The 144,179-nt window shown below is 40.2% G+C and overlaps 2 protein-coding genes across 3 annotated transcripts; one reads left to right on the plus strand and one right to left on the minus strand.

Moving 5' to 3' along the window:
* Positions 1 to 12,589: 12,589 nt before the first annotated feature.
* On the plus strand, positions 12,590 to 40,016 carry Hpgds (hematopoietic prostaglandin D synthase). Of its 2 annotated transcripts, none has more exons than XM_051203047.1 (6): positions 12,590 to 12,666; positions 21,232 to 21,373; positions 25,532 to 25,624; positions 29,514 to 29,623; positions 36,465 to 36,563; positions 39,631 to 40,016. In XM_051203047.1, the coding sequence occupies exons 2-6, from the start codon at positions 21,241 to 21,243 to the stop codon at positions 39,796 to 39,798; spliced, it is 603 nt and encodes a 200-aa protein (XP_051059004.1). In that variant the 5' UTR covers positions 12,590 to 12,666; positions 21,232 to 21,240; the 3' UTR covers positions 39,799 to 40,016. The 2 variants fall into 2 exon arrangements, with proteins under 2 accessions (XP_051059004.1, XP_051059005.1); XM_051203048.1 differs by having other exon boundaries at positions 39,634 to 40,016.
* Positions 40,017 to 43,129: 3,113 nt separating this feature from the next.
* Smarcad1 (SWI/SNF-related, matrix-associated actin-dependent regulator of chromatin, subfamily a, containing DEAD/H box 1) lies at positions 43,130 to 101,384 on the minus strand. The gene is made up of 24 exons (XM_051203181.1): positions 101,220 to 101,384; positions 100,685 to 100,924; positions 88,761 to 88,935; positions 85,694 to 85,859; positions 84,356 to 84,422; positions 80,954 to 81,054; positions 77,857 to 77,958; positions 76,291 to 76,372; positions 74,470 to 74,858; positions 67,135 to 67,334; positions 61,232 to 61,322; positions 58,986 to 59,085; positions 57,590 to 57,649; positions 57,419 to 57,494; positions 55,679 to 55,814; positions 54,579 to 54,716; positions 52,097 to 52,192; positions 51,873 to 51,990; positions 51,391 to 51,512; positions 50,016 to 50,204; positions 49,233 to 49,351; positions 47,997 to 48,179; positions 46,698 to 46,807; positions 43,130 to 44,427 (listed from the first exon to the last, which is right to left on the minus strand). The coding sequence occupies exons 2-24, from the start codon at positions 100,872 to 100,874 to the stop codon at positions 44,366 to 44,368; spliced, it is 3,072 nt and encodes a 1,023-aa protein (XP_051059138.1). The 5' UTR covers positions 100,875 to 100,924; positions 101,220 to 101,384; the 3' UTR covers positions 43,130 to 44,365.
* Positions 101,385 to 144,179: the final 42,795 nt, after the last annotated feature.

A 144,179-nucleotide genomic window follows, 5' to 3' on the forward strand; every position in this document is an offset into this window, starting at 1 on the left:
AGATCTCTAAGAGTTCAAAACCAGTTCCAAGTCAGCCGGAGCTACAGAGTGAGTGAGATTTTGTCTGAAAACAAACAAAAAATACCTCCAACCCCTGATGAAACCTTCTTTTAAAAAAAAAGTGTCAAAACCAGAGCTAGCCAATAAGAAGCTCTGGCCACTGGCCAACAACTTATAACTAATAGAGTCTCTGGGTGTTATTTTGGAGCGGATAAAGCTGTGGGACCAGGCTGGAGGGAAAGTGCTAGTAACAAAATAGCACCTGCAAGGTGGGTACTAAGAATTCCACTTAAAACCTGACAAAAGCTTACAAAGGGACTTTAGAAGCAAAGGAACAGAGACAAGGCAGGCTTCCTAGTAGCAGCATTTTTCTCAGGCGGGCTCTGTTTTGCTAGAGACAAGCAGAGACTCGCACAGCTCCTTTAAGGTAGGTTTGCTGACTCGGCATCAGCAAAACCAAACACACAAACAAAAACAAAAAACCCTCAGAGCACTTTTAAGAGGCCCTACTATGAATCGAATGGTGTTTATGACAGTTGGTAGTGACCACATCTCCAAATTGACGGCATGCTGCTTGATGGCAGCATAGACCAAGGCGGTGAGCACAGCTTTCAGTGCTAGCGGTAAATGTACCCCCGCCATATTGGAAAAAAAGTGGCTAAAACAGTGGCCACTTTAATTTTAGCATACCAGACTTGTGACTAGAAAAAAGGTAGAGATATACAGCAAAGACAGATTCAGATAAAGTAAAACCTAAAAGGTTTTTACAGTCTTTTAAAAATATACATAGGCTTATGAGAGAAAATAAAAGGATATTTGGTGAAGAAATAAATAAAGTAGCTGGGCAGAGGTGGATGCCTTTAATCCCAGCACTCAGGAAGCAGAAACAAGCAAATCTCTGTGCAAAGCAAACCTGGTTTACAGAGTGAATTTCAGGACGGAAAAAAGTTCATAGAGGAATCCTATGAAAATAAAAAAAGGAAAAGAAGTAGAGTAATAAAAAATCCACGTAAAAATAGAAAATACACAGAGCGTCTGGATACTGTATCCTATAATGCCGAGGAAAGAGGTACAACTGCTAAAATACATTTGATTATCAATGCTGCTAATTAATCCAACTCATATATTTTAAAAATGCTTTGACTTCAAAATTTAAGTCAAAGGACACGTTACTGGGGAAAAGAATGTCTATGTTATTTCCACAGAAAATGAAAAGCTGTGGAATCCTTCCATACTAACATGGTTTGATCAAGCAAGATCACCTGAAACATGTCCCAGGTGATCCAACATTCAAAGCATATGGGACAAGGCAGTCTTGCAGACTACAGCCAAGATTTCTGCATCTTAGGATTCTCATGATATTACAGCATCCCCAACAAGCAGGAAGCAGTTTGGAAAGAACAACACCTAAATTCCCAAATATTGTCTATAAATGTTTGTTTTCATTTAAATGAGGTTGGTTATAAATGGTTAATGACCACAACCAATCTCTTTAAAGGTAAAAAGGGGATTATAAGATAGAAATGAATACTTTGTTTTGGAATGGATTTTCATCTATTGATGCAAATTTAAGGTCATTTTTTTATTTATAATTGTTTCTTATTGTAAAATAAGAATTTGATCCCAGTTCCCTCTCCTTCCCTCCCCTGACACTCCCCCCCAGGCCCATACCCCACCCACTCCACAGGGAGGGTGATGCCTTCCAGGAGGGATCATCAAAATCTATCCAGTTATTTGGAGTAGGGTCTAGGCCCACCCTCCTGGCTCTAGGCAAAGGGAGTATCCCTCCATGCGGAATGTGCTCCTAAAGTCCTTTCATGCACCAGGGATACATCCTGGTTCCACTGTCAGAGGTCCCTTTGACTGCCCAGGCCTTCGAACTGAGACCCATATTCAGGGGTTCTGAGTCGGTATAATGCTGGTTTCCCAGCTAGCAGTCTGAGGGTCCATGAGCTCCCCCTTGTTAAGGTCAGCTGTCTCTATGGGTTTCTGTAGCCTGGTCTTGATCCTTTTTCTTATCACTCCTCCCTCTCTGCAACTGGATTCCAGGAGTTTGGCTCAGTGCTTACCTGAGGGTGTCTGCTTCTGTTTGCATCAGCTACTGGATTAAGGCTCTAGGATGACACATAAGGTTATCATCAATCTCATTATCAGGGAAGGACATTTAAGGTAGCCTCTCCACTATTGCATAGATTGTTATTTAGGGTCATCTTTGTAGGACTCAGGACATTTCCCTAGGTGGCAGGTTTCTCGTTAAACCTATAATGACTATTAAAATATCTCTTTTCTTACTCTCCTCTATTCTTCCCCTGACTTAATCTTCCTGATCCCTCATGTCCTCCCCCCCCCATCTTTTTCTCCCCTTCTCTTTCTCCTGACTATCTATCTCCTCTCCCCATGCTTCCAATTTCCTCAGGAGGTCGGGTCCCTTTCCCCTTCTCAGGGGGACCATGTATGTCTCTCTTAGGGTCTTCCTTGTTTCCTAGCTTCTCTGGCAGTGTGGATTGTAGGCTGGTGACCTTTTGTTCTATGTCTAATATCCATATATAAGTGAGTACATACATGTTTGTCTTTTTGTGACTGGGTTACCTCACTCAGGATGGTTTCTTCTAGTTCCATTTGCCAAGATTTTGTTGGGTTTTTTTTTTTTTTTTCTGCTTAGTAGTACTCAATTGTGTAAATATACCACATTTTTTTCAATCCATTCTTCAGTTGAGGTGTATCTAGGTTGCTTCCAGGTACTATCTATTACAAATAATGCTGCTACAAACATAGTTGAACAGACGTCCTTGTTGCATGAATGTGGATCATTTGGGTATATCCTAAGAGCAGAATTGTTGGGTCCTGTGGTAGACAGATTCCCATCTTCCTGAGGAACTGCCATACTGATCTCCAAAATGGCTGTACAAGTTTGCTCTCCCACCAGCAGTAGAGGAGTATTCCTCTTTTTCCACATCCTCTCCAGCATAAGTGGTCATTGGTGTTTCTTATTTTAAGATGATATGTCAGAATTGTTTTGATTTGCATTTCCCTGATGGCTAAGGATGTTGAGCACTTTCTTGAGTGTCTTTCAGCCATTTTGGATTCCTCTATTGAGAATTCTCTATTCAGTTCTGTACCCCACTTTTTAATAGGGTTATTTGGTGCTTTGGTGACTAGTTTCTTGAGTTCTTTGTATATTTTGGAAATCAGCCCTCTGTCAGATGAAGATCTTTTTCCCATTCTGTGGGCTATCATTTCGTCTTGTTGATTGTGTCCTATGCCTTACAGAAGTTTCTCAGTTTCAGGAGGTTTCATTTATTAAATGTCGATCTCAGTGTCTGTGCTACTGGTATTATTTTCAGGATGTCATCTCCTAAACCAATCTATTCAAGGGTACCTCCCACTTTCTCTTCTAAGAGATTCAGTGTGGCTGGATTTATGTTGGGATCTTTGATCCATTTGGACTTGAGTTTTGTGCATGGTGATAGACATGGATCTATCTGCAGTCTTCTACATACCAGCATCCAGTTATGCTAGCACCATTTGTTGAAGATGCTTTCCTCCTTCCATTGCATAATTTTAGATGCTCTGTCAAAAAAGAGATGTTTATAGGTCTGTGGGTTAACATCAGGGTTTTCAGTTTGATTCCATTTGTCTACCTGTCTATTTTCATATCAATACCAAGCAAATTTCAGGATTATGGGGGGGGGGCAGGGAGTGTTAGGAGACTTTTGTTGACAGCTTCTATTTCATTAGTGTGTCTTAAAGTTCTGTTCATGTGGAGAGCTCTTACCAAAAGTTCTTCAGACCATCCCTGAATGAGGTTGCTGTTTATACTCCCTTCCATATGTGTCAGGAAATCACATGGCCGTCCTTAAAGGAAGCCTCAGGCTTATTTACTTTGTTATAACTTCATTGGAAATTTTACACTGTGGTCTGATAAGGTACAAAGACATTTTTTTATTGCTAAGGTTTCATTTGCAGCCTATAATATGACCAAGTTGATGCAATCCCCATCAATATTCCAATAATATTCTTCACAAAATTTAAACATTAAAATTCGCGTGTCAACACACACACACACACACAAAACACTGATAGTCAAAGCAGTTCTAAACAAAATAACACTACTGGAGATTTACAATTACTGACCCTTAATTGCAATACACAGCCATATTGACAAAAACAATACAGTATTGGCATAAAGCAAACACATAGAACAATTTCTCAAGGACCTATAAATAGACTAAGTTGTCTTGGCCTAACTTTCAGCCAGGGCAAAATTTTCGTCAAGAAAACAGGAGTTAGAGAGATGCCCAGAGGCTAAGAGGCTTTCATTCCCAGGACCCAGAAGACAGTTCACAACTGTCTTTAATTCCTATTGCAGGGACTCTGACACCTTCCTCTGGCCTCCATGGGTACCAGATGCTCATGTGGTACACAGATATGCATCCAGACAAGCACTGTACACATAAAATAATGAAATAAACTTAAAAAAAAATGAAGTCAACAAATCCAGAACCCTTTAGGTACTGAGAAAGACAGTGACAGAAGGAATGATTAATAGGTAAGAAAGATAGATATTTGGTAAAATTGCCCATCATTGTTCACTTTCATGAGTTCTTCCAAAGGATTTGATTATAGCTTTTGGGAGGGGATGTTTGTTTTGTTTTTCGTTTTTTGAGACAAGATTTCTCTATGTAGCCCTGGGTGTCCTGGAATTCACTCTGTCGATAAAGGTAGCCTCAAACTCACAGAGATCCACCTGTCTCTACCTCCCAAGTGCTGTAATTAAAGGTGTAACCCATAATAATGCATACATTATTTTTTTAAGTTAAGGAATAAAAATATTTACATGGTACAATTTACAGAGTCCATGACACGTTGCTTGTGTAAATATTAATAGGATCGCCACTTTCTTTATTGAACAGCATCTCTATACTGAGGCAGATGCCACAGGGCTGTGGGAGGAAGGAAGCAGGCACATTGGGCCGAGGGAAAGGGGTGCAGAAACTCACCCTGGCAAGCAGTTAACCAAGAGCTGCTGCAGTCCCAGCTCTGCGAAGTGGAGCTTGCCACTGGGATTGTGTTAGATCATAATAGCCCCGTGCTCTGTTAGGAAACTCTCCTTGTCTAGCAGATGCTGTCTGCCCAGGACAAACGTCAGCCATTTATATTTATGTAAGTCCTCCACCGCCTGGCCTCCTGACAGCTCTGAGTGTGATCTCTAAAGGTTAATGGGAACTGGAACCGACACCAGCAGCTTCCTGTGAGCTATTTAAAATGTGTCCACTGGCTAAATGGAAGCCTGCCAGAAAGCAGGCCTTTTGTAGACTCTGTGGACTGAGTCCCCACGTTTTAGAAACAGCTCAACTTTTCTGTGTGGCTCAGGACTGTGAAGAATCGAAGAACTCAAAGCAATTTGTTCATTGCTTTCTGCATCTTTTGTTTCTTCAAAACATAAAAATTCTTTCATTTTAACACGTTCCTTGTTCCCTCCCTCCCTCTCTCTCTCCATCCCTTTCTTCTTTTCTTTCTCTCTTCTTTAAATCTGTTTAGAGCCAAGTCCAGGGCCTTCAACTGGAGCTCTCCCTCCTCTTTTCTTACATAAGCTCTTCATTTTCATACTCTTGTCTAAGGTTGTTTACTAGGGGTTGAAATTTCATCTTCTGCCTTAGACTTCTTCCCCTGGAACATTCTGATCTCATTAGACCCAGTGAAGCAGATGCTGCGGTGTGGACATAAACCAGGATATCCTTGTTTCTCTTTTGCAGCAAGCTTCCTCCATGTGCACCTGGCCATTCTGTAATGGAAAAAAAAAAAATCTATTTCCAAGGATCAGCTATTTGCCCAATATACTGGGTACTCCAAAGAAACACTTCAGCAAATGAAAGTAGCCTGATGCTATCCCCTTGCTTGTCCGATGCACATTTCCCAGGCACATGGATGCAGTAATAATAGCAAGGACCCTGGAGGCTGCTTAGCTGGGTCCAGAGCTTCATCTACTGATTGCTGCACATCCGACTTTTGCAAATGGAAATAGAGAGTGGGCACCAGGCATCAAAAGACACAGCACCAGTACTTGCTGTCACTTGTTTGCTGTGGAGGCCCGGACACCTCACACTAACTCTTATGCTCCAAAATTGCCCCTACTTTCTGTATTTCAAGAGGAAAATACAACACTTCCAATGACTTTGTTTTCAGATTTCTGGAAATACATAAACATCCAAGTCCCTTTTAACACATTTTCCTTTTTATTTCTCTTTCATTTCTTCCTTTTTTTCTTTGTGGTACCAGGGAGACAGTCAAATCCAGGGCCTCAGCCTCATGTATTCTATGCAAGTCCTCTCCTGCCAGAACATGATGAAAAGAATGACACATGGTGAAATCAAAATAAAAATCCAGATCACATACTTCTAATGTATAGAGGCACAGAATGCACATTACCATTCCAAAACCTAGAAAAGGGAACACAGGAAAAATTGGACCAAGACAAGACCATAAACCAGCTGAGCAAACTTCAAACTCTACATCAACTTTGTTGCCTGCAACTTTGAACTTTGGAATTTTGAATAAGTTTTCAAACAACTTTTAAGTAAGTTTTTCAGTAAGACTGTTATAGACTATGGGGCTTTTGAAGTTGAACTGTATGTATTTTTTTGCATTATGATATGACTACAAATCTTTGGGGCCAGGGTGTGGAATGGGCAGTTTGCAAAGGGAGTGCCACTATTGGGTGTGGCTTTGTTGGAGTAGGTATGGCCTTGAGATAGGAAGTGTGTCACTGTGGAGGTGGGCTTTGAGGTCTCATATGTGCTCAAGCCACACCCAGTATCAGACCCCTTCCTGTTGGTGCATATCAAGATGTAGGACTCTCAGCTCCAATACCAGGTCTGACTGCATGTCACCATGTCACACCACAGTGACAATGGACTAAATCTCTGAAAATGTAAGCCAGCCCCAATTAAATGTTTTCATTTATAAAAGTTGCTGTGACCATCTCTCTCTCTCTCTCTCTCTCTCTCTCTCTCTCTCTCTCTGTGTGTGTGTGTGTGTGTGTGTGTGTGTGTGTGTGTGTGTGTGTGTTTGGTTTCTTTGTTTGTTTTGTTTTTGAGACAGGGTTTCTCTGTACTGCTTTGGAACTATCCTGGAACTAGCTCTGTAGACCAGGCTGGCCTGTGTCTCTTCATAGCAATGGAAACCTCCGCTAAGACACATGAGGAGTCATCTGTTCTCTTTTTTATGGAGGCCGTGGAAACCCTATCTGGCGAATTTTCATAGGCATCCAGTCTACAAAGAAGAGGTCAACACAGAGGTGTTGGTGGTGCACGCCTTTAGTTCCAGCACTTGGGAGGCAGAGGCAGGCGGATCTCTGTGAGTTCAAGGCCAGCCTGGTATACAGAGTGAGTTCCAGGACAGGCTCCAAAGAAATACAGAGAAACACTGTCTTGAAAACCCAAAACATAAAAAAAAAAATTAAAAAAAATGTTTTTATTCTGCCTTTTAAACTTTTTACATAAGTTCTTCCAAGATCAAATCACTACCATCACTTAGTCTACCACAAAGAATGAAGCCACTCCAAACACAAAAACTCCCAAACACCTGCCCCTCTGCAAGCAGGAAGTAACACAGAGAAAACACTGTGTGTGCGTGCGTGTGTGCGTGTGTGTGTGTGTGTGTGCGTGCGTGTGTGTGTGCGTGCGTGTGTGTGTGCGTGCGTGTGTGTGTGCGTGTGCGTGCGTGTGTGTGTGTGTGCGTGTGTGTGTGTGTGTGCGTGTGTGTGTGTACATATATACAGCTACATTTCTCAGATTTTGAGCTATTGGGTTCGGGGGAGCCAACATCTCAGACAAAAATCACCTCTCATTTTGATATCAAACTAAGTCTATTCTTTCATTGTCATCTGATTTACATCTTACAAATGGGATCTTGTTAAATTAAAAGTCTTCTGTACAGCTAAGAATACTCCATCATTCAAGTGAAGAAGCAACCTACAGAATGGAGAAAATCTTAACCAGCTACACATTTGAAAGAGAATTAAAATCTAGGATACACAATAAACTAAAAAATATCTAAACATCAAGAAAAAAAATCTTGATTAAAACTGGACCATGCTGTCATCTGCTGCTGCTGCTATATGTTGGCGTAGGCAGGGGAGAGATGCCTCCTGCCCCAACCCCTTTCTGCCTGGTCACAAGAGTGGGAGAGCGAGTCCTGTCCCTCACTAGCCACAGCACTCAGGACAGCAGACCCTGCACCTTGTCTGGGCAGCACAGTAGAGCCCATCCTGTTAACGGGAGTGTGGGTAAGCCAGCCCTGAGGTGTGGGTGTGGGAGAGCTGTCCCTACTACTCATCTGTCCTGTGGCAGTGTGGACTGGGCAGGGGAATACCCCCATAACACCGCAACAGAGGATGGAGCTTACCCTCCCCCTTACAAGCCACAGGTGGGAGAGCTGTCTGAGTTCATAAAAGCTGCCCCTCATCAGCTGTGTTACTGTGAGAGCGCCCCCTGCTCCTCACCTGGACAACACGGTAGAGCGGGCCCAGATGGTGTGGGAGAGCTGACCTAGGCCCTGACATGGAGAGAACCAGCCCTGTCCCTTGCTCAAGGCGTGAACTAGCCAAGGCAATGCTCACCCTGGTGGAGACAAGGGAGGGCTTCCCGAGGGAGGGAGATACAACACTATGATTTAAAGGAGAAGAGGGAAATGGTGGAGCGGAACAGAGTAGGTGGGGCCGGGAGCTGGGAGGGGAAGGTGTAGGTGGAAGTTTGGGGAAGGATAGCGGGCAGTGAAGCCCTTCTGATAAAAGCCACATGAACTACTGCTGCTGCAGGTCTCCTAGAACACAAAACATACAAAAATGCGTTTCAACTGTTACTCCGTACCTGGACAGCAATGCCCCCACTAGACACCATCATCCAACAAATAGAAAGGCCAGGAACGGGGCTGTCTCTATTTTAACTAATAGTCCACGAGGTTGCAAAGAGCCGCAAAGATTACAGACTATTATTGCCTTTTCTCCTGGTTACCTCCAGAACTTGATGGTAAGACTAGAGCTGAATATATCACATACTTGAGTCAAAGGAAGGACATGGAGAAATCAAGATGGAACTGACCTAAGTGCTTCATCTTTACTGGCTAGCCTCATGGTACTGGAAGGTGCTACGCATAGTCTCAGACGAGACAGCAATCATAAATTTTTCCAGCTATGGACCTTGTGAGATGTGACTGGCAACATCTACCCACTGGTACAACAGCAGTGTGAGCGTCATCAGAGTGATCAACCATTTTCTGACTGGATTTAAAGCCTTCTACACAATATGGAGTCCGTGACTGGCACCATTATCAAGGAATCTGTAGCTCGATGGGTCATTGGCCCTAGTGGGGAACCTATTTCTATTACTCTGCTAAAAGGACATAGAAGTAAGCTGGGCATTGGTGGTGTGCGCCTTTAGTTCCAGCATTCGGGAGGCAGAGGCAGGCAGATGTTTTTGAGTTCAAGGCCAGCTTGGTCTACAGAGAGAGTTCCAGGGCAGGCTCCAAAGCTACACAGAGAAACCCTGTCTCAAAAAACAAAACAAACAAACAAAAGGACATAGAAGTAAACCTACTCCCAATGGCTTGTTATAGCCACAGATTAGCCCCTCCCTCTAACCCCAAAGAGAAGCTTCTTTTTGCAGCACGTAATGATTAACAGACCCACAACTAGGCAAGGTGCACAGAATAAAAAGCGGTGGAGTGCTCAACCCCAAACAGGGTATGTGTATCACTCTGCCTCTCCCAAGGTTCAAGGAAGAAGCAGTAGAAAGATTAGAGAGCCAGAGGTGGTGGGTGACTTCAACAGTATTTTCCAGACACAGAAGGGGAATTGCACATATGCATTCAGTGATTATGCCGGCAAACACAAGAGCTGCAAACGCTCAGACCAGACAAATAGCCTAGCGTTGAAGGGAGAGGAAGTCATGAGGTTCTACTCCTGGCTGAAGAGCTATTTGTAACTGATAGCTGCTAGGAAAAGTCAGTTTTCTGTAAGGGTGAGGCTCCTGGTAGATAAAGCATGCTCCAGTGAGTGGTCACACAGCCAAGGATACATGGGTGGTGCTAGTTGGACTGGGTGAGTTTAAAAATAAACAAGGGCACAAAGCTCAGTGGGCATGGAATGCAGGGTGGATCTGGGAGGAGCTGAGGGATAGGTGAATAGGTTCAAAATACAGTGGATGAAATTGTCAAAGAACTAATGAATATATGCTTTAAATTCTGGCAAGATACTTGAGGCTTTCCAAAGTCCTCTTCAAATTTCTATCTGAATAACCACAGTGCCTGTGAATGATGAATGGACACTGTGCTGGGGATTATCAAGGTGAATATTCACCCTTTGACCTGAATATTTTTTCAAAACAAATGAAATATCTTTAGCCTTAACTTTAGACTTAACACAGCTTGAGGGCCTGTCCTCTTAGTCCCCAGAACCTGTGCCTCTTTGCCTTGGTTTTCATTCACTATCTTGTAGAAGAGAGGTATTTTCTGGGAACTGTCTGAGTAATACAACAGCCAATGGCATCCGATGTTGGTTGGTCAAGGCTTTGATTTTTAGAATCATGCCTCTGAGGGTCTCAGGACAAGGTTAAGTCAGAGATGATACTTATTGCCTCGTCTTTCCTCACACAAAGCATGATGAAGTGATAGGCAAGTGACATGAACTGATCCTGGTATAACCTTAAAAACTAAGTTAACTTATTCTATTGTCCTATCCTTAAAAACAAATCAACATGGAATCTTGTAAGTTAGAATGAGGTGCCTGGGTAATTCTGCATCTATAAATGATGCTTCAACAGGCTCTGGTCATCTGTGTACCACACTGAAGGATGTGCATTACACTCTATGGATATGATAGGCTAACACAGGCCAGGACTATGTCCCATCCCTAGCTCACAGGGAACACTCAATAAATACTTCAGCAGATTTATCGGACTTTTATTTGCAGACATTTGAGAACCCTCTTTAGCCAAGAGGTTGGGAAGCAAAAATTACCTTGTTCTTTGCAGTATCTGAAGAGGCAGGAAAGAAAATAGTATTATCACTTTTTGAAATCTGGAAAAACCTTTTTCCATGCACTTGGCTACTCGGATACTTTAGAAATATGAACAAACACAGTTGACTTTGCTGCCCGCCCCATCCCAAGTTGAAATACTCCATTTGGCAGGTTTTTAGTGTCCTAAGAAACTGATAGTGATAAGGGTCTAAAGAAAAGAAAGCCCAGCTGATGGGAGAAGCGTTGTGAACTTCCTCGGAAGGTCCCCTTCCTTTCCCAGCAACTCAGTGGTCACAAATGGAGGAACAGGTGGGTTTAAACACTTCCTCTTTACCAAAATAAAGGGGGAACTGATGTGCTGGCTGATTTTAAATAAGACTCGAGGAAAGACAAGCCCCCACAAAACCTTGGTGACAGATAATCCAGTCCCCATGTTTATCTTGTCCAGTCATAACCCAACTGCCGTTCACTTTGTGGCTGGTTTTACAGGGGAGCCTTTGTCACAGGGTCCGTTAGCCTCACATCAGTGTCAAGTTAGCTTCCTTTAATGAGTGGGAAAGAGACTGTACTTGTGTCTTCTGAACATTTTCACAATTTGACATCTATATTATTCTCGTTTATCATTAGAAGTTTTCATTTGTTCGTTTGTTTTCTTTTTTCCCCTCCTTGAAGTAAAAGCCATCCTTCCGAAATGGATCTTACTGCCTGGTTGATAATTTGCCTCTGGGTATGATTTTTCTAGGTTGTCACTACAATGTTTCATGGATAATTTGTAGACTCCATGGTGCACAGGCAGACCTTTTATTGCACATTTCCCCTGAGCTGTGCTAACATTATCACGGAGGCTAAATTTGTGTTAAATTTTAAAACCAATAGGTATGTGTTACTAGCAGACGTGGGTACTCTCCCAGAGGGTTTGAATCTTGCACACTAGAATTCTTTCAATGAACTGCTTCCCAGCAATGAGTGTGAACAGAACTCAAGCAGCCATGTAAATGTAGTCCGTGTGAAAGGGTGACATGTGCAGAGACACAAATGAAGAGCATTCGGTCCTTGGACAGATTAGTCTCTATGACATGCCCAATACTCCTGTAGAAACAGGAGACAGCAGAAGAGGGGCCACAAAGCATTGAAAATCGCCGTCACTGCTTTCACAGGCGCAGTGGGCAAACAAAACGCACCACAGTCTGACACCACGAAGAAGAGCATATGGTGAGTGAAGGGTGAGTGAGGTGGAGGTGGGCTCTTGTGAGAAGAACAAAGGGCTCTCCGGGGAGCCTGAAATGAAGAGGGAAGGCAAGAGAATGTGACTGAACTTGTTCTCTCCTTCCCCAGAAGCCCGTGGTGTAAGAACAAGAAGAAAGAGCGTGTAGAAATCTGTACACATGAACACCTGCGTCTGTGACTTTATGCAAATGTGTTGGATTTATTCACAGAGAGCTTATGAAATGGTGGCAAAAGCCACACAGAAGCCTTGACAGGCTGAGCGCTGGTGATGTGTGTTTCATGTGAGAAACGAAGGAAGGGTTTAGAAAGTGGAGGAAGTAGCCTCTTATCATGTGACTATCACTTCACTGAAACCACAGTGCAGACACGAACCGGGACAGAGACAGGGCACAAGAAAGTGACGCTAGCTACTGTCTGCACAGGTAAGTGGTGAGAATTCTCAATTCTTTCGGTTCTACTCCTTCCCTGTTTTTCCCAGCTTGGGACCGTTGTGTGATGTGTGTGGCCTCAGCTCGTGTGGAAATCAAATGACAATCTGTAAGAGAAGCATATATCAGGAGGTTTAAAAAATTCCCAAAATATTGTCACTATTGGAGAGGAAAATATCCCGTCTGGAGCAGATTTTATAACGTCTTCAGAACTCTCCTGGGTGGCTTTCCTTAGTGTGTGAAGCGATATAAAATTTCATTTATGGTCCCTTTTTTCTAAGTTCAGGGATTTGATTTGCATCACATTCTATCACTTTGAGGCATATTTTGTTGAAATGTGTCCATGCTTGGCCAAGAATTATCTTCTATCACCATTTGGGTCTAAAGATAGTGAGATTTACCTCAGTTCAGAAACTTGAGCTAAAAGCTCCTAAATAGCAGTTTAGTTATTCTTTGTGTATAAATGTTAATGGGAGACAAGCCTCTAAAGTAGTATTTTGTTGTTCTTTATTAAAAAAGAAAAAAATAGAGATCCCAACATACTTTCTCATCCAGTGTTTGAAATCAGCAACATAGTTAATAAGGCTCCTTCTATTTCTCTCTTGATCTAAACTTCTCACTCCAATCTGGTAAATTGTCCAGATCTGAACTAAAAATGTTACCTGGGCACTATGAAATAATGGAAGTCAGTGTACTGTCCATCCCCCCAGTTGTTAGGGAGCAATGGCTGCTATTACTAGATGCCAACATGTACAAGAAGTTTGTCTCCTGTATAGAATAGCCCCTCAGTGGCCCTCTGTATCCAGCTTCTGCACTTTATAGGAGAGTCTACACAAACAAGGTACAAACGTTGTGCCACATTCACTGCACTGAATAGATTGTTGGTGGGGTTAAGACACACTACAAAGGAATTATTGACATGTCCACAGATGCTCTAGGCTATGTACTTGAGACTCAAGTTATTGCAGAATTGCTGGACGTGTGGAAAGAACTTGGCAGGAAGCTCCAAGTATCTTTGAGTTCCAAATGTCTTCTTGTATTGAAATGTGAGGGCTCAGTTAGGCCATTGTTGTTAAATAAATTATAAAATTCCCTTTGCAACTGGCCATCTGTGGTGAAATCATGGCTAAGATGCAGACTGTTGTAAAGACCCTTATGGAGAAGACTATCATGCTCAAGCCTGAACCACAGGCACTATAGAAGGTGTAAAGGCCAAGATCCAGAATAAGGAAGGCATTCCTCCCAATCAGCAAAGGCTCTGGTAACCAGAGGGAAGATGGTGGGACTTTGTCTGACTCCAACAATCAAAATCAGTCCACCCTTCTGGCGGTGTTAAGACGTGGAAAAAGTCTTACACCACTTCCCAGAAGAGCAAGCATAAGAGAAAGAAGGTTAAGTTGATTGTCATGAAATAGTAAAGTGTGAATAAAAAAGGCAAACTCAGTCATCTATGTCAAGAGATAAATGCATGGTTTGAGTTTCCATGGCCAGCCTCTTTGACTGATGGTACTGAGGTAAGTGCTGCAAGCCAGAAAACTGATAAGAAAAAAATAGAAAATAGAAGAAATTATAAAAGTATTGTATCTTATTTGTAAGTTTTTTACCCTTAGAAACTATTCCAAAAGCATTGTCCCGTTTTTATCTGAAGAAACTTTTAGTAGTATTTTAATGTAGCAGTTTAATATTAACCTCTTTCTTCCCTATAGTGGGCTTTGGATTTCTATAGTCTTTCTGGCATATAGACTAAATATATTAGACTACAGTTTAACTATATTCTCTTAGTCAGAATAAGACACCCACCTATTCAAGTTTAAATGATTTTACCATAATTCACATTCAATCAAAAATCACACTAAAACTGCCACTGTGTTAACTGCTTCCATGTTTTTCTTACAATCAGTTAAAAATATCAGTATTATGTAAAGTAAAAATAGCTACAAACCTAATAGAATGGAAATACACAAGACAGAGTGCTTCTACAAAGCTCTGTTAACCATGGGAAATATTGTTTCCTTACAAGTTTAGCAAATACTAAGAATTTAATCTTATATTGGATAGAAATCAATATGTTTGTGACTGGATGCTTTACCCAGGGGCTTTATTTCTCAGTCCTGTGCTGAGGAAATATTTTCCAGATATCTATCCACTCAATCAGGAACTTTGCATGGCCTTCCTTGGAGTGTTAAGAAAGTAGATAAACTTGTTTTACTTTCTATTCCCTTCAGGGAGTAAATGCAATTTTTCCTATGTGAAATACAATTGCATGGGAGCAGAAAGTTCAGAAATGAAAGCACCAGGAAAAATGAGCCTGGTATGATGCCAGAGGTCTCAGGCTCTATCCAAATCAGGGTCAGCCAAATCATAGCCAAATAACCCGAGTGGCCTTTTTGGTTGGTTGGTTGGTTGGTTGATTGGTTGGGTCAAAGTCTCTCTACTTAGTCCTGGCTATTCTAGAATGTCTGTAGATCATGCTAACCTAAAACTCATAGAGATCTGCCTGCCTCTGCCTACTAAGTGTTGACATTAAAAATCTGTCTGCCATTGCCCACTGACTGTTGGGATTAAAGGTATGTGGCATTTCTTGAATGAGGAAAAATAGAGTCTAAATATATATATATATATATGTGTGTGTATATATATATATATATATATATATATATTTAGTATTTCCCCTTTGTGTCCCCTCCCACTGCAATGTGATATTCATAAATGAGCAGTTTTGTTTCACGATTTTATAGCTCTAGACTTGAACAAATACCATATCACCTTATTTACAAGGCATTTCCACAACCTCCGCTCCCTTGGCTCTTTTACTTTTAGCTATTTTGGTCCTTAATCCATCATTAGAAATTACAACCAAGTTTACTAGTGGATCGGTCTGGACTTTTGAATGTAGATGACAGTCATCTTTTCCTTGATGTTCCTTACATTATTTATTGCCATCTTATTTTGCTAAATTAACTGGTCTGCTCAGGATTGGAGATGTAGTAAGTATGGTGATTTTTGACATTAAAGAAACTGAATTTGTTTGGGTTTTGTTGATTTTTGTTTTTGTTTCTTCTTTTTTGTGTGTGAGAAGTCACACAGGTAGAGGCAGGGAAGTGAGTATGATCAGGATGCAGTATGTGAAATTTCCCAATAATCAACAAAAATATTGTGTTGGAAAAAATTCTAGAATAAAACAGCAAAAGAAAAGAAGAAAAGATGGAGGGAGGAAGAGAGGTAGAGAAGGAGGGAGAGAGAGAGGGAGGAAGGAAGGAAGGAAGGAAGGAAATTGCTTCAAATGTTCAGTCGAGACTATTCATGGGGTCTAAGAATTTTTTCACAATTCCTGGTTGGTTAAGGGGTTTTTAATTTTTTTTTTCAGAGTTTTGATCATAACTGAATGTGTACTGTCTTTCAGAGGATTTAAGTTTATTATTGTGTGTCTCTGTGTGGGTATGTGCACATGAGCGCAGATGCCCTCAGAGATCAAAGGCATCAGATGCCCTGAAGATGGAGTTGTGAGTCACACAGTGTAGTGAGGTCCTCTACTGGGTCCTCTGCAAGAGCAATGTGTTCAGCCCTGAGCCATCTGTCCAGCCCATAAATGACTTTGAAAACCATTACTTAACCTTTGTTAAGCTCTCAGTGTGGCTTGTTTTTACCTGTTAGAGAAGTCACATAGAAGGAACATCTACCAGAATAAGGTGACACCGTTCCTTTGTTGCTGCACTAGTCTATTCTCAAACTACTAATGTTGAGTAATTGATATTTATGATGTTTCAATGCATGCTAACGAAATTATCTAAAATTTTCTTTTAAATTTCTGGGTTTTTTTTTTTCTCTCCTTGAAGCTACTGGAAAATAAGGATCTCCTTTACCTTTGTGAGGTAGGAAACTTTGCCTTTACAGCCATGGCAGTAGCTAATTGCCCTGTTAGTCTTCATTTCTACTCTCTTTTTTTTAATTGGTTTGTTACCTTACACAGTTCTTAATTCTGCCCTTCGAGTAGTTTAGCTTATGGCCTTTGAACTATTTTTGCTGCTAGTATGAGCGAGCCTTTTGTTATTTTGTTTTTGAGTGTAACCATATATTTTGTTTAACTTTTCTTTTTAAATTTCAACTTTCCATTTCTTTGTGCTAGCAGCAGGGTGATTTCTCAAATAACATGAAGATGTGGTGAGTCCAGTGAGATCATCTAAATTTGGATCATGCCCTTCACTATGAGAAAGAACCCTGTGTTTCCCCTCCCCTCTTTCGTGTCTTCTGAGCTCACCCTGTACGTCACATGCTGTATGGGGACTTCTGTTTAAATTAATGTATTCTATGACAATTGCATACATGTATATACTAATTTCACGTCACACTCACCCCGCCTCTTTCATCTCCCCCCACCAAGCCCCTTCCTGGGAACAAGCCTTCGCCACCACCACCCCCCCCCATGCCTTCATTTCACTTTGTCCTTGTGAACTTAATCTGTGAACTCAGTGAACTTAATCTGGACACTAATGTGAAGCTATCCACTCAAACATGATGACCACACCCCCGAAGACAATGACTGCCCCTACAGCAACCACGCATGAACTTGAGGACGGGCTGGGCTCCTTGAGTTCCAATAGATGGCGGCTTTTTGGGTAATGTTTTCAATAGCGGGAGAAGCTAAAGATAGAAAGAGAGGTGTCCACGGTCACTGAGACAGTATGTGGCAGGGGTGAGTCCCCCACACTATCTCCTGATCTCTCCCTCCTGGCCTTGCAGCTCAGTGCATCTGGTCAGATATTTGAAGCAGGCATGTTTTAAGAGTGGGATTATGATCACAGACATGAACTGCTTAGTGAAGAGTTGTGGGGGGGAGCGGCGGCTATACAGAGAGATAGGGTACTAAAACTTCTCTTGGCGTTTACTGTAAAATTTCTTTCAATATTTTGTTGGTTGTAGACACATTTATTTGGAATTCCTTAGTTTTGTGCAAAGCCTTATTAAATATATTAAATATTTTAGAGTCAGTAATTATTTCCCGCCGCATTTATCTTGACCTGTTTTTCAGCGTTGCCAAAATACACATATCTAACCTGACAAGCACAAGTTGGAGTTTTACACCCGTAGAACAGGAGTTTTCCCTTGGAATGGAAGGAGCTCATGCAGGGACAGAAAAGGGTGATGTGCAAGCATGGCTTCTGTCATGCCACAGCCATTAAAAGAACGTTCCAGAGGGAAAGATAAGCTTTCGTCAGTTGTGCTTGTATCTCTAAATCTCATACTGAAGATGTTTCCAGAGAAATACAGATAGCTAAGAAATTTAAAAGTCTGCTCTGAGTGAACTACAATGTAAAGTAGCATAGCCCCTTAATAATAATAAAACAACCCCTTTGTGCAGAAGTCACGAGGCAGTCACTGAAATGTGCAGAGGACATTTGACTGGAATAAGTTGCAGATTTAATTTTGAAATGCATATGCAGTGGACATATGTATCTGTTCATATATACAATGTATTAAGAAGAAATAAATTACTTTCTGTGCTGCAGAAACTGGTATATGATAACCAAGTCTTACAAAAGCTCTTCACTGCAAACTACAACCAGGAATGACAGTTTCACACTCTGTGGGCTATTTTGTTCTTCTGATACTTAAAACAAATGTATCAAAGAACTGTAACAAATATTTTTATTTTCTAGCAAAAATTGTAATTTCATAATGTATATTTCTAAATGATCTTTATTACCTTACACTTTAATTAACTAATTATTGTCTTCATGTTTGTGTGTGCACACTTGTGTGTGTGTGTGTGTGTGTGTGTGTGTGTGTACATAATGCATGTGTACCATGGTGCATATGTGGAAGTTATTTCTGATCATTATAGAGTCGGTTCTCTCCTTTTTTGCACTTATGGCTTTTCTAAATATAGAACACAGGTGGCCAGCCTTAGCTAGCAAGCAAGCTTACCGGTTTTGATGGGGAGGGAGTTATCGCTCTCTCCATCTTGTTTTGTGAGGCAGGGTCTATCTTGTTTTTTCTGCCACTGTGTTGAATTCACTGAGCTTTAGCCCATTCTCCTGTCTCTGCCCCAACCTGACCACAGCAGTGCTGGAGCTAGGATTACAGACATGAGCCAGCACATAGGACTTTTTGACATGGGTTCCACATATGGAACGCGGGTGGGTCATTAGATCTACGCAGCACGTGCATTTAGGGTCATCAGATCTACGCAGCCATTTTACTACCCAGAAAATAAACCATTTTAATTAGCCACTTTTTTTAATAACATAATTCAAGCACCCCAATTCCACTCACCCCCCAGGACCTTCATGTCTGCCCCTCAGCTCTGCAACCTCCCCCCAAGAAGAGTTCCTTAAAAACATGAATTCAAAGCAAACACATAAACAAACCGCCTCACTCCTCCATCTTTGCAAAACCTCTCCATTCATCCTGGTGGCATTGGGAGCCGCAGTGTGTTGCCCAGTGTACCTCTTTATCCAATCAGCGCCACCCACAAAATTCTCACTGGTCTGGTTCTAGGCCACTGGCACACCTTCATGGACCCTCGTGTAATTCATAACTTTAAATGAAAATTGTCATGTACCTGCTACAATTATTGTATCAGTAAGTGGTAGCCAACGATTATTCTTGTCTACAATATAAGTGATTAATGTAATTATTAATCGTAATAACAGCTTACTATTATACTATGAATTTTACCTATATAACTCTTATTGTCTAAAATCTATATTAAAATCTGTATTATTAAGTAGGCTTTGTAATTCAGGAAACCTCTATAAACTAGCCTGAAGATACAGAGTAAGTAAGCAGAATTCAACTCCAAGTGAAAATGTCTGTTTGTTTCCCAGTCACTATAACACTGCATACACTCCACAGTTACATTTGGTGAATGTAGTCATTAAAACTTTATGAGGTTCCTGTAGTCTCACTTTGAGAGTTTACAAGCTGGCACAGAAACCTCCTAGGGGAACAGAGAAAATCATGAAGCCAGCATAGCTGTGTGACAAAGTTCCAGCAAAGCTGAGCCATGTGCAATGACCTGATGCCCTTTACTGTGAGTTTCAATCTCTGTGTGTTACACTCTTGGGGAGGCTATTAGCATAATGATTTATTCATGTCTTTTCTGAGAAAATTGTTTCTGTATAGCCCTGAAGAAGTCCTGAACATACTATCTTCTGATTCAGGGAAATAACCTTGGTTGACCCTACTTGGGGTTCTGCTCTGTGCCTTGGAGATTGTTATCTGCCCCTACACAAACTCAAGAACAAAATAGTTAGAACCCTATGAATCCAGAAGAGGCTGACAAGGTTCAGCAGTATAGAAACATCAGCAGATCAGAGCACAGAACTCCTTCCACATTGTACTTAGAATTCCTTAGAAACATAATCTACACGATAGAGGATCATGTATGTATTAGGTCTCTAAAAAGAATTCAGCAATAAGAGCTAAAATGACTAAGATAGCATAGCAGCATTATATAGGTAGTGTAAGAATGACATAGAAGAATATAAGAAAAGTAAGGTATTAAGATTTTTCGTTTGGGGCTGGAGAGATGGCTCAGAGGTTAAGAGCACTGACTACTCTTCCAGAGGTCCTGAGTTTAATTCCCAGCAACCACATGGTGGTTCACAACCATCTGTAATGAGATCTAGTGCTGTCTTCTGGCCTGCAAGCAAACATGCAGACAGAACACTGTATATAAAATAAATAAATACAATTTTTAAAAAGAAGATTTATTATTCCTAGAAAGATTGATTTACATCAGGTTGCTGTGATGTTACCTAATTTAGAATCGAAAGAATTCTTTTATTTAACAAATTCTGACAAGATTATAAATAAACATATTATTGAGAATTGAATAATAGATACAATGGTTCCTAAGCCTGAGAAGAAAATTCTGAGGCTTAGTCTTATTTGCAAGTAATTTGACTGACTGTCAAAAGTTAATAATATACTGCTCAAAATGTGGTGATTGGTCTGGACTGAATCACATATTATCTAAAACATCATGAAGCCGAAAACTGTTGCCAGCCCAAGAACAGGCTACTATAATATTCTTGGTTAAGCTGAAATGATCTACAGATCATTATAGGAATAGGAATATGCGGTTGATAATAAAATCTGTTCTAGCTAGACTTAACCTGTAACCTCAGGCATACTAGAGAAGTATGCCCAGGACAAAATAGTGTAATCTGTGTCTCTTGAGAAATCGTGAATGTCTTCAAAATCTGCACAGATAAAGAAATTTTCTGATTAGTGATATTTGCAAAGTCCTCCCATCTGGGTGTCTACTCAAGCTTCTGCTCACCTGATCTTTACATCCTCTCTGGAACCCTTTCACGCGTGCACGTGCGCGCGCGCGCACACACACACACACACACACACACACACAGACCCACAATCAGTAAGTTCAAGCTTTGTTGGGAAGAACAGTTTCAGCAGGAGAGGAAGAAGAGAGGATGAAAGAGAGTAACTGGAAGGAACGGCCAATATTCTTGATACGCACATACAGGTATGAAACTGTCAAAGGGTTAAAAAATGAAGAAAAAAATGCTACCTCGCTTTTTTTTTTCTTTTCAGAATTGTACCATGCCAAACTACAAACTGATTTATTTTAATATGAGGGGGAGAGCAGAAATTATTCGTTATATATTCGCTTACTTAGACATAAAGTATGAAGATCACAGAATAGAACAAGCGGACTGGCCCCAAATCAAACCAAGTAAGTAGCACAAATCGTTCAGATTTTTGCCAGGAAAATGTGCTTAAAGGTTTTCATCCTTCTTCCTGGAAACACAAGCCCCATCCTACAGAGCTTCACATTGAGGAACAGCAGTTTATGTAAAGTCTACAGGTCCCTACTGCTCTCTGTACAGAAACAGCTGGGCAACTGACCTCAGTTTAAATAGCACTTCTACCAAGATGCAATTTACAGGCTAATATGCTAGTTTACATAAACTTCCCCCAACATCGTTTCCTTGTTTGTAAAATGAGACGGTAGTTAACGCCCATCACTCAGGGTTGAGTGCTTGAAGGCAGGTGAGCATGTGTCATTTTCGTCTGGTGTTCACTTTCCAGCTCCATATGTCACCTCGCGATTGTTTGAATCCCATCAGTTCATGTCCATTTTATTGGGGACTTCCTCATGCTCACAGAACCTTAACGCTTTGAGCAGCACTTGCTTTACTCACTGGGTCAGTAATCAAAGCTGTGCTTTTTCCCAAAGTGAAAATAGCTGGCAAAAAAAAAAAAAAAAAAAAAAAAAAAAGAAGACATTGACTTGGTACTTACAGGGTGTATGTATAGAGGCTTGGTCCCAGTCCTGGTGTGAGGTAGATGACTTACAATCTATGCTTCATTCTTTTACATCTTATCAAAATAATTATGTGCCCAAACCTAAGGTATTGTTTGGGAAGTTGTGGTCAATACACATGATGAATCACCTCACGATCATTGAAATGATGGTGGTCCATTGATCCAGAAAGATAGCATCAAGTGAAAAAAAAAAAAAAAAAAAGGAATTTGTATAAAAATATCACATGCATTGATGTTTTTTAAAAAAATAAATATATGTTAGTTTTTCATGGGTGTGACGGAAATGGAGAAAGAATGTAGAGAAGGAGGGATGTATTCAGAGGTTTCTGTGCAGTCTGCTCACTGCCTGAGGCCTGGGGAGAGACATGCGGTGGGAAGGGTATGGTAGGACAGAACTGCTCATCCTGTGAGAGCAGCAAGCAGAGCAGGGGAAACAATGGGGAGATGAAGACAGGGGTGGAAGGCAGGTCCCCAGCTGCCCAGTTCCTCCATCAAGGCCCTGCCTCCCTCCCGCACATCCGCCTCACACAGTGCATCTGCAACTAGAATTAGTCAATAGAATAAACTGTTCACTGGATCATAGACTCACCATGTGATGTCTGCTGAAAGACCCTCACAGACAGGTGGTGAGTGCAAATGCAGGCAGCCCTCACTCTAATCAAAGTGTGAGTGCAAATGCAGGCAGCCCTCACTCTAATCAAAGTGTGAGTGCAAATGCAGGCAGCCCTCACTCTAATCAAAGTGTGAGTGCAAATGCAGGCAGCCATCACTGTAATCAAAGTGTGAGTGCAAATGCAGGCAGCCATCACTGTAATCAAAGTGTGAGTGCAAATGCAGGCAGCCATCACTGTAATCAAAGTGTGAGTGCAAATGCAGGCAGCCCTCACTGTAATCAAAGTGTGAGTGCAAATGCAGGCAGCCCTCACTCTAATCAAAGTGTGAGTGAAAATGCAGGCAGCCCTCACTCTAATCAAGGTGTGAGTGCAAATGCAGGCAGCCCTCACTCTAATCAAAGTGTGAGTGCAAATGCAGGCAGCCCTCACTCTAATCAAAGTGTGAGTGCAAATGCAGGCAGCCCTCACTGTAATCAAAGTGTGAGTGCAAATGCAGGCAGCCCTCACTCTAATCAAAGTGTGAGTGCAAATGCAGGCATCCCCAAATGTAATCAAGTTGACCAGATGAACTAACACAACATGGAAAGTTAATTAGACTACTATAATCACTATGCCTGGTAGAAATATTTCTGTTTAAGTTTTATACATTTTCTGTAATAAAAGTATATTGCTTTCTCACAAAAGAATTTCAAGTAAGAAAAAGATGGAAGTAACTGATAAAGCATTAACATTATGTGCTATGACTGTCTTATATTTGTACAAAATGCTTCTGTCTTTTGTTATATACTCCACAATGCTCTTCATCAAAGTAAGACTAGGAAAAAACTTCTTTAGCCCATGTGTAAGCCAAATTCTGTAATTGTTGGAATATGTTTTGTAGTAACGCGTGTGATCTATTTTGAGACTATGAGATTAATGAAGCTTTAAAACTCCGGCTTTTTTAAAAATTAAGTCTGTGGATAAATAGGTGGATCACTGGTCAGGAGCAGTTGCTGCTCTTGAAAAAGACCCACGCAGTGGCTCACAACCATTTGTAGCTTCTGTTCTGGGAGTTCTGATTCCCACTTGTGGCCCCCAAAGGCACTGCACACACGGTATACTCCCATACATGCAGGCAAAACACTCATAAATAAGTAAGAGTTTTTAAAAGTAGTAAATCTATAAATCAATAAATGAGAGGATGCTGGAGTCTAACTTGTGGTATCCCTGTAAACATTTTTTTTTGTTATTGTTTGTTTTTAAATTGAGACATTGTCCAAACTCAGCACCTAAAATGATCTAGACCTCATGGTCCACCTACATTCGCCTCACAAATTTGAGAGTTACAGGCATAAGCCAGCACATCCACTGTAGCAATGCTGGGGCTCAAACCCAGAGGCTGGGGGGCCTCATGCATATTAGCAGGCACTTTACCAACTGAGCTCCATGTCCCATGCACAGGCACATGCATGGTTTTTACAACCAGTCCTTTAACTGGCTTTATATCCAATTTTCAAATCCACAAAAATGTAAAGACAGCATTAGAGAATGTGAAATTTTCCCTTTTAAGAAGAAATGTTTTAAGGGGTTTGGATGGAGCTTTTTTTATTTTTAAACACAATTCTTTTTTGATTCTTGGAAAATTTCATATCATGTACACCCAATCCCACTCACCTCCCAGTCCCTCTATGTCCACCCCTCATCCCTGTAGCATGCCCCCCAAAAGAACTGCCTCCAAAAAAACAATTCAAAACAAACAAAATCCTCACCTTGCTCCTCCTTTCCAAACTCTCCAACACCTCTTCATTCACTGTAGTGGCATCAGGAACTACGGTGTATCACACAGTATACTCTTTTGTCCAATGAGTCCCACAAAAAAAAAAAAAAAAAAAAAAAAAAAAAATTCATTGCAAGGAGTCTTTGCTCTGGTTCAAGACCTCTAGCACACTGTCATCACTAGACCCTCACTAAAATTCCCCTCAGATATCCTGCTATTGTCCCAGCCATGGAAATCTTGTGGTTGAAATCCGAGGACCTTGCTAAGCTGGCCCTGACCTTCACTGGTTCTGGGATAGCTGGTCCTGCTCCTCGGTGGATGCACACTGCAGCAGGAGTGTCCCCAAACACACACACACACACACACACACACACACACACACACCACAGCTGGCCTGAGGAGAGATGGCCCCACCCCTCACCATTGGCTTGGGAGAGCTGGCCCAGATGTCATAGGCCTAGGCAAGTTGCCTCTGCCCCCTCACCTTAGCGGGCAGTCCCAATGGCCTGGAGTGACCAGCTTAACTACAGTCCAGACCCACATCTTGGGCCTTGGGTTGGCTCACCGTCTTAGTTAGGGTTTCTATTACTGTGACAAAATCACCATGACCAAAAATTACGTTGCAGAGGGAAGCATTTACTAGGTTTACACTTCAGCATTGTGCTCATCATTGAAGGAAATCAGGGCAGGATCCAGTAGATGGGAGCTGATGCAGAGGCCATGGAGAGGAGTTGTTTCCTAGCTTGCTCCCCCTGGCTTGTTCAGCCTGCTTTCTTATACAACCCAGGACCCTCCCCCACTGACCACTAAATGAGAAAATGCCTTGCAACCAGATCTCAAAGGGGCACTTCCTCGGCTGAGGCTCCTCCCTCTGATGATGCTAGAGCTGGTGTCAAGTTGACACACAGAACCACCCAGTACACCCACCCTAGCATCTACCCATCTATGACCCGCTGGAATTCATGAAAGAATTCGTCCTGTGGAATGGTAACCACATGATGTCCATGACCTTGCAACAATATAGTGCTTCTTAAAGCAAGTGCATTTTTAAGTTTATAAATGTATATGCATGTATATGTATATTCTGTATTTAAGACTTTCATGACTTTATATGGTACCTTGTTTCTATTGTGCTGGCTTCTCTCAGCATTTCTGGGTCTGCTCTGAAGCTGACTCTTGTCCTGTTCTGTCTCAGCGCTTCCGTTTGGCAAAATCCCTGTTTTGGAGGTGGGAGGACTTATGCTTCACCAGAGTCTTGCTATAGCAAGATACTTAACTAAAAACACAGGTAATGTACTCACTATGGTTAAGGTTTTGGATAACTGAAAAAAAGTCGTGATGTTTCTTTGATATTTGTTTAATAAGCACATTGTTTAGCTATGGTACAATTAGAAAAGGCTCCGAAGATCACAACATTGTAAATCCACATCAGTAACACTTTCTATGAATACTTTAGACAGCTATTTTATTTTTTGTTACTTTATATTTTTATAGACAGGGTCTTCCTATGTAGTTTTGGTTTGGCAGCGGGTATTTGCTATATAACCCACAGTGGCCTTAAATCTCTGATCTTTCTGTAACAGCCTACCCCATGCTTAGATGACAGGCGTGTGCTGCCATATCATATCAGACCACATCGTCTCTCGTTATAAGGTACCCATCCCCTCCTGTATCACACCAGATCGCCATTCTAGCATTTCTAGACTCTAGCTGGAAAATTGGATTGGTTGGTCATGCTAGTATTGAGCGTTAGAATTTAGACAGAAATGCATACAGCACAAGAAGGCTGGAACTTGTTGGACTGTCGGAATTATAATTCATTGCCGCTCATTCTGAGCATGCTGAGAAGCACAGGAAGGGGGCATCCTTTCCTCTGCTGACTCTCCACGGAGGCCTCCTTAGTCCGTGAAAGGTGGAATGAGTCGAGGTCGCAGAGGTGGGCCCTGCCTTCCCCTCATCATGCTCCACTTCCAAATCCCCCTCTCCTGTTCTTCCCACTTGAGAATATTTTTAGTAAAAAAGGCAATTTTGCATTTCTTTTAAAGCCTTTTTCGTTTTGATTAGCATGCTAGAATCACCGTTTCCACTCTCAGCCCACTGCTACCACCGTATGACCCGAGCACGCTGAGCACCCGAGTGACCTGTAATGATTAGGCTCCCGTTTTAGGAACAAAGATGCTTATTTTAACCACATAAAAGGGGCGGGAGACTTGGCTCCGCATTCAGAGTATGTGTTGCTCTTGCAGAGGACCTGGTTTCCGTTCCCAGCATCCACAAGGTGGCTCACAACTATCTGAAACTCCAGTTCCAAGGGATCTGATAATGACTTTTGATCCCTGTGGGCACCAGGCTCACACATGGTAAACATACTTACAAACATGAAGGTAAACTAATACACATAAGATAAAATAAATTTTAAAAGTTTAAGCATACAAAAACCAACAGATATTTCAACAATGAAGGTTTGAGAAGAGTCAATGGAGTATGTCTCCAAAGCTGGACTTAGAAGAGAAAAGGGTATTTGAATCAAGTCTCGGGGGAAACCTGGGGTCCCAAGACCTCCGCCCTTAATGAGCATCAAGGTCTCCTCGGAACTTCATGGAACACATCCACTCTTCCTTGCTTCCAGATTTGATTCCAGAGGTGGAGGAGGGCCCTGAAAAGTTTGCATTTTTAAGGACTTCCCAGATAGTGTTGAGATGGCAAATGGACCTCACTTAGACTCACCAGACTACAGCATTACAAGTACAGAGGAAAGCGCACAAGAAAAACAAACAAGCCAAACCTTCATGTGTGCAGGGTAGAGAAAGAGGGTGACTTAGCAAAATACACTGGACCTAGTTAGAAAATCTAGGGTATGAACATCCCTAACAATTGTAGGTCGTCACCCAGAGAGGCAGCACACTGGGTCTGACTGCAGGACAATGATTCTGGTGATAGTTCTTTTTTTTTTTTTTTTTTTTTTTTTGGTCTTTGTTTTTTTGTTTTTTAGGATTTATTTATTTATTCATTATGTATAGTGTTCTGCCTGTGTGTTTGCTTGCACACCAGAAGAGGGCACCAGATCTCATTACAGGTGACTGTTAGCCACGATGTAGTTGCTGGGAATGGAACTCAGGACCTCTGGAAGAGCAGCCAGTTCTCTTAAGCTCTGAGCCATCTCTCCAGCCCTGATGATAGTTCTTGGTAGTCGTGACTGTGGGACACACATTAGAGGGCTTTGAAATGGTCCAGATGGCATCAGGAGGAGGAGTGTGGCGACTCAGAAAGTGAAAGTATACACAAGCTCTGTAGGGCTGGACCCCAGAGAAGGCAGGAGAGCACAGTGGGCAGGTTTTTCTCAGAGCACTGGGGATACCCACTACCCCTCCAGTCTTCTCTCTCTGTTCTTTGGAAAGACTCCCCTCAGGTTGCAATATCCCATTCCCTGTCAGCTTTGCCTGGCATGCAGGAGCCTCTCCCTTTCAATACATACCGGGGCTCTTGTGGGACCAATTCACAGCAGGCGGCATGCCCTCCTGGAATGCAAAAGAGATGTGGTGTCTGCATAATTTGATGCTGGAAATTCAGGAGGGAAAACAGCTTTACATATTGTGAAGGAGCCTGAGAGCTGCTTGCAGCTTAGGGGAATGAATGTCTACAGAAGCATCAACTGCACAAAAGTAACAGCTAAAGCCTAGATCAAAGAAGTCAAACCCGGGCTGAGGGACAGTGAGGGGCTTGTGCTTTCTCTTTTCAGGTTAATGAGGAGAATCAATCCTTGGAAACCACACAGGAAGTTACAAGTACACGTGAAGCAAGCACGATCCTTCACCCTGAACAGCATCACTAAGGCTTTGTTTATATGAGCCATGCATTGTCAGCACAGTTTCTTGTGCTTAGTAATTTAATACAGTTATACAAAAGCAGTCAGTTTTACAAGACTCATACTGAGTCATTTCAAATTGACACCAATGAGGAAAAGTTTAGAAAAATGAATGACTTAGACAAAATTATCTAGAAAGTATTAGAAAAAGTTATTAACAAATGAGTGAAATAAATTAAAAGAAAAAAAAAATCTCCAGCCACAGTTTACTCTTTTCCATTGAAGGCTTTGAAGATCTTGTACACTGGGCCTGGCTTAGCAATTAGAGTACAGACTGTTCTTCCAGAAAAGCCAGGCTGGGTTCCCAGTACCCATCAAGCAGCTCACAACTGTGCCTAACTCTAGTTCCAGGGAATGTAATACCCTCTTCTGAACTGTGGTGCAATTGCATGCAAATGGGCAAAATACTAATACACATAACATTTAAAATAAAAGTTGTCTTAAGGATCTTGCAAGTTTTTGTGATTTTCTTTTCCTCTTTTCCAGATTTTTTGTTTGTTTTTGTTTTTTGGGTTTGTTTTTTGTTTTGGGGGATTTTTTTGTTTTTGTTTTTTGCTTTGTTGTTGTTGTTGTTATTGTTGTTAAACTTCGGAGTGTCTCTCGAGCCTGGCTTTCCTCTTTAAGGAAATGTTTCAATTTGAATGGAATGTGCCTACAAGGAAGAATATGCCCTGTAACAGAAACAATGTATCGCAAACAAACAGAAACAATGTATCACAAACAGAAACAATGTGTTGGAACAAACAGAAACAATGTATCATGAACAAGCAGAAACAATGTATCACGAACAAACAGAAACAATGTATCACGAACAAACAGAAACAATGTATCACGAACAAACAGAAACAATGTATCGCAACCTCAGACCGTTTAACCTCAGAGGGTCAGAGGGTATCTCACCATCCCCAGCCCCAGTTCCCAGGATTCAGCTTCAATTGCCTTTGTTATCTCCTTTCTAGCTTGGCTGAGAGACGAACAGTCTGAGACTGAGTCCTGTCTGGCTCCCAGTCAAGGCATTTTGTTGTCCCAGGGTTAAGACATTGTATCATTTTTAAAGTTGAAACTTTATGGCTAAAGCTGGAACCAGATTCTTCCCAGATGTTTTTCAAGCTGCAAAAAAGAGAATGGGGAATAAACTTCTAGAATTTTCTCCCAGCCCCACCACCAACCTTTGTCTTCTGCCTCACAACAGTTTTACAGTCTGCGTTTTTTTTTTTTTTTTAAGTATGAATATGTTGTCTAGTTGACACATTAATAGTAAGTTAAATTGAGCATGTCGGTAGATACCAAATGACCTCTTTCTGTCCCATAGATTTGGCTGGGAAGACAGAGTTGGAGCAATGTCAAGTTGATGCTGTTGTGGACACGCTGGATGATTTCATGTCACTTTTTCCATGGGCAGAGAAAAATCAAGATGTAAAAGTAATGTGATAAGCTTACTATCATAACTATGGGTAACCTTGTATTGCCTCCAGAAAATGCATTACAGTGCTTTAATTTTTTTTAATCTATGTAAAATGTACTTTTAAAAATGAGGTTATACTAAACTATAAGGCAAGGTCAATGATTTCCTGCCATACTGTGTGCTAGCCCTGCCTCACATATGTTTTTAAAATGGGAACCTTTGAGAATGTAGGTGTGCCATGCACATGCAGGATCCTGCAAAGGCCAGAAGATGGTCTGAATTCCCTGCAAACAGAGTTCCAGATGGTTGAGAGCTGCCATGTGGGTGCAGGAAACAAGCCCAGGACCTCTGCAGAAGCAGTGAATGCTGTTAGCCACAAGCCACCCCAGCCCAACAGTACAGTTTTTAATGCTTTCTGCTATTTTCTAGGAACAAACACACCTTCCTTTCTTCCATTCTTTTCTTCTCTTTTTAAAAGTTTATTTTGTGTGCACATGTGTAATGTTGTACATACCCATGCAAGCCATCCCATGGATGCGAGGTCAGAGGACAACCTTCGGGAGTCAGCTCTTCTTCTACCACGTAGGCCCCTGGGATTGAACTCAGATCATTGCAAACCATCTCACCAGAGTATTCTCTCTCTCTCTCTCTCTCTATCTATCTATCTATCTATCTATCTATCTTTCTCTCTCTCCTTTCTCTCCTCTCTCTCCTCTCTCCCCCCTCTCTCAATCTTTCTCTTTCTCTCTCTCTGAAATAGTGTCTCATTATGGAGATTGTAGAATGTGTGTCATCATATTTTGGTAGCATATAAAAATATATTGTTTGATTTAGCAATTTTAGACAGTTCTTACAGACTTCTTATGGAATCTGTAAGAATGTGTCTCTCTTTCTTTTATTACAGCTAATTTTTTTTTGGTAGCCAAGGCTAGCCTCTAATTATGTAGCTGAGAATGACCTTAAACTCCCAGTCCTCCCAACTTTTGGGATTACAGAAGTGTACCACCACATGTAGCTGGGAATTTATCTTCCTTTGTCATCTTCTCTGCTTCCTTCTCCCTACGATCTCATCATGGTGACATTAAAATCTTCTATGACTTCTATGACTATGTAGCTTGGTATATGCAAACAGACTGTACATGGTGTATTTCAGTATTGTTTTTCTGTTTGTTTGTTTGTTTGTTTGTTTTGTCCTGAAAGTCAGGAACTGGGTTTTCACTTTTGCCTAATTCATTTTATTTTATTTATTTATTTTTTCTAGAAACTTTCCACAGTGTCTGGTAGAATTTCCCTGCAAGTCAATGACATCAGCCTACCTTCTCTTTCCAGTGTTTTCTGATTCTTTGCTGAGCTAGTCTGTAGCATGGAGGCCTCCCCTGCCCTGCAGCTCTGTGGTTTTTACAGAGCCACTGTTTCAGGCTTTTCTGTCACAACTATCCTAGCCAGGCCTTCTTCTGGGGTTGACTCTTGTTTCCAGGGTGATGCCCACTTTCTTGTGTAAGTCATTGTTTTTTTTGAGCATGTCCTCTAGTACTTTAAAGAGAACATCACTAAGAGAAGAGGTGATGGTGTAGAGACTTCTCCATCTGTGTCACTGCTCCAGTCAGGTTTGGTTTCGCCACAGGCGTGGTACTCAGTTACCCTCAGGTTTTCATTAACACCCCAAATGTTTCTTCTGGCTCTTAATTTGGTTCAGCCTCTGTTTTCTGCTCTTGTTTGTGAAACAATTCACTAATAGCTTTACTCATGACAGGAAATCGAAAGTTTGATGCTTTATTAGCTTGCAACTTCTTTTCAATTTAATTTTCACCTGGCTTCATAGTTTTGTTGCTGTCTTGGTTGGGTTTTTTTGGTTTTGGTTTTGTCAACTTGACACTAATTAGAGTCATCTTAGAAGAAGGAACCACAATTGAGAGACCGCCTTTGTAAGATTGGATTGTGGGCAGTGCCATGGGGCATTTTCTCAATTAGTGACTGATGAGGAGGGCCCAACTGATTGTGGGTGGGGCCATCCCTGAGTAGGTGGTCCTATGTTCTACAAGAAAGCAAGCTGAGAAAACCGTAGGAGTAAGCTAGTAAGCAGCCATCTTCCACTATTTCCACTACCAGATGCCTGCCCTGACTTCCCTCAAGGACAGAGTGTAACCTGAGAGCATTACATGAATAAGCCCTGCCTTCCCTAAGTGGTTTTTGGTTGTAGAAACCCTAAGAGAGTTGGATAAGGAATTCTATGGAGCAAGTAAAGTGTTGTTAGCATTTGAGAACACTAAAGGTGACCAGCCATTGATGAGTTTAAGTTAACTGTTTAGAATGATGAGTTTTTCTGTACACCGTGGCGCATGCCTTTAATCCCAGCACTCTGGAGGCAGAAGCAGGTTGATCTCTGAGTTCCAGGCCAGCCTGGTCTACATAGGAAGCTCTGGGACTGCCAAGGCTACACACTGAGAGCCTATCTCACAAAATGAATAACTGCAGAGATAAACATAGAAACAGAAAGAAAAAAAAAAAAAACCAGAAGGAAAATGGTGAGTTTGAGGACCATCTTGTTTTCTTTCTTGTGTGTCTGAGTGCACATATGTGTTTACAAGCCTGTGTAGGTCAGAGGTCAATGTCCACTTGCCTCTTCCATCCTTGCTCAGCTTACTTATTGAGACAGAGATACTCACTGAATCTGGAGCTCACCAATTCAGATAGACTGACAAGCCAACAAGCCCACACACCTTCCCATTTCTGTTCCACAGTGCTGGGGCTACAGCTGTGTGCTAGGCTGGTGTCTCATTGGGCATCAGGGACCTATAGTGTGTTTTGAATAGGAATGGCCCCCACCAACTCATGTATTCGCCTTCCCCGTCCACAGGGAGTGGCGCCATTAGGAAGTGTGGCCTTGTTGAAGGAAGTGTGACACTGTGGGGCAGGCTTTGAGGTCTCATATGCTCAAGCTATGTCCAGGCTGGCACAATCTCCTGCTGCTGCCTGTGGATCAATATGTAGAGATCCCAGCTCATTCTCCAACATTGTGCCTGCCTGCATGCTGCCACGCTTCTTGCCGTGACAATGATAAACCTCTGAAACTGTAAGCCAGTCTCCATTAAATGTTCTCCTTTCTAAGAGTTGCCATGGTCATGGTGTCACATCACAGCAATAGGACCCTGATGGAGACAGGATCCGAGCTCAAGTAGCAGCAAGCATCTTTATCAACTGAGCATCCTCCCAGCCTGGCACCATTTGAACGGGCCCATTCAGCCTGAGACATTGTTTGGAAAAGTCAAATATCCTTGAATTCTTTTAAAGTCCCTTCACTGGCCTCTCTCCTTCATTTATTTATTTGCTTTTTTTGTTTATTGTTGTTGCACAGTTGCACACCCCAGTTGGGAGGCTAAGATCTTCTCTAACTCCATTTATTTATTTATTTATTTATTTATTTTATTTTGTGTTTTCAGGACATCCTCAACCTGAGTTCTAAATTTTCACCTTTCAAAATTTATCAGGTTTTAAAGTAGGATATTATTTCTTGACAATTTTGTGCACATATGTAAAGTAGCTTGAGCATATCTACTGCCTCCCACCTCACTGGACACTGCCTGACACATCTCTGGATTCTTCTTGTACAGTGCTTTGTTTTACTGTAGAGGATATTTTATATTTACTTTATGGATACACTGTCTTCTGCTCACCCATTGCTTGTCTGCGTAAAGTTACTGAACTTTCTGTTTGCCATAGTCGCCTTGGTATTAGGCCATCCCCTAGAACCCACGGTGGATGGAAGGACTGTGGTTCATGTGAAATTGTACACGTGCAGACAGCTTATTGAGTCTGAATGTCACTTTACTATTTGGGGTTTTTCCAGTGTCCCTGGCTCCCAATGTCTACTGTTGTGATGGGAAGAGCGCCCAGAGAAAACTGATCTAGAGACAGTGGGAAGAGACGCATGGTGCCCCCGCCCCCCAGTCTCCTGTAGAGAGGGATGGGATCCTATCCATTAGCCTGAAATGAAGGAGGAGCCTATTCCCACCACTCTTAACTTCCCGAGGCTGTATCTTGACTATACACAGCGTTAACTTCCGGCTTTCCCACGCTGGTCTGCCCACTCACCTGCACAGACAGCTTAAAACTCTTTTGCGCTAATCCTCTCTCCTCTTTCCCACCTCCACATAGGTTTAATCTCGGAAAGCATGTGCACTATTACTGAATTGAGATGGAAATAAGGTTATGTGAAGTGTCATATCCATCACTGTTATCCAGTTTCTTTTTTCCAGCCCTCTAGTGGCTTCCTTTGGGATACTTGCACAATCACACCTTAAAATGTAGTTGTCACATGACTACTTCAACAGGAAGTGTCACCCTCTAAAGGCAATCACTGTTCATTGAATCATTGCTAGGATCCTGCATTATCAGATCCTACCACCAGGGGCTGCTCTCGTCCCCTAGCCATGTTCTCGCCAGTAGAAAGGCATTTATTTCACCATCATTCAGTCTTTCGAGATGAAGCAGCAGCCAGAGTAGTTTGGAAGGTGCTCAGAGTCAGACAAGTGTAAGAACGTGACCTGGTTCCACCTGCCAAAACTCCAGAACCCACGGTCTAATCCAGAGAGCTTAAAGTCTGTGGAACTGCCACAGAGCCTAGTGTCCAGGTGAGGACAGGAAGACTCAAGTGTGCAAATACCTTGAGTTCAGGTATTTAGATGAAAAGTTCTGTGGAAGGAATGCAAACCGTGGTCACTCTCAGACTGCACGGTTGGTCTTAACTCCTCGTTGTAATGTCACAGTACTAGCCACTGCCCTAAACACTTCATACAAGTAAGAAGTACAAATTAAAAGCCACAGCCCAGAACAACCAATGTGATTCTCACCATTTTACTCAAACACCTACATTCTAAATATTATTTGTATTGTTAGGATCTTCTGGCTGGAGAGAGTTGGATATACTTATTTATATAAATAAGGTGTGTTAGGGATATTAGCAGTAAGAGAGGAGAAAGAGAGAGAAGGAAAGAGAGAACAAAGCCTTGAAAAGCTCAGCTTTTGATGGCATAAATTTAAAAAGACTTTTTGACATAATATAGCTGGGCTCTGGTGTCTTACGACTCCCTTTCATGATCCAAACTCGGTGGGTGTCATGTATAGATATAAGGGACTCTCCTTAGAAGCATGTTGACAGCTTCAACATTATACACATGACAGGGCATAAAGTGTTTACCAAACATCAGCTATTATTAAGATGTTAGAGAGTTGTGTTAATTTGTCTTTATATTTGCCAGGTGTTATGTCTATTTTATGTATCATTATAAACACACAAACACATCATGTTCCCCAATATGAAAAAAAAAGTGTATAAAGATTTTTGTTCAGTGTGCCAAAGACCTCATTGCTAGACAGTCTGCTACCTTCTCAGCTTGCCTTTCTCTCTATTTTCTATCTTTCTGAGGCCGAGGAACTACAACAGAGGACACATCCCCAAGGAGAGTATCTCTGGCCTTTGGTGATAAACTAATACTCTAGCTTTGTGAGTAACAAAGTGGTCGATGCTCCTATGACTCTAAAGCCAGGTTCAGAAGACATAGAAGCCCAAGTTCAGGAACAAATTATACAAAAGAAAATGTTACAGAGGCACTGACAATAGTTATGGACTATGCCAGCAACAAAAAGTTTCAGGGTTGCACTATTTGGGCAGCAGGGTCCGTTGCTGCCACCTTGTGTTCAAGTGGCGAATAACTACAGTAAGATGGTAATACATTGGTTTAGTTGAGATGGAGGCTGGCCTGGCAGCCCTCCTGCCAGTGTCTCCTGAGTGCTCGGATTACACGTGTGGCTGCCACACAAGTCTCACTGAAAATATTGTCATTCTATGTGCTCCAATGCATGCTGAAAATTCTGTGTTGGTTGCTAAAAGCCCATTTCCAATTTTAAAGGGTTAAATGAAACAAGTCTCTGAACATAGGTCACTAGGACTGCTCTTGAGCTTATTGTGAGTGTTTATTATTTGGCTACCTAAATATGCAAGGCAGACGCACTCATGTGAAGGCCCCGTGGGTGTCATGAATCACCGTGGCCCATTATCCCCATTGGGTACAATAATGGGGGAGGAAACAAAAAATAGAATGTCCAGACTCACAGAATGTGGCACAGCTACTTCCCTTCAGTTAAGTCACATAACTTTAAGGGCCCTGTGTTAAAAGGGGGTTTCAGAAATCTAAAAATACAATAATCTTTCATTACAATAAACTACGATGAAAAGTCATGGGAGTTTCTCATAAAACCAAAACCCGATTTACCATGACTTGCTTATGTGCCTCTCAAATATTTACCAAAGACAATCACGTCAACAACCCACAGAGACACTTGTTCATCATTGTTTATGGTCGCTGTTGAAACACAGTAGACAAATGGTAGAAACAACCTGTCTAAAATTCTGGAATGAATGCAGAAAATGTGGCATACGTGTGTGTGTGTGTGTGTGTGTGTGTGTATGTGTGTGTGTGTGTGATGTATATAAAATGCTTTATGAAAACATCCTATGAAACAATACCATAGGCAATAAAAACACATAATGAAACTGGTGACAAAGATATTTTAAAATGAGTGATAGGCTTGGTGAGGTCATTCAGCTTTCTGCTATGCTTGAAGACCTGCGTTTCATCCTTAAGACTCACATGGTAGACAGAGAGAACTGACTCCTGGAAGTTACCCTCTGATTTCTACACAGGCTCTGGGGCACATGAACATACGTAATTTAAAAATCTGAGTAATAAATGACAGAGTCTGGCCTGGGTCTCTACAAGCTCCTAACTACCAAGAAACAAATGCACAGCTACTTTCACTCCTAACTTGCTGTTTAGATCACACTGTTCTCTCTCCTAGGAACGGACGTTCAAGGAGCTACTCACATGTCACGCGCCTCTTCTTCTGAAAGATTTGGACACATACTTAGGGGACAAAGAGTGGTTTATTGGTAACTATGTGAGTACGTTTTATGTTTTAAAAAAAATACCAGCAGTTATACTTAGATAAGACGATAAACTAAAAACTTACCGAGCAAAATGTTATTCTAACCAGGCACGATAGTGCCTACCTGTCATCTCAGCACATGAGAGGCTGTATAGAGAGTTTGAGGTCAGCCTGGGCTACATGAACCCTGTCTCAAAGAGGAAAGAAGGAAGGGGGGTATTACCCCGAAACTACAGTAGAGAGAGAAAACTCCACTGACCTTCTCTAACTCTTTACAGATAGTCTGACCTGGAGTCATAAAGTACTTCATACAATTATATGCAATAATTTTTAAAAGTTATCCTAAAAATCAAAAGGGAAACAATCTGTATCACATACCCAAGAGCATCTAAAAACTACTTCCTGCATTATTATTGCGCATGTGTGTGTACATGTCCACATGTGTGGGGCAAACTGTGTGTGTATGGAGGCCAGAGGTTGACTTCAGACATTGTTCCGCAGATACTGTCCACCTTGGTTTCTGAGACAAGATCCCTTGCTGGCCTGGAGCTCAAGTTAGGCTAGACCAGCTGGCCTGTGACCCCCCAGGGTTGTTCCTGCCTCTGCCTTCCCAGTGCCAGGGTTGCAAGCCTGCACCACCACATCTAGCTTTTATATATAAATTCTATGGCTCTAACTTGGCTCCTCGCAAAGCTAACACAGCAAACATTTTACCATCTGAACTATCTCTCCAGCCCCAATACCGTACTCCGAATAACAAAAAAGGACTCCAAGAACTACTTTTAATGCAAGGCACTGCAATGTGATTCATGAATCTTAGAAAAATGAACGCAGGCCATTTTCAGTAGAACCACTAGCAGTCCTGTGCACTGTCGGTATTAAAGATATGATTTGCACACGGGAGTGCAGTAATCAGAAAGCACACTGTTGTCACCAAGAAGTAGGCTCTTTGGTGTGGGAAAGGAGACAAGGATAATCCAGGCATCATGAGTATTCCTTATACCCAGATTCTGATCTCCTCAATACTGAACAGAACTGGGGATTCATGGACATATGACTTATTCTCAGTTTGAGCAAAGAAATATAGCGCTTTTTTCCTACTAGAAGCAAATAAATTACCATTTGTAATTTCTTATATTAAAATAATTCAGAAATCAGTCTGACAATGGCTTCAGATGAAGCAATACAGACTTCAGTGAGAATATTAACAGCAGCAAATTCAAGCAAGTCAAAACAAATGGAGAAGCTTATGATATCCAAACATACAACACACCGCCCCCAAGCAAGCTCCATCCTGAAAACGCTCAGCAACAGACACCAGTGTGAGAGGCTCAGAGGCATCTGTCCCGCCTTTCCTACGCGGGCAGTCAGAGAAGTGTCCTAGTCATAGGGAGAGGACCAGAATCAACATCATCACTTTCCAACCCCAAGAAGCAACGGGCCTAGCCAGTGGCCCCAAGAAACCACCCACATCAGAGGGATGATAGCCAGATGCTACGGGCAGGCTCTCTGAGCAGGAACATACTCCACCCAAATCACATCTGACTTTGGTGCTGTGGGTGGGTGTTTTCAAACCCTTTGGGCTACTGTGTGGAAGAAAAATGGTGCTGCTGTCTGTGCCTTGGGTGGCTCTGATCAGTGTACCTTTCCCCTACATCTCTTCAGCTTCCCATTACACTGCACAGCCCCTTATTTCTCCCCACTTTCCGTTTGCAAACACTCCTTCCCTTGCCCATTTTCTGAGTATTAGATGGAAGTGATTTTTTTTTTCTTAATTCCTATTCATTGTAAACCATTTCCACCCCATCCCTGAGCGCTCACTCTCTTGGTCTTCACTGTGCTTCAAACTAGACATGGGCATGTCACACTCCCAGTGCAGGCGGCTAAGCGTGGCATGTCTGGACCCTTGACCTAAACATACATCAGCTCTCAGAGGGTGCCCCCTCATGATAGTCACTCCACTTTTCCTTCATGACCAGCTTCACTGTGTGTTTGATTGCTCTCTCCCAAAACTAAATTCCAGGCTGGGGTGTGGTTCAGTGGCGTGTGAAGGCTAAATGTGATCCACAGCACTACCAACTACAAACAAATCCGCATCAGAGCAGGGCACAGCATCCCAGCTCGTTCACTGCCGTTCCTAACACCTAGATGTGTGTATGGCACACAGGTACTTAGTAAACGTGTCTTAGCTAAACTGTAAATCCTCCAAGCATCAGCCTCTCTTAGATGACAGCAAACTTGTGAAGGACCACCAACCAGCTCTGGTAAATCATGCACACACAAGCAAGCTTAGGCCACATGTAAATTTCACTTTGTAGCTGGGCTTGGGGAAACATGCTACCATCCCAGACAGCCTGGTCTTCAGAGGGAGTTCTAGTAAAACACACTACTGTTTAAGGCAGGCTGTACCCTTTACCTTGGCCAACTCAGTATTCCATTAAGGATCAGATACCCATAGTTACTTGTCTTGATGTGATGCAAAGATAATAGATTTTTCCCGAAACATTTCCCTTGGAATTAGAGACTCTGAAGGGATAACCCGTGCATTATCCTTTATATTTTAAAACACAAAGGAACAAGGTAGACAACATAATGGTATAATCACAGATCCCCAAACAGGTTATTTGCAGGATTGGTGTACAACCATCAATGGTGACATACAAAATAGTATTCTCTATGACAAGAGTTAAAGTGTGTACACACCTGGAATGAGCCTGCTTTGTCATCTAAAGGGCTTTTGGAACAGGTGGAAATCAGTTACATCAGTTGGAAATGTATCATCAGACTGGTGGAGATTGGGCATGGCTTCAAAACAGTGTAGCCCTGGCTTCATGCTGTAAACTGCCTGCCTCAGGCACCTATACCAAGTCACAGACAGTATCCATCAGTGTCCCTTGGGCACTGTAGTGCTTGGCACTTTCTAATTTTATCACACACACAGTCAGCTTTCGTACTAACAAAGAGTTGTTGTGAAGCGGAAGGGAAATGTTTCTTGAGAGTAACAAATTAAGCCCACTTTTAGAACATTGCTAGTTTTTTTTTTTTTATATTAAAAAGCAAATCGTTGTTTTCCTTTAAGCAGGTAACATGGGCAGACTTCTACTGGGATATCTGCAGCACCACACTTTTGGTCTTAAAGCCCGACTTGTTGGATATCCACCCCAGGCTGGCGTCATTGCGGAAGAAGGTCCAAGCCATCCCTGCCATTGCTGCCTGGATACAAAAGAGGCCACAGACCAAACTCTGATCCAGGCCCCAGCACCAGAAGAGAGCACCATCAGCCCAGCAGACCCACAGACTTCTTACTACCACCAGGGCTCCGTTTTGTATTCTGCTTGCTATGACTCCTTTGGTTTTGTTTTTGCTTCTGTAGGCATTTAGTTTACAGTATTTTACTTTTTCCAGAACTTTACACTTTCCATAATTAGAAGCAAAGAGTTCAAAAATACATATTGCTTTGCATTGGTTACCATTGGATGCTTTAAAATACTAACTTCCTGGCTAGTGTGTCAATTACCACGGCATCGTAACTACAAAAAATCCTGTGAAACACAGGTTTTGCAAATAGGCCTATCAATCAGCCAATCATTACACTAAAAACCAATACCCACAATGCTCAGTGCCCAACCATGTCACTGGCCACCACCATACATGTTATTCAGGTATACAGCAAAGGGTACAGGTTGCTTCCCAAAAATATACATCTGTCTGACATGTCACAAGTTGGGTACTAAAAAGAGGGAACTCAACAGATTCAAGTACAGCCACAGAAAACGATGTTGGAGCTTATTCAGATCCAGCAGTAGAGTTACAGAAAAAGCTGACTGTAACAGCACTGCCACAGTTCAGGAGGCTGTAGACTAAGGGGCATTGTCAGCTCCCTGACAAAAGAAAAGTGGGTGTGACATAGAAAGTTAGATGACCCAGAGACAAGGGACAGAGGGTTACAATAAACCTTTGCCGGGGGTTAAAACAGATCGGTAGAACGAGAAGACAACCCACAGACTAGGAAAAAGTGTGCAAAACATCCACCTGCTAAAGAAATGTTGGAAATATATAAAGAGCAGCAAAAAGTTAGTAATAAAGAAATGGAAGCCGAGAAGTGACACTTAAAGAAGATAAAGAGCATGAGAAGAGGTGCCAAAATAATGGCATCTGGGAATTAATAGCAGTGCAGACCAGAAACGGTAAAAATCTCAGACATCAAATCAACACTGGAGAGGCAGTGACGTAACCGGAACTAAGAATGGTTGATGGTGGAATGGTAAAGAAGGCAGGCTGAGACCTAGTTCCCCACAAAACAAAATGTCCTTTTACCATGAGGCCCAACAGTCTTGCTCTGTTGCATTCACCCAAATGAGCACAAAGCTTGAACATGCATGTTAGGTGCTGCTTTATATACAACTGTCAAAACTAACAATCTCTTCAGGAGGAAATAGAGAAATAAACCTTAATACACATACAGACCAGGGATGGCTACTGTGAATGTAAGTCTTTAGAAAATAAAATTCCAAAAATCTGTGTTAGCTTTTTATCACTGACAAACTGTAACAGACACAAACAGCTTACAGGGAAGGAAGATTTACATGGCTCTATCTCACAGACTTAAGCCCAATGGTTGGCTGGCTTCATTGGGTTGGCTCTGTGGAGAAGCCAAGTGGGCTTCATATAAGAAGCCCATCATGGTGGGCTGCATATAAGAAACTGACTATTTACCTCATGGTGGCTGGGAAGCAGAGACAAAAAGTGGAAAGCAATTCTCTACACAATCCTCTGTTGGCCAGTGAGATGGCTGCATGGATAAAAGCACTTTTAGCCAAACATGAAGACCAGAGACCAATCAATCCCTGACACATAATGGAAGCAAAAGACTGACTTCTACCTATGTCCTCTGACCTCAAGCTCTGTGGCATGCACACTCACAGTACATTTCAGTAAACAAAGTTCGATAATTTTTTTCTTAAAAGACTATTAACAATATTTAAATTATCCTTGTTAGGTGGCTTTACGCTCTCTATGAAGTTCAGAGGAGAGAGGGGGAAGGAAAGATAGACAGACAGACAGACAGACAGGGAGGGAGGGAGGAAGAACAGGAATATATGGAGAAAGGAAATACATGTCCAGCTAGGTGTGTTCTTTTTAGAACACTGTACTGATTTGCCCTTGGGGTGGGTGGGTTTGTGTATATCAAAAACCTTAGGACCTTGATCTTTTAGTTAAAAATTTGTTAATGGTAGCTGCTAATAGAATAAAAGAATCTCATTGCATAAGTAGACATCACATGATTGAAACAATCCACAGGGGGGGAAAAATCATTAAGGAACTATTCAGCAATGCTTTTAATGAAGACAGTAATGCCTCTTATACATGTACAGGCATTTCTTCCCATATTTCATTCCATTAAAGCTAGTCTTTAATGGAAATAGAATTTAGGGGAAGCAATGAATACAACACTTAACAAAAAATGGACACCAAAATAAGACAGTTTTACATATTTCCATGATTCATAGTTCAAGTGTAAAATGTAACCATAGCATGTTCTAAAGGGCAGTATTTAACAATTTTATAGGAAGCCACTGAAGGTTAATCTTCTGATCCATCCACATCTTCACTCTGTAATATAATTCCTATTGACAAAGGTTACCTGCCCTAGACACATAGGACACACTTATTATCCATGTGTGACTTGTACTAAGGAAACAAAATAAAACCTACTTCATACTGAGCATTGGGGGAACATACTTTTAATCCCAGCACTCCAGACGCAGAGGCAGCCGGATCCCTGAGGTCAAAGCAAGCCTAGTCTATACTGTAAGTTCCAGGACAGGCAGGGCTATAGAGAAACTCTTATCTAGAAAAACAAACAAAACACCTTCCTCAGTTGGTTATGGTATTAACAATCTATGGCTTTTGTATGCTTTCTGTTAAGAATGGGCTATGATGTTTAATGGCATCAGCCCAATGCAGGGACAAGTGAGGATTCATTCTAAGTAACAAATCCCAATTTATTGCCAAGCAATATCTTGAACACAAGATGATCCCATTCTGCTCAATATTATATACTTCTATGGGGAAGGATTGAAAGAGGATTAGAAACTATTACAAAGGGTGTGAAACTTAATGATCACAAATACTTTTATTAAACCCAGAGACATAATAATAGAATATTACAGGGAGAATCCAACTACATTTCATTAGAAGAAATATGGATATAACAACACAACAAAAGGCCTACTATGGGAGATACATTCATACAGAAAACTTAAGAAAAATTCACTGTGCCTTTAAGAGGTACGTTTCCCAACAACTCGCTAAATGACCTGGATACTGTGATCAAGAGGAGGTAGCACCGACAGCTGCAGATTCCTGGTTGCAGATTCCTGGTAGCCCTGTCTGTAGTGCTGATGTATATGATATGTTCATATAGCACCACAATTGTATCTACTGAGTCAAAAGTTCAGAGTCTCGGATACCTAAACACAAAGCACTATAAGATGGTATCAACCTTTTAACAGCTTGCCTAGCACCTTAGCCATCAGGACGTCTGAAAAAGTATGAGCTTCAATAATTAGCAAATCTCTCATTTATAAATAAGTTTATTTATAATGATATTTACAAAATAAAAACAAAACACATAAAGCTCACAAGTTGTACAAAGACTCTTGTGTATAATAAAAACAGCAATATAGACTGACAGGCAAAATTTAAAACAATAGTTAAGAAAGACTGAAATAACAAATAGACAATTTTACTTCTAAATTTCACTTTGTCACCCACATTGAACTGGAAGTGAACAATGGCTTCTCTTCAGGTGGTCTTGTATTGGAATCTCAGGAACTGGTAAATTCTATTTTAGTAAGAATTTAAAATTAATGACTCATTTCCATGCAGTATCTAATGATGCCTTAGTATGAAGCCACATCCATTCAGTCTCCGATGAAGTGAAGTAGCTTTAAGTTAACCTGATCTGCTGGCCTGGAAAAATGTCACCAGCATTTGCTCATCTGTGTATGGTGGTAGGGCGTATGTGAGAGAACGGGAGCGGAAGAGACTGGGCAACCGTTAAGAGAAGCACAAGCGGGAGGGAAATGGACGGTTACACACACAAGCAGGCAGTCATGAGCACAGAAGTGTAGCGTAAGCAAATGAAAGGAGGGCTCGAGCCACAGAGCAGGAGAAAGGCTTAAGTTACTACTACTCACTGGAAAACAACTTAGTGCCTAGCCAAACAAATGTGTTTTAATAGAAGGAGGAAGAGGACCTGGGGATGTTAGTAGATGGAATGCCACCTTTTGATTCAGGCTGAGTTCTAACTGACATTGGTGAACATCTGCTTCAAATAGCAATAAAATGAAGGCTAAACAACCTATACTGCTGCATTCTTTAACGTAATAAAAACTTCAAATGAGACAGGCAAAACAACAAGACATAAGCATTGTCAAATAAGGCACATGTAAATCTACACACATTATCCAGTGAAAGACAATATATATATATACATATATATATATATTTGGAGGTAGAAATAATTACAAAAATACTGACATTTCTAAAGCATTAGCATATTTGTTACAAACAATCACCAACTAATCCCCATTCAGAAAACTGCTTTGTAAAATGATTATTCAACATCTTCAGGATGTGAATATCTGGAGAATCCAGTTAGTGGCAAAAAGTTGTCCATACTATGAGAAATGCAACGTGAAATTATAAAAAGTTACAAATGCTCATAAACCCCATGGTCACTGTGAGTGAATGTCCTTGAGCGCACCAAGTTGATATTTCTTCATCAATGAGGAATTCTGAGTTTCCTTTCACAGGCCCATCGACGTTTTTAGTAATGTGGCTATATCTGCTGGCACACTTCCTTCATCAGCTGCAGGTTAGAAAATGTGAAATGTTATGCACAAATGTCTGGGCTTCTAAAACATATTTTCTTTCAACTTCCTTTTCCCACCTATAATTCATTCCCAGTGTGTCTCAATGTCATCTAATTAAAAACGTGCCTTAACATATGCAACTGAGTTATTCATTTCTTAGTTACTGGAAATGGCATAGCTGTAAAGTCACAAGTATTTCTGATGTGTGCCATCAGAAACTACAAATGGCTCTGAGTTACATAGCTGAAATGAAACACAACGAATCGCTTCTCTCACAAAAACCTGAGACATAATCAAAATGACAAGAACGTTTTCACCTGTTGTATTCTCTCGTAAAAGACACAAATGTACAGGGCACAGGACACAGAACACTGGAGTTCCCGGATACCCTTCCCCCAAGCTTATTCAACAGCCTGAAAACAGGTTCATGCACCAAGTTGGTTGTCCTAAACTTACTGGTACCACACAAAAAATACAAGGGCAGCCAAGAGTAGAGTCTTTTCAGTATAAAGATACTTTAGACAGAACAAAATAAAACCTAAAATAAAGTATGAACTTTAGTAGCACCCTAATTTCAAAAGAAAGTAATTATAAATATTACAAGGGTGCTGGAGAGAGAGATGGTTCAGCATTTAAGAGCACTGGCTGGTCTCCCAAAGGACCTGGGTTCAATACCAAGCACCCACATGAGGACTTACAACCATCTACAACTACACTTCCAGAGGATCTGATGGCCTCGGTGTAAACTGCATAAATGCAGCATACAACATACATGAAGGTAAAATGCCCACGTATATGTAACAAAATAAGTAAAGCCCATTTTTAAAAAACATAATCAAAGGACAGCTGGAAGAAATCTGAGTAGGAAAGGTGACCATATCTGAAAATCAGTTGTTTGCAACAACTCAGAAAATATTTATCTAAAATCCTGAGTGTGATACTGCCATGCTTGTAACTGACTTCGTACTAGTGTTGGAGAAGGTAAATACACACTGCACCCATCCCAGCTGTTAGTCAGTGAGCTTTCCTTCATACTGTGTTTTCAAATTTTTATAGCAAAATTTCTGTAGTAAAAAGGTTAAAAAGTGTAATTAACCAGTTACTTTAAGAAAGAACCCTACAATTTTTATCATAAAGCAGCAGTTGGTTCCCCAGTTAATTCATAGCAGTATCAACAAGAAAGCTTGTTGAATTAGACTGCAGATTTTCTAAACAGGTAAGGTTAATAGAGAATTTGGAAATCTGCATTTCCAAGTGCAACTACAGGACCTGAGCCCAAGGCCAGCTGTGGAGAAACAGAATCTAAAAAGCAGACTGATTTCCCAGAGGTTTCATGGAGACTGTTGACACACACACACACATACCTTCATTCACAAAGAAAGAATACACATAATCTACCCCCAGTGTCACTTCTTTTTAAAAATGAAAGCAGAAAATGGCTACAGATAAAATTATCACAGTTGAAAGTAAAAAACAGGTAACATTGTATCCTTAGCTCTACTGGACAAAAAAATAAAGCTTCCCCTGCAAACACCAACAAAAACCAGGTGAGGCCCTTTCACAGAACAGAGAAGACAGGAGGAGAGCTGTGCGCTGCCCAGTGTGCTTGGATAAACTCGTGAGCTTAAGCACTCAAACCACTGAGCCACCCTTCCAGATGCGTTTGCACATTTCTACCTTGGAGTTTTAAATTCTGTGACTATACCACTCATTAAAAATTACACACATAAATAAAACATGTTTTTAAACTTATAAAACTTAAAATGATCTTTTCCAGCAGTGGCTTAGAAAGAAGTCATTTATTGAGGTTTCTAAGGCCCAAGTAATTTGATTTGAAAAATGACATTAAAAATTTTAAGTGTATTTAATTATACTCTATTTTGACACATTTTACTTGTAAAAATAAAATTACATAAGTATTAGGGCTCTTAAAGTTACTTACACTATAACATAGGTTTTGAATCTTTAGACCTGATTGTGTTATTCATTTAGTGAAAACATCATAAAATTATGAATGAAGCTATAAATCCAGAATTGATTTTATTTTGTGGATATTATGGTGTCCATAAGATTGGAAGAAACAGATGCTTTCAAAATCAAGGTGTTTTTATCAATTCTGGCAAAAAAAAAATCTTAGTTACTGTTGTACTTGACATAAATATGTGTATCTTTTCCTATTTTGTCCTACAAACCATACATACTAGTTAAGAACTCTGGTAATCTACACTTTAATAAATATCAGCATTTCTACTTACAAACAGCTTACCTTCATCTACTGTGGTCATATCTTGTTCTAGTTTCAACTTCTGTTGGTTAATTTTTAGCATGGACTCCTCAATGGTTCCTTGGCTTATTAACTTAATAACTAATACTTCTCTAAAAATAAACACACGGAATGTCCACAGGTCACTAAAATTATTTAGATACCTACTTCTAGCAGTTCAAGAAGAATAATATGAAAAGGCTGGGCAGTGGTGGAGCACACCTTTAATTCTAGCACTCAGGAGGCAGAGGCAGAGGCAGGCAGATCTCTGTAAGTTTGAGGCCAGCCTGGTCTACACAGTGAGTTCCAGGCGAGGCTCCAAAGCTACAATGAGAAACTCTGTCTTGGGAAAATAAAGTAAAAACAAATAAAAGAATAATAAGAAAAGTAAATGACTCTGGTTAGAATAAGAATGCCCCCCTCATATGCTCATATATTTGAATGTTTACTCACCACAAGGAAGTGTCACTATTTGAAAGGATTAGGAGGCCTAAGGGGTGTGGCCCTGTTGGAGGAAGTGTGTCACAGGGGTGGGCATTTCAAAGACCTACACTAGATGAGTGTCTCTCTGCCTATGGCTGAGGATATAGAACTTCCAACTACTGCTCAGCACCATGCCTGTCACCATGTTTCCCAACATAATGACAATAAAACATAAAGCCTCTGAAACTGTAAGCAAGTTTAATGCTTTTAAATGCTTTCTTTGTAAGAGTTGCCTTGGTCATGGTGTCTCTTACACAGCAATAGAACAGTGAGTAACAGACTAAATTACCTTCTTTTATTCAAACTACTTTTATTCAAACCCTTTCCTATTGATCCAAGAGAACAGAAAAATATGTGTGCTTTGAAAATTATTGATAAAACCTCATTACAATGGAACTAGAGATAGAGTTTGGTGGTGGAGCATTTGTAGACTAGCATGGTTGCCTTATTATGTATTATTTTTCCTGTCTGTAGTCAGGTCTCTATGGAGCCAAATTGACCTAGAACTTGCTGTTGTAGGGTCAGGCTGGCTGGCCTGAACTTATGATTCAGCCTCTCAAGTGATGTAGGCATGAACTACCACTACTGATAATATGTATCTCACAACTGTAGAACTATTAGAGGTAGAAGGTTAATTAATAGAAAGTGAGTGAGTACACAGTACTTAATGGATAGAATCAATGTCTGCTGATAAAAAATAGCAGCTATACTTTGCTGAAAAAATTAAAACTAACGGCAGGGTTTCCAGCACACCTTTAGTAATTTGTACTAATCAAGCCAATACTTGATGAAAACTAAATTTTAAATGACAATACTTACTTAGTTTGACCAACTCTATGGCACCTGTCTTCTGCTTGTTTGTCATTGTATGGATTGCAATCAATGTCATGAAGTATAACAACATTTGCTGAAGTCAGATTTATTCCTAATCCACCAGCTTTCGTTGACAAGAGAAATATAAAGATATCCATATCTGTATTAAACTCATCAATTAGATGAATCCTATAAGACAAATGGATTAGGTTCAATTTCACTAAATGGTAAATAAAGAGAAATGAAAACAAAGACTGCATATGGAAAGCAAACCTAGGGGCTATACACACACGCTCTTCCCATTACACCTACTTTCTCCTCTCCTGTGTGTGAAGGACCCTCTCAATTCAATTCAACTACTCCATTTGATTAATCTTTGAAGTACTGCTTTATTTTTGGATTGAGTTAAATAATACTTATCCAGTCTAACTTTCTCAGCAATCTGACAGCTATTACCAGTAGACATCAATATATCAGATAAACTGTACAATCTAACTGTATCCTAGGATTTGTTTCTCATGATTTGATCTTTAACACTAATATGAGGAGGGGAGAAGAAGTCATCCTAGCTGATATAAATAAACCAAGATACAAACGCCACTTAAACAGATTAGAAAATATACTCTTTATTTTCTTCATTTTTTTAAAAAACCTGTAAGAGATGGTTTGGGAGTTTTTTGTTTTGTTTTGTTTTTTTTGTTTGTTTTTGTTTTTGTTTTTTTTCAGAGGTGGGCACAGAGGGTGTAGCATTAAGTAAACTAGGCAGGTCTCAAATGTTAGATGCTCCCATTGAAAAAGAACTTTTTGTCTAAAAGTTTAATTAACCTTCAAAATATGAAAAAATGACCTTAAAACAATGTTGATTAAATAGTAAGATGTGGTAAACAGTGAACAGTTGTTTTTAAAGAGGAAAAATTCAGGACTGGGGTCGTGGCTTGGTTATAGAGAGTGCTTGCCTAGCATATGAAAAGCCCCGAATTTAATCCCTAACACTGCAAAACAAAAAATGACAAAATAAAAGGGGTAATAATGAAAAGCACAAAATTCTCATAGTTTTCCAGATCATATCTATATACAATTTGGGGGGGATTAAAGGAAAACAAGCACCACTCCCCCACACCCCAGGTAATAATTTGGATAACATAGCCTACAACTTAAAACAAGAAATTTCTATGAAATGTACCCTACATTTAAAATGCTAGCAGAAGCACAAATGATTGAGGTCTGGCAGCTAATACCAACCTTTCTGAAATCTGAGTCTTTCCATCTAATCGGAGATACCTATGTTGATGATGCTTTAAAAGAACCTCTAATATATCCAGCATCATGGTGAACTGGCTGAATAATACAACTCTATCACCCTGTGGAAATACATTTATGGATTAGAAACAGGAGAGTCAAACCATTATACCACCCAAAGCCTTGAGGTTTACAAAGTAAGGAGTGCTTTTAAAGAGCCTTTTGGCAACTTTGCAGGGAATATTTCCCCATGGATATTTAGTACTCAAAATTCTTTGTAAAGTTAAAAAAAAAATTCAAGTAGTGATACCAAGGACAAACTTATTTTTCCTTATATATTAATACGCCTTAACTTCTGAATGTAAGAAGTATTTTGTTTAACTCTCAGTTTTTAAGTTAAAGGCAGGAGATTATTATATCCTTTTCATAATAAACAGCATCATTCAATGAGACCAGCTATATATAATCGCTATATGGATATTAACATTGAAAATTTAAGCTATTACAACTTGCAGTGCCATTTCATGAATTAGTCACCTTCAAAATGATGACTAATACCTAAAAAAAAATATATGTAATCTAATCTTTTATATTTAAAGTTCTACAAAAAAATGTAAGAAGCAAATATTCAAAACACTAGGTTCTACGAAAACGTAGACCATAGACTAATCTTCAGGAACTAGGACTGACTGGGACAACAACAAAGCTAGAGTCGTTCTCTCTAACACTTTCTGTTTCAGAAATTCAACTGGGCAGACACAAAGAGACAGCTATCCTAGTAAATACCTTCTGTTTCAATTCAGACAAGATGCATCCTAAGGCTCGGAATTTCCCAGAGTCTAAAATCAAATCCATGTCTAACTGGTAATTATTAATGTGTCGATACTGTTTACAAAGTACATGTAGCTCAAAGTCTGTCATAACTTCCATGTCTTCAAAGATCAGGTCAGGGTTAGCCTCACAATGTGTAGGTTCCTGTTTAAAATGAAACACACACACACATACACACAAAATAATACACAAGTCATAATATGATGAAACTAATTTAATAAAAAAAATTCCACATTTGAATACCCAAACCAGTCAACATTTTGGTACAACAGATTAAAGATAAGAAGTGAGTATTAATTTGGGGTATCATAGAGATTCTTTTCTCTTCTAGAGACAGCATGTTGATAAACCTTTCCTCCTATTTTGTCTGAACGTTTCTTACTGAGTGAGCCATTACTAACATATAAAAAACACCCTTTGCCCTTATCATGTAAATAATTAATCCACAATTGGGAATTTAAAACTGAATAGAAAATTCAAAATAATCTTGGCAAAGTTATCTAGGGGTTTACAGGAAACAAGAATAGTAGAATTACGAATGCTAACTAAAAACAAGAATAGTATAGCATTATGAATGCTAACTAAAAACACGTCAGAGTAACATGGGCAGAGGGTCCATTATAGAAATTCTTAGTATTTTTGTGTAAAATTTTCCTTAAGTTTAAAATAATTAAAAGACAACTCATTGCATTCAATTCAGATTTATCTACAAAAAGAAGAATAAGAAATAAAGAATGAGTCAAAAATAAAGACTTAAAATGACAGAGAAAAATACAACAAAGGAAAAGCAAATGGAGAGAATACAAGTGGGAAACTTGTCCCACTGACCAGGACACAATTCTGAGTGAGGGATCTTTTAGTTTGGTTTAGTTTTAAAAACTAAAAAATGTCTACTATGGCAGTCTAGCTGAGAAATTAGCAAACTCTTCTCATGAAAGGCGAGGGCCAGCTGGAAAATATAAGTATTATTTGGATTGATAGGTAGAGTGGTGTGTAGTGTACTTACTCAGCTCTGTCCTACATCGAGAAACCTTAAGAGAGCAACACAGATAAGTGGGCATGTTTGTGCTGTGACAAAAGAGTTGTTGGTCCAGTTTGCTGATGTGAGGCCTCGTTACCTATCCTTTCTTTCATCCCTCAAATTACTTCTGCCTATAAAATATATTTCAGGACAGGGTTGAAGAATGGGTGATGAAGAGTTTGGGTGAATGTGTGAGACCCGCGGTGGTTCAAAGATTAATATGCAGCCTGACTTTCAACATAAAGACCATCCTAAATATTTCCCAGGGTTATTAGCAACGTTCAGTGGGAGTACAGCATACGCCCTTACCTTCAACATTAGCTGAGACATCTCCTTCAGCTTCTCAGGTGTATAATACTGGCGATGTAGTAAAGGGTGATTGGCCATTTTTCTCAATTGCATCATGACATTGCACATTTCTGTGTTTTTTTCTGTGGTCAAGAGAGTATAAATTAAAAAAAAAAATCAAATAGAGAATAATTCACTAAAGTCCGCCTCAATTTTTAAGACTTAAAAATATATTTCAAGCCATGCAGTGGTGGTGGTAGATGCCTTTAACCCCCACAGTCAGAAAGGAGGCAGAGACAGGCAGTTATCTGTGAGTTCAAGATCAGTCAGATCTCTAGAGCTAGTTCTAGGACAGCCAGGGCTACCCAGAGAAACTGTCTTGAAAACAAAACAATACAAAAATTCTTCAAATCCTAGCTAACTTTTTAAAAAGAACAACTCCTAGTTATCATATGCCCTAGTCTAAGATCATTTTTTCCATAATCTGTGAAGTCAGACGTTACCCAAGTTGTTAATGGACTTTTTCAATCTGTTGAAAAGGCCCCAGTAGAGCTGCTCCTGCTTCTCTGACATTGCACACAGTTCAATCTGATCCTTCTTAGGAGGCAGCTGCTTGAGAACCTTGGAAAGGAATATTGTTTCATGAGTTTGCTAAGATTTTTTTTTCTAATAAAACAATTCTTAAAGAAGAAAAAATGCAACCCAAAACACTGAGATAAAGAATTACCTCCTCTTTCACTCTTCTGAGAATAAAAGGCTTTATGATTTGCTTTGCGTGTGCTATTCTTTCCTTTTCATATATGCTCTGTTCATCTGCTGGTTTCTAAGCAAAATAAAAACCCAACCCTTTAGAAGTCATGTCTTTAAATCATCACAACAATTCCATATTACAATATGCATAATCTCCAGACTCTTGATTCACAGATGGAAATGATGGAAATGTACATTTGACTGTTTGGGTTTTTCCCCTACATAGTGGCATTGGTCAAATTCAAGGCCTTGGATGACAGGCAGATTCTTTACAATGAGTTATTGTCTGGGCCCAGAAAGTCACTTTTAAATTCTGACATATTATCATGTATTTTACTGAAGCAATAAATCTGAACCAGACTAGCTGGTCTTTAGACCCAACCATCCAAATTCAGCCATTGACTGAATTACATGGATTAAAAATTTGTACACGTTTAAAAAAAAAAAAAAATAAGGAAAGGGGAGGGGGACACACAACAACAAACCCATCCATGTCTTTTTTTGTAAAAAGTCTTCCCCAAGGTCAATATAATTGGATCCACATCACAGAAATTAAAAACAGGGGACAGTATCTTTTGTACCCATAAACTAAAGCTGTAAGAGTAGTTCATAAAATCTCCCATTCTATTTCTATAGCTGCACATCAAGTGGGAGCAATTAATCAGTAAACATCTAAAAGATAGTTGATGTGCAGTAGAACAATCCACAGAAATGATCTTTTGAGAGAAAATATAGATCAAGTCTAACAGAAATGGTGTTTCAGGTCAGTGAAGAGGTACCAAGTACTGGTGAGCACCTGGACCAATGGTCTGGGGATGACACAGGTTTATAGGGAGAGACAAGCTCAAAGAGCCCTAGACACCTAGCAATGGTTAGTGCACATCCCAGTAGACAACAGATTAGTATGGCCCTCAGCCTTAAACAAGTGCACAGATTTAAGCAAGAGACTTACATCGCCCCTGCAAGGCTGACAGGCCATTCTGGAAGAGGGAACATAACGAGTGTAAGAATCAGATGATGGGAAAGGGAGTCATGAAATGCTGTCCTATGGCCAGAGCCTGGTCATATATAGCACACATGAACTCACAGCAATGGAGTGCATGAGACAGAATCACTAAACATTTAGTTACAGATGGGAGCAGGGATCATTAGGCCTAGTCCAAAGGAGTTAATAATAGTCAGAGATGCTAGGAAAATCAAATTCATTGTATTCCTGGTATAGCCACGGGTGAGTTATCTATGCTCCAATACATGATAGATTTGGTTAAGCCCAGTGGGTTCCAAAGTGGAATTGTCACTTGTTGAGACAAGGGTAGCAGATGTAAGTAGCAAGGGCTTAAAAGAGGGGTGGGGGATGAATATGACCAGAATGCAGTATAATTATATATAAAATTATCAAAGAATCAATTATAGCAAAACAGTAAGGTAGAGAACAGAGGAAGATAACTCATGGCAACCTAAGGCCTGAATGCGCACATGCACATTGCACGTGTGTGCAAATAGAAAAACCAAAGGTGAAGAAGGCCATGTTAAGGGTCTCGGGGGGGAGGGGGGGTTATTCTCAAGCTTCAAGCAAGATGCTCAAGAAAGAAGGTGCTTAGATAAGGTCACTCAGCTCAAAGCAGAGAACTGGAACCCCTGAGTCCAGTCAACTCTTCCCATTGCAGCAGGTGGAGAACAAGAGTCATAGAATGAAGCAGTAAAATGGAGCTTGCTGAACAAAGCCCTGGGCATCTTCGCATGCTCGTACTGACCACTAAAATCAAACAATTTAATAATCGCAATTTCTGAAGTCATAGACCACAAGAGATTCTTAAGAAATGATTTGAGTCTGCACACTATTTTCTCTCTCAGGGGAAGTCAGGGAAGTCAGGAAGTCACTGGGTTAATATCAGGCTTCAGGGTAAGACCTCTAAACTCTACCCCCAGAAGCCTCTGGCTTCCTAGGAAAGTTAGATATCTGGAAATCCTAAACTCTATGACCCTAGGTTCTAGCTTTTGAAAGCCCAGTCACCCTCTCCAAGATAGGGGACCTTTCTAGTTTAGGTAGTGAGTACTAGTTTTCATTATACAAGCTTTGTTTTGATAATGGCATTTTGGTAACGATAAGTGTATAAGGTATTAAAATTAGTGGAAGCCAAATAAAGAATATACAAGAAAAAAGGATGTATTTAAAAAAGAAATGTGCCTATAACCCAAGATACCTGAGCTCTTCAACCAATTTAAAACTATTACTCAGCTTGTTAGGATACTCAAAACTCAGAACTCCTGAATACTGGTAATAGAATTGATCACTATTTTCCTCTATACTATGGCTGATATGTTTACATATAGGTATACCAAGTACTTAAGCTCACTTGATAGAGCATGAAAACCATGAAAACAATAGTAAGAGACAAAAAGAGTGAAGAGCCTAGACCAACACCTCACATTTGGGGGAACCATATATGCATGCTTACCGTTTTAGAAGAAAACATCCTTCGGATTTCACTGGTGCTACTACTGAACATGTGTGGCATAACAAAATTCAATAATGACATGAGCTCTAGAAGATTATTCTGCACAGGTGTACCTGTGAGCAGTAGACGGTTATTTGCCTGAGAGAGTGAAAACAAAACTTAGATTAGTTTTCTTTAAGTGTCTCTCCCTCCTTTCTTTGTCTACCTTGTCTAGTAAAGGATACAAGAAAATTATAATCATCATTAACAATTTTACATTCTGTGATAGAAGTTGAGACACTTGATGTCAGTTCCTATCATCTACTATACTTCAGGCAGCATAAGAAACTGCTGGTTACGTTTGGCAAGTTAGTAACTTGTATCCTGAAATAACTTCCATGAGGTGGTAAAAGATAAATTGTACTTGATCTATATAGCCTGTCATATAAGCTGAAGCTCATGTGCAACACCGTACCAAGAGTATTTCTGATGGGGGATGTTCTTCTGTATGCTGTGAATGTTTCTCTTACTGGTTGATGAGTAAATGCTGACTGGCCAGTAGCCAGGCAGAAAATATAAGTGGGACTAGGATAATTCTGGGAAGAGGAAAGGCAGAGAGTAACCAGAGAGACTCTGTGTACCCATCAAAGGAGTAAAACATGCCGGAGCATTATGGGTAAGGCACAGTCTTGTGGCAATACATCGTTTAATAGAAATGGGCTAATAATTGAGAGCAAACCAGTAAGCCTGAGCCATTGGCCAAACAGTTTATAATTAATATAAGCCACTGTTACGTTTATTTAGGACTAAACAGGTTTAGGACTAGGTGGGAAACTTCATATTTCTTTTTATATTTTTAAAGAATTACTCAAGAAAAAAGAAACAAAAAACAAAAAAAGAAACAAAAAACAAAAAACAAAAAAAAAACAAGAAGTACATGACAGTGCCCACAGCGCCTACCAATCAAAAAGACTCTTAAAGAGAAAGCATTTTGGCTTCTTAATATGAAATTTTCTACTCGTTCTCATTCTCTCCTCTCTGTGTGTGTGTGTGTGTGCGCGCACGCACATACATTAGGAAAGGTCAATTTTATCATAACCATTTTTTAAGCACACTCTTACATTAATTGTCATTAGGTGCTGGTAGCGGATAGAGCCCATATTCTTCAGCATGTGGCCTTCATCAAAAATTGCATAATTCAGTTTCAACCGTCGAAAGAGACTGCGATCATCAGAGCTGCTGATTGCACAATTATAACTGTTGCCAAGAAAATGAATTATTTCAGATTATACCATTTAGGAGCTTATTAGGACACAATGTGAGTTTTAAAATTATTTTTCTTAAAAATATAATTATGTTTATTGTTTGTGATATAAGTACACGTGTGACTCCAAAGGCATAGGTACATAGGGCATGTTCTTTCCTTCCTCACTGGGTTCTAAATTATTTTTCTTTTGACATTTCAAACAGCTCTAACAAGACAACACTAAACAATCAGCTTTCAAATACTGGTGTGTGTTTTATGAATATTTACATACATGTAACCAAATTGTGCAGTATTAACCAAAAGGAAATTTAAATGTTACAATATTACACAACTTTGACACACTTGAAAGCAGTCAATTTGAGAATAACTTAAAAATAATCTAGCACTGCTGTGTACTCTGCCCCATAAGTTTTTCTAAGAAGCAGAATACAACATAAAGATGAAACAGAAGAGTAGGTCAAAGAACTACCAGTTAACAACCAAGAGTTAGACTATATACGGGGTCCGTTTACTTAAGACAAAGATGATAAATCTTTTTAGAGGGGTAGGTGGCAGAGCTGCCTCAGCACTTCTTGCTCTTGAACAGAGGACCTGGGTTCCATTCCTAGCACCCACACTGGTCACAACTGCATGTTAACTATAGATCCAGGGGATCTGAAACTGTCTTTTAGTCTCTGCAGGCAACTGTAGGCAAGCAGTACATATACACACACTTAGGCACATATGCTCATACATGAAATAAATCCTTAAAAGAGGAAAAAGGAAATTTTGGACAAATTCTTTCAAATGCACGCCTATAGAAGGTAGCAGTAATAATAATTTAAATGTTATAAAATCATTAGGCTTCCACCATGCATTTACACCCAATAGATCCAACCACACAGTGACTACTTAAAGATAGATTGAAACTGGATGTGGTGCTAGCTTGACATCTCAGCTCCTGCAGGGAGAAGGCAAAAGGATCCGGAGTTCAAGGAAGTACTCAGCTAAATGAATTGGAGACCAGCCACGTAAATGAGACCCCCCAACTCAAAAATAACAGAAAGAAATAAAGACAATGTATTTATCATCCTCATTCAGACTTTTCATTGGGAGCAGGAGATTTCATTATATTAATTATCAACACTTATTTGCAAGTTAGAAAAATAAATTATTACCATGGAACCTCAAATTTTATCTTAAGCTTAACTGAGTTTAGCTATGTTTTCAATTACATGAACAAAAATCTTACTCCCATTTTCAGTGAGCTAGTAAATCAAAACAAACTCAAACAAAAGGCTTTACGCAATAAATTAAAAAACAAATGCCTTCACTGTGAGCAATTACCCTATCATTTCTATTGCACAGTTCCAGCATAAACTAACATATACATTACTACTACAAGATACTTTTCTAGGTGAGCATGGTGGCACATGCCTTTAGGCCCAGTACTTAGGAGGCAGAGCTTGATCTACATAGAGCTCCAGGCCAGTCAGGACTATATAATAAGACCCTACCTTAAAATGAATAAACAAACAAACAAACAAACAAACAAATAAATAAAGAGGGCTATATAAATTTTCTCCACCTCCTCCCAAATTTTCTTAATACTCACGTTGTAACAATTACATTGTAATCTTCATATTTATTATGGATGTTGAATCTAATTTGTTTACGTTCTTCTTGAGAGCCTAGAATATAAAATCAAGCAATTTTGATGTATTGATTGTGTTTAATTATCTATTTTAATTTTGAAGAACTTTAAGATGAAAACCAAATGACTTACCATAGTAACAGAGCACATTTAATGTGGGGCACCATAACTTAACTTCTCTTAGCCAATTATCTATAAAACACAAGAGATTATTTGAATCTGCTATTATAGGATTTACATTTATTAATTCAGTTTTGTTTTGAAAACAGCACTATGAATATTGCCCTCACGATTAAAGTAAGAGTTTCTGCTGCTGGAATCCAGTTACAGAGAGGGAGGAGTGATGAGCAAAAGGGTCAGGACCAGGCTAGAGAAACCCACAGAAACTGCTGACCTGAACAAGGGGGAGCTCATGGACCTCAGTCTGATAGTTGGGAATCCAGTACAGGACTGACCCAGACACCCTGAACATGGGTGTCAGTTAGGAGGACTGGGCAGTCTATGGGGCCTGTGGTAGTAGATCAATATTTATCACTAGTATAGGAATGGGCTTTGGGAGTCCATTCTCCATGGAGGGATACTCTCTCAGCCTAGACACATGGGGGAGGGCCCAGGCCCTGCTCCAAATGATATGACAGACTTTGAAGATCCCCCATGGAAGGCCTCACCCTCCCTGGGGAGCAGAAAGGGGACAAAATGGGGGTTGGGAGGGGGACAGGGTAGGAGGGGAGGGTGAGAGAACAGGGATTGACATGTAAAACAAGCCTGTTTCAAATTTAAATTAAAAAATATTATTTAAAAAAATGAGAAGTTCTGAAGTAGCATCACGGTCAGGGGAAAGGGACAAGTGAAAATTCCAACTCAGAGACAGCCTTTATTGTATAGAGACAGTCTTTATTGTATACTTATATGCAAAAACTCTCTCACCCTAACTTGTACATTCAATTGATTCAGAAAGAATAAATTAATGATTTAAGTAGGAATGAAATGATATACTATTAGATTCTAATTTTTTTAAAAAGTTGGGCATGGTAGTAATACCACCTAAACAGGAACTGAGCCAGGAGGAACAGAAAACATAGTAAGACCTCATCTCAATCCTCACTACCTAAAATTATACCATCCTTTTTTGTATATTTTTTGCATTTGGCTATATTTTTCCCCCCACACAGATTGTAGACCAGGCTGACCCCAAACTCACTACACGTATGAAGATGACTTTGAACCCCAATCCTCCTGACTCTGCCTTCTAAGTACTTAAGATCACAGGTGTGTGTCATCACAGCCAGCTCCTCTGACTCTAAAAATAATTTCTAATTATTATGAAATCAAAATAAATGACCATGTCAAATTCCTCGAAAATATTGCCAATGAACCCACTCTCTTCTCCCCCCCCCACACACACATACACAGAGAGAGAGATTTACAAAAGAGAAAATAGGCCAAAAAATTAATACTCATCATCACATATGCACACCAATATAAGACATCACGAAATACAGAAAGAGTTGTCCCCGGTATTACAAACCTATGGTTGAGGCTGGAACAACAATCAAATGAGGCCCTTTATTACCCTCCTGAAAAAGGTATGCCAGGAATGCAATGGCTTGAATGGTTTTTCCTAGGCCCTACAATTGAAAGTTTAAAAGACAATATATGAAAATTTAAAATGAATTAAAATAAGTAAATAATTGAAAGTACCAAAGAAAAAGGAGCATTTCAGGGCAGGATCAATTTTTCCATTTCCCATAATCCACTTCTGAAAATTTCGACAAAGTTCTTAGCCCTCAAATGACTTGAGTAAAATCTCCACAAATGATTCTATAGCTTATTTCAATGAGCAGCATAGATAATGGCAGTTGTTAGTTTATACATGACATACATTTAACAGGATCATTGTATTAGAAGGAGACTAATTCTGCTTAGTATAGGCACAGGACTTAACTGTGGCCTAAATGGAGAGAAACGTATTTCATAGATCAAAACATATACCTAACTCCATTACTATGCAATTACACTTTTAAGGACAGATAAGAAGACCATGTCACATGGCAATTAAAAAAGAAAACAAACTGATAAAATAGTAGCAGATGAACCCCAGTAGCATCAGTTTTATTGAATGAGCCAGACAGAATGAACTGTATACAGTGTACCCTGAGGTCAGCCTCTAGGTTTCGGAACTGAGGTACAGAGCTGGGCTTAGTTGATCACATCTGTAACCCCAGGCAACTGGGGGGCTGAGGCAAGGTGATCTATGCCAGTTTCAGAACAAACAGCTTGTGCTACAGTACAGAAAGTTCTAGGCTGGCTTGGGAAATAGTATGAAACCCCATTTTAAAACAAAAACAAGGTACAACAAGCACTTCAAGAGATCTAAGTAGCACCAACTAATTCATTGTTATAGACTGAACGCATTCTTCTCTACCACCTCCATCTTGGTCTTCAATGAGAAACAAACTTGTATATGGTATGACTATGGTATTTTTGTTCTGGCAAACTTAACTTTAAGACAACTTACAAACTTGTGCTTTATGAATAACAAAATTAACTTCACATCCTTCCGTGCACCCCCCCCCCCCCACAACCTGCTCGGTTTTTTAAGACAGGGTTTCTCTGTGTAGCTTTGGAGCCTCTTCTGGCACTTGATCTGTAGACCAGGCTGGCCTCCAACTCATAGCGACCCGCCTGCTTTTGCCTCCTGAGTGCTGGGATTAAAGGTGTGTGCCACCATTGCCCAGCTTTTTGATAGCAAATATAATCTGAGTATAAAAACTATGTAATTTTTAGTAGTATTAGTTCTGAAAGATTGTGTCATCTGGTAAGAGCCTGATAGCCCATGAAAGGTAAGGCTGACATCCAAAGCCCAGGTCTGACTCCCAAGTTCCTTTATACAACTGCCATGCTCTTTACAACTGATGGTTGTAAGTTTGAAATGCCTCAGACATTACTTACTTTTATATTGAATAGCATCTTTAGTAAGTATAAAGTGACAGTGTGAATATGCAGAAAAAGCATTATTACGCTTGTCCAGTTTTGAGACTCCAATAGACAATGTGATTTAATGTACTCAATGTTTATTCACTGAACACAACCTTTTCTTTGCTTGACTTTTTGTGGTAGAGTTTGCTTGTGGGCCAGGCTGGCCTCAAACTTGAAATCCTCCAGCCTTTGTCTCCCAAGTGCTGGGGCAACACAGCCAGCATATAACTCATGTTCAACAAATACTTTTTACAAGCACAGCTGAAGGAAGGTAAAGGACATATCAGAATAACAGTTAAGTTCATCTGTGACAATACCTAAACAAATGGTCGTAACAAACTTCACGAGGCTTAACCCAAAGCAATTGTAATTTGGGGGAAAATAACTCAGAGACATAAATAAAATTAAAATGACTTTGCTGATATTGTCATATAATATTTACTTTGATATATAATCATAACCAGGAAGACAAGTTTCTTTCAACTGTGGAGGAGTGAGGCTAAAACTAAAGCAATAAAAACAAAGAAAGGTAAGAGAAAGTGTAAGGTATTGAAATGAGAGCAGTAAAAACTATAATGTCTAACTGAGAGCTAGGGATGCAGCTCAATGGTTGGATGCTTGCCTAGCAGGCCCTGGGTTTGATAGCTGGCTCCACACAACCAGCCAACCAAAGACCACAACAACAAAAACCACAAGAAAGCAAAACAATATCAAGAGATGATGCCATGTTTTAAATGACAACGTATCTTTTAATGACATGTTGAATCACAAATTCTATTAAGAGTATATACTCACCATTTCATCTGCCAAAATGCCATTAAGTCCATGCTTGTGCACCAGTGCCAGCCAATTCAAACCAACCTTCTGATAGGGCTTGAGTGACAAACTGACAAAGAAACAACAAATATTACAGATTTATATTTTTACTAACTTTCTATACTAATTAAGACATTTTTTATACTATATAATTTTGACATTTTGGTTATAATGAATATACACACAAAAAATACCCAGAACTATCTAGATGAGCCTTACCTTTTAGTCTGGCTCTTACAAGCTATGTATATTTTAATAAAGTAGATCTAGAATAATCTAGAATAATTTTTTAAATCTCATAAAAATATACTCAAAGTTTAACATTTATTTCTTGTGGCAGCACAAATACCACATTTCTGTATTTGCTCAAAGCATAATTTCACCATGTTACTGAATTCCATAAATGATCAGAATATTAGCTATGATAGTCTGTTCTAGAAAAGTAGATTAGACTTTTAGCACATTAAAAAAAATAAAAGTTTTAGAACTAAATCCACAAAGTTTGTTCTTTTGCTAGGTTGCTAAAAAATGGCTTTGTGTAGTTCTAGAGTAACATAGATGCACATCTGCATATATTTACATATATAAATGTTAAGCGTTGATAAATACCAGAGTAAAACGCAAGTGTTTTAACTTTTAAACTTGGAAATGCATAAACAAATTAATCCCTAAGAACAAGTTTGTTTATATTATAGAGTTATAATGGATGAAAGTAACATTTTCCTAAATCTTTAAACGCTAAAATAATTAACAGCCATTTTACTGAAAATTTATATAAAGGATACAAGTCAAATGTCAGCTTATTAACTTTTAAAGAATGCTATAAATTTGCTATTGTTATGGTTTTTTAGATAAAAAAATGAAATTCGAGAATCTGGGGCTGTACAACTACAAAATGTAAAATCTCAGATTTTAATTTGGGGAGTCACAATTAATTCAAACCGTATTCTCATATTCAGTAGCACAACACTCACCACATATAAATGTGAAAGCCTGTAATGTTTCCCAGCTTTTACTCTTCCCCCTTAGTTTCTCCTACATAAACTCAGTCTACATAAATAAAACAGGTCTGGACAGCAGATGTGGCATGTAAGCAGCTATGGGGTTAAACTCTGAAACCAAAACATCTTTATTCCAGTGAGGTGGGCCTAAAAGTCCTCCATCTTAAATAGGAATCTATTTCAGGCTCGGGGGCTGCAACACGTAAAAACATTTCTCACTAAAAAGTAACAGCAATCTAGACGAGACAACAATGTCAGCATTTCTAAAGTCATCATAGTTATTTGCCCTCCTTCCAAACAAGAAAAAAGAAAAAGGAAGAATGTTGTTTAGCAATGTTATTTCTGGGCTCCTACAGAGGCAATGAACCTATCCATGCAGTACCATTGCCTTGAGAATGTAAAAAGATTTCCCTAAGGCCCCAGGATTCAAATTAGAATCACTCTAACGCCACCACTTAAAAAGCTTATTTTTATGTGTGCAGGTGTTTGCTGTGTGTATGTCTTTGCACCTCATGCACTGCTGGTACCTATAGATTAGAACTCAAGCTACAGGTGGTTTGTGAGTTGTTCAACGTGCTGGAAATTGAACCCAGGTCTTCTGCAAAAGCAGCATGTGCTCAGGTGCTCTTAAGTGCTGATCCATTTCTCCAACCCCAAAGCCTACCCTTTCACAAAATAACAAAACCCAAAAGCTTTTTATGGTCAAGTAAACACCTAGTGCTCTATTATTTTTGAGTCCTTACTAATACTTTATTTAATCATCATATACATATACGGTTGACTTTCTTGAAAACAAATTTTGGTAAGGGAGAATTATAACATTTATAAATGCATCTGAGGGCTACCATAACAACCTATCACTCCCCCCAAAAGGAATATTCTTCAAAATTATAAAAGTTTTCATCACTAATATAGGTTTCAAAGATCTGTCAAAATGGTTACACACCAATTTTTTAAATGTGGTAAGTGAAAAGCATCAACTATACAGAAATATCCATTCAAGGAATACTGACTTATTTATAATCACAAGGAAGCCTAAGGCACCTGGATTAGCTATTTGACTAAATAGCTCTATTAAATCAAAATATGTTTCAAAAATACATACTCATACATAAGTGTATATATAGTGTGTATGTATATGTGTATTTACGCATATGTTCCTTGGCTAGTTTTTTCCTAAATCTCATGATTTGTGTGGCTTAGCATGACAAAATCATTGCCCGATACAGGTTCTTTTTCCAGAACACAAATGGATCAATGTAAAAGGATCAGTGCAGACATAGGCAGGTTTAAGAAAGAAAATTTACATTACATTTTCTGGATGGGGATATGGCTCAACTATTAAGAGTGCTTACTTAGAATGGATGAGACCCTGGACCACTTTAAAAAACATAAACAGTACCAACAACAAAAACACCTCTATTTAATGACAAATTATTGAAATAGGTAGACTATATTCTTTCTCTAACAGGTATCTTATGTAATCAAACCTCCCTCCCACTTACTTTGACAACTTTCTAAGAGTTTGAATGACTGCATCTGAATAGCAACCACCCACTTACTGATAATAACATAGGAAGTGCTCAGAACTCTAAATGTACAATCCAATATCTCTAGGCTAAAGGCTCTTTGGCTTGCCATGGAGGGCAATGCTACTTTAAGATATCCTGTGATCATAAAAGAAAATGAGGGCATGGATTATCTGGAAGTTACTTTTCTGCTATGGGGGAAAAGACTCCTCCCAATCATTATGATTGCTTCAGTGTGAGATGAAGTTGCTGTGAGAAAGCTAGTTTCAACATGACTTCCAAAGACGAGAAAGTACAGAAGCAGCAATGCCAGGGCTGCATATAATGAGTATGAAATCAAAATTCAAAAATAATATGGAGCTGGAGAGGCTTGTTTGAACAATGTTCCACAGAGATAAGACCTGCCATCCAATGAAAGCTCTTGTCTTCTAAGCATGTCATGGCTCCTAAAAATATTACTATATTAGTTACTTCAAAAGAACTATTCAAGTTAAAGTATTTGAATAGACACCATACCATGGCTTTTTTTTTTTTTTTTTTCTTAAAGAATATTATTGTCAAAGATCTCAACTCCTGTTTAAAATCAGGACAGAAAGCCTCTCCTTTCAGATAAGGGCTTTCATACATTTAGCTTGAAGAGACAGATAACATACTGTATGCTGAACAAGTTAGACAACTTTTCAGTGAAAATTTAGAACTGATCAATCCATATCAACTATTAAAGCCTTAGAAATGGTTACACCTCTAGTATGGAATGAATGAACACACACACACACCCCAAAATTTGAACTCATTAAGCTAAAATTTGATGCCACTGTTCTAACTTAAACTTAACATCATTACATTTTCATTTTAAACAAGTTTAACATTGTGAAATAAGTATGTGCATGTAACAGCTTTAAAGTGCACCTGAAAATTTTTATTTTTCTCTACAAAGGTTTTAATTTTTTAATGATCTGTACTTATTATTTATGTGTATGGAAGGAGAGGGGTATGTGAGTGCCCAGAGAGGCCAGAAGAAGGCAACAAAGCTCTGGAGTATGGATTTACAGGGATGTGTGAGCCACCTGATGTAGGTGCTGCAAACTGAACTGAGAAGGAGCAGCAAGCATCCCTAACAGTTGAGCCATCTCTACTGCCCTGATTACCATTTATAACAAGAGATTCTGAAATGTCTGTAGCTCCAAAGGCAAATTTTCTATTACAATTCACACCAATTTGCAATGGAAAAGTAAACACTTAGCATTGCCACAAAGCCTCTGCTCTGTTACAAGAAAGATCTAGGGCTGGGGATGTAACACAGCACTGTGCTCAATGAGAGAGGTTCTATACCTGGCACCACCAAAGCTAAATAAAGATACAAGTGTGGTAGTTATTGTTTGGACACTGTTTACCCTTGTAAGGCAAAGATCAACTGCAAATGTTTTTACACTGACAGCTGCAAAGTCCAAGTAAAAATCTGGGAGTACAACTCAGATTTTGATCTAAGGAGAACTTAAGAATTAACTTCTCATTTATGAAGCATTTCATTAAAAATAAAAAATGTTATTATAAAATGTCATAAAGAAACCAATTAATATTTATAATTAAACTATGACTTAAAACCTCAGTCTAAGGGGAAGGAGAGTATTACCTGACCACACTACTTAGAAGAGGAATTTGTGAATGTGGGTTGAGAGTTTTTTAAGTGATGCAGTAAAGTACTCAATTTTAAACTCCAAGTTATGATAAAGTGGACTCAACTGGGAAAGTCTGGCAGAGTGAAGAACTCCCCACGTCCACGCTGAAGAACAAGCAGCAGCAGTAGCTCCAACTACACTTAGGAGATGACTTTGCTGACATAGTTCTGTCTATGCAACACACAAAGGGCTTCTTTTGTGGGAGCTGCATCACGTTTCCCTACACCACCACATAGCACCCTAGAAGGGCACAGAAAAGATTCGAGCTTACTATTAAAGGCCAATAACCACATCTTTTTCTGTTTGATTCATACTATGATTTTGAACTATTAACCAATGATCACCAGCAAACATGCTTGATCATTAAATTAGAATAGCAGATGTAACTAAAATCAACAGCTAAGGTAATCATTTTATCAAAACCCTAGTGCTAAAAACAAAACAAAAAGATGTAAGAAATATTTTCCACAACCATAAAAGTACAAATATCATAGACAATCTTTTTCTCTCTCGCACCCTCTCTGATTGTGAAGTCCCCCCCCCCCATAGCCCAAGCTAGCCTAGAACTCACAATGTAGCTGATGCTGCCCTCAAACTCATGATGATCCTGTCTCAGCCTCCATGCCAGGATTCCAGGGATGAGGCAACATGCCTACTCTAATTTGCTTTTAAAGATGTGCAACACTGCAGAGTATAGATCCACCATAATCTGTTCCAACCATTTCCTTAGTTTAGGAACTTGGGCTATTTTTTTTTTTTTTTTTAATTACAACCACAAAAAATATCACAAGCCAAGTGTGGTAGTGTGGTGGAGTACAATTATAAACTTAGTGCTGATTAGTTAAGTAAGGACTGCCATGAATTTGAGACCAGACTAGACATCAGAGTGAGCACTAAGCCAGCTAAGGCTATGTATAGTAAGCCTATTTCAAACACAAAAAGAACAAAACCAAAATAAAAAACCAAACCAAACCAAACCAAAACAATAAGAAAACATTAAAATAAGCAATTATGTGTATTTCCTGAAAAGGAAGCATTCTAAACATCTCTACATCCCTAAACTACTTAAAATTAAGCAAATTATTAAAGGAAGTTAAAAATGTACTTTGCTTCTGCCAAAGTCCTCCAACATCATATAAGGAGTTCATAATTTCAAAATGACACTTGAGTATTTACTGATGTTGCATGGTTCTGTTTGTTTAGCTTTTGTAAGGGCTCTGGCAAAGTATTTTATTGAGTAGCACCTGAAAGACTATGTATAGTTACTATCTGCTATATCTTCTCAAAGGTGTTTCTACCTACCTCCAATAAGACTGAAAAATCTATACTTTCCCACAAGTTAAGAAGCACAAAGAGCAAAACATTGTTTACACAAGCATGGCTAAAAACACTCTTATAGCTTCTGTAGGTACACAGAAAACTATCTGTTACCAGATAAGGAAGACAAAGGTTACATAAGACTGCATTATGACATAATAGAATAAAATACTCTGCTGGAGAGGGGACAATCAATGAAAATATACTTGTATACCAATAGGTGCCACTAAGAAAACTTAGGGAGTTTTCTTCTAACCCTAGATACTGAATCACAATTAACTCCCCTAGCCACAATGCAAATCAATGTTCAGATACTTTATATAATATCAAAAATAACTGTGTTCAATTAATGATACCTTTGGTTTAGAATGGAGGGTTGTTCTACGTTCCATCCGCTTCCATTTCCAGTGAGCATGGTAACTTGTTTGGTCAATTTATTTGAAATATCTTCACACTTGTTCATAAGTCTTATAACTACATCCCTTTCTTGAATTAGCGTTTTACAATTCCATATTAAATCTTCAGATAGGCCATTGATTCTGGACATCTTTGTAAACTATGACATAAAAAGAAAAATAGTTTAACAGTTCAAATCTATCAGAAAGTCATTTCTTGTCTACTTACCTAATTAATTTATTTAAGGTTTCAAGCCATGACCCAGACTAGCCTCTAAACTGTACCTTCTCATTTCTGCCTCCCAAACACTAGGTAGCTAGCAGAAGTGCACAACCATGATGGTCAGCCAAATGATTTGAGGGTGAAAAGTTTGTAAAACCTTATTACTGAAGTGCTGAGTAAACTGGCTTCTCATACCCACATCTGAATTCCTAAGTGCTTCACTCTGCTACTGCCACTTCTAACATAGTATGTCTCCTTCTACACAAAATACATAATGTCCATCCAATTCATCACTCCGATACTGGCAGCAACTGTTTCCTAACCGCTAATTTCCCCAGAAGCATAGCTTCACCCCTATTAGTAAAGATAATAGCAAAATGTACTATGGGTCTAAACTCACTTCTATTTTTGTCACTTTCTGTGCCTACTGAATATTACAATTAACCTTAAGATGTTTCTATCAAAGTACAACCCTACAAGTTTCAAAAACTTACTTATTGTTCAACATATAATACTATTATTTGTTTGTTTGCTTGCTTGCTTTTGAGGCAGGCTTTTATTATATTACTTTGGCTTGGAGCTCATAGAGATCTGCCTGCCTCTGCCTCCTTAGTGATAACATTAAAGGCATGCATCACAACACAGGCTATTATTTACTTTTAAATTGAGATTATTAATTAGAAAAGTATCACAAATCAAAAGATAATTTTGTGGATCTAAGCATATATGTCAGTGGTAGAGCATTTGCCAACGTATGAAAGACCCTGGGCTTGATCACAAGTAGTACACACACAAGCTAATTATGACTAATTTAATAATTACATAAAGCTCTTTAAAACCAACTCTAATCTAATTTAAATGATTCTGTGTGAAATTTTAAAGAATGCTTCCACAGAAGCCCTGAATCAAATTTTTTCCTACAGAAAGCTGAAAACCTACACCCTGAATGAATTTTCTTGTGCAAAGAATGAAAAAGCTTATAAGCAACTTGAAAGCCTGCTGAGAAGAAAGAAAAGCATCACAGTCCAGACCTGAAGGGAGAAAGCTAACACACAGCCATCTGCTGGTTTAAGAACAGCTGGCAGGAGACAAATTCTCTAATTTGCAGGATTTTTTTTTTTTTTTTTTTGTTAAAACAGGTCTCACAATAGCTGGCTGGCCTATAACTCACTATATAGACCTCGTGACCTTTAACAGAGATCAGCCTACCTCTGGCTCCCCAGTGGAGGGATTAATGACATGTACCACCATGCCCACTATGTCATAAAACAGAACTATGAAACACTGATAGATTTGTTCCTAACTTTAAAAATATTTTATTATATGTGTATGAGTGTTTGGCCTTCGCACATGTGCCTTTCATGTGTTCAATCCCACAGAGAACAGAAAATGGTGTCATATAACCCGGGACTGGAATTACAGACAGTGGTAAGCTTCCACATGAATACTGGGAATCAAAACTGGATCTTCTACAAGAGCAGCGAGTGTTCTTAAACACGGAGATGTCTAACTGAGGCCCCAATGTCTGTATATTACATTTCTATGAGGACAAGACTCACAGTCATTAGGTGACCCCCTTGCCCTCTTGAAGCATTCAGGGGGAAATTAACTGTAACCAGTAAGGGAAGAGATTCTATTGGAATTCTCCATTAAAGTATCAATTTGTAAATGGAATAAAAGGTTGTGGAGAAAAAAAATTGCCCTCTGCATATATATGTTATAGTTGTATGACTTGGTCATACTAGAAATCAACTTGGTCAACTAGAAATCAAGAAGGAACACACAATGTATGCAAAAAATACAAGATGCATTTTATTCAACAACTCATTAAATCTGGATCCATAAAATTTGTGATGTCATAAAGCTGCATAAAAATCCAAAGTCTATGCTTTTTTTTTTCAATGTAAACATATCTCCCATCAAATAACGTTAAGACCTGAAGCCAAGAGATGGGGAGTTTGATTCTCAGCACCCACATCAAGTTAATTCACAAGCACCTATAACTCTAGCTCCAGAGTACCCAACACCCTCTTCTGAACTCTGCAAGCACCCTTACACATGTACAAACATAGACATAAGTGCATGCACATAGAAAAAAAGGTAAATATTTTTTAAAGCTCAAAACAAGTGATATTCTTTTTGTTAAACTATAAATTGAGCATGGGCTACATGAGACCCTACACATACTTTCAATCCCTGTGGCCAAAGCAAAAAGATCAAGAACTTGATGTCAAGCTAGGCCACACAGCCTTGTCTCAAAAAGTAAAAGTTAAAATAAAAGGGATTCATGAGATGGCTCAGCAGTTACGAGCACTCCCTGGTTATTTTCCCAAAGGACCCACAGGAGACACTTGGCATGTCACAATTGGAACTCCACATCCAGGGAATCCAACATCCTCTCTTCTGGCACACATATGGTGCACAAACATACATGTAGACGGAACCATATGCATAAAAGAATTTAGCCCCCCAAAAAAGTTTAATTAAAATAAATACCCTTAATTGTTTTTTTTTAAAAGAAACATTGTTAAGGACCAAAGCTGTGTTATAACAGTCTACGTACTAGAAAAGTGAGGTGACTGTAATTCTTGGTGTGAAAATGCTTAACTCTAGTTCCGAGTATAAAAATATAAAAAACAGAGCAAAATGGCATTTATAATGCAGAAGAGTTGAAGAAAAGAACAAAAGCCAACAGTTAAAACAACTACTGGAGATTTTTAAACACAAAATTAAGCAAGATAAAGTCACCCTATAAACAGAATTTTTAGTAAACCTAGGTTACATACAGATAAGCATAGAAAATATGACATGGAATGTAAAAATGAAAAAAAAATGACCTAAACCATCTTGAGTGGGGCGTATCTTTGGTAGAATTTTAGTTAGATAAACTACATTTTTCATTCCAACTTTACACAAATAAAATCACCTTTAAAATCAGTATTCGGGAAAATAAAGAAAGCATACAATTGCTCCCCAATAGCTACATGCAAAAAGGTTATTAACATGCCACTGATTAGCATCTCTCGTTAAAACCCGAAGGAGCATCCCAAGAACTTTTGTCTCTGAATGGTGGAGTATGAGGGTAGGAACCTCTGCACAAGAACAAGCATGAGGCCCTGAGTTTGAGGCCTAGTACTGAAAAGAGAAGGAAATGAATGGTAGGCTGGAGAACTGAAGTACCTCTCTCCTGCCACAGTGTGTCGCTCTTGCAAAACACTTTTAAATTTTTATAAGAGGAGGAAAACTGTTTAAAGGCAAATTTCTAGAATTACTTAATTCCTAGTTAAGAAGCAGCTTAAGGACATCCTTACTCATTATTACATATACCTGGCAGCAGCCTACAAACTACTCAGAACACATCTGCAATTTAAGTACAAGTTTATCAAACTTGAACAAATTAGAACAAAGCCCCAGTAGGGTAATCTTAAAAATCAACGAAGCCACTCTATCTCAAAGAAAAAATAACCATTCCAATGTTTTTTAAGTGGCATGCAGATGGGCATTTTATAGAGTCAAACAAGGGAAAGCCAGGCACTGGTTGGTTCTGTGACTCACTAGGAGACAAAGCAAATCACTGGACAGAAGCTGAGCCTGCGCAGGCAATGTTAAATTACATCTACACTGAACACACAGCATTCATAAAGGAGATACAGATCTGAAGATATGACATAAAAATTCATGAGGCAAGCTATTCACAAATATACTACACAGAGCAGTATAAATACACATGCTTTTGAACAAAGTATTTTATTTATTTTGAGACAGGGTCTCCTATAGACCAAGATGACCTAAAATTTGTTCAAGAACCCTGAACTTCTGATTCTCCCGTTTCTAGATTATAATTATAGATGTAAGCAACCATGCCTGATTTATTTGGTGCTGTGGGTTGAACCCTGGGCTTCATATGTGCTGGGCAAGCCCTATTGATTTATTTGGTGCTGTGGATTGAACCCTGGGCTTCATATGTGCTGGGCAAGCCCTATTGATTTATTTGGTGCTGTGGGTTGAACCCCGGGCTTCATATGTGCTGGGCAAGCCCTATGACAACCAAGTTATAGTTCCAGCCCCCATAAAGACATATTCTAATATGCACATAAGAGTGCAATTAAAAATACAATATGGACATAATAGTACCCTTACTCTATTTTATATTAGGCTAGCAGACCAAAATTCATCAAGTAATTAGTGGACTGATGATATCAAATGTGAACTTTGCCAATAAAAATTCCATTTTTGCCACTTTAACAATACTGATTTTTTTTATTAAACTAATGCCATTTTTGGCATTGCCACATTTTAAAGGCTGCTAGACTCAATGCTATAGTTTCTTCATATTAGCATGTTAAAGTATTACTATTCTAAAACAGCAGCAACAAAAAGGAAATTTAACATCATTAAAAGCACAATCAATACAAGGAAAAAGAAAGGAATGAATATAAATACTCCCAATGTATATCTTTTGAGTAACCTTTTTTTCCCCCTTAAATAAAATTAAAGTGATTAGAATTGAAAGCATTTTAACTTAAGGAGGAAAAGAAGGGAGAGAAATCCTCTGGAAAGAAAATTAGAGCAATACAGAAAACGTCAGGACTTGAATCATTGTGATATATTATTAAATGGCCAGTATTTAACAAATGCTATATAGTATGTGAATCAGATTTACATTACATTATATATCAAAGGCTTTAAAGAACCCATGCTTTAGAACTTTTCAAAATTTGGTTTAAAGTTTTCACATTCAAGTTGCATTTTGGATGAACCATTTATGAATTTACAGTGTATATTCAAACACTGTTAACCTGTCTTATAATCTTTAAGACTAAACTTCAACATCCATTTTAGGGACTGAAGGGCTTAAAAAAGACTTTCCTAAATCTGTAATATCTTGTAAATTCAATAACCTTTATGTAACACAATTTTAAAACTCTACCTGCCACAGCAATTTCTGAATGCAGCAGGTATCAAAATACAGGTGTGTGTGGGAATAATACCTTTGCTATTGTTTCCTTGAACACTGGATAAATTATCACACTAACAAAAAGGGAGTAAATTATGTATATTTTATAGAAATGAGCATATTAACTTTCCCATTGATAATTTTACTAATATAATAAATTACTTTATAGTCACATTCAAAATGCTGGTCCTAGAAAGTAGAAGCTAAAAGCTCTAAGGAAATTAAAATTTTAGGTTTAGAGATTTACTTGTCTATTAATTTACAAAAGTTTATTTAGACACTTTGCTCAGAACAACAAAACTCTGTACTTGGTGAATTATACTGTCTACTTTTCAGGTACTTTTTCAATATTTCATAAAATGTTCAACAATAAGATGGACAAACAATATACTCTTTATGTTCCATTTCTGGAAGGGAAAAGAAGTCAAGAGACTTAAGTAAGTAGTGCATAATCTCCAAATTCATGTCAAGACTGATATAAACTCTGCCAACTAATTAAGGAATATGTCTTCTCTGTGTTGAGTTGCTGAGCCTTTTTTTTTTTTTTTTTTTTTTAAACATCTGGCACATATACCTTGGCAAACTATATAATCTGCTTTTATTATAAGCTATCTGGGCAAGTAGATACAATGACTATACAACCTAGCACAGATAACTGCATCCCTTATTAAATAAATTAGAATCCTAACAAGCCTGAGCAACCCAACCCCATAATACCACAGAAGGGAGGCTATTAAAGATTAAAAGAAAAATAAAAAGGGAGAAAAGAAGAACGAGAAAGCCCTTCAGCAAATACCTCAATAAATAATCACTCAGGCAAAGTCAAACAAGTTTTGAAAGGGATCTGCTTTGACAGATGTTCTCTGGAAAAGCATACGCTTGGGGCAAAATGAAAAGTTTTTGTCTGGGTGTGTGTGTGTGTGTATGTGTATGTGCGTATGTGCGCGTGTGTGTCAGACACAGAGAGAGAGACAGAGAAAGAGATTGAGTTTAAAGTTGAATTGAACTAATGTTTTCTATATGCTGAAATACTTTAAGTAAAAACAAAAAAGGCTTTTAAAAACTGCTGTGTAGAAATCTCCTTGATCAAGGTCACTCATGCTCATTTAGATTGTTACTCGTACGGAATTAGTCACAAATGCATGCATCTCCACTCCACTGCCCAAGGACTAAAACTCTGAAACCTCCACAAAGCAAGAGCCGCCTTGTCTCTCACAGTCATAAACACCGTCCATATTGCTTTGCTTGGAGGGCCTACACACAACTCATGAATAAAGCCCCACACTCTCACAAAAGTTGAGGTAAAATCTAAAGCACAAAAGAGTATACACAGGAATATATGATTTGACAACTGTTGAGATTCATAAACCCAACAGGTATTTTAGAAAACCTCGCTCACAGGAAGTCAAGCACCACAAAATGATCATGCAAAGTGTACTCACCAGAGCTCATGCCCTTCTTTCTCCTACATTTGAATCCTATGCTTCCACAACTTTGCTATTTTTCCAATTAAAAATGCTGCAGCCTGCTATACTCCATCAAATGGTCACGTTGTTTAACCAGGAGAAACATGTTAGAAACTGAGCTGTCACATTTAGAAGAAAAAGAAAACAAACATCTGCTTCTTTGTGGGAAAGCATGAAGCACTTAGGCCGGCATGTGGGCCATGGAATGCCTCTGGCCGCTGCTACTGCTCTTCCTTCAAGCGTTGCACTCAAATGTCTCCCACATTCTTGCCTTCTGCATGGAGTCTCAGCAGTAACAGATCAGAACTGGCTAGCAAACAACTCCTTCCTGAAAGTAAGCTCTAATTTCTTCTTCTGCAGTCAAATGAACCAAGTTTCTATGCAAAAGGATGAGTGACAGCATTTCCAGCCAATCAGCTTGGGTTTTTTCAGGAAAATCACCCCTTAATTCATTCAAAATTAGGTCATATGACACTATTTGAAATACTATTGGCTTACAATGAAAGTAATGTTTGACTCTACACAGGATAAGGCCACCCATCTATGCCTCCCTGGGCTGAAGACACTCTGACTATAAACGGTACTGTAAATACACACACACACACACACACACACACACAGACACACACACACACACACACACGCCTTACCAGAGCTTCCCAATTATTAAAGGGCCGGAGTTCTGTTATCCTCTGAGCCTTTTTCTGAGAACACTGAGGGATTAAAGTCAGTTCAGCAATTGAAGCGTCTTGAAGGAAGTGGAGAATTTTGCCTTTATAGCCATCCTCCATCACTTCTTCACCACTGCTATAGTCCTCATCCAGTGAGCTCCCCGCATCAGAGCCTGAGTCGCACTCAGAGTCTTCTATGGCTTTCTTAGGGTTAAATACATTTTTCTTACGTTTCTTATTAAAGCCATTTTGTGGTTTCATAGACATTTTCTGTTTCATTTTTGTTTTAGTTGCACTTTTAGAATAATTTTGATTCTTTGCAACTTCTTTTCCATTTGTAACCTCACTTTGTGAAGTACCCTGCATATCTGTGTACAAAAAAATACAAAAGTTGTAACTAACTTAGAAAAATATAAATTAAGACTTCATATAAGGTGAGAAAAGTATACAAACATTACATTTCCTTGTGAACAAACACTGAAGAATTCAACCTCAACTTACTGACAATACTTGACAAACCTAAGAGCAATATGAAACAATGTGAAGATACCAATAAGCTAGAATGATTTACTTCCAAACTAGATAATAACTTCCTTTTAAACATAAAGTGGCTTTCTATCCAAGGTCCCAGGATACAAACGACAGCACCACATGCACAAACTGCCCCCAAAAGCATACAGGAGCCCAGGGCTCCTTGCACCCTGACGAAGCAGCAGCGTTACTGTACCCACGATCATTTAAGCATTATTTAAATACATTACTTCAAAGTGCCATTACTCTATATTTCACTGACTTCCAAGCTTCCTGAGAATGAAGGCACAGTTTTTCTTACATTATTTTTCCCGGGCCTTCTGTATCTGTGAGTTCCAAATTTATGGATCCAACAAGTCTTAAAAGTACATTAGAAAAAGAGTTGAACCTATATTGGACCTGCACTGAACATACATATTTTCAACATTCTCCTGTACATAAGATTAAAAAAAACTTGCACAGAATTTATGTCATATCGGATCCTGTAAGTAATCTCAAGATGATTTGAAGCATATGGGAAAAACATGTAGGTCATATGCAAATATCATGCCACTTCACATAAGGGAATTGAGTGCCGGAGTGCCAGTTGATTTGTGGTATCAGAGTAGTTCCTGATCAAACTCCACAGATAATAAAAGGTGAGTGTACTTTATTTTTATTTTCTATTTATTCAAAGAGCTTCCGGAATTATTATATGTTTATGCTTTTGCCCAGGTAAAAACTTAATTAGATTAAAAAAAAGAAAGAAAACCAAAGTCATTGTGCTATACATTAGAAGCCATCTTTACAATTATGAAATGCTGAGTCTATTTCATTCTTGGTTTTAAATATCACTAAATATGTACAACCCAACTTTGTGTCACTAACTCTCTCTTCCACAACTTTCTGTAATTCAGAGCTCCATATGCATTAAGGGACTTCCTCCAGGGTGATATCTCAAGTTGTTAAGGCCAGTGCTTTCCAAATTCACGCAAGTGCAGGCTAATTAATATGCAATCAATTGCAAGACACCCTGACATGTCAAAATGTAAACAAGACAACACAACTTAAAGGTTGCCTTAAGTATCAGGAAAGATTGTATAAGAAAAAGTCATGTACTGTTTTGATTTTTATTATAGTGAAGAATAGGTCAAAATAGTCAGGATTCATCCTTTAAAACATTTTACATCGTTTCTCCCAGAATCACTTACAAGTCCATAACTGATAGGCTCTGCTCTTCTACAATAAGACATAGGGCTGAGGAAGGTATGCACACTGCCCACTGATTACCTTGACCCTCTGTAAACACTCTGAGAGACTCCAAGGCTTCTGTATACATCCACTCATGCTCCTTGAGTACTTCTCTTAGTTCCTGAAATCAAGTTGTTTTTCTGTTAAAAATGTGAAATTGGCAATATACAAAAATGTTTATATGCTTCCTGTCTAATTTTACTTCACAAATACAGGGAAGTGTGACATTTTTTCCTAGTTCACATTAAAGAACTTTAAGCACTAGAGAGCTAAAACAGGTATATCATTATAAAGCTAGATATTTATAAACTGCCAACTTCAACCTTTGTTGTTGTTTCTTTGAAATAGGGATTATGTAGCCAGAGATGGCCTTGAACTCCTGCCTACTGAGATTATGAATTATTTATTTCATTACCCCACTGGTGAAAAACATGTTAATTCATTTTTTCTGTAAGACAAGATCTCATGTATTCCAGGCTAGCCTCCAACTTGTTATGTAGTCAAAGATATCATTGAACTTCAGATTCTCCCGCCCCACATCCCGGGTGCTTGGATAACAGGCATGCATCAATATTCACAGCATGTATATTGTCAAGGCTGGGTATAAATGGCAAGTGTGCTCTACCATCTGTGTTATTCCCCAGCTGAAAAACATGCACATGTAACACATATAAAGAACAAGCATTAACAAGACTGTACATTGAGTTCACCAGAATTCAGATGGATTGCCTGAGCACAAAATGGAACACATCCATGACAATATAAATATTTTCCAATTATTCATTGGAAAAGTATGAGCTCTGGGGATTGGCGAGATGGCTCAGCAGTTCAGAACATTGACTGTTCTTCCAGAGGACACAGGTTCAATCCTAGCACCCACATGGCAGCTCACAACTGTCTCTACCTCCTGTTCCAAGGGGTCCAACACCCTCATACAGACATTCATGTAGACAAAACACCAGTGTACAGAAAATAAAAATAAAGTTATAAAAAAATAAGTATGTGCTCTAATATGTAGTAATGAGCTAGTACAGAGGCCCCTTTAATGCACCAGCATGCTTGAAATATTAGTGACGCTAGATATTTTCATATTAACTAGGGAGAACAACCTTTTCTTTAAAATAATTTACTTATGTTTTGCCTGCATGTATATGTCTGCATGAGTGTGTCAGTTCCTTTGGAACTGGACTTACAGACAGTTGTGAGCTGCCATGTGGGTGCTGGGAATTGAACCCTGGTCCTCTGGAAGAGCAGACAATGTTCTTAACTATGGAGCCATCTCTCCAGTCCCCAAGAGATCAATCTTTATAGAGCATGAAGACATTGAAATCAGCAATTTAAATTTCTTATGCAAAAGTTCAAGAGTGAGAATATAATAGAGATAGGAAACCCTTCTGCACTTAAGGATTCACAATTTTACTACAATTATCTTGGTTATGGTTTCATTTATAAGGCTGACACCACAATTAGTGAACACAGTAAATAATTAGGGTCATTAGCAGGTAGTTAACTAATCAGAGTTTGCACATAGTTTAACTCAAACATTATTTTGTAATAAAAACATGTAGCATACACCAAATTTTTGAACAATTTTACTCTTCTTACCTTTTTATCAAAATTTGGAAATTCCTTTTGCAGTTTTAATACAATGCTTTCCTGCTTCTCCCAGCTGCTGCTACCTTCTGCAGACTCACTTGACTCCTCTCCCTGTGGGGTGGTGAGAGGGGGAAGAGGAAAACAGACAAGATCATCAAGTCTTCTCTGTTCTCCTTTATCTGTGGTATCTAGAAATTGAGCTGCTATAGTTCTCTTTTAATAGCCAAAGAAGAAATAACTAATTGTGACTGTTAAGATAACACTCTATAAAAGACAGGTGCTAATTAAGTTCTATGAGGGCATAAAAGCTATGGGAATGTTCAGACCCCATCCACACAAGGCCAGGGTTGGGTCACCAACGATATAAAAGCAAACTGTAAGCACTGACAGTAGAAAGAAGCAAACCGTGTATCTCATGACTAAAAGTGATGCAGCGGGCTGGAGTATAGTGAGCTTCACAGCTTACAAGTCTCTACTCAGAAGCAGCAGATAAATAGGATTTTGAGCAGAGGAACAATAGCATTTAGACAAAATATTTCAATATCCTCAGAAATTAAATTCCTACAACAGCTTTACTTAGCATTAATAACCCTAAACATACTCATACTACCCGAGAAACAAAGCTGATAGAACATTAAGGAACTGAAACATTGTGTCCTATGAAGACAAGCACTTCAAAGACTACAGATGAGACATACACAGCAAAACAACAAGACAAAATAAACAGGAGGTTTTCCACAACACATTCCTAAAGCTCAGTCATCCCAGAGGGTATGTGTTCATGTGGGTGCACATGTGTGTAGGATCACGGTTCAGGTTGATGGCAGTGCTCTCCCTAGGCACTCCATTCCTTTGTTCACACAGGTACTCCCACTGAACCTGGAGTTCACCAATGGCTTGACAGGCTGGACGCCAAGCTCCAAACATTAGCCTGTTTCTGAGTCCTGCTACTTACTGGGCTAATACAGGCACACCACTGCACACAGCTTTTTATGTTGGTGCCAGGGATCAATATTCAGGCTCTCATGCTTTTGTGGCAAGCATTAGTGCTGTACCAACTTAGCTATTTTCTCAGACCCTCTCAGTTCATCTATTTTAAAAGGTTTGCATTAGGCCAGGCATGTTGGCATATGCCTTTAATCCCAGCACTTGGAAGGGAGAGACAGTCAGATCTCTGAGTTCAACCTAGTCTACAGAGGGAGTTCCTGGACAGCCAAGGCTACATAGAGAAACTGTCTCGGATATCCAAAAACCAAATTGTATTACTTTTATTTGTTTGTAGTGTACCTAAGTGTGATTGTCTATGGAAGTCAGAAAAGGTTGCCAGATCCTTAGGATGTAGCTGAGAACTGCTCAACATAGGTGCTAGCTAGGAACCAAAGTTGGTTCTCTAAAAGATTATAGCAGTTTATAGCTTCCTGTGCTATAAACTGAACCATCTCTTGAGACAGGGTCTTGTATAACATAGGTCTGCCTTGAACTTGTTATACAACCAGGATGGCCTTGAAGTCCTGATTATCCTATCTACACCTCCCAAATGCTATGGGAATAGGAAAGCCAGCTGCCATAAGTCTGTATTCCTGTTTTGTCTTAAAAGTCTTTCAAAGAAAAATGGAAAAGCAAGCTATGGTGTGAGTGTGAGAGACAGACCCATTAAATAGCAGGCTGAAGTAGAAGGAATACCATGAGTTCGTGGTGACCTTAGACAAACTACAGGGTAAGACTTTCCCAAGAAATACGCACACACGCATCCGCACACGATATCTTGGATAACAAAACAAGAAATAAATGCTACAACTTGGATAAACCTTCAAAGAGATATAATGGTTGTAGTATTGCATTTATAAAAGAAACACCCAGAATATGTAGTTCCAGAGAGGAAGAAGGCAGACTGCTGATTGCCATGGGCCCGAAAATGAAGAAAAGAGGAGACCCTCCTTTTTGTGTGGAGTCATGGAATGGTGAAGCATTTGTAACTAAACAGGCATGGTCACTATGCCCAACACTGGGAATGTCCTAAGTGCAATAAAGTGTCCATACTATAATGGTAATTTTATGCTATGTGAATTTCTCTTCAATAAAATATGGAGCTGGGGTGAATGCAAACTTAACACATGCAAGGCTTTGGATCATATCTCCAGGACCAAACTCTAGCAATGAAAGCACCTTGAAAAACAGGGATCTGAAAGGGTTTTGGAATGAAATATATGAGAGCACAATGAGGCAATCAACATCCCAGGCTGCTATGCCCACTGTTTGTAATTCCTCAAGGGTCCCATTCTTCTTTCAGCCATGGTGGACACTGTTTGCTGAAAAGTCCCCAAGGGGTCAATGCTTACACAGGTACACAAACAGAAGCCACATAAGGAGTCTAAAACCAAATCAGTCTCAGTGGGCCTAGAAGTTATGATTTAGTCCTATGGTTCCAGCACCAGAATACAAACTCACCAATGCCAGAAAGCACACACTAGGCCATGAATCATGAAGCATGGACCACTATGTGGGAAATACTAAGTTATACATTGCCCTTCTCACTCAAACAATAATCCACAATCATGTTCCTGAGGGAACTGCAGAGGCCCAGGCCCAGAACACATATAACAGTTCTTCAATCAGTATTTATAGCACTTTGGGAGGTAGTCTATGGCCACATAAAGGAGACAAAAAACAAACAAAAAAACTTAGCCATCATTTCTAGAACACTGGCTTGATTATTAAAACCATGTAGCAGCATGGTGTAAGATCCTATGATACAGGGTTACTTATGAACTGCAAAAGAAACGGTTACTTAGGTGAACTCTGGTCTGATACCCACATACTCAGCATAGTCTGGCTTTTGGAGGTTTTATTCGTTTTTATCTGATGTGAATGCTGGGTTTTCATCTGCAGCATATATGCACCATATGCATGCAGTTGCAGTACCTCCTGTAACCACAGGAGGGCGTTGGATGTCCTAAGACTGGAGTTTCAGAGGACTGTAAAACACACGTTCAGATTTGAGTCCAGGTCCTCTGGAAATGCAGCCAATGCTCTTAATTCTGAGCCATCTCACTAGCCCTACACTCGTCATACTCTAATTCTGATGCAGCAATTCCCACGCACTTACACGATCCACTCTTGGCTTTTTTAAAGACTGATCGTCATTAGATTCATCCTCTTCATATGCCTCAGAAGAAGAAGATAATTTTCTTTTCCTGGGTCCACCACCTTTTAAAAAAGAAGCACACTCAGATATTCCACAGAAATAAAAAGAATCAATTCAAACCAAAAGTATTATATCAAAATAGCTGTCTTGACAGAGCGGCTATGAATCTGTCTTCTACAGCTACATGAATAGATTAAAGGAAAGACTCTACAATCCTTTCCAAGGGAATCATTATTACACTTCATTTATAAATAACACTGCAGATGCTAAAAATATTCTTTCTTCTAACAAGTAATTCTACAAAATAATATTGAGACTATGTGTTCTCACCAATATCAGACTGTTGAGAAGTGAAAAGGTTCCTTATCAAGCATAAGCATTCAGAACAGTATCACTGATAACAGTAAATTAGGCTTTAGGGAAGGCCTTGTATAAACTATTTTCACTTACTTTCCATAATAAACCTACAAAAGGTTAATATTTTTATTTCACAAATTAGAAGGAATGAAGACACGTTTTTAATCAATAGTCAAGTACACTTACTCAGAAGTGAGTACATAAATGGCCAACTTTAAAGTTCTAAGTTTAAAACTTCTCTATATGATGGTTACAAGAGAAAATCCTGGTTTCTATAGACTAATGATCATGTTTGTATGAATTCTTAATATGTCCTCCTGGTTCATTTCATAATATACCCTTCTGTATACATAACTTATTTTCAGCATCTACTTTTAAAAAGAAAAGGTAAAACCACCACATCATCACACATATAGTTGGTGGACTTAACTGAGTATTGACAACAGTAATATTTTACTCATAAAAAATCTTCAATATAGATAGCTTAGTATATAGCACACATATGCTTAATTTTTACATTAAAAGAGACTGGAGTTTTCTCTCTGATAAATATCACTTAAGTCTCATTTTTTAATCTCATAACATAAAAAATAGATACATAGTCTATTAAACTCAACAAGTCGAGGCTAGAGATCTTTCAGTGGTTAAGGTCACTGCTACTCTTTCAGAGGGCCTGGCTTCAACTCCAAGCACCCACAAGATGGATCACAGCACCTGTTAGCTGCAGTTCCAGGGAATCTAGTGCCCTCTTCTGACCCATAGGCACCAGGTACACAAGTGTTACAGAGACATACATGCAAGCAAAACACCAATACACAAAAAATAAATCTAAAAAACAAGAACCTTAGAATAAATAACTGAAAACTTTTAAGTTTAAAAACCTTGTTTATTTCCAAGGGTTATACTACCTACAGACTGTACAAAGTCATGATTGGCATAACTATCTAAGATTACTCACAGGCATTTGAAAAGCCTTTTATTAAAAAATAGCTCAAAATATCCTAAATAATGTTCTGTCTTAATGACAGGCTGTATACTGAAGATTAGCTTATCTTCAGCTTAGATAAAGCTGTCACTCTACACAAGAACTCAAAGTTCACTCTACTAAAAATGAGGATGTCTGACATGACTGCCTTGTTCATCCCATCATTTAGAAAAGAAAGTTATTTAAATAACAAGAAAGTCCCAATTTCTTGTTTCCTTGTAATTTGCCACTTAACACTTAAGTGACATATAAGAACCAGGAAAAGATAAAAGGAACAAACCCAGAGGTTAGGTTCAGTGTAGCTGAAAAATTCACCAAGGGAGGCGTGGGTATCTGATTTCTTTAAAAAATCTTCAGTGCCTAAAGTGCTGCCTAGTAGTAGAACAGTAATAATAACAATACTTGTTAAATTAATACATCAATTGAAATGTTACTTAAGACAAAAAGGTAAAGATTAGTGTATACAACCGTGGTTATTTTTACAGCCTGTTTCAATAGAAAGATTAAAAACAAAGCATAAAAGAAAATGTATAAAATTTTCAAAGTCATTATGCAACTCATTTAACAGCTGAGCCTACTATGCATTTCAGAACTTGTGAAATAAGGAAGTCAACCTGCTCCTGTAGCGTTTCTCTGCCCAGACAGCACTGAGAATTATCATGCACCAGTCATCACAGCGAAATAGCAACAGCTTCCCCAGTTCTTCATAACTGAGGTCGACACTATTACACCCTTCACTGCAAAGCCCAAGACACTGAACAGCTACAAAAATATTCTCAATATTCTATGCACACGGCACCCACATAAAACTGTTCCCTGTCAAAACTCAAGGAAACTGAAGGTATACAGTATTTAACGAGGAGCAAATGGTACCGTACTTAGACTCCTCTCTAGCCAATCCAGTGAGGGAACAGAAATGAGATAGACAACCTTTTGAAAGTGATAGGAAAGATCTGTGGGAACACACCGTATATTTTTAGTATGTATTTTAAGTTTAAAAAAATTAATGTTTCAATAGAAGAATTCACTCAAGAAAATGGACATTCACTGTTGAAATCATAACTTGTACAACTTTTAGTAAAAGAAACACAGAAGTGCATACAACTTAAAAATGAGCATATTTTTGATTAATCAACATAATGTGAAATTTAGCCTAGAGGAATAACTAAAATTTATGTATGATACTTACTTTACTACTATAATAAGTAATAGATACAGTACCAACAGGGAAGAATAAGTAATCCTATAAGGAGACACAAAGGAGTACCATAAAGTCCTTTTTAAATTTAGAAAAACCCAGATGAATTAAAAAGCTATTTGGTTTGTTGTTTTAAATTTTTTACATACATTGGTATTTTGCAACAGACCTAGAGTTAGCTGTGAGTTGCCGTGTGAGTACTGGGAATCAACCTGGGATCCTCTGCAAAATCCCAGCACTAGAAAGGAAGAGGCAAGTGGATCTCTGTGAGTTCAAAGCCAGCCTTGTCTACAGAGAGAGTTCCAGGGCAGAATACAAAGCTACACAGAGAAACCCTGTCTTGAAAAACTTTTATCAATTTATATGCTTTTGTAGTAGGTTTACAGGTTTATATATGTATATCTATATGTATATATGTATAAATTAAAGGAAAATCAAAACTACTGAAAACAACTGAAGATGTTTTCTATTGTAAGCTCCTTCAAATCTATATGGTTTTGTATCAGAAGTCTGAAGCAGCAAAAATATTTACACAATGAAAGAATGCTGACCACCAGCTAGGGTTTTCCACAAGACACTATGTTCTTACTGACTTTGATAGGTTTGTAGACCTTTCAATAAAACCACCATGAAATGAAAAAGACTAGTAAACATGACTTTCAAAAGTTTTTTAATTAATAAAATTTGATCTGCAGAAAAAAAGCAAAATCACCAAACAGCTGTGTTATTTACCTAACCAGAAATAGAAGCTACTAACACCTCACAAAATTGGTATTAAATTTTAAGCAAATAGTAACTGTGGTAACTTAAGGCTAAAACATACCTGCATCACCAAACATCAGCAAGGCAGCAGCGATGGCTCCATCCATAGTGCTTGTTGAGTCAATCAACTAAAAAAAAAGAAAAGACAGATGTTTAAAAAACGAACCCCTCAAAAACCATTTCACAAAGATCTCAGTATTGAGCAAATATAGGAAACATCATCTAAGTGGGCGCATGTGATCGCAGTGGTTAAACCCTATGGTGAATTTTCATTATAAAAGTTTACACTTGTTATTGAAAATTCAAACATATCTTAAACAAACAACAACCCCCCCCCAAAAAAAACAAGAGCACAAATCCACTCTTACTTATTTACTACATTTCATTATCACATAACCCACGAGGAGTCCATCATCACACAGATTCTGTATCCAACAGCCTTTGCACAAAGGCTGCTTAGGAATATTGCATAAAGAGCCCGGCGGTGGTGCCGCTCGCCTTTAATCCCAGCACTCGGAAGGCAGAGGCAGGAGGATCTCTGTGAGTTCAGAACCAACCTGGTCTACAAGAAATAGCTCCAGGACAGCCTCCAAAGCCTCAGAGAGACCCCGTCTCAACCCCCCTCCAAAAAAGAATATGACACGAACCCATGCCACGAGCTGTTTTCCCCCTGATACTCCAGGTTTGGTATACCTTCAGGAGTTGCCATGTTGGTTTTTGCTTTATACACATAAGCACATCTCTTGCCTAAGTAAAATTCAGTCTCATCTCCAGCATAACCACCTTCAATTTTTTAAGTAAGGACCTCACCTCACTTATAGCCAGCAAAACCGGCCTTGCAGCACTGCCTTCCAGATAGCAGGCCTCCACAGTGCCAAGATAAATGGCTATATATTATAACTCAGCACTGAGTTAAGGAGAGATGTTTTTAATCATTACAGCTGCAAATAACTGAAATAAAAGGTATAACCTCAGTAAACTAAACAGATCAATGGGCAAGGGCACAGTGTTCGCCACACAAACTCTTATGACCTGATCTAGCTTCCTAGATCCCACGGTGAAAAGGGAGAACTTATTCAGATAACCTGTGTTCTGAACTGTACAGGTATGCAGTGGTGTGTGTGTGTGTTGCACCATACAAAGTGGTTGAGAATAGATACTGCTCTTGCAGAGTATTCAGGTTCAATTCCCAGCACTCACATGACCACTCACATGACAATTTACATTGGTCCGTGAATCCAGTTCAAGGGGATCCAGCACCCTCCTCCAGTCTCTACCAGTACCAGGCATGCAAGCAGTGCACATGCATACATGCAAGCAAGCATGCATACATAAGTTGAAAAAAAAGTCTTTAAAAAAAAGAAAAACATGATTACAATTTTTTTTTTTAAAGTACAACCTTTAAGAGATCACTGTCACTTCTTTGTGGGAAAAGTTCCTTCAATGTCTGAAGCTTAGCATCTTTAAGATCCTCCAATTCTGAAAGATCTTCCAGTTCTGAAATGTCATTTCTTTGTTTCACAGAAGGAAGATCATGGGACTCTTCATCTTCAGATGGCTCTGAACTACAAACATTATCACAGGAGAAAACACATTCTTAATGTAACCCACTAATGCTTTCTGTCATACTGTCTACATGCAAACACATGACACAAGACAACATTTATAGGAATAATGTAATCAGTACTTGTCAAAGGTAAAGAACTTTTACCATCTTAACATTGTCAGGTATACAATCTATAGTATAAATACAAGTATACAATTAAAAATTTTCCAGATTATTTCGATCACAAAGAAAAAAAAACAACTGATGTATCTATACACATTTATCAATTTCCCACTTCTCCTTCCTAAACTTTTGTTAATGTTCAGCATGCTGGGTGATGCTCTAGTCAGTATGAAACCTACACCAACACGAAGATATAAAATATTTCTGTAAGTAGCTAGGTTATCAGAATTGTAATAAAATAAAATCAGAATCAGAGAGGTACCACTCACTTTCAGGAACAAAACTTCTCAGCAAATAAAGGATTTATTATAAAAGGGGGTTTATTCTTTTTGGGGGGAGGGATAATTTTTTAATTTAAATTTGAAACAAACTTGTTTTACATGTCAATCCCAGTTCCTTCTCCCTCCCATCATCCCCTGTTCCCCCCCACACCAACCCCCATGGGGAGTCTTCAAAGTCTGTCATATCATTTGAAGCAGGGCCTAGGCCCTCCCATGTGTCTAGACTAAGAGTATCCTTCTTGTGTAATGGGCTCCCACAGTCCATTCGTATACTAGGGATAAATACTGATCCACTACCAGAGGCCCCATAGACTGCCCAGTCCTCCTAACTACACATTCAGGGGGTCTGGGTCAGTCCTATACTGGTTTCCCAGCTGTCAGACTGGAGTCCATAAGCTCCACAAAGGCATTTATGCTATAACAACCAGTTCTAATCTTGTTCCTCTCTGCTATGCTTGATGTCTAGAGCAAACTTGACTCACTTATTCTCCAAGCAAATTTCATTGTCAGCTGTTGCTTTTCTAAGGCTAGAGCACACACATGTACTCTCTCTCACCCCTACTTTTTATTTTTCTCCCCATTTCAGATAGAGTAAGATGGTATTAATTGTCAATTTCCTCACTGACATCTCTACAGATGTTCCAAGTTTTCTTGACACTATACATGTAAGAATGAATTGCTGACTTTCATTCTAAAGTTATTTCCCAATCACAACAAAGGCTTTTTCTTGGTAAAAGGTAACTTCATTCTGTCACTTGCTCAGCCAAAAATGGTAAGGAAACTCCTTTCTCTCCCAACCCACAAGATAGCAATTAATATAAACTCTTTCTGTTCTACTTTCAGAGAACGTCTAGAATTTAACCACTTTTCACTTGCACAATTACCAAGTACATTTAAATCTCCAATCTTTTTTATTGAAGAGTAAAATAGCATCTATGGTTCTACTACTGTCCCCCAGAAAATACCAAAATCTTCCAAACATGTAAGATCACTTTTCCTCTGCTCAACAGTCAAAGGGCTTCTCATTTCATCCAGAATGAAAACCAAGCCAGGATCGGTGGTATATGGCTATAATCCTAGAACTTAGGAGGTCGAAGCAGGAAGATCTCTGCAAGTTAGAAACTAGCTTCTACTACACAAACCAACCTAAACACAGTATTAGACTCTGTCTCAAAGCTAAACACAAATAAAAGTAATAAAAACCAAAAGATATGACTCTAACATAAGAAAAGCCACCTCAACCCTAGCCTTTACACTAAAAACTCCACCTCATAACCTGCTTCCAGCTTTCCTTACAGACACTAGTCAATTACCACCTGGGGCCACTAAACATGTTATTCCCACAGGTCTTTGCTCAGTGTCATCTAAGTCAAATGAAGCCTTTACAATCTGCTCTTTTGAAAGCCATAATAAAAGGAGCTGAAGAGAAGACTCAGTAGCTAAGAGCACTGGCTGCTCCTCCATAGGACCTGGGTTCAATTCCCAGTAGCAATATGGCAGCTCACAAATGTCTCTAACTCCAGCTCCCAGGGAATCCAACACCCTTACACAGACACAGCAAAAATGCACAGAAAAAACAAGTCATTTTAGGCTGTTGCACAGTGAAACCCTAGCTCAAAAAGCTGGGGGGGGGGGGGAGTTACCACCATATTAAGGTCCAGATCCCCACCCATTTTTTGGCTTTTTGAGAGACAGGGTTTCTCTGTATTGCTTTGGAGCCTGTCCAAACTTGACCTATAGACCAGGCTGGCCTCAAACTCACAGAGATCCACCTGCTTGTGCCTCCCGGGGACTAAAGGCATGCACCACCACTGACCAGCATGCACCCCACCCCCCCACCCTTTCTTTGCCTAATTTTTTTCTTTGACACATAGTATCCTTTATTGTTTATCTTTCTAGCTAAAGTAAAGATTGCTTGAGGGCAAGAACTGACTTGTCCCTTGCTCTTTTCCTAAGAAGAAAAACGCTACTCAGCTCATAGAATACTTTCAATAAATGCTAAATGATTCAAGTCCTAGACTCAACAACTAATCATAAAGCAATTATAGATGAGCAAAGGTGCTAGTTAAAGCCATTTCCCTAACTATGGATGGCTACTAATATCAAATTTTCTCACTAAACCTTTTATTAAATTTCATTTTCTAAGTGGGCGTTTATAGCACACAACTTTAGTCCCAGCACTGGGGAGGCAGAGGCAGGTGGATCTCTTGTGAGTTTGAGGCTAGCCTGGTCTACAGAGCGAGTTCCAGGACAGGCTCCAAAGCAATACAGAGAAACCCTGTCATGAAAAACTAAAACAAACAAACAAACAAACAAAAAAATCACTTTATAGAAAACAGAGGACAGGAAAAACAATAAAGAAACAGACACATAAAGGCAAAAATAATCCCACAAATTAAATTACTGATCATTTCTGAAAACTCTAACAGTGCAAACATAGCTGTTAAGTGGCTTACACTATAATCACTGTGTCTTTGTTGAATTTTTTCTCTTGAACTGTACTGGAACAATTTGGGGAAACATCTTCACTATCAGAAGACAAATCAATATACTGTATTCCTCTTTGATTTTGGAAACATGATAAACTTGTTTTGCTTTCATTGTCTGGAGATTCTGGAACACTTGAATCTTCTGTAGAAAAACAAAAACAAAAACAAGACATTCTGAGCAAGTCCAAATATGCTCTTATTAATTCCACTCATGTGCTATTATAAAAATCACCAATCTATTCGTCGTTTCTGTTTTAAAACAAAAACAAAAAAACAAAACAAAACAAAAAAAAAAAGCTTCCAACTGGCAAAGAACAAGCCAGGAAGAGCTATGGAGTCATGAAAAGAGGCCCTTAGCCCGAACCAAGTCTAACTGAAGCCTCTTCCCAGCTGAGAAACAAGACTTGCAATACAACCAACACTTCCTTAAGGTCTTTCTCTCTTCCCAACTGTAAACCTGAAGTTTAATACACATCTCACCAGAGATTTACAGTAAAACGTTTAACTCCTTTGTGCAAAGTTAGTGGCTCAGTTTTCTCTTACCTGACTATATATAATCCCACAGATATAGCATGTGATCTCAATTATCAAAAGAGGAATAAAGAGAGGAGGAAAGGATGCCTGAGAAAGTCACAGAATAAGGAAATCGCCAAACCTTCCAAAATCACAGAGTTACTCCTAACCTACCATCATGTTCTGGGGTATGCTTAGGTTCTTTCTACCCGAGCAACTCTCTTTCTCTTGGCCCTCATGCTTAAAAGTGAGTTTTTGAGTCAGAGTTTGAGTCAGGCTAGCCTCAAACTCACATAGATCCACCTGCCTGTCTCCTGAGCGCTGGGATTAAAGGCTGACTTGAAAGTGTCTTTTAATAAACCTCAACTCCAGGTTCATGCTGGAATTATTCTCTATAGGAATACAAGAATGCAGTTGTAGCCAGGCTTTGGTGGCGCATGCCTTTGATCCCAGCACTCGGGAGGCAGAGGCAGAGGCAGGTGGATCTCTGGATTCAAAGCCAGTCTGGTCTGAGGAGTTCCAGGACAGGCTCCGAAGCAATACAGAGAAACCCCGCCTTGAAATCCCACTCCCAAACCCCCCAAAAAGCAGTTGTACCTGAGTCAAGGTGCCAAAACATGTCAGGAATTCCTCAGGCTGTTAGGAGTGACAACCTCCAGCTGCATACTGTCTCCACTACTGCTAACACTACTTTTCTTTGAGAAAAAGTCTCCATAAACTGAAAACTCAGTCTCCCTGGATCCACATGCTTTAGCAACCTAAGTGCTGGGATTACGAGGCATAAACCCCAATATGCCCAGTTTTTCTTTTTTATTATTATCATGTGTTAATCACACATAACAATGTAAGGTTACATCATGACATTTTCACACACATTTGCAACTGTACCCACCAGCACTACCCCTCCCTTACCATTCCACTCCCACTAACCCTCCCCTCTTCCCCACCAAGGGTTTTTGAACACTGAATTTCAATAGGATTACTTACAGAAGCATGCCAGAAAGGTGTGTTTACCCCACGCACAGATACCTTATTAGAGGCTACACAGAAAAAACTGTCACCCCTCCCCCATCAACCATTAACTCCATAATACCATTAATTCCATAATGTACTCAGAGTAGTGAGGCTCCCTTGTCACTAAAGAAAAGAACAAGTTAGTCAATTAGGGCTAGTATGAGATGACTGCACCTCAGTGCTTAGCAAGATGCCAAGAATTCCCAACAGTTTTGTGTTTCATATTTATTGTTTTTCCTGTTGCTGATCACCATGGTAATTCTGGCTTTTGGTGTTATCAATAAAGCCGATCTAAACATTCAAAAGAAAATCTTACAGCTGGAAAGAAGGCTCAGGTGTTAAGAGTCCATACTATTCCTGCAGAGGACCAGTTTGATTCCCAGCATCCACATCAGGTGGCTTACAACCTCCTTTAACCTCCTTTAACTCCAGTTCCGTAGGATCAGGTAACGCTAACCTTTGCAGGAACCTGCACTCACGTGCACATACCCGCCCCATCCCCCACACACATACATACATACATACATACACAGAATTAAAAATAATTTTAAAATTTCAAAGAAAACAAAAAAATAATTGCTACCTCCCACTACTGATACTCAGGAAGAGTGATAACCACCATATTGACCCCACTAGCCTCCAATGAAGAGTTCTAATAAAATGGTCACTCAGATAGTCCTGGCTAAAGTAAATAGGTCATGAACACATCCAACACTCGTGAGTCTGAGAAAAGGTTGGTAGGGATGAGTAGAGAGGGATTGATAAGGCTGAGTGGCGGATGAGAAGGTGGGAGAGAGTAATCAGTATATATTACATAGATGTATGAAAATGTCAAAAAATACTTTTAAAAAATTTAAATAATAATAATTGCATTAACTACTTCCTTAGTCATTATCAAGCCCTCAACCATAATAAATAATCCTGTAGGATACAGTTTACAGTAGAGAATAAAAAAAGCATCTCCTGCTACATGCTAAGAAAGGAGCAGCTCTATTCTGCAAGTCTAAATTAGCGTATTCTAAGACTCCAGAACCATGGTAACTGTCATTATAATCATTCCTTTATTCTCCATGCAGTGCTAGGGACTGAAAAATGCCACACACAGGAAAACTACCTTGGAGCTTTATCTTATCCCCAGCAATCATACAGTACATGAACAATATTTGCAAATCAAATTAACCAAATGCTTCATTTATCTGTGCAAAAAGTCACGCTTCAGTTGTACAGGCAGAGATAGGAGTATTTTTCCAACCTTCTATGAGTAGTTCTTGATACTAAATCCAAACAGTTCCTTTCTCAAATGTATTACAACATACATGTGGAGGTTAGTGGAAAACTTTTGGGAGTCTTTTCCTATCATGAGTCCTGGTGAACTCAGGTCAGTGTGGCAGCAATTTCCTTAGCCATCTGAGTTATCGTGCTGGTGGTCTTATATTAAAAGTCAGATGCTATATGGAATCTGAAACTATCTGACCAAAAAACTGCATTAAAGCCACTGGTTTCTAGGTAGTACCATTTTCTCTGGTGGGTTTTGTTTGCTGACAGTGAGCAGAGGCTCAGATGACTTTCTGGCTCCATGGTAGTGGCAAAAACAGGCAGCTCTTTAAAGAGACCCCACTACCAAACACTTATATGTTTATGAGCAGTGGGCAGCATGCTACTTGGTAGCAGCTGAACCCAACAGCTTCCCAGAGTTGGGGCGCTAAGCTTAACTCTTGCTGGTACCTCAGCCATGAAGCTAGGCTCTCAGAAAGCCGAATGGGGTAGAGCCAGCTGCCAAAATCACTGCTTTAGTCCTAGCCACTCTTGAGTTCTAGCCATGCAGCTTAGCAGTTTAAAGGTTTATGTGATCAGAAAAAGATAATTATGCAGTAAAGATAGATTCAGATGAAAAAAATAACCTCTAGCTGGTTTACAGTATGTTTAAAAATATACATAAGCTTGGGAGAGACAAACCAAAGAGCATATACAGTCAGAGATAAAAAATATAGTTTTAAAATAATAAAGTCCTTAAAAAGTGAGTAAAGTACTATTACAAGAAAAAAAAGCCATGTGATGATGGGAAATACAGACAGTCTGGATCCTGTACCTTACTGTGTTGTCTTTGAATTTTTTGGATGCTAAGAGACACTGGATCAGGAAACTGCTAGTCTGGGTAGTGGTAGAACATGCCTTTAAAGTCCCAGCACTCAGCACTCGGGAGGCAGACGCAGGCTGATCTCTTTGAGTTCGAGGCCAGCCTGGTCTACAGAGCTAGTTCCAGAACAGACTCCAAACAAAGAAATCCTGTCCCAAACAAACAAAACTGCTAGATTCAACAAACCTATTATGTTTTTAAATATCTTGACATCAAAATTTAAGGTGCTGGGGAAGGGATTTTGCCTTTATTTCCATAGGAAATGAAAGGTAGATTCATTCAAAACTAAAGATCAGGTCTGCTAGATAGAAGATGACCCCCAAAAAATCCTGGCTACAAACATAAAGAAATAAACCTAAAACAATTACAAGACATATGCTGTATTTTACCAGCTCAAACACATAAAACAAACAAAAATCATCTTCAACTGACTTGTATACAATGCCCAATCTATATTTGTACTAATGCAAATATGTATGTTACCTTTAAAATTTTATGTATTTTAAAGCAAGGGGAACAGACACCAGTGAATAGGGATGACTCTCATGATCCATCATCTAAAACAGCTTCCAGGCTGCTGAGATAATCCAGCCTCACAGAATACTACAGGAAAGACCTAACAATTATCCTGATTTTCAAGATTCATCCAAAGATTAGTAGCATCCCCCAATCAACAACCAACTCCAGCTCCAGACAATTCAATGCTCTCCCTCTTCTAGCACCTGCATGCAAACGGTGCATGTACATACATTTTGGTGTACAGACACACACACACACACACACACACACACACACACACACACACTTACTTTTCTAAAAACTTTTCTAAAAGAACAAAGTTGAACATGCAGCAATAATAGCCCCAATACTCACAATCAGAGGTTGTGGCAGGAGGATCTTAAGTTTGAGGCCAAGCTGGTATATACAGTAAAGCCCTGTCAAAATACCAAAATAGACAAAAAGGACAGCTAGAATATAAAAACAATCCACAGCAAACTGGAAATCTTAATTTGAATGATACAAGAGGAAAATCATTTTACTAGTAGACAATTCGGAATGCTCTCTCTCTCTGGGGAAAGCTGGGAGGGGGTGGAAAAGATGAGTATGCTAAATACATGACTGAAAAGCCATTTCTACTATCATATTCCAAGATGAAACGTCAATAAAGAATCATTTCAGCTTTAAGCCAAAGGAGGAAATAAAATGAGTAAAGGGCTGGTACACAGCTAAATGGTAAAGTTCTTGTCTAGCATGTGTAAAGCATGTGCGAAACTAGTAACTGGCCAACAGCTTTATACACAGTTTCTGTGTGTTATTTAGGGCTGGTGCAGCTGTAGGACCAGGCCGGCAGGAAAACATGATCGTAACAGAGCTCCTTTGTCTTGGACCCCTTGGTATACAAATGTACAAGAGCATAGATCCTCATGTAACCCAGGGTGGATGAGAATGACCTAAACTCTGATCCTCCTACCTCTAACCTGATCCATAACCCCAGCTATTTGTTAATGGATAAACTTGAGTCTGTTCCAATTTCTCTTGTCTTTCTCATTAAGAAATGGCTTCTACAGCTGGATGTAATGGTGAAGGCCTTTAATACCAGCACTCAAGGTAGCAGCAGGGGGATCTCTAGGAGTTTAAGGCCTACTTGGTCTACATAGTGAGTCCCAGACAGCCAATCTCCAAAGAAATAAAAATACAGTAAAATAAATAGCTTATGGGGAAGTAAAGAAGACTCAGCAGTTAAAAGCACTGGCTACTCTAAACAGAGGGCCAAGCAAGGTTCAATTCGTAGCACCTAAAAAGCATTTCATTACTGCAACTCCAACTCCAGGGAATCTAATGCCTCCACAGTACCAGGTAAACTTGTGGTGCACAAGCATATATACAGGCAAAACACACCTCTACATACAATAATTTTTAATTATTAAAAAGATATGGTTTATGTTTTGTATGTTTTGTGTTGTGGACGGAAAAGAAAATGCTTAGTGGATACAAAGTGTCCTGGACTTTCTTATATTTAGATTTTGTTATTTTTTTTAATGCATATGAGTGTTTGCCTGCTTGTACATATATACAGCATGTATGTGACTGATACTCCAAGAGGCCAGAAGAGGGTGTCCATATCCCTTGGAAATGGTTGTCATTTGGGTGCTTGGAACCTAACCCAGGTTTTCTGCAGGAGCATCATGCTCTCTTAATCATTGAGCCATCACTCCAGTCCTTGAACTTTTTTTTAATCCCTATTACCTAAATTAGAAAAAAAAAAAAAAAATCAGAAACAGATGAAACTATGCCATCTTGCTGTGCTGCTGTGCAGTGTGAATGAAAAAGAATGATAAATAGTTTTGTGTACGATCAGTTTGTTTTATTTAGTATAGTACTTAAAATTCCACTATTAGGAATTCTAGATTCATGTGTTGCTCTCCTCAATCCAAAGCAGTGAGCTAAGTCTAACCTTCATCTTTTGTCCATAGACCACACAGCAGATGTTAATTTCTGTGTTGTGAAAGTAACTGGTGAATAATTTTAAGCCTCTGTTAATCATATTATATTGGATGTGTGCCACCACTTCTTCTGTATTACATTTCTTACTTTATGCTAACTAAACCTCTTTAACAGATAACAAGACACATCACACCTGTTTCAAGGCAACATGTATTTTCAAGACTTTCATCCATGAAGATTCTGTTTATAGTCTACTCTAAAGGTTATTTCTTTGAGACTTTTCCCATGATCTTTCTTGAAAATAGTGTAAGAGCTTACTGTATTTCTCCCCCTTCAATTCCTCCACCAACATAAATACTACACAACATTACAACACTGATTGTTATGAATCTATGATTTAGATCCAATCTTACTTTTAGCATTTTTCCTATCATGATTACCATATGGTACACATTTTCTCTCTAACATACAAAAAAAAAAAAAAAACCCCACAGGAAACTTCTTTTATCTACCATCAATTTAACCCCTCCAAACCCAGTGTGCTAACGACATCAAAAAATATAAAGTGTAAATATTGATAATTTGGACACTCAGCAAAAAATCAGTTTGAGGGGCTAAGGTTGTAGATCCCTGGCAGAGCCCATCCCTGTGATTTTTAATGCCAATTCTGTACAATAAATTAAATAAAAAGATCAAGACCCATTAATTAACTCAACACCTTCAACTCCAAAAGATAAGAGTGCTAAACAATGTTCATGAGGTTATATAGCTCCATGTTAAATGCTTGCACGGCAAGCATAAAGCCGAAGAGGGGAAGGGGCAATGGAAAGAGGGGAAGAGCAGGCAGGGAGAGGGTGGTGGGAGAGGAGAGAGCATGCTTATATACACAAATAAGGAAACAAATACATAAATGTCTAGGGAAAAAAGACAAGGCATGATAAAGGTCTGTAATCCCAGCATTCGGAAGGAGTAGGCAGGATGATCGAGAAATTCAAGATATTTGGATCACTCTTAACTTGAACTCAAGGCCAGCCTGGTCTAAAATTTCAGGGCAGCCAGAAATTATAAAGACCCTGTCTCAAACAAAAACAAAAGGAAAGAAAACAAATCACTAAGATTGGGGCTACAGAGATAGCTCAAAGTTCTGTTCTCCAAGATTATGCAAGTAAGTTCAAGTCCCAGCAACCATATTAGGCGCTCACAACCACCTGGCATTCTAGTTCCAGGGGATCTGATACCTCTGGCCTCTGCCTGCTTCCCTCTCTTTCTTTCCCTCCCCCTGCCCCCCCCCACACTCAGATACTCAGATGATGATCATTCTTTAAAAAAATAAAAAAATTAAGCAAAACCACATTCTGATTGGAAAAGGTATTGTAATACAATCTTTTTGTTTTGCTTCATTTTTGACAGTGCTGGGGACCAAACCTCATGCATGCTAGGCAAGTACCTTGGCCCTGGAAGAAGCAATTAAATTTTTCACATATTAAAAAACCGAGGGAGATGGCTCAGAGGTCAAAAGGACTTGCTGTTTTTTCACTTCCCACCATCCACGTGAGGCTAACACAGACATGTAACTGTCCAGACAGATGCAGATGATCCATGGATCATACATCCACATTTACAGGCAAAACAGAAAAAATAAAAGAGGTGGAGCCGGGTGGTACACATCTTTAATCCCAGCACTCGGGAGGCAGAGGCAGACTGATCTCTGTGAGACCAGCCTGATCTACAAGAGCTAGTTCCAGGACAGCCTCCAAAACCACAGAGAAACCCTGTCTTCTTGAAAAACAAAAAAACAAAAAAACAAAAAAAAAAAAAAAAAAAGAAAGAGAGAGGATGGTGAGATGGCTTAGCAGATGAAGGAGCCAATTTAAATCCTCAAGACCCACATGAAAGGAGCCAGTTCCAACAAACTGTACTCCAACCTCCAAACACAATGCCCACACAGCCCAACAATAACTTGTTTATTTTAAAAAAGCACAAAATGCACATTAGTATTGATAAATAACTAAAACATTGCATGAAATCAGAGATGAGACTTAAAAAGTGTCACCCAATGGCCACTTAAGTAAAATGAAGCAGATGCTTCAATGCACAAAAAATGTCCTACCTACACCCAATTCTTTCTCAACCCAATGAAGCCTAAATCCTGAAGCCCCATATGGCGACCCACAGCTCTGCTGAGCAACCAGGAGGCATGTATGTCAGAGGCAAGAACACATGTACAAGCTCAGCCTCTGCTACACAAAAGATGCTGTCTCAAAAATAAACAAACAGCAGCAGGATGGGGTAGCACACACCTTAACCTCATAGAGGCATGCAGATCTATAATCTGTGGGGCCAGCCTGATCTACAGTTTCAGGCAGCCAAGGTTACACGAGGAAACCATGTCTCAAAAAATAAACACAGAAATAAACACAGTGGGGGGGGGGCAGGGAGAGGGAAAGAAAGAGAGGGAAGCAGGCAGAGGCCAGCCTGGGCTATCTTAAAAAACTGAGTATATCAGTCCAGTGTGGTTGTGAGTACACACCTTTAATAGCCAGCACTAGGGAGGCAGAGGCAGGCAGATCTCTGAGTTCCAGGACAGCCAGTCAGTGCGACAGAGAAACCCTGTCTAGATCAATAAATAAATAAAATGAAAAATTAAAAAACAGGTATGACTACTGGAAAATTACCTGGATATCAGACATTACATTCATACATGCAGCATTTTCATACAATTCAAATATAAGATAAAAAACAAAAATGTTAATCCTGTGCTCCATATCTTTCAGTTAAAGCAAAACCTTTGAAATCATACTCTTAATCCAACACATTTCAATTACATCCAATCTTTAAAATATTATCCTGGTTTGCTGGGAGTACTGCCCAACACATGGGAGGCTGAAGCAGTGGAAGGCCAGTTTCCACTATCAAATTCAAGGCCAACCTGGGATAGATAAGACCCTGTCCCAAGGGGGGGGGGGGGGTGAGACCTGTAAATAATCTGCCATTAATGCTACATTGCAGAGAAAAAGTGGCAAACAAAAAGATACAGGAATGTTTTACTGTTTCTATTGCTGAGCTGAAAGACTATGACCAAAAACCAAGTTGGGGAGGACAGAGTTTATTTGGCTTACACTTCCACATAGCTGTTCATCATTAAAGGAAGGCAGGACATGAACTGGAACAGCACAGGGAACTAGAGGCAGGAGCTGATGTAGAGGACATTGACTGACGGGTGCTGCATACTGGACTGTTCCTCATAGCTCAACTTGCTTTGGTTTGTTTTTGCTTTTTTTGTTGTCTAATTGGGTTGTTTTATTTTTTCAAGACAGGGTTTCTCTGTGGCTTTGAAGGATGTCCTGGAAATAGCTCTTGTAGACCAGGCTGGTGTCAGAACTCAGAGATCTGCCTACCTCTGCCTCCCCAGTGCTGGAATTAAAGGTGTGTGCCACTAATGCCCGGCTCAACTTGCTTTCTTAAAGAACCCAGAACCATTAGTCCACATCAATCATTAAACTTAAATAATGCCCTACAAGCTCGCCTACAGCCTGGTCTACACAGCATTTTCTTAACTGAGGTTCCTTCCTCCCACATGACTTTTATCTTATGCCCAGTGGACATAAAAGCATCAAAACAATGGGTGAAAATGCATGCTAAGAGTCTTTCTGGCCACGCTAATTTAAAAGCTCTTAAAATACTGTTTGCCTGGGGCTGGAGGCATGGCTCAGAGATTAAGAGCACTGGCTACTCTTCCAGAGGTCCCAAGTTCAATTCCCAGCAACCACATAGTGGCTCATAACCATCTATGATGAGATATGGTGCCCTCTTCAGGTGTGTAGTCCATACATACAAGTGGGCAGAACACTATATAGATAATAAGTAAATCTTAAAAAAAAAAAAACAGCTGGACAAAGCAGCCCTACAGACTACAGCCAGGATTTCTGAATCTTCTTCGAATCCCCCATGACAGCGCCCCTTACCAGCAGGAAGTAGTTTGGAAAGAACGACGCCCAAATTCCCAAATATTGTGTATAAATGTTTGTTTTCATTTAATTGGACTTTGTTATATAAAATAAAATATAATTTAAAAAAGAAAGAAATACTGTTTGCCATTAAAAATAAGCTGGGCGTTGGTGGCGAATGCCTTTAGTCCCAGGACTTGGGAGGCAGAAGCAGGACGATCTCTGTGAGTTAAAGACCAGCCTGGTCTACAAAGCTAGTTCCAGGACAGGCACCCAAGCAACACAGAGAAATTCTGACTTGAAAAGAAAAAAAAAAAAAATATTTATAACATCACCATCACATTCATAAGAAACTAATATAGCCAAGTAGTGGTGATACATGCCTTGGATGCCTTGGGAGGCAGAGATAAGCAGAGATCTCTTGAGTTCCAAGACAGACTGGTTCACAAGAGCAAGTTCCAAGTCAGGGCTACACAGAAAGTCTACCTCAAAAAAAAAAAAAAGGAAAACTTTCCAATATGGTTTGTGTTTGATTTTGTAATATAGTCCACTAAGCCCCTTAAAATTTAACCTCCCTGAGTCTCCTTTCCAAAGATGTGATTATTTACCTTACAGAATTATTAAGTGCCATAATGAGAAGCACTCAACACTATACTCACCTCCCCCCAAAAAAATTCAGTGTGCAGAATATTTTGAGTTAACTGGGCTAGCAAATAAAGGTTCTTGACCCACAAATCTGGATGGTTCTCCATGATGTAAAGAAAACTAATTTCTCAAATTGTCCTCTGACCTCCACAACATGCTAAGTTACATCCTTGTTCCAAAACCTTCATTTTTGGCTTACTCTCTTCAGTTGCTTGTACATAAAACCTTCGACAACTGATTTAAAATGTTTTATTTACCAAGAATTAACAAAAACTGTTCAAGTGAATTCTAGAGATTTCCAGGAAGTCAGTTGGAAGCAGTACTTAATCTTCGGTTGAACATAGACATCACCTTTTGACAGAGTTTCTGTTAACAGTCCCAGCTGTCCTGGAAGTCACTTTGTAGACCAGGTTGGCCTTGACCCCACTCACTGAGAGCTGCCTGCCTCTGCCTCCCAAGTGCTACGATTAAAGGCAGGTGCCTCCACCCACCTGCTCGCTCCCAGCTAGACATTATCTGTAAGTATCTCATGCCTCTAGCTCAGAGATAAAAGAATCAGAGTTGGGTCAAGCCAGGAACTATGGCTTTTGAGTTCACGGCCATATTGGGCTACCCAGTGAGTAGCAAGCAAGAAGCACTCAACTCCACAGCCAAGAACCGTTTCAAAAAACCAGGAGAAGATGCCAAGGGTGGCGACACGTGGCTGTAATCCCAGCACTGGGGAGGCAGAGACTGGAAGATCTAAATTTCAAAGCCACCCAGGCTAAATCGTTAAGTTGGACAGAAGATCAAAGCTACACAAGCAGATCCTGTCTCAAGCAAAAAGAGGCAAGGGAGGAAAATCTAAAAGGACTTTAGAATGAATGAAAACCTGTAATCAAATTAATACCCTCCAAGTCTGCCACTGGATAGGCCTGCCTACATTGCTCTCTGCGTAGAAATTTTGACCTAAGACTCGGGGAAACTGGGCCTTCGGCGTCCATCATTATGCTGTATTCCAAGAACTCCTACAAGTGAAGTAACAATGGAGGGCATGCTCGGTTGGCAGGTACTTGGTGCCAGCGCCGGTACCCATGCTAGCTGTACTTCAAAGGGCAAAATCAGAGGCAATGTATCAGTCTGTGTGATATTACAATCCTTCTTGCCTGTCACCTCTGGCTGCTGTACCAGCTCGAAACATTTTAACTCACCTGTTTTCTCAGTTACATCTGAGTCTGGGGTGTTTGCCCTGCTAACTTCCCCTTCAGCATTCTCCTCTTCAGCACTAAGAGAGATGGGTGATGAAGGGCCGGGCTGGGAGGGCTGAGGGGCTGCTTCGGGAGCTTCCTCACTCTTAATCCTTTTCTCAAAGCGAAAACGGTCCAAGTTGAATAGATTCATAGTGACTGAAACCACCTCCCTGAGGGGGCTGACAGCTTTCAATGAACTAGCTGCAGGGAAGGAACAAAAACAAACAAAAAAACAAAAAAAAAAAATAAACAAAACCGGGGATGAGGCCGTGGAAGCAAGGAACAACACAAAGCCACCACTCTGGGCTCCGAGAGAAAGGGGGTCGGTCGGCACGGGCCGGCCGGGGCCCGGATCCGGCTGCGCTTTGTTAGGCCGTACGGAGGCGGCGGCGGCGGACAGGCGTCCCCGCCAAATGCCCGCCGCGCCCCCGCGCCGTCACCGCCGCCGCCGCCCCCGGCCCGCGCGGTCCCACGAGCCGCCCCCGGCGGTCCTCACCCGGGCCCGCAGAGGCGCGCGCGCGCCCGCCCGCCTTCCCGCCGCGTCGCCCGCCGCCGCCAACACACAGCCCGCCAGGCCCGCGCCACCGCCGCGGGGACACAAAGGGCCGAGCGGGGAGCGGCGCTGCGCCCGGAAGTAGACGCGGCGAGGCCCCAGCTAGGAGGAAGCGGACGTGCCCGCTCGCCCGCCCGTCCGCCCGCACGCACGCACGCACGCACGCACTCACAGCCTCGCGAGCTCCTCGCTGTAACAAAGGTGGGAGACAACAGAATAATTCCTGGCGGGAGGCGACGGTAGCCTGGCCGGGACCTTCCGAGGGAGAGGCAGCGCCGAGCAGGCCACGAGCGCGCAGTGATGACGCAACACGCAGCCCGGGCCCTCGGCTTCCAGGCGCGGCGGGGGGTGGGGGGGGAATGTCTGAGCGCGCTGTTGTCATGGTAACCAGTATCTACCTCTGCTACGTTCTAAGGGTGTGATTGTTCCTCCGTTCCATTTCTCCACGCTCGCTAGCTAGCTACGCCGCAGCCAGGCCGAACAATAACAGCCCGGGGACAAATACAAATGGCGTCGTAATGTATAACCGATATGTAGCTTCTATGCTGTGCCCCACAGTGTCAGGTAGGCGGTGTAATTTTTCACTACAATTCTGTTTGTCATTCTGGACCCGACAGTGTTGTGATTGTGTGTCCGCAATCATTGTAAGGTAATTAAAAAAAAAAAAAAAATGAGGCCTGGCTAGCGGGATGGCTAAGCCAGTAAAGGTGCTTGCTGCTAAGCTTGATGAGCCTGAATTCGATCACCTAGACCCATACAGTGAAAGGAGAGAACCAGTTGCAAAGGGTGTCCTCTGACTTCCACATGTGCTCCTTGACACAGCACACCCACACACGTTCACATACATTAAACATACTTGAAAAGTTTCTACACCCCAATTAGCCTCTCCGCCGAAATCAAACCAAATTTTTAAAAGCCCACTTTTAATGGATACAGTGCTCCCGGATGGCCTTCCAGCTCCCAGAGAGGAGACGGGAAGGGAAACCACATGTCTGAGGGTTCAAAAGCCTACCCCATTCCCTTCCACCACCACCCCCATTTTGCACAGGCACACCCACACTGTTTCATGGTTCTGAAACAGACAAAGTCTCAGCTGCCGCTAGCACCATGCCCGCCTGCTTGCCGCCCTGCTCCTTGCCATGAAGGTCATGGACTCACCCTCTGAGGCTGCAAGCAAACCCTCAATTAAATGCTTTCTACAGTACCTTGGTCCTGGTATCTCTTCACAGAGAAAAGTAACTAAGACACAGTATGTTGAGGTTTGTTTGTTTTTATCGATGTGACTTATAAAGAAAACATTTGATTGAAGTGCTTTGCTTACCATTTCAGAGTTTCATGATGCAGGTGGTACACATTTATACACGGTGCTGGAGCTGAGAGCGCTAATCTTGACCAGAAGGCAGCAGGAAGTTGACTGACAGTCACACTGAGAGAAGCTTGAGCAAAAGAGACCTCAAAGTTTGTCCCCATGGTGAAACACTTCTTCCAGAAAGGCAACACTTCCTAATAGTGCTGCTCCCTTTCGGGGCCACTTTTCTTTCAGACCACCACATTCCACTCCTTCACCCCCAAAGTCTTATAGCCATAACATACATAGTGCAAAATGATTACAGCCCAACTTCAAAAGTCCCCATAGTCCATAATAGTCTCAAGCTTGTTTCAAAGTCCAAAGTCTCTTCTAAGATCCATGCAGTATTTTAACTGTAATCCAGGTGAAATAAAAATTAAAAAGCAGATCACATACTCTCAACATATATAATGTCACAGGATAGACATTAACATTCCAAAACTCAGGGAATGGAGCATAGCAAGGAAATACAGGACCAAAGCAAGAACAAAAACCATCTGGGCAAACTTCAAACTCTGGATCTCCATGTCTGATGTCTAAACACTCTTAAGATCTCCAGCTCTGTTCAGCTTTGTTGACTGAAACACATTTCTTTCTCTGGGGCTGGTTCCACATGCCCTGCTGGCAGCTCTCCTACGCAGGTATCCCATGATTCTAGCATCTGTACCATCTTGGGTTCTCCAAGGCAATCCAGGCTTCAGGCAATGGCCTCTCTACTAGGCTTCTGTTCAGGGACACCCCTGACACATGCCTGGCCTCAAAGTCTTCATTCCATAGCTCCTTTCTTCTATTCTTAACTCTAACCCTAGAACCACATGGCTGAAGCTGCCAAATTCTGCTATTTCTGGGCTAGAACGTGGCCCCTCATTCAACTGCATCTTCACCAGCTTTCTGATTTCCATAGTTTCCTTCCCTGACTGAGCTTGACTGTCTGGAAATGTTCTCTGTAAGCCAGGCTGATCTCAGACTCATCCGTCCACCAGCCTCTGCCTTCCCAGTGCTAAGATTAGGTGCCCCACTATAGCCACCTCTAAGATTTTCTTTAGTTCCTTCTCACAAGTTGGAAACTGAGCTGGGTGGGATAACAACTCCCTTTATTCTATTTCTTAATCTGCTTATCTCCGTGAACATAGAATTCAGTTCCACCCAATTCCCTGGTGCTCTTTTTTCTCCCCAAAATTTACATTTTGTAATTTACCAATGCCATTTATTTTTTGTTGTTTTTAAGTTTTTCAAGACAGCATTTTTCTATAGCTTTGAGAGCTGTCCTGGAACTAGCTCTGTAGACCAGGCTGGCCTTGAACTCACAGAGATCCACCTGCCTCTGCCTTCTAAGCGCTGGGACATTTATTTGTGCTTTTAGTTTTGATCTCTGATCATTTATAGCAGTTTGTCAAGATATTTGTTTTCTGGTCTCTCCTTACTCTTTTGTTTTATCTGCTGAACCTGTTCTGTCCTTGAATATATCCACAGCAGTGTTGTTTTTAACAATAGGCATTAAATCTGTGGATGAATTTCCCTGATGCTGACAGGGAATTATTAAATCAAATTTGATATTAGGTCCTAAAGGACAACCTTAAGCCCAAACAGAAAGCTCTTGGTTTAAAGTTAGGGCTGAGCCACACCACATATGGTTTAGTGGTTATATTTCATGCAGGATATCTTCCTATACCAAAGATACTAAAATGTAGGGGTGAAAGTTCTGTTTAGACACCAGCTCAACACCTCAGTGTTCAAGGAGTTATGTAGTTGACTTCACCAATGGAGCCTTACTATCTTGTTTATAAAGAACAACCTAGATAGTGTTTGCAACGTGCTGTGTTGTTTTCAGTTCTCATGGGCTATTTGAAGCAACAAATGTAACCCAAACCAAATACTGGAAGCTTCATTTGGTGACAAGGGATGATTTTATTTGGATCTTGTGTATACATTGGTAGCCTCTGTTGGGAATAATGCAGCATGGGTTGGGACTGAAGGTGGTAGGTCCCCGCTCCCCCATCCCACATTGGAACCGCAAAGGTTTTGGTCTCAGGGCGGGCGATGGACAGTGGGTAGATGGGGAAACAGATACTTGTAGACATGACTCATATTGGAAGTTTTATTGAGGGGGAGGTAAGAAAATAGTAAAGAGCCACAGAGACACAAAGGATAGAAGAGACATCTGCCCTTCAGAGAAACATCCAGAAAAAGAGAACAGAAGTGGATGGATCCTTTCTTTTAAACATCCAGGGAGAACTGGATGGATCCTTTCTTTTAAACATCCAGGGTACATACACCTGCCATGCACAGGTGTGTGGGGGGGGCAGGTTTGCCTCTCTAAATGAAATAATTCTTTGGAAAACAAATTCCTGTCACTTGGCTGGGCAGTGGTGGCATACACCTATAATTCCAGAACTCAGGAGGCAGAGACAGGCAGAACTCTGTAAGTTCTTGATCCACAGAATGAGTTCCAGGACAGATCCCAAATCTACAGAGAGAACCCCTTTCTGTGTGGGTATTAGGGGGGAGTTCCCACCACTGTGTAACCAGGAAATTCCACTTTCCAAGAACAGGAAAGTTAGAGATTTACTAGACACACTTCATTCTAAGGATGAAATGCCTACAATTCAGATCCAGAGCCTGAGGCCATTAAGGTCAAGAATTCAGTTAATAAATACAGAGAAATTAGAATGATGCAGTATAGTGGGAAAAGACTTAAGACATCAGGACCTTCCCTTTTGGGAGCATTATGAGGGGAACAGGCCCATACAGTTGTAAGACCCTCAGAATGAGGAGTCTCCCAGTTTTGGTCAGTATCCCCAAGAACTCAATGTCCAGTCCAGTTGCTGCAACACGCAAGAGGCTTTAATGAACAGGAAATGTTTGTGTAAACAGGCTCCTCCAGCACGCAGGCCAGAGAGAGCACCATCCCCTGGGGCACAGGTGTTTTTAAAGGCAAACCCACAAGCTTAGGGAGGGGGTGGGGCCCTCTGTCCATTGAGTACTTGACCCTTTGAGGGCCAATGGTCTCGCTATTAGGGTCAACAGACCTTAGGGCCTCAAGGTGTGCTAATTAATCTTGTCTGGGAAAACTGGAGGTACAGTTATCTCTTTGTTTCTTAAGGATCCTATTCACCACCTGCTGACTCACAAGAAAGGAGGGCCAGTGTGAATTCTTGGTATCTTTTTATCTCAGGGCCTTGTGAGGGGAAGTTAGCAAATTCCAAGGAACAAATATTGGTCTGGGTTAGCTTTCCATGTTAGTCTGTCCTTCATTTCAACTGGGGGGGGGGGGGATTCTTTAACTTTACTTTTTTGTCTATCACAGTAAGACTAAGAAACTATAGTGTCTGCTCCCCCAAGAGTCCTTTTCCAACTTCAGGCATTTGGATAAGTGTCTCCATTCCCTTGGGGGCTTGAGGAATGTTCCTGCCTGATAAAGCAGTCTTTCTGGTTTTTCATGACAGGGTTTCTCTGTACCTTGCTCTGTTAACCAGGCTGGCCTGGAACTCACAGAGATCCACCTGTCTCTGCCTCTAAAGGTGTGATCCACCACCGACTGGCCAAAGCAGTCATCCTTACCTCCAGCAAGAGGAACCTGTGCTGGTCCTTCCATTAACATGACATGGGTATCTATTGTCAAGGTCAATGCTAGCTTCCTCAACCCTGATCTCATGCCACACCCCAGCTCGCATGTCCTTTGTCTCCGTTTCATCCTTATGCAATGTACTGAAAGTGGTAATCTTCTCAATTAAATTTGCTGGCAGCCAACCTGACTCACCCTCAGATCGTGTTTGTGTCATGCCCCATACCCTCCCTGTTCCCTTTCCTTCCACACACCCTTTTTGGGAACTCAACCACCCCTGCAAAGCAGGTCTTCCTTAGGCAAATCTTTCCACTCCATCCCCTCTCTGTCATTCATCCATAACTATGTACTCTATTTCCCTTTCCTAAGGAGATCCATCTGTCCATCTAGTCCTTTATTCTATCACAAAATCTTTGTGGTCTACATATTGTGGCTTCTTTATCATTGACTTAACACATAATGTCCACATATAAGCAAATGCATTCCATATTTGTCTTTCTGGGGCTGGGATACCTCAGTATGAGTTTTTGTTTTGTTTTGTTCTTCTAGTTCCATTCATTTCCCAATGTGGTCCATTGGAAACTCTACCTCAGTCCAGCTTGATCTGGAAAGTCCCATTCCGGTCTCTCCAAACTCCACGCTCCCAGAGAATCTCTTAACAAAGGGAAGGCATCAAAAAGCTCAGGTCCTTGTTCATGGTGGCTATGGTAGCTCCTCCCTTGAAGCTGCCAGCAGCCCAAGTGCTCAGCTTTTGACCATACCTGGGCATAATCCCAGCTTGTGTTAGATACATCACTTCCCACCTACAGGCTATATAAGCTTCCTGCTTTAGTTCAGGCATGTGTCTTCTCCTGCCCTGGTCTCTGGGGCTGGAGATCTAACCAGAAGTTGCTTTGCAGAAAAAAAAAAAACATGTTATTTTTCTTTTTCAGTTAGGCTTGATCTGGCTAACTGCATTTGCAGAGAAGAAGAACATATTATTGAGGTAGAGAAACACCTATTACTGTGTGTTTCAATATTTTACTTTTTTAGTAGATGAGTAATATTCCATTGTGTAAATGTACATTTTCTTTATCCACTCTTCTGTTGCTGAACATTGTGGTATATGAATAAGATTATAGCTGGGCCTTGGTGGTATAATCCCAGCATTCGGGAGGCAGAGGCAGGTGGATCTTTGTGAGTTTAAGTCCAGCCTGGTCTACAGAGCTAGTTCCAGGACAGGCTCCAAAGCAATACCTGAGAACCCTGTCTCTAAAAACAAAAACAAAAAAGAATGGCCTCCATAGGCTCATATATTTTAATGCTTAGTGATCAGGGAATAGCACTATTTGAGAAGGATTAAGGGGTGTGGTCTTGTTGGAGTAGTGTGGCCTTTTTTGAGCAAGTGTGTCACTGGGAGTAGGCATTGATATTTCAAAAGCCCAAGCCAGACCCAGTGGCTGTCTTCCTGCTGCCTGAAGATATGGATGTAGAATTCTAAGCTACTCTCTAGCAGCATGCTCACATGCCACCATGCTCACTGCCAGGGTGATAATGGACTAAACCTATGTAACTATAAGCAAGCCCCAATTAAATGCTTTCTTTTACAAAAGTTGCTATGGTCGTGGTGTCTCTTCACAGCAACAGAACAGTGAATAAGACAGACATGTAGGTTCTTCCCAATTTCTGACTGTCTTGAATCAAAGGGCAGCAGTGAACATGGTTGAACAAGTGTTCTTGTGGTAGGATGAAGCCCGGGTGTCATAGCTGCATCTCGAGGTAGATCTATTCACATTTTCCTACAGAATTACCACATTGATTTCCATATTGGCTGTTCAAGTTTGAACCACCAGTGGATTAGTTCTCCCCTTACTCCACATCCTCATCAACATGAGCTGCCACTTGTTTTGTTAATCTTAGCTGTTCTGAACATCGTAAGATGAAATACCTAAGTAGCTTTGATTTGCATTTCCCTGATGGATGATGAACATTTCTTTAAGTGCTTCTCAATCATTTGAGTTTTGTCTTTTGAGAATTCTCAGGTTTGATGTATACTCCATTTTTAAATTGTATTATTTGTTTGCTTGATATCTATTTTTTAAAATTCTTTATATTTCTTGATGTTAGACCTCTATAAAATGTGGAATTGGTAAAAAAAAAAAAAAAAAAAAAATTCTTCCCATTCTGTAGGCTGCAACTTTGTCCAAATGACAGTGTCCTTTTTTGTTCAAAAGCTTCTCAGTTTCAGGCAAGAGAGGGAGTGGTATTGACCCATGACTTTAATCGCAGCACTCAGGAGGCAGAAGCAGGCAGATCTCTGAGTTTGAGGCCAGCCTTGTCTACAGAGTGAATTCAGAAAGCCAGGGCTACAGAGAACCCTACCTTACAAAAACAACAAACAAAAAACAAAAACCCCACCTTGTCATGTTCATGATATCGTATTTATTAATTGTTGATCTCAGTGCTTGTGCTAACAGTGTTTGTTTGTTTGTTTGTTTTGTTTCCTCAGAAAGTCTTCTCTTGTACCAATGAGTTCAAGGCTGTTCCCCACTAACTCTTCTATCAGGTTCAGTGTATATGATGGCACCTGAAATCACTGGAAGCAAACAGCAAAAGTAAAAAAAAAAAAAAATCACAAAAGAGGAGCAGATGCTCTCTTCTGGGCATGACCTCGCTGCAGCTAGGTCATGTAAGACTTGCTAAAGTTCTCCAGGCGTTGGTGGCAATACCTTTAGTCCCAGCACTCCAGAGGCGGAGGCAGGTAGATCTCTGTGAGTTTGAGGCTTGCCTGATCTACAGAGTGAGTTCCAGGACAGGCTCCAAAGTAATACAGAAAAACCTTGTCTCAAAAAACAAAAACAAAAACAAAAACAAAAAAAGATTTGCTTAAGTTTAAACAAGACAGCATTCTAGCAAGGTTGGAGAGAGGGCACATGAATGAGACCCCCACCGCCACTACATCTGAGGTTCTATTGGCAGATGGTGGCTCTTGGGGAGGTGGAGTCATTTTCTTTGGTGACGTGGCTGCTGGCAGCTTGTTCATGCTCTGGTGGATGGCCATATACCCATATGTGTTCAGGCAGTACTAAATGGACTCAGTGGGTTATTATTTGTAAGAGTATGGGTCATGTGAAGGCGAGAGGTAGACATGTTAGGTAGGGAGATCCAAGAGAACTAGGAGGAAGGAGTTGGAATGGATATGTATTAAATTTTCAGAGATTAAAAAGCTTTAATATTAAAGAGTATTAAAATTAAAAATGGCATGCATCATTTAAGTTAATGCAGGTTGAACACACAAAGACAGTATTTGTAAATATTCTGATTGAAAAAACTTGCTCTTGGAAACAGTAAGCGCCAATAACTTAGTCCGTGTTTCAACTACATAGGTCAGAGCTAAGCCACCCCACAACTTCTGTAAATAATAGTAGATTGGAACCAGAGAGCTAGCTCAGTGATGTCTGATCATCAGACACCTCAAAGACGTACAGAATCTGGCATTTAAATGTTTTATTTTTTTAATATGGGTTCTATATTTTATTCTTGGAGAGGGAGTAATCTCTGTTATGACATTATCCTTAAACTGGACATGTAGTATATGTCTATTGCTCACTGTTGTTCTTGCTGGTTGTATGTCCTAATCTATGTATGTTTTTATTTTTCCTTTTCCTAGAATATACTTGGCATTTGTTATCATTGTATATAGTTTTTGCACCGGGTTTAAAACCTTTAGACTAAAAGTGGAATTGTAGTAACATCTCCCTTTTGGCAGTGAATTTGTGTTAGTGGCCAAACCCCTTTGGGCATGGCTTCAAGTGCGGGCATTCCAGGAAGTTGAAGAAGTTGGGAAGGTGAAGAAGCACTCTCTCTTTTGGGTTGCAGATTGCATCAGAAGGGCAGACTGCATTCTATGGAGCAGGAAGGCCAGAGGGGTTCTTTACTATAATCTGTGTAAGCTGTTCCCCAATAAAACACCCATTTATCATTTATCTTGGGTCTAGAGAACATATTAATACTCTGCCTTTAGCTCAGTGGGTAAAGAACCTCTCCAGCTCCACAAAGTCATCCTCTGATGAGCATATGTGCATGGTGGCATGTTTGTATCCTGCACATATGCCCATTATCACATACTCATGCTAATAGTATCTTCAAAATTAAGATAATGCTACATAAATATTCATTGTTATTCCCATTATGCCCCCTCATCAGGGAAAGTTCTCTTTGCAACAGCCAGAGACCATTACAGAAAAACACAATAGAGTTGTGGAGCCCAATCCCTACTGGTGCTTCTATAATACAACTCTAGTACCTAAGACAAGGAAAGGCAGGAAGAGTGCAAGAACCAAAGTATCAAGGAGTTTGCTGTGAAACTGTCTCCTAGAAATGTCAGTATCTACACCCATGAAAGTCTCAACAACATGGCTGCCTAAATGTAAACAGAACAGGAAGGCATTAATAGACATGCTCAAGTGGGAGCTCATGAGGCCTTAACCTACACTAGGAACTACCGGCAATCAAGAAATGCTGGGGAAAAAAAGAGAAAGAAAAAAGAATTGCTGGAAGTGGGAGAAATAGACTTCCCTAGAGAAGAGTATAGCAGTTGGCTATTCAATACCAAATGGTCAGCCTTGGCAGGTTGTATTTAGGAACACACACACACACACACACACACACACACACACACACACACACACACGTAATATCTAAAGAAAAGAGGCTGTGAATTTGAAAGGAAGAAAGTGATTGGGGCACATGGGAAGGCCTGGAAGGGGAAATGATGTAGTTATAATCTCAATAAATTAAAAAATGACAAAAAATAGTGTTGGACTTAAGCTGGGCACAGTAGCACACATCCATATTCTCAGAATTAATGAGGAAGAAGTTAGAGAGTTGCCACAAATCTGAGCTAGTGAGAGTTACACAGTGAGATGCTCCTTAAAAAAAAAATGTATCCAATCAACCATTTAAAATAAAAAATTCCATGTGGCTGGGCATAGTGCTACACTCCTGTAATTCACAATAATGAGAGAGGAGAATAACAAAGTTAAGGATAACATGGACTATGTAATGACTTTCAGGGCTGCTGCTATACAGTGACACTGTTTTATAACCAAGACAAAAAGCAAAAGAAGAGAGGAAAGAAAGGGAGAGAGGGAGTATGCCGCTAAAATTAGAGCATTTGCCCTCCATGTATGAAGTCTTAGGTCCAATTTCCAGTGTTACAAACACGAATACATGTAAAATATAATTTTAAAACTTCCCAAGAGTCAGGAGTGATGGTGGCGCACCTATAACCCAGCACTTGGAAGGCTGAGGCAGAGGGGTGACCCGGGGTTTGGAGCTAGCCAGCGCTTCAGAGCTGCTCTACAGCAAACTTTGGCTACAGACCCACAACATCAAATGAAAAATAAGCAAACAAAAAATAAAAATTTGCCAGAGATGGAGCTCTCTCAAACCTGTAATCCTATCACTCGAAAGGCTGAGGCAAGAAAGCTGCCAAGAGTTCAAAGCCAGCCTTGATTACATATTGAATTTAGGGCAGCCTACAATAGAGCGTAATAATAAATACATATTGTAAAAGAAAAAAATCAGCTATGATATTCATGTGCTGCCGACATTGTTTCAGGTGACACCATGGCACAGACTTCATGCTTCACCTGCGCTCTGACTAGAGACTGGAATGCAAGACAGGTGGGCAGGTGCTCTGTGCTCACGCCTGCAAACACAGACCACCTTTCTCTGGAAATCTAGGAAGTCCTAATTATTTAAAATATGTCCTAGGACAAATCCAAGCCTAAGCCACTGTATAGAGGGAAGCAGCTTTATTGCAAGTCTCGAAGTGCCTACTTAATATGTTGCCAGATGGTCACAATATTAGAAGTATTTTAGGGTACTTCATTCAATTGCCTTAAGAGACCGAGGTCGTTTGAATATAAATTGCCCCCATCAGCTCACAGGGAGTGGCATTATTAGGAGGGGTGGCTTTGCTGGAGGAAGTATGTCACTGTGGGGGCAAGCTTTGATGTCTCCTACACTCAAGCTACACTCAGTGTGACACTCAGACTACTTCCTGTTGCCCACAGGTCAAAATGGAGGGCTCTCAGCTCCTTCTCCTGCACCATGCTACCATGTTGCGCCATGATGATAATGGACTAAACCTCTAAAAATGTAAGGTGCCCCAAGTAAATGTTTTTTTCCTTTGTAGGAGTTAACATGATCATGGTGTGTCTTCAGAGCAATAGAAACCCTAAATAAGACACAGACAAACAAAAAGATCCACAATGGGGGCTGTGGAGATGGCTCAGTGGTTAAGAGCACATACTACTCTTGTAGCGGACCAGAGTTTGCTTCCTAGCACTTAGCAGGGAGTCTCACTGTAATTCCAACTCCAGAGGGTCTACATGCCACCCTCATTCACATGTGCATGTAATCCCTCCCACACACATTCACATAACAAAAAATTAAATTAAATCTTAGAAGAAGTAAGATCAGTTACCTTAGCTGACAAACACTGTGTACGTAAGATACCTTCTCAGTTCTACATGCTCAGGGCTCAGCTGCACTGGAAATTTTCATAACATACTGGCTTTTCCCTCTTCCTGAGAGAAGATGCTGCTGAACCTGTGAAACATATCACTTCCAGGAAGGCTGACTTGTTTTTGTGACTTATAGATAGCTTGTACTGTATCAGGAGCAAAGTGATGTTCTCTCAGTAACTGTCCTGTACCAATAACTATTCTATTTTGGCAATTTGGAATCACTTAGGTGCTGTGGAATAATCTTCTTGTACATTGTAAAGATTCATCACTCAGATTGTTTTAATAAAATGTTGATTGGCCAGTAACCAGGCAGCAAATATAGGTGGGGAAAACCAAGCTAAGGACGATGGGAAGGAAAAAGAGAGCGGGGAGTTGCCAGTCAGATGCAGAGTGAACAGGAGATGAACATGCCATGCTAATAAAGGTACCACCATGTGGCAGAGCATAAATACGGAATATGGGTTAACTTAAAATGTAAGAGCTAGTTAGTAATAAGCCTGAGCTATTGGCCAAGGTTTTATAATTTATATACACCTCTGTGTGGTAATTTGAGAAATGGCTGTCAGTTATTTGGGAGCAAGGAGACAGGACAGAAAATGTTCATCAATACTTAGGGTACTAATCATTTTAAGTGCAAGCTCTAGTTTGGATCTAAAATACCCACCGAAGACCCATATATGAAAGGTTTTGTCAGTGGATCTATTGGGAGGTGGCGCAAGTCATAAGAAGTAGGCCGCTACAGGGCCCTAGACCTTAGTAAACCCAGAGACCTTAGCACAACTGACTCCATGGTAGAACTACCATTCAGGCTGTAAAACTCAGCATGAAGATGGTACCATGTGGGAAAAGTAAAACAAAGGCCCATTCTATTCAAGTCCATAGTTATGGGAAAGTCTCTAAATGTACTAACCTTGCTTCTTGGCTTCTGTAGTTCTGCTTCTGCTAACTTTTCTTGTTATCTGGGGTTTGTCAACCTAGGACATGGTGTTTGTGTTTAAAAGCTCATGCTGAGAAAGACTTGGGGATAGTGAACACCCAGTGCAGTCTTTAGCCAACTAGTAAAGATTTTCTAGGCTTAAACCCATGTCCAAGCAGTCTTCTCTGGGGAATACACTACAGCAGGGCTTTTTGGAGAAAGTTAGGTCAGTGAGATGCCACTTGAAATTATACAGCAACCCCATCCACAGCCCCTGTGCTTACCAGTTGCCAGGAGGTGAGCAGTTTACTGTGTTCTGGCTTCCACAAAAAGGAATGGCCTCTGCACAGTGGGGCCACTGACTGTGGATTGAAACTTCTAATAGCATGAGCTCAACATTCATTCCTCATAAGCTGTCTGTCTCTGTCATTTTGCCATAGCCACAGAAAGCTAACATCGTACCTCTGTTTAGAACTCTTACTGGCTTATCTACTGAATAAATTTTGAAACAAATTAATGAAATGAGTTTTCTAATATTGAAAGTTTATTTGCATTAAACATTGTCCTATTTTGGGTGGGGAGATGGGGTGATTTTAAAAAAAGTGCCCATTTAGCAGGTGGAGTGGCATATGGCTATTGTCCTGGCAATGGGCAGGCAGATGCAGGAGGATGGTGAGTTTGAGACAAGCCTAAACTAAACAGCAAGTTGGAAGCCATCCTGGACTCCATAACAAAACAATGTCTCCAAACCAAACCAAAATGAAATGAAACAAACAAAGTATCCTCAAGAAAACAACTAGTAAACTACATATGGTACGTGCCTGTAATCCCAGCACTTAACCTATGAAGACAGAAGGACTTGGAGTTCAAGGCTGGCTTCAGCTTTATAGTGTGTTTGAGGCCAGGCCAGCAAAATACTGTCTCAAAAAAATAAACCCACACTTAAGGGCAGGCCCTGTGCCCAGCAGTAGATGGCCAATAAAACGGAATGGGTATTTTTGAAAGGGGTTTTTTTTTTTTCTACAGTTATTTTGCTTCTATTATGTTTTCCAATTTTGTATCTCTGTGCATTTTCTCTGTGTGTGAATGTTTGTGTGTCTGTGTCTATATGTATTTCTTGTGCTTTCTCTTTGGCTCTTTTTTTTCCAGTTCATTTGTTTTGTCTTATTCAGGTTTCTTTGTATTTTACCTTATTTTATTATTATATTTTCTCCTTTTTCCTTTGTTTCCCCCCCAAGACAGAGTTTCTCTGTGTAGCTTTGGAGAATAGCTCTGTAGACCAGGCTGGCCTTGAACTCACAGGCATCTGCCTGCCTCTACCTCCCGAGTGCTGGGACTAAATGCGTGTGCCACCAACACCTGGCATCTTTTTTTCCCCCTTTCTTTCGTTGCTTCATTCTCTTTCCTTCCCCCCCCCCCCCCCCCGTGTGTGTGTGTGTGTGTGTGTGTGTGATGTCTATTTGTTTCCTAAAGAGAAGTATGAGGATTCAGGTGGGTGGGGAGGGTGTGAGGGGAGAGACTGTAATTAGAATATATACATGAAAAAAATATCTGTTTTTTTAAAAAATAAGTCAGTGAAACTGTGTGTGGTGGTTTGAATAAGAATGGCCCTCGCAGCTCATATATTTGAGTTTAGTCATCAAGGAATGACACTATTTGAAAGGATTAGAAGAATTCAGAGGCATGGCCGTGATGGAGGAAGTGTGTCATGGGAGTGGGCTTTGAGGTTTCAAGGACTATGCCAAGTCCAGAGTCTCTTTCTCTATTTTCAGGTTAGGATGTAGTGCTTAGCTATTTCTCATCATCGTCGGGTTCCCTGCCATGAAGACAATGGACTAAATCTTGGAAACTGTAAGCAAGCCCTGAATTAAGTGTTTTTTTTCATTTCTCGATCATGATTTCTCTTCACAGAACTGGAACAATGATTAAGACACTGGGTATATTGGCAAATGTTTGTAACTCTTAGAAGAAGGAGGTAGGAGGGTCAGGAGTTTAGGACTAGACTAGATTACGTAGAGAGTTCATCAAACAAACAAACAAAGCAAGGCACATATGCAATCCCATTAAAAGTCAGAGACAAGAGGATTGCTACAGATTTGAGGTCATCTTGTTAACATGGTGAGCTCCAGGACAGTCAGGGCAAGAAAGACAACAATCACTCCTAAAGTCCCAGAGAAGTGAACATTCATTGTGTCTTTTATGCATTCAAGTTCACTCATTTATTCCTAAATTATACACAGTAAAATTTGTTCATTTTTGGTGTGCAGTTGGAAAACTTTGAAAACATACGCAGTCACGTAATAGCCATGGCGCAGCATTTTCAGCCCCTGAAGTTTTACCTTGACCCTCTTTCCAGGTTTCTACTTGTCTCATGCAGCCTAGGCTAGCCTTGTACAAAGACATGAAGGATGACCGGTAACTCCTGATCTGCCTGCCTCTACCCCCCACAAGATGGAGGGGCTGCTTTTCAGTTGTGTGCCATCGTGCTCAGCTTCTGGCCCAGCTGATTGTGTCTTACAGGGTAGCCATGGTGCTTGGTTGCTAAGATACAGAGACATTAGGATGTAGTCCCTGTGGATAGGGAGCTTGTTGTTAAGTTGTAGAGACAGGCTTAAAACAGAATATTATCACAAGATAAATATTTTAGAGAGAGAGAGAGAGAGAGAGAAAGAGGAGAGAGAGCGCAGCCAGGCATGGAGTTGCACACCTGTAATCTCAGCCCTCTGGGTGCTGCCCCTGGAGGGCTGCCATGAACTCCAGGCCAGCATGGGCAACACAGAAAATTAGTTCTGAGTCACCTAGGGTTGCATAGTGAGATTCTGTCTCAAAAAAAAAAAAAACAGCATAAAAATTTTTCCCCAAACAAACAAGGAAAGATGAATGTAGAGAGAGAAAAAAAAAACTTTTAAAATCAGCAATAAAGGGAAATCATTATTCTGTCCTGATGCATTTGTCCCCCAACTTAAGCATCTAAGGACTGGTTTTCTGGACCCCTGAGTTAAAGGAAATAGCCATTCACACTTTGAACTTACATCGCCGGCTATTTCTGCCTTGGATCATGTTCTTTAAATCTGACTTTAAATCACAACCAAAAGTTTGATTTTGAATCAAAAGGCCAGTGAAGAATTTAGTTGAATTGGAACTATCCACTCATACTAGGCACTGGTGGTTCATGCCTTTGAGCCCAGAGGCAGGCAGATGGAGGCCAGCCTGGTCTATAGAGTGAGCTCTAGGACAGGCTCCAAAGCTACAAAGAGAAACCCTGGCTCAAAACAAACAAAGACCCACAAATAGCTCAGGACACAGTTTTCTTACTGGAGAAAATACCCTGGTCCCTTCCCAGTTTCAGGTTCAATAGGGACCTTTCACCTACCTTAGTGATGTATTGTTTTCCACCTCCGTTCTCCCTTTGTGGACCTTACACACTTACATACGCTGCTCCCATCCCTACCTCCTGAGCACTGTTCCTTGCCTTCTGGTGATCCCAATGCACTAGTGAAGGATTTGATGACTTATTTGTTTGTTTGTTTGTTTGTTTGTCATGCTATTGTTCTTAGAGCAGATGGTATTTCCAGGTGAAATGTTGCTATCTCACAGTGGTGGTCCATCTTGTCAATCTTAAAGGATGCTTGGGAAGCAGGCCTTTTGCGACATGTGAACTGTCAGGGGCTAAGGTACATCTTAAGTGGTAGAGCAGTTACTTTGCATGTGCAAGGCCCAGAGTTTAATCTCCAGCACTGCAAATGAAAAAGAAACAAATGAATAAAAAGCCACTCTCATCACATGTGATAGATGTTTGTAATTATTCTGTCATTCCTTCGAGACCCTATGGTATGTAACTTGAGTTCAGATTGAAGCTCACCAATCTCATACTGAATAAATAATAATTAGGAAAGGTACAAGTGACCTGGTATATAAATATATTTGAATTTGGAGTTACAGTTTAGAATGGTTATACAGGGGTAAACTAGTGATCAAAAAATAATTGCTTAAATATGAGCCCTTGGCGAAAATTCTGGGAAAGGCACATTAAGAGCATACACCAACTTCTATGTTTGAAGTCTTTGGCTACTTAAATGTGCTTACCCATTTGACAGAGGATTTCAGCCAGGAGGGAGAAATCATTATTTCTGTGATGATCTGCCATTACAGGCCTGGACTGCCACAGGCAAAGCCACCCAAACCCTATGCTGGCTGAGTCACAAACAGCTCTACATTGTGACTGAATTCTAGTTCCTAATCACACAGCTAATCATGAGCATGAATACTCTAAGATGAAAGACCTGGCTCTTGGAGGGACATTTCTATATTTCTGTGAGAGAGCCAGGAAACATCAAGTTCTGATTTGTGTTTCTGAGCCAGGCTTTTCCTGCATAGAACTGGAGCTATGCTGGCCTGAGACTTGTTATGTAAATCAGACTGGCCTTGAACTCGTGCAATCATTCTGCCTCTGGTGCTGAGCCACCACATCCTCACTGAACATTCAAATCATTTTCAAAGTATTTCCTCCTCCTGAAAGAAAAGGAGGAACTTAGTCTGTGGCTAGATTGTACTGTGCAACTCAGTAGCCATGCAGGTTATTTGTTAGCCTATAGGAGATTCATAGTCCAGCTCAAGATGTACGAGAATGGGAAAAGCACTTAGCGTAATAATAAAATAATGAATGTGTGTCACTGTTAAAGACACTCCGTTTTGTGCTAGGTGTCCATCTTGGTACCCATCAGCCATTTGTCTCTGACTCCAGAGTCTCTGGAAGATAAGTTCTTAGTAACTCTGACTCAGTGATCACCCCTACCTTGCAAAAATATACAGTTGTCACTATCTACTTGTTATGATATGACTGGGTTTTTGTTGTTGTTGTTTATTTGTTTTGTTTTTCTTCTTTGCTTCTATAACTTCCTTAAGCAAATACTCAAAGATTGTTTTGAGTTGCCTTAATCGCTTAAGTTGGCAGAACAGAGCAGTTTTTACTTGCTTGCATAGAAATGGGAGGTCTTTGTGTGGTTTTCCCCTTAAAAATCCTTTCCTGTGTCCATCATCCACAGCAATGTCAAATTTGGCTCAGAGATCCTGCCAGCTGTTAATCAATATTTAATTATAACTGGATTGAGGCTATGGTCTTTTCCCAGAGGTCACAAACTTGGCAATAAATGTAAATTGTGCAACATTTTAGAAAGAGATAACTGCTATTAGAAAAAAAAAAAAAAAAAAAAAAAAAAAAAAAAAAAAAACAGAGCCTGGTGGAGGTGGCTCATGCCTTTAATTCCAGCATGTGGGAGGCAGAGGCAGGTGAATCCCTGAGTTGGAAGCCAGCCTCATCTACAGAGCAAGTTCCTAGACAGCCAGAGCTATACAGAGAAAGCCTGTCTCAAAACCAGGAATGGAGCCATGCATTTAATTGATCTTCCATAGACACATCCCTTAGTAAAATATTGCCATTGTTATTAGTTTGAATGAAAATATTTGGTAAAGTGATACCAACTAGGGCCAGGCATGGTAGAGTATGCCTATAACCCCAGTGCTTGAGAGGTGAAGCAGGGGGATTTTGAGTTTGTGAACAGCCAGGGCTGCATAGTGAGATGTAGGACAAAAAAATAAATAAATAAATAAAATAAAAAAATAAAAAAAAAGTCAACAAAAATACTTATTTTGTTTAAAATGATCTAAACTCAATATGAATAATTTACTGTGGTTGAGAAATGAGAAAATTGTGCATACTAGGATAAAGATAGATAGAACTGTTTCCCACATAACTAACCTTTTTGGTCATTAATAATGATTGTTTCAAGTTTCTAATGTATTGGCATACAATTCATTCTGGAACACTTTTTGAAATTGATGATTACCAGTTTTAGAATTGGACTTTTACAGCACTCCTGTTAGAATCTGTTGCCAAGGGTTAGTAAACATGGTTGGAAATAGGCATTCTGCATTGCTCTAAATTAATGAACTAGAAAAACAGCTTTATATGCATTTCTACATAAATACTATACTTTTTAAGTAAAAGAGGAGAAATCCTTAATCATTTAAATAAGTGTAGCCTTCTTATGTTGATAATGAATAGAAGCTGTATGGAATGCAAACATCTGGAGTCTGGCAAAATAAAATGTGCAGTGTGTCACTTTAAGACTGGGTCTCACTCTGTAGCATAAAACTGTCTAGGTAAACTAAGCAGCACTCAAATTCCCAGGAATCCTCCTGCCTCTGCATTATAAGTGCTAGGACTAAAGGCAATAGCTATGGCTGGTTTTGGTCTTTGATATTTTGACAGGAGGTATAATGTAGTTCAGCTTAGCATTGAACTGCTTGCTGACTCCATTTCCTGAGCACTGGAATTATAGGTGTACACCTTCACCTGGCTCTTAAATGTTGTGGAGTTTTTAAATCTTCCAGTCTACATTTATTTTAAGTTCTTATCAGTTCATTTTCATGAGTTCCAGAAGTCCTGCTAGCAATAGTTTAGTACTTTAAAGTATATGTATTAGCTATCCATGACTGTTTCACTTTGATTCCTAAAGATGGGCAGTTTAGAGTAAAATAGTTTAAAAGTATAAAAAATGTTTGTTATTTCACATCATCCCCAGGACCAGAAATCCAGAGATTCTGTGTCACATGTCCTCAGGAGATGGCAATCAAAGTTTTATTAGCCAGTTTATCTATTACCAGTGTTGTTAAATGGACATAGCAGGTTAAAGAGTTCAAGTCAGTTGGGTGTGGCGGCCCACACCTGTAATCCCAGCACCCTGGAGGCATAGGCAAGAAGACACCTGAGTCTGAGGCCAGCCTGGTCTACAGTGTGAGTTCTAGGACAGCTAGGGCTGTTACACAGAGAAACCCTATCTTGAAAAACCAAAATAATAATAATCATCATAATAAAATAACCTAATAATGAACATGATCAGTATGAAATAAGCTGCTGGACATGCTGGCTCACAACTGTACTCAGGAAGATGAGACAAAAAGGATTGTGAGTTAAGACTAGCCTGGGCTACATAGTAAATCCCAAGCCAACCAGAGCTGTAGAGTGAGAACCTGTCTCGAAAAGCCAAGATAAATGAATGAAATATAAAACAAGCTAGAAATGAAGCTAGAGGTATTAAGTGGGTAACTGTGTATGTTATGATAAATTTTAAATTGTAATGAAGATTCAGTTGGATACAGTGGTGTATATATACAACCCTAGCACTGGGAAAGCTGAGGCTAGGACTGGTAAGCTGGAGGCAGGGGCTGTAAGGCCCTAAAAGAAGCAAAGAAGAAAGGCATCCTGGCTCACGGAACTCATCCCATGAACCGGTGCCAGCATGTTTCAGGTCAGTAAAGGCAGCATCTGGGTCCCGGCCCAGTGGCTCTTCACTGCCATTGTGGGTCTGTGTGGATTTGTTGACTACTCTCTGGCCCTACCTTTTGTTCAGAAGTCTCTCCGAATCCATAGATGTGGATGGACCCATGAAGTGATTATAGTCTAAAAGAGGACAGAAAAGGACTAAGTGTATTTTTAAAATATGGCAATGTGTTTTTAATTAGATTTGTTCATTTTGTTTTGTGTGTGAGTGTTTTGCCTGAACGTATGTATGTGTATCAGGTGCATGCTTCAGAGGTCAGAAGAGGACATCAGGTTCCCTGGAAGTGTACTCACTTATGGAGGGTTGGGAACCACTATATGGTTGTTGAGGATTTAACCTGGGTCCTTTGTAAGAGGAACAAGTGCTCTTAACCACTGAGTCATCTCTCCAGCCTCCAACTTTTTGTACTTTTTATCAGGAACACATCCTGGAATCTGGAATCAGGAGCTCATACTTGTAATTTTATCACTTGGGAGCTGGGGCAGGAGGGTCAGCAGTTCCAGGATAGCCTTAGTTACACGGTGAGCTTGAGGCCAGCAAGCTATACAAGCCTTTGTCTCCAAATAGAAAGAAAGAAAGAAAGAAAGAAAGAAAGAAAGAAAGAAAGAAAGAAAGAAAGAAAGAAAGAAAGAGAAAAAGAAAGAAAGGAAGGAAGGAAGGAAGAAAGGAAAAAAGAGACAAAGAGGTAGGAAGGAAGAAAGGAAGGAAGAAGAAAGAATTATTCCTGAAGACATTTCAACATCATTATTAATCCATTCTTTTGGTTTTGTTTTGTTTGTTTTTTGTTTTGTTTTGTTTGGTTTTTTGAGACAGGGTTTCTCTGTATTGCTTTGGAGCCTGCTCTGGACCTAGCTCTGTAGACCAGGCTGGCCTTGAACTTACAGAAATCTGCATGCCTCTGCCTTTGCCTTCTGAGTGCTAAGATTAAAGGTATGTACCACCAACACCCGGTCAAACCAATGCTTTTTTTTTTTTTTTTTTTTAACAATTCAGAGTTACTTCATGGTGGAAGCATACTATTGTTCCTTCAGAGGGGGGTGTCCCTTAAGCTGCTGCGGATGTAGAGATGGGAGTCACTCCCCTCCTAGGTCTACTGCACCTGGAACCTCCAGCTGTGAGGCTTCTCTGTATTCACCGATCTCTTGACACAGACTGCACACATTTTGCACTGGGATAGCTCTTCCTCAGGTGGGGAAAAAAATCTCAAATGTTTGGAAATAAAAACTGAGCTCATTAGGAATCATAAGGGATGGTTCTGAGAAGCACCCTAGAGGGGAGAAAAAACCAAACCAAAACAAAACAAAAAACCACCTGACACACACTTAATCTTTGCTAAACTGCAGGTCTCCTCTTGTTTGAAATCTCCGGACTCTTCAAAGACTTCCAGGGCCCTTGGAAGACCCAGGTTCTTCAAAATGCCTACCAGGCATTTCAGAGCCTGTCTAGTTTACTCTTCCTTCTACTTCATGCTTCGCAACTGCTCTGTTCTCTGGAGCTCATTACTAATTCCTACACTTTTCAAGAATGACACTTCTTTACTTATCGTGTATGTGCTTGTGGGTTTCACGTTGCCATGATATGTGTGTAGCTGCCAGATGACAACTTGTGGGACCTGGTTCTCTCCTTCTACTGAGGATCAAACTCAGATTGGCAGGCCTGGCCACCTGTACCCAATGAGCCTCTGGGATGGCTGTTCTCGGTTAACTTGACTATATCAAGGATTAACTAAAAAACCCAAGAGCTGTGCACATTTGTGAGGGAATTTTCTTAATTTAGATCATTTGAAGTCAGAAGATTCACCCTAAATCAGATCATTTGAGGGCAGAAAACCCAGTCCTTAAATTCGGGCCAGCCCTTCTTGTGGCAGCCTGTATAAAGGACATAGAAAAAAGAAACCTTTGCCTTTTGCCTGTTTGCCCTCATTCTCACTAATAAACCCATGTCTTGTTGCTGCGGCGTTCCTTCACGGCTGTTAGAGCCTACTTCTTAGGGATTCCAGTCTGCACTGAAGGCCACAATAATAGTTGGATTCTTAGATTTTTCTGTCAGGAGACAGCCATTTTTGGACTATCTGGACAAAAAGCATATAATCCATTTTTATAAATCATTCTCTCTCTCTCTCTCTCTCTCTCTCTCTCTCTCTCACACACACACACACACACACACACACACACACACACACACACACACAGAGAGAGAGAGAGAGAGAGAGAGAATATTCTATTCCTTTCCTCTAGAGAACCCTGATTAGTACAGCCATACAAATCTACTTCCTCCTTCCCTCCCCTCCCCTCCCCTTCACCTCTCCCCTCCCTTCCTTTGCTTTGCTCTCTCTCCCTCTCTCCCAACTTCCCCCTTTTCTTTCTGTTTTTTTTTTTTTTTCCCCAGTCAGGTTCTCGACACATTGTGCTGTCCTGGAACTATCTACATGGACAAAGCTGGTCTTAAACTCATGGGAATTCGCCTATCTCTGCCTCCAAGTTCTGGTTTTGAAAGTGTGTACCTCCACCAAGTGATGCCATCATGTACCACCACACTGGGCCAATTTTTAACCATTAAAAAACAGGGCCTGTAACTGGATGGTGGTGCATGCCTTTAATCCCAGCACTTAGAAGGCAAGAGACAGGCAGATCTTTATGAGTTCCAGGCCAGCCTGGTCTACTGAGCTAGTTCCAGGACAGCCAGGCTGTTATACAGAGAAACCCTGTCTCTTTGTTTTGTTTTTTTTTCTTATATTTTGGTTGTGAACTTAGCCTTTAACGGCTGAGCCATCTCTCCAGCCCTTTTTTTGGTTGAGACAGGGTTTCTCTGCATTGTTTTGGAGCCTGTTCTGGAACTCACTCTGTAAACCAAGCTGGCTCATATTGCCACAGGGGGTCATGGCAACTATGCATGTTGAAATCCAAGAGCCATAATGAGCCAACACTGTCCTTCACTGGCTCAGGATAGCAGGCCCTGCCCTAGATGCCCGCTACACTAGCACACTGGAGAGGGACAGATGGACCCACCCTGTACTACAGGCGGGAAGAATTTGCCCTCATGGCATGAACTAAGGAGAGTTGACTCTGCTCCTCACCTGAGGAGGTGGTCCCAATGACCTGGACTGACCAGCTCAACTACCACCCAGACCCAAATCCTGGGCCCACTCTAACAGCTGCCCCATCTTTGACCTGTTGGAGTACTTGATAGGACTGGTCCTGCAGAACGAAAACTGTAGAATCTTCATTACTCAGGACAGCAACAGTATATCTGAAGAGAGTTCCAAAGAGGGTTCAGCCCAGTGATAAAGTTGTATCAGAAACCACAGGCCTTGAGCGAGACAAAATGACTCTTTGCAATGAACATTTTGTGGGAGGGGCTGATTGGACAAAAGGGTATACTTTGTGACATATCACAGCTACCAATATCATTAGGATAAATGAGGTGTTAGAAAGAGGAAGGAGCAAGGTGGGGATTTTTGTTGTTGTTTTGATTTGTTTTTGATTAATTTGGGAGGATGTACTGCAGAGGTGAGGGGCAGATATGGAAGGATTGGAAAATGAGTGGGAAATTCCCAAAGAAGAAAGAATTACATTTAAAATAGAAAATAAGGAAAGAAAGGAAGGAAAAAGAAAGGAAGGAAGGAAGAAAGAAAGGAAGGAAAGAAGACAGGAAGAAACAAAGAAATCCTACAGAAAAACTGATAGAAACTCATTGGCAATGGTTATAGAACAGGGAAATTTTGTCTCTGAGATTTGAAGAGTTGCTTTATCGTTTCTGCTGTTTCAGTCTCTAATCTCTACTTAGAAAAAAATCTACTCTGTAATATTAAAAAAAATAATAAAATAAAAAGTTCCACATCTCTTCCTAGACTCAAGGCAATCTCTTAACTGTAACTCCTTGTAAAGTAAAAAAAAAATTACACACTTCCAGCATACAATGACACAGAATACATATAACCATTCCAAAAGGTAGGGATGTACATAGTGAAGAAATACTGGACCAGAACCCAGCAGGCCCCATCCCAAATCCTGAATCCATGACCAATATCAAAGGGCTTAAATGGCACTGCCCTTCCAGCTTTGCAGCCTACAACATACATCTCTCACTAGAGTTGGTCCTACTCCCTGTATGCAGCTCTCCTCGGCAGAAATTCCATGGATCTGGCACCTCCAGTGTAACCTTGGCTTCACTTTCACAATGTCATGCAATGACCTCTTAGGATGTTCCTTTCCACAGCCCCAAACTGTGGAGGAAGATTCCATAACTCTTTTATTGTTATACCAGTCATGTCTCTAAAGCCAGAAATATGTGGATAATACTGCTTAGTCTGGCTATCCTACTTTTATGAACCCTGGCCCCTTGAATCATATTTTCAGAAGTTTTGAGTTGTGGCTTTTTTGGAGCAGAGAATTTCTTAGGCCTTTTCCTTTAACAAGTTCCTTTTCCTTTTACAAGTTGGAAGCTTAGCCAGGGAGGGGGGATTTTACCTTTAGGAGACCCCTTTTTTTATTCCATTTCTGGTCAGGCTTTTCTTTAACTTCGTATCTCTTTCAGCACAAACATTGTTAAATTTCCTGGCACTCATTTCATGGGAGATGCCATTCTATAAATATGTTTCTTTTATTGGTTAATGAATAAAGCCCTTTTAGCAAATAGGAAAGCAAGATAGGCGGGACTAGGAGACAAGGAGGATTCTGGGAGAGGTAGGAGGAGATTCAAAATGTAGGACGAAGAGAACAGAGGTCCAGACCTTTTCTCCGGTAAGCCAAGACCACCTGAAATACTTAGATTAATAGAAATGGGTTAATATTTAAGACAGAGCTAGACAATAAGAAATGCTAGGAACTGGCCAACAGCTTTATATCTAATAAAGCGTCTCTGTGTGTTATTTGGGGCTGATGTGGCTGTGGGACCAGACTGGCGGGAAAACCTGCTCATAACAAAATGACGCGCAATGGGGACCCGAAAACTTTCACTTAAAATGTAACAAAAGCTTAAAAAGGGGTTTTAGAAACAAAAGAACAAAGACAAGCAAGGCTTCTTGGTAGCATCATTTTTCTCAGTTGGGCTCTGTTTTGCTAGAGACAAACAGAGACTTGCACAACTCCTTTAAGGGAGGTTTCTTGACTTGGCATAATCCTCAAAAAACCACAAGGCTTTTAAAGAGCTCTGTTAACAACTGAATGGTGTATATGAGAGCTGACAATGGCACTGACCACATCTCCAAGGTAGCAGCATGCTGCTAGATGATAGCATAGACCAAGGCAGTGAGTACAGCTCTCACTTCCGGCATATAAGGTAGTCATCAATTCATTATCAGAGAAGGACATTTAAGGTAGCATCTCCACTATTGCTTAGATTGTTAGTTGGAGTCATCTTTGTAGATCTTTGGATATTTTCCTAGTGCTAGGTTACTGTTTAAACATATTACAGTATCTCTTTTCTTGTTCTCCTCCATTCTTCCCCCAACTCAATCTTCCTGCTCCTTCATGTCCTCCTGTTCTCCCCTTCTCTTTCTCCTAACTCCCTCTTTCCTCCTCCTAGGTTCCCAATTTGTTTAGGAGATCTTGTCCCTTTCCCCTTTTTTGGGAGTGGGGGGGGCACGGCATGTCTGTGTCTCTTTGGGTTCTCTTTGTTTCCTAGCTTCCCTGGAGGTATGGATTTTAGGCTGGTGATCCTTTGCTCTATGTCTAAAATCCATATATGAGTGTGTACATACCATGTTTGTCTTTTTGTGACTGGGTTATCTCAATCAGGATGGTTTCTTTTAGTTCCATCCATTTTCCTGTGAATTTCAAGATTCCATTTTTTTTCCCACTGAGTAGTATTCCATTGTCTTAATGTACCACATTTTCTCCATCCATTCTTAGTTGAGGGACAGGTAGGTTGCTTCTAGGATAAGGCTATTACAAATAATGCTACTATGAACATAGTTGAACAGATGTCCTTATTGTATGAATATGCATCCTTTGTGTATATGCCGATCTTGAGGTAGACTGATCCTCATTCTCCTGCGGAACCACCATACTGATTTCCAAAGTGACTGTACAAGTTTGCACTCCCACCAGTAGTGGAGGAGTGTTCCCCATTCTCCACATCCTCTCCAGCATAAGCTGTCATTGGTGGTTTTGATTTTAGCCATTCTGACAGAGGTAAGATAATATCTCAGAGTTGTTTTGATTTGTATTTCCCTGATGGCTAAGGATATTGAGCACTTTCTTAAGTGTTTGTCAGTCATTTTTAGATTCCTTTATTGAGAACTCTCTATTTAGTTCTGTACCCCACTTTTTAACTGGATTACTTGGTGTTCTGGTGACTAGCTTCTTGAGTTCTTTGTATATTTTAGGAATCAGCCCTCTGTCAGATATGGGGTTGGTGAAGATCTTTTCCAAATCTGTGGGCTGCCATTTTGTCTTGTTGACAGTATCTTTTGCCTTTCAGAAGCTTCTTAGTTTCAGGAGGTCCCATTTATTAATTGTTGATCTCAGTGTCTGTGCTACTGGTATTATGTTCAGGAAGCAGTGGTCTCCTTTACCAATTTGTTCAAGGGTACCTCCAACCTTCTCTTCTAAGAGGTTCAGTGTAGCTGGATTTATGTTGAGGTCTTTGATCCATTTATACATAAGTTTGTGTATGGTGATACATATGGATCTATCTGCAGTCTTCCAGTTATGCCAACACCATTTGTTGAAGATGCTTTCTTTTTTCCATTGTATAATTTTAGCTTCTTTGTTAAGAATCAGGTATGTGGGTTAATATCAGCTTTTTCAATTCAATTCCATTGGTCTACCTGTCTATTTTTTGTGCCAATACCAAGCTGTTTTCACAACTATAGCTCTATAAAAGAGCTTGAAGTATGGGATGGTAATGCCTCCAGAAGTTCCTTTATTGTACAGGGTTGTTTTGGCTATCCTGGGTCTTCTGTTTTTTCATATAAAGTTGAGTATTATTCTTTCAAGGTCGGTGAAGAATTGTTTCTGGTATTTTGATGGGGATCACATTGAATTTGTAGATTGCTTTTGACAAGATTGCCAATTTTGCTATGTTGATCCCACCTATCCAAGAGCGTGGGAGATCTTTCCATTTTTTTGCTATCTTCTTTAATTTCTTTCTTTAAAGTCTCAAAATTCTTGCTATACAGGTCTTCCACTTGTTTTGTCAGTGTTATCCCAAGATATTTTATGTTGCTTGTGGCTGTTGTAAAGGATGTTGTTTCTCTGATTTCTTTATCATCTGTATATTGTAGGGCTACTGATTTTTTTTTTGAGTTAATCTTGTATCCTGCCACTTTACTGAAGGTATTTATCAGCTGTAGGAGTTCCCTGGTAAAGTTTATTTTTGGGGTCACTTATGTAAAGCTCTTATAACTTAAATTAACCTATTTTTATTAATGTATGTTCTGCCATGTGGCTCTTTACCTCTCTTCCATTTTGTACATCCAACTCTATGTTTTGCTTGCTAACTCCTGCTTCTCTTGTTCCCAGAGTGCATATCTCTGCTTGGAAGTCCTGCCTATCCTCTGTTGCCTAGCTTTCGGCATTCAACTACTTAGTAAACCAGTTCACAGTGTACAAAAAAAGACTGTCTCATAGTATTTACCCCTTTTTGTCTAAATGTAAAGGAAAAGTCTTAACTCTGACACAGTAAAACTATATATAATAAGAATAATTATCACGTAAGTATTGCACATAATGTCCAGTTTGTATTTGGAAAACTGGAGAATGATTATTCTATCTTGATGAGTCCAAAGTTTTAAGCCTGAAAAATTTGGTTTTTCAAGACAGGGTTTCTCTGTGTAGCTTTGGAGCCTGTCCAGGTACTAACTGTGCAGACCAGGCTGGCCTCAAATTCAGAGATATCTGTCTGCCTCTGCCTCCCAAGTGCTGGGATTAAAGACATGCACCATCATTGCCCAGCTAAATCACTTTCTATTATAACTTGTATTGCCATCCTAAAATTATCTGTTTATACTTTAAAACAAACTTTACATCTACTGTGAAAATTTCTTTTCTGAATGTAATAACAAAGAAGTCAGTGTGTCATCAACCTCAGAAGGATAAAATTTTACCTGAGTAAATAGGAAGTGTAGAGCAAACAACTTACAACTTTCAAAACTGTAGAAATGAAAGGATCAGCTGATTGCCTGGACAGTCACCCAGGTCTCCTTTGCAAATTTGGGGCATCTGTCTTTGGCCAACAAGCATAGACTATTTGACAGACTTTCTTGTGAAGAAGGAATTTTGAAGGACTATTACCTTGTCTTGGCAAAGTTTGGCAGTAGCCTTTTTTCTGTTCTGCTTGTCCAATTTGGATAGCACAGTGTCAGCAGTCAAAGTAAAGGCACTTTCCTGCCCAGTGACTACCTTTGCCACAAATGAAAGCAAACTCCATATGGACATTCTTCGATGCTCATCATCTCAAGTAGGTTGGTGCTGCCAAGAGCAGATGTATCTCAGTGTGGTGAAAAGCCTTATGTTATTAAAACATTTTTATTTTTTGGTTTTTTTCAAGACAGGGTTTCTCTGTATTGCTTTGGAACCTGTCCTGGAACTATCTCTGTAGACCAGGCTTCACTCAAACTCACACAGATCCACCTGCCTCTGCCTCCTGAATGCTGTGATTAATGGTGTGTGCCACCAACACCCGGCTGTTATTAAAAACATTTAAAATACCATATTATATAATTCTCTGAAGTGTTTAAAGACCACCTGTCTATGTAAAATATATCTCTGCTTGACCTTAAAACTATACGTAACAATGACTGCAAGTTTTACTGTAATAGGTGGCTAACTACCAATTTGCATTTTGTAGTTATCCTAAATAGTTTATAATTATAGCTTTTAATTACTAGAACTTTACATTTTTAGTTGACTAGCATTGGCATAATATCTTAACTGAGAGTAGAAACACATCATCAGAATGTTCTAAAAAAAACAAACTCATATTTGTATTAATATAGCTGGGTGGAGGTGATGCACACCTTTAGTCCCAATATTTGGAAAGCAAAGGCAGGCAGATCTCTATGAGTTTGAGGCCAGCCTGGTCTACAGAGTGAGTTCTAGGACAGCCAGGGCTGTTACCCAGAGAAATCCTGCCTGTCAGAACCCCCCCCCCAATATTGTATCAATAAACAAATCCTTATCGATGTAAAATATTTGAGATTAATAGTTGCTTTTTCCTTTAAAAGTATATTCAATACCCCCCTTCTTATCCTAGTATTGTATGCCACACCCACCCCTTTCTAAAATCTTTTTAGAAAGAGGTCCTTGAATCCAACCCCCTTTGCTTAGTTTCCTCCCTGACCATGGTCAATAAAAACTTGTCACCAACTGCCCATAAAAGATGAAAAACATTCATTATACACCTAATGACTAAAACCATCACTTCAACTCTTGGGAATGTGGGCATCATGTTCTCTAGACTGCTTCCTACTGTCTAGGGGTGATGCGATTTTTAGAGAACCACGAGAAAATTGGAATAATAAATAGTCAAGTCCTGGGAGAGCTAGCTATATCATTTGTTTTTCAGTATCCGTGTGATGGGAAAGTGCTGGGATTATCTGAAGTCCTGACTAGAGTAGTGTGTGAGGCTAGACTCTCTCAGGTAGCAGCTTTGAAGTTGGTCTGGATGTAGGTTGTTTTTAATAGTTTATTTTATTTATTATGTATATACTATTCTGTCTACATGTTTGCTTGCACACCAAAAGAGCGTATCAGATCTCATTACAATTGGTTGTGTACCACCATGTAGTTGCTGGGAATTGAACTCAGGACCTCTGGAAGAGCATTGACTGTTCTTAATTTATGAGCCATCTGTTTAGGCCCTGGATACAGATTTTTGAGAAACATACAACAGAATTCTGTGAGGCTGGATCACCTGGGCTTTTTTTTTTTTTTTTTTTTTTTTTTTTTTTTTTTTTAAGACAGGGTTTTCCTGTCTAAACAGCTTTGAAGGCTATCCTGGAACTTACTCAATAGCCCAGGCTGGCCTAGAACTCAGATACCCATCTTTCCCTGCCTCCTGTGTGCTGGGATTAACGGCATACGACACCACTGTCTGGCTGTTTGTCTTGTCTTTACTGATGTCTGGTCCTTTTGTTCTGAAAACACACTAACTTTTAAAAATAGCATACGTATTAGCACTAACACAATTATGGAATGTGCAGTATGTACAGATCAGCTAAAGATGATTCTTTGGTCTATGTTTGAGCAGATAAAAGGCATCTGTAACCAAACTATAACATACAAACTATGACATGTAGCAATAAATCATGAGAACTCTGTAGCCAACAAGATTCATCATGTCTCATCCAGTCTCAGAGCTGTTCCCACAGCAGAGGGATCAACTTATATGTCACCCATCTCGTTTTTCTTGGTTTCTTTCCTTATGTCTGCAGCCATGATTTTCAGGAGGTCTCCCCTAGGTAAACCTGATCTTCATTAATTTGGAAAGAATCCATAACTTTTTGTTTCCTATGGAAACAAAAGCATAACCTCTTCTCCATGCAACACATCTCCTGACTTCCATTCTGAAGTTTTCCATTCCAATCAGTAGTTTTTTTTCCCCATAATCCAATATCTCTCTCAATAGCTGCCAGTTTTGTTTATTAGCATTTTAAAAATTCTATGTTAACAAGACACTATACAAGATCCAGACACCCTGTCTATTTCCCATCCTTACATGGCTTATTATTTTTATATTACTTTACTTTTTCTTTAAAGACTTTACCTTATTTTTAAACTATTTATTTTCCCCACGCCTTTCTATACTCATCTTCTTTTCTTTCTTTAGTGCTTCAGCACATTTTCAAGCATACTGTGTATTTACAGAGGTTTCTTCAGTCTGTACCTGACTTTTTGTACACCTGTAGCCATGATGGCTCTGCTTAGCACATAGTGCTGGTGGCTGGCTGTGCTCCCTTCATGTCTATGAGAACTAAGCCTTATGCTGACAGGTATAGGCTAGGAGATGCCTTTGCTTGCCCCAGCTCTGGGAAGTTGTTGGGACTATGCTGCAGCAGGAACTTCTATCTAGTCTCTCATTCTATCTAGTAGAGCTCCATCCAAGTGCCTCTTAAAGGAGCCATGCCTTTGTCTGCTGTGAGCAGTGGCCTCTGTGTATGTGACACATATTGGACGCCAAATGTTGTCAGTCTTTCTTGTTGAACTCTCTCTGGCCTGCCAGCCCGCAATAATAACACAGAGTCATTGTTAATGACGAGAGCTTAGTCTTAGCTTAGGCTTGTCACACTAGCTTTTAAAACTTAAAGTATCCCATTTCTGTTAATCGACATCCTGCCACGTGGCTCTTTACATCTCCTCAGTACTGTGTGTCTGCATCCCTGGAATCCTCTGCCTGGAAATCCTGCCCATCCTCTCCTGCCTAGCTACTGGCATTGAGTTATTAATTAAACCAATCAGAAGGTACTTTAGCAGAGACACAACCTCACAGTATAAAAAGAGATTATCTCACAACAAAAAAAACAGCATGGTTAGGCCTGTCACAGAAATAGCCCACTCTCTGTCTTAGTTAGCTTTTCTATGACTGTGTTAAAACACTGGAAGACCTAGGCTTCCAGTTCCAGAGGGATAAAAGTCCGTCACCAGCACTGTAGCCACGTGCGGTGGCAGACATGGGAACTGTAACTGGAAGCTGAGATCCCAGGACTCACATCTTAAACCACAAATAGGAAGTAGAGAGAATGAACTTGAAATGTTTCTAAACTCTCAAAGCTCACTTCCAGAGCTGTACTTTTTTCAAGACCTTACAGGCCTCCATTGATCGGAACAAAGGATCCAAATACCAGAGCCTATAGGAGGATGTTCTCATTCAAACCACCATGGGCACTTCATTTCCTTTTAACTTCACACATTATTGTCTTCCTAATCTCCGTTTATTCACTGTGCTGATGAAGATATCACTTTTAGAATCTAGAACTTTTGCTGAACCTCATAGCCGAGTTAATGATTCACCCCGAGGTCACTTAAAACTTAAAACTAGATCACTATGTACTAGAACCATTTGCCTTAAGAGAACAATGTAACAATCAACCTTACTTGCTTCAAATTTCCCCATGTAATGAACTCTTACAATTCAAACTAATGTATAACTTCAATATTAAGTTATATACTCTTCAGTGACCCTGAGTCAGAATAATTCATATGAATCACTTGCTGATAGCAGCAAATACAGAAGTTGGATGCAACTTTCTAACTCTATCATAGAGGTTAAAAGCATTTGTTTATGGATACTGATTGATAAACAATGTTTGTTGTCTGGGTCAAGCTGAACTCAGTTTGAACCAGTGACTGGATCCCTTTTAAACCTCTGCCAAAGATTCCTGTCAAGTATCCCATTCCTTTCCCATATGATGCTTTCTGTGCTGTTCAGTAAATACAAAGCAAACACATTGTTAGGCATGGACAGAATATAAGGCTCTGCATGGACCCCCCCCCCCCCCCCCGCCCAAGGCACCTTGAGCAAGCCTGAAGCTGATGGCTGGAGCATCTTGCCTCAGAGTTGTTATTGGTATTCTTTCTGCTTTCTTGCCCCTGGAGTTGTCATTGCTAACACACATCTGGTGGGGAGGAGCTAAGCCTGAAAACCCTGTTATTTTCCATTGTGCTGTGAGTCAATATATAAGCCCACTCCATCTCCTCAATAAAAGGCATTCGGCATTCCGACATTGCTGCTGAATGACCTGCTGTCTTGTCTCTTATTTCAATCTCTAGGCCTTCACCTAGAACAGACCATAGTGCTAATGCTGGCACTACAACAGAACTCATAGACACACAAAATCTCTCTCTCTCTCTCTCTCTCTCTCTCTCTCACACACACACACACACACACACACACACACACGATACAGATGCAGGCACAGTTTCACACTCATATGTATACAGATAGAGGACAGAAGTCAAGGAACGAAGTAGAGGATTCAAATCTGGAGTTACTGTTGGTTAAATGACTTCCAAAGAAAATGTATTTACTTCTTTCCTTAATACAACACTGATGAATTATTGGTAACTCTGGATTAATCACTAATGTGTATAATCCATGAAGAGTGTATGTCATGTTTGACATCACCTTCCTTAAAATGTCTTAAATTGAGTCTTGTACCCAGTAAGGTCCCTGTTTAATATTGCCATGATGCTTATTTTTGTAATTATTTATTCAACTTCACAGGTTTTTTTTTTCCGTGTGTGTGTGTGTGTGTGTGTGTGTGTCTTGAACTTCTGATCCTCCTGCCTTTGATTCTTGGGTGCTGGGATTAAATTACAAGCACATGTCCCGTGCCCGGCACTGCTGGGATCAGACTCAGGACCTCCCACATACCAGATAAGTGTTCTGTCAACTGAGCTATATCCCCAGCTCCAATATACAGTTAGTTTTAAGTCACTTAAGTTATGGGAGTGCAAATAACACACAATAAATTAGTTACAAGAGAGTACTCATGAGACTATGTATCTAACAAAACCAAAACACGGAACAGAAAGAGCGAGTGCCAGGCAGTCCACTGTTTATCAGGGTATCATATGATTTGTCTGGTGACTATCACTTTCTGTGAGAGAATTTTATTGTGTAGAATTTTATTGTTTCAAGCACACTTCGGAGCAGGGCATGGCAGCACACTGCTATAATCCTAGCCACTTGGGAGGCTTGTGGGGAGAAATGCCAATAGTGAACTCACGGTTAGCCTAAGTAACTTAATGAGATCTGTTTCAAAATGAAAAGGTGGGAGTTGAAGTGTCAAGGTCCAGGTCAGAGGCTGGGAAGCAATAATGTTTAGCAAGCAGTTGGGACCTAGGAGGAAACAAGGGATGGGTAATTATTCATATGTAAGTTCCAAAGACAGGGCATGAACTACTTGGACCTGGAAGGCAAAAATCATTTTCATCTGATCATCTTCCTTGCCATTATATTTCTAAGCAAGATTATAGAATAATTTGGAAAGTGGGGGCAACTCGGAGGCTGCAGAGCCAGGAGGCCACTAAATAAGCATTTCTGCCCCCACTGAAATTTAGATGGAGTGATGTAGTGGAATCTTGTTCTGCCAGTGGACTTGGGGTGGTGGCCTGGGGTGGTGACCTAGGGTGGTGACCTGGAGTGGTGGAAGCATCTTAGGGCATGGCTTCAGGTGCACAAACTTGACCCTTTATAAGGAAGAGGATGCTCTCTCTCTCTCTCTCTCTCTCTCTCTCTCTCTCTCTCTCTCTCTCTCTCTCTCTCTGAGATTATGGTCATAACATCCTGAAGGGCACAGACTGCATTTTCAACCGCATCGATTACTTACCATCATTGTGTGACTGCTCCCCTGATAAATACCTGTTAATTCTTTATCTCGTATTTGTGAACTCCTATAAACAGGCCTTCAAAATGAAATGATTATTTGAGAGCCATCTAAAAGGTAAGGGAAGAAAATTCTAAGGTGCCCATTATCAAAGGGGTGTGGGGCCAGTAGCTATGGGAAATCATTTTATTTTGAACAGCAGAAAGGACATGGTAGGAAAATGAAAAGGTAGGATGACAAAAGAGATAAAAGAATCAGTGCCCTTGCTGTAGTGATTGGTGTTTAAGGACAGGAGAGTCGGAGGCAGGAGGCGCCCTGTGAGAATGAAGACAGCCTGGATGATGGAGTAATTTTAGACTAATTTTTCTACTAACAGTTTTTTTTTTTTTTTTTTTTTTTTTTTTTTTGGTTTGTTTCTTGTTTTTCCAGGTAAGACAGTAGCTTTTGGGGTTTTGTGTTCTCGCTGACTTATGTATGTTATTAATGTCTTTGACCTACTCTGGCTGGAAACACTAAACTTTTTTTTCCTCCAATTTTGAGAAATAAATGAGAAAGGTTATTTAAAAAATTAAAAGATGTAATTGGGAGCCAGGGTAATTCACATTGAAATGGCTTTCTTATTCACTTTAAAATCTTGTAGGTTAATAAGGCATTGTTTATAAATGTATTTGCATTTTAAATATTTGTGTCTGTTGTGATAGTTTCTTTAGAAGCCATTTCAAATGTATATTTAACCGAATAAAAACATTTCAGAGGATTGAAATCTTTATGCAAATCCCCCTCCCCCAAGACAGGATTTCTCTGTGTAACTACCCTAGCTGTCCTGGAACTACCTCTGTAGACCAGAGCTGGCTTTGAACTCTCAGAGATCTGCCTGACTCTACCTCCCAAGTGCTGGGATTAAAAGTGTGTGCCACCATTGCCCAATGGCTTTGTGTAAATCCTTAAAACATTTAGTAAATTGCAATAACTATGACTATTTAAAATGTTTCCAAACAACATAAGTACTCTGCTATGTTTGTTCCTATATTTAATAGTAGACTATAACTGAAATATAGAAATATAGTCTTACATATCCACCACAAACTTTGTTGTAACAGAATAGTGGTGTCAGTGGTTCTCAACCTTTCTAAGGCTGAGACCCTTTAACGCAATTCCTCATGTTGTGGTGACCCCCAACCATGAAAGTATTTTTGTAACTCTAATTTTGCTACTGTTATGAGCTGTATTATGAAATGTAAATATTTTTGGAGGTAGAGGTTTGCCAAAGGGGTGGAAATACCTGTCCAGGTTGAGAACCTCTGTCTTAAGATACCAGTGTTTGGTTAACCTTGATACATTCTCAATTCAAACACAGTTTGTAACATATGTGGTTGCATTGTTGTTGTGCAAGTTAGTTTACCTCAGCTTGACACAAACTAGGACACTTGAGAAGAAGGAAACCATTTATGAATTGCCTCCAACAGATTGGACTGTTGCATGTCTGTGGAGTATTTTTTGATTAATGATTGATTCATGAGGGCCCCACTCACTGTGGACAGTGCCATCCCTGGGCAGGTGGTCCTGGGATTTATAAGAAAGCTGGTTGAGCAAGCCGGTAAGTAGCATTCTTCCATGGCTTCTGCTTTAGCTCCTGCCTCTGGGGTTCTGCCTTGGGTTCCTGCCTGACTTCCCTGAGTGATGGGAGTTACAGGTAGGGGTGAGTACTGGAAACTGAACTCAGATCTTCTAAAAAAGCTGGGTCTGCCCTCACATCTTTGCTACTGTTTTACATGGAGCTCCAAAGATCAAAGATATTTCAGATTCTGATTATTTCCAAGCTTCTGAACTGGGATACCATGAAAAGGAACAGAAGGGACCAGGGTAACAAAAAGTGTGTGTGTGTGTGGGGGGCAATCTCTCCTGTCTTATATGTACTTCAAATTGCTTTTATGTACTTTGTCTAGATAAAGCAAAAGTTTCCACATGAACAATTTTGGCCTGAAACTAATATGCCTGGTAAGCCAGTCTTCTAAATGTTGAAGATAAGGGGAAAAAAAAAATACTTGCAATGCAATTTTGTTGTTAAATTAATGCCCATCTAATTAATTCAAGACACCACTAACAACTTTTTTCTCTTTTGCAGGGGGGGGGGCAGGAGGTCTCGCTCTCTCTCTCCTAATCCTGTCTTAACTTATTTTCAGAAGATTCCTTTAGTTGGAAGGGTGAAGAGAATGCTCTTTGTCTCATTTATGTAAGGTTGAATCTCCACTGGAAATGCCTAAGGAAAAAGTAGATGCAGAAGAGGTAGGAGGAGAGGCAAACCCGGGCTAGATGGGCTTGGTCGTGACAGGCAGATATATCTAGCCTTTCTACTAAGAGCTTCTGGAGGGTGGGGTGGGGTCACTCTGGGATTAATGATGAAGAGATCCTGTCACCTTTGAACATGGACAGGTTTTACCTGTGGCTCTGCAACAAAGAGGCCATTGTGCTTCCAAACAATGACAAGGAAAGCAGACAAAGGGGGCCAGCCAGGCTTGCCTAGGAGACTTCTGTAACCTTTTCAAGGCCATTGGCTCCTTACACGCCCAAACAAAACTGTTAGGAGTTTCAAGGGCACCGCAATTAACAGTGATTTACTAAAAAAAACCCACTAAGTAGTTCTTTGTTCTGTCTTCCTCTAAATAGATTTCAGAGGGACAGAGCCTTGGCCTGAGTCCCAAGGGTCCAGACCCCATCAAACCAAAGCAAAGCAACTCTTCCTGCCATAGCAGGGGACATTTGGGGTCTGGGATCAGTAATCTCTGGTTAATGCTGTCCAGAGGAAGCAGTAGTTGGAGAGAACATGTTCTTCAAGCTGTCCAGAACACATCGGATTCTTGGAGGATGGGTGGTGGTCTTGAGTGCCAGCTACAAAAATGGTGTGTGCTTTTGGAAAGTGGAGATTTCCCAAGTAAAATGCCTATTAGTGGGGCAGTTTTTTCCTTGAACCGACCTAAGCTTTATCTTTTAGTTTTTATTTCTTTAAGACAATGTTTTACTTTGTAGCCCTAGCTGGCCTAGAATTTGCTATGTGCACCAGGCTGGCTTTGCACTCAGGGAGACCCTCCTGCCCCTACCTCCTGACTATTGGGATTAAAGGCATATGCCACCACCCCTGAACCTCATCTTCTGTCTGGTGGGTTCTTCATTTGTGATTGTCATGATAAAGCATGGAACAGTCTTGGATTCCATGGCAGGCGAGGGTGACGGAGGGAGGGACAAACATGCCAGGCAGACATAGCGTGAGAAGTTTTATTGGAAGGCGTGGGGGCAGAGAAAAGAGGTAAAGAGAAACAGAGACAGAGAGATGGCAGAAGAGGGAGACAGGAAAAGTACTGTCTGCCCCAGGGGAACAGCGGGAAAGAGCAGAAAGGGAGAGAAAGAGAGAGGACATAAGTGAGCAGAGTCTGTCTTTTAAAGGGGTCCTTTGCACTTCATGCAGACTACTTAGCCATGGAACCCTGGGCTGACCAGGGTACTGCCTGAGTGCATTCTGCCAGGTGGCAGGGGCTGGCCAGCATAATGCCTGAATCCTTACAGTGAGAAATGCTGGGATAAAAGGGAGAGATAGGCAGATTCCCTTAATAGTAGATGCAGGAGGAGAGTAAATGGGTGGCTAACAGTATTTAAGGTTTTATGGTCTCCATAAGTGCCCCTGTTGTCATTTTTATGGCCACACTGTGTATAATAGATTGGAACTAAATAAAAATAAATTCCAGGGTTGAGAATGTAGTTCAGTTTTAGAGTGTGCTCTCGCCCTGCAATCACAAAGCCCTGGATTAGATCTGGCGTTTCATAACCAGGCAAAGTGGCGCTACACTTTTATCTCTTTTATCCAGCCCTCAGGGGGCAGAGGCAGGCATCTCTGTGAGTTCAAGGGGAGCCTCGTCTACATAGAGCATTCCAGGCCAGCTAGGGCTACATAGTAAGGCACTGTCTCAGTAATAATAATGATAATGATGATAAATAATTACTAAAAAAACAAATTCTGGGGCTGTAGTGATGGCTCAGCTGTTCGGAACACTGGCTGCTCTTCCAGAATACATGGGTTTCATGTTCCAGTGTTCATATGGCAGCTCACAACCATATGTAACTCTGGTCACGAGGATCTGACACCTTCTTCTGACCTCTTTGGGTACTGTGCACATGTGGTGTGCAGACACATGTTGATAAAACACCCACACACATAACATACACTAAAAAAGAAAAAAGTTCAGGTGTCTTTGTTGTAGTTTGTTTGTTTGTTTTCCATGGCAGCCTTTCTCTGTAGCTTTGGAACCTGTCCTGGAACTCACTCTGTAGTCCATGCTGGCCTTGAACTCATATTGATCCACTTGACTCTACCTTCCAAGTACTGGGATTAAAGGCATATGCCACCATGGCCGGGCTAAGTCCAGGTTTCTTTAGGGACAAACTGCATATTGATTCCCATTTTACATGGAAAAATCACCTTAAATCACAAGGAAAAGTTTAGTGTGTGTGTGTGTGTGTGTGTGTGTGTGTGTGTGTGTGTGTGTATTCTGACATACCGTTTCACTTTTCTCTGGTTTCCTGGGGGCAGAAGCTCAATGTTATGCTCAGCAACATTGTGAGTTCAAAACCTGCCTAGGTTATATGGTATCCTATATAAACAATACATAGATACATGTGTATAAATAACTAAACACAAAATTATTGCCTTGTACAATATACACGATTGTATATGGCAGTTCAGTGATCTTTGAGGATGACAAACCTTTCTGTTAGTTTCTGGAGTAGCAAGTGATCAGTCTCCTGAAATAGGGCATAAGACACAAGGTCAAATGACTGAACTTCAAGATTAAGGCAAGTTAAAATGTCGCAAACCAGAGTCAATTATCTTGGGCTATTTTTAGCTCCTTTGAAAGCTGTCCATAGCGCCTCATGTGACTATCAAAACTTTATAATGTATTTTTAGCAGACCACTTGCCTTTGTCAATCTGAAAGCTAAGAATGCCTTCAGCTATTATGTAAAACCTATAACTCCCCTTGCTTTGCGGTAACCTACCTACACCACCAGTGTACTTGAGAAACACTTTGGGTTTATTACTTTCTTTGTTTCCCCCAGTGGAAGGAACATCATATTTGTGGTAGTGTTCCCAGGATATAGTCCCTCAGTCACAGAATCAATTCTCTCTCTTACTCCTGTTGAGGTGAGAAGATACCCTGCCCTTTTCAAGTACGCAAGCCCATGACCTCAAAACCAGGTTGTAAAGAACCATTGGTGGCAGTGGCCTGCTGAGTCAGCTCAAGGCAGCTTAAAATACCTCCCCTGACTGGAAGAGTGTTGGTTTTATAGGAGAATTTCTGGTAGTTAGAGAAAAGCCAGCATTCCAGGAACGGTTCCTTTCTACCGAAAGGAGCCATCTCCCTTATCGCTGGCAGAAGGGACATAAGGCTACCTGCGGTGCCTGTTAGAATAGCAAAACCCGTGATGGCCTCCAGGCTTCCTCAGCCTCACTGGTGCCTGACACGTTTCAAAGTCTGTGCTGGCTAGCATCCTGTCTTTCTCATCTCCTGCCCCACCCTAAATTTCCTGACGCTCACAGGTTTCCACGCATCCAGCTACTCATTCTCTGTATAACCCTGTTATTCTTGCTATGTTCTCTGTGTTTCTTTCCTTCTCTGCCTCTCTCTCTCCCTCTTTCTCTCTCTCTCTCCCTCTCTCTCTCTCTGCTCCTCTCTGTTGCTATTCTCCCCTCTCTCACAGTCTGCTGTCCATGTCCGTTGTTCAGTCTACTCCTTCAGATGCCTCTGGCTGTTCTCGCATTTCTTCAACAAAACCCTTCCCCTTAACCGTGCCACGGGATGGTCATGTTGTCAGCTCATACAGGGAGCAAGCACAGACTGCTTTTAGACGGCAACTTCAGGGACACTTAAATCCCTGCACACATTCTTGCATCTTACAAATCTACTAAAAACAGACCCGGAAACTGTGCTTCCCAGGGAAGTGCCTGCCCTAGGAGATACAAAGGGAAGGGAACAACATGAGAAGAAAACTAACTCCCAGGCCCACCGGACCCTTGCTTCTGCTGCTCGTTCTGTTTGCTTCCTTGCTTGCTCTCATTAACCCTTGATTACTTCTCTGTCCCATCTGAATTGCCTTTCAGGAACATAAAAGTGGAGACAGCTGTAGGATGATAACAGTGAGAAGTGTGAGAGCTCTCTGTCATAGGGTCCACATCAGATTCAGCAAACCCTCAAAAATACGTGAAAAAAAAATTGTCCCGAATACAGACATTTCCCTCTGAAATTATTCCTTAAACAGTATGGTGATGTTTAAGTTGAGGAGAAAAGCTACAGAGACCACTTCAGAGACAATGTGGTTTCTGTTTCAGACCACGGCAATAAAGGGGAACATCATCATTTAGATGGAATTATATTAGTTACTATAAGTAATCTAAAGGTTACAAGCATATGGGCAAGATGGGCATTCTGGCACATGCCTACAATCCTGTCACTTGGGAGGTGAAGGCAGAAGTCAAGGACATCCTCATCTACATACTGAGTTTGACATCAGCCTATTCTGCTGAAACCCTGTTTCAAACAAAATGCTAGAAAAAAGTTTATGGGAAAACCAGGTGTTGTAGCCCAGGCCTTTCATGAGTACCTGGGACGTGATTACAGGAAGATCAGTTCAAAACCAACCCTAGCTACATAAAAAGTATGAGGCCAGCCTAGGCTATGTAAGGCACTGTCTCAAATGAATATGAACATATTAAATAATAATAAGTGACTATTATGTAAGCAATAATGTGGGAACCAGGTATAAGACTTTAATACCAGCAATATCAGGAAGCAGAGGCAGCTGGATATCTGATAAGAGTTCAAGGCCAGTTTGATCTACAAAGTGAGTTACACAATAGCCAGTGCTATGTAGAGAGACTTGCCTAAAAACACACACACAGTACACACATCAACACACATGCACACATAGGTTATATGTATTATGTTTTGAGGTAGGACAAGAGAAAAGTGGGATTTGGGAGAAAACTCATTAAATCAAATTGTCCTCTAGGACAGAATTATATAATTTAATTAAAAACATTTTAATTAAGTAATTAAAACATGTTGCATTTAGTCTTTGACAATTTCATACTTGCATACAATATACCTTGATTCTGTTAACCTTCTCCCACCATTCCCAGTGGCTTCCTCCAACAACCCTCTTTCTTCTTCATTCTTCTCTTTTTTAGAGCCCCATTAAAACATCACTGCCTGCTGGACTGTTGCCTGGTTTTGTTGGTTTGATCTTGTGCAGGTCTTGTGCAGACAACTATAGCTGCTGTAGTTCATGAGTGTAATGGTCATTCATGTCCAGGAGACAGTGTTTAACATCATTCCTTTCTACTAGTTCTTACAGCCTTTCTGCTTTCTGTCCCACAATGTTCCCTAAAACCTGGGGAGGAAAGAGATGATGGAGTACTCAACAGGCAGTTTTCTCTCAGCATCTTATGGATTATGGCTTTCTACATTCACTGCTGCCCATTTGCAAGGAAGACTTCTTTGACTAAGCCCTAGAGTAGTGTCTTAGGGTTCCTATTGCTGTGAAGAGATGCCATGACCCTCACAGCTCTTATAAAAGGAAGACATTTAATTGGTTGGCTTACAGTTCAGAGATTAAGTCCATCATCATCACGGTGGGACAAAGCAGCATGTAGGCAGACATGGTGCTGGAGAAGGAGCTGAGAATACTACATCCTTATCCACAGGCAACAGGAAGTGAACTGAGACACTGGGTGTAGTTTGAGCTTAGGAGACCTCAAAACCTGTCCACAAAATGACCACTTTTTCCAACAAGGCCACACCTCCTAATAATGACACTTCCTACAGACTTATGGGTGTCAATTACATCCGAACTACCACAAGCAGCACAGTTTAGCAACGTAACAATAGTAGATTATCACATTACCAGATTTTAACAGTTTTCAGGACGAGGCATGAATTCTGTCCCATGGAGCAGTCCTTGAGACCAATGAGAAAGCAGCTGGTTGTTTGTTCAACCTTCATGCCACTATTGTGTTAGTGAATGCATCTTGTCTGGTAGATCAGTTCAGGATTCACCTCTGGGCAATACCATTGATTAATTTTCTCCTCTAACGTGATTCATGGCATGTTTTGCTAGTATGAAAGCTAGACAGTAGGAAGAAGGTCTTATTTAATTTCTAGTGTGATTTCTCAACGTCCTGCAACCAAAATGTATGGTGTCATTAGCAATAAGGTCTTAACATCTGGTTCTGAGGAGCAACAAAAAACAATAGTATAGTCTGTTTTGTTTTTTGTTTTTGTTTTTTTGACCCTTTGGAGACTCCCAGACTCCCAGATTCACAGGAATGCCCACACTCGGCACTGAAGTTTTCATTGGATAACCCATGTCGTCTAGGAGAAGCGTTGTCTACCCATGCAGGATGCCTGTGATCAGCACCTTCATTTATATAATATGTTAGCTAGTTTTCTGCTGCTGTGACAAAAATACCACGACTAAGGCAGTTTATAGAAGAAAGAGCACATTTGGGCTCATGGTTCCAGAGGGTTCCAAACACATCCTGGTGGTGGGTGGCAGCAGGCAGCATAATGGCAGGAGCAGGAAGTTTAGAGCTCATACCTTAAGCCAAGAGCATGAAGCTGAGAGAGTGAGCTAGAAGTGTGCAGAGTATTTGAGTTCTCACAGCCGGCTTCCAGTGGCAGGCATGCTCCGTTCAGCAAGGCCGTCCCTCCTAAACCTCCCCAAAGAGCACTGGGTACCAGGGTACCAAGTATTCAAATGCTTGAGACTATGGGGAACTGCCCCTTTCAGAACACACACACACACACACACACACACACACACACTATATATATATATATATATGTATATATATATATATATATATATATATAATTTTGTGAGAGCCAAAGTTAAGTT

The sequence above is a fragment of the Phodopus roborovskii genome, unplaced genomic scaffold (genome assembly GCF_943737965.1).
Source record: "Phodopus roborovskii unplaced genomic scaffold, PHOROB, whole genome shotgun sequence".
In the NCBI taxonomy this organism is placed as follows: domain Eukaryota; kingdom Metazoa; phylum Chordata; class Mammalia; order Rodentia; family Cricetidae; genus Phodopus; species Phodopus roborovskii.

Bases quoted from the DNA above. Each gene is read 5' to 3' on its own strand.
- Hpgds (XM_051203047.1), top strand. From the start codon at position 21,241: ATGCCAAACTACAAACTGATTTATTTTAATATGAGGGGGAGAGCAGAA. The intron at 21,374-25,531 runs GTAAGTAGCACA...GTTCTGTCTCAG, and splicing joins CTGGCCCCAAATCAAACCAA to CGCTTCCGTTTGGCAAAATC. The intron at 36,564-39,630 runs GTGAGTACGTTT...TTTTCCTTTAAG, and splicing joins AGTGGTTTATTGGTAACTAT to CAGGTAACATGGGCAGACTT.
- Smarcad1 (XM_051203181.1), bottom strand. From the start codon at position 100,874: ATGAATCTATTCAACTTGGACCGTTTTCGCTTTGAGAAAAGGATTAAG. The intron at 84,423-85,693 runs GTTGTACTTTAA...CTTTTTTTTTAG, and splicing joins GTGACAGTGATCTCTTAAAG to TTGATTGACTCAACAAGCAC. The intron at 51,991-52,096 runs GTAATTCTTTAT...TTCCTTTCCAAG, and splicing joins TCAGAAGAGTGAAAGAGGAG to GTTCTCAAGCAGCTGCCTCC.